General features: G+C 41.5%; 1 protein-coding gene across 1 annotated transcript; it reads right to left on the bottom strand.

Moving 5' to 3' along the window:
• Positions 1–27,223: 27,223 nt before the first annotated feature.
• On the bottom strand, positions 27,224–126,523 carry MINDY4 (MINDY lysine 48 deubiquitinase 4). Its single transcript, XM_074946388.1, has 19 exons — positions 126,229–126,523; positions 121,626–121,903; positions 118,414–118,533; positions 116,581–116,801; positions 107,465–107,723; positions 105,858–106,318; positions 81,951–82,009; positions 81,345–81,454; positions 79,383–79,499; positions 77,606–77,694; positions 69,153–69,254; positions 68,436–68,499; positions 66,690–66,755; positions 66,348–66,415; positions 55,507–55,570; positions 52,647–52,808; positions 40,684–40,864; positions 37,579–37,651; positions 27,224–31,154 (listed from the first exon to the last, which is right to left on the bottom strand). The coding sequence occupies exons 2-19, from the start codon at positions 121,701–121,703 to the stop codon at positions 31,106–31,108; spliced, it is 2,343 nt and encodes a 780-aa protein (XP_074802489.1). The 5' UTR covers positions 121,704–121,903; positions 126,229–126,523; the 3' UTR covers positions 27,224–31,105.
• Positions 126,524–144,179: the final 17,656 nt, after the last annotated feature.

Raw genomic sequence — 144,179 nt, 5'->3', positions numbered from 1 at the left:
GGCAGGCTGAGAGTCATGTCTAACTGTGGAGCTGGGGTGCAGACTCGCAGTGGGAAGCGCATGGTATGGAAGGGGATGCTGAATGCTCCGAGGTCAGACCCAGGAAGGTCAAAGCTGTGTAAGCTTCTTGCCCTGGAGACAGTATGCTCAGAGAGAGGAGGCATGCTCCCCCAGAATCCTGACTGACTTCGTATGGAGCAGTTTCAGAGCATTGACCTGGTGACTCTGTAACAGTAGCAAGTCACCAGGACCAGATGGCATTCATCCAAGAGTTCTGAAAGAACTCAAATGTGAAATTACAGAACTATTAACTAGGGTTTGTAACCTGTCCTTTAAATCAGCTACTGTACCCAATGACTGGAAGATAGCTAATGTAACACCAATATTTAAGAAGGACTCTAAAGGTGATCCTGGCAATTACGGGCTAACGTCAGTACTGGGCAAATTAGCTGAAACAATAGTAAAGAATAAAATTGTGAGACACATAGAAGAACATAAATTGTTGCACAAAACATGGTTTCTGTAAAGGGAGATCATGTCTAACTAATCTGTTAGAGTTCTTTGAGGGGGTCAACAAACATGTGGACAAGGGGGATCCAGTGGACATAGTGTACTTAGATTTCCAGAAAGCCTTTGACAAGGTCCCTCACCAAAGGCTCTTATGTAAATTAAGTTGCCATGGGATAAGAGGGAAGATCCTTTCATGGATTGAGAACTGGTTAAAAGACAGGGAACAAAGGGTAGGAATAAATGGAGAGGGGTAACTAGTGGTGTTCCCCAAGGGTCAGTCCTAGGATCAATACTATTCAACTTATTCATAAATGATCTGGAGAAAGGGGTAAACAGTGAGGTGGCAAAGTTTGCAGATGATACTAAACTGCTCAAGATAGTTAAGACCAAAGCAGACTGTGAAGAACTTCAAAAAGATCTCACAAAACTAAGTGATTGGGCAACAAAATGGCAAATGAAATTTAATGTGGATAAATGTACAGTAATGCACATTGGAAAAAATAACCCCAACTATACATACAATATGATGGGGGCTAATTTAGCTACAACTAATCAGGAGAAAGATATTGGAGCCATCATGGATAGTTCTCTGAAGACGTCCACGCAGTGTGCAGCAGCAGTCAAAAAAGCAAACGGGATGTTAGGAATCATTAAAAAAGAGATAGAGAATAACATGGAGAATATCTTATTGCCCTTATATAAATCCATGGTACGCCCACATCCTGAATACTGCATACAGATGTGGTCCCCTCATCTCAAAAAAGATATACTGGCATTAGAAAAGGTTCAGAAAAGGGCAACTAAAATGATTAGGCATGTGGAACGGGTCCCATATGAGGAGAGATTAAAGAGGCTAGGACTTTTCAGTTTGGAAAAGAAGAGACTAAGGGGGGATATGATCGAGGTATATAAAATCATGGTGTGGAGAAAGTGAATAAGGAAAAGTTATTTACTTGTTCCCACAATATAAGAACTAGGGGCCACCATATGAAATTAATTGGTAGCAGGTTTAAAACAAAAGGAAGTTCTTCTTCACTCAGCACACAGTCAACCTGTGGAACTCCTTGCCTGAGGAGGTTGTGAAGGCTAGGGACTATAACAGGGTTTAAAAGAGAACTGGATAAATTCATGGAGGTTAAGTCCATTAATGGCTATTAGCCAGGATGGGTAAGGAATGGTGTCCCTAGCCTCTGTTTGTCAGAGGGTGGAGATGGATGGCAGGAGAGAGATCACTTGATCATTACCTGTTAGGCTCACTCCCTCTGGGGCACCTGGCATTGGCCACTGTTGACAGACAGGTTACTGGGCTGGATGGACCTTTGGTCTGACCCAGTATGGACGTTCTTCTGTTCTTACGTTCATGCTTCATCTTCCCTGCGCAACAGGGAAAATACTACTTAAAGGAATGTAGCAAAGATCCATTCATGCATGTCTGTAAAATGCTTGGAGAATCTTGGATGGATTGAAATAAGAACGTGCAAAATATTATTATTTTTAATAGTGCTCAGTATTTCCATCTGTGGATGAAAGGTGACTTTATCAACATCAAATGCCTTATTAAAGGCTGCATATATTCTAGCCACCCTGATTCTCTTGTTCACCAATTTTGGTAATTCCGCCAACAAAACTGTGTGGTCCAGGAAAGGATTGTGCTGGAAAACTGATGTGTGGTAGAGAATGTTTGCACTGCCATTGCCCAGACTGAGGGTGGAGCGAAGACTTACATTCACACCTGTGCTCTCAGTTTGGCCCTGCATTGCATTCACTTTGACAAAGAAGAGAATCCTGACCCTAAACCTCACATATGAAGGGCTCTAAACTTTGTGATTCCAGCTCATCTCTCTGTATGGTGGAGGGGAGCAGCAAACTGTACCTCTCCCCCCAGTATGGTCCTGACATCAGAGCACAAGTAACTTTGGAGCCTTCTGACTGTCCTTGACTACAATGACTACTCTAAGTCAAAGATACCTGTTCAACCTGGCTTTTTTGACAAATAAGTAAGATGTTTCTAAATGGCAAGATATAAGCAATTATACACTGCTTTTCAATTTGTTTGCTCTAAACGTTTTATGGTTAGCATGTTAATACTGTAGCAAGGATTGTGGTTAAAGCATTTTTTACTTACGTAGATCAACATGTTGATGCAGACTTCTTTTTACTAACATGTGTTAACATAATCACAACTGAATGCATGGCTTCCATCATACAGGGTTTACAGTTTTGTTCAATAGCTTTCAGCACTCCAATAATAAAAAGTTTCCCAGTGCCCCAACCATGCTCAGTGCAAGCAGGAGTTCATCCTGTATCCGTGTGTTTAACCAATGAGGGACATTCCTGAGATATCTCGCTATCCATGAGTCTTCCCAGCTGCTTGGAAACTCTTTGTGACATAATGTATACCTGTTGTATATGCCTTTCATATCCCCCCCTTGAAGGCTTGCATAAGAATGATAAGTTCCAAGCTAGCTGAAATCAAAGCCACTGTGCTGGTGACACAAAGCAAAGATACAGAATATTATTGTACGGCATGCTGGCTGGGAACAAAGTGTTCCCCTTTCTCAAGCCAGGTTGACATTTTTACTGTGATTTAGGATCTCGGGGTGTAATTAGGATGGGAGATGAGTGTCCAGGACAGGGTCAAACAGCTGAAGGGGAGATGTCTTGGCCAGGGATCCCTCAGCCTGGATGCTCACTGCAAACAACTCTCATGCACATCCCAATAAGGTCAACACCCAGCACTTGATTTACAATGTGCTGTATCAGTGTTGTTGTTTTTTAATCTGCTGTCGTTGAAAGAGGAATTATTTTGGGGACTTTCCATGGCCTGTGTTGTACAGGAGATCAGACTTGATGAACAGAAGGGTCACTTCTGACCTTGGAATCTATGAATTTGTGTGGGAGAGCAGCAACAAAGGCAGGATTTGTTAAGTCTGTATACTTACTGTTCTGTGCCACCCTCATAGTTTATATTCTTTGTGTTTTCCCTGCCACAGGTCTCAGAGGCTAGGGAGATTGAAGAATCACAACACACCGCTTTGGATCGCCTTAACAATGTTGTGAAATTTTATTCAGCAAAATATTTTCCCAGGGAGCGCTAGAAATCAAAAGAGAAATCTAACTAGCTTTCAAAAACCATCAGACTTTTCCAGCAGCTTCCAGTATGGACTTTGTTTCCAGGCTAATTACATGAATGCTAGTGCAGAGTAGAACATTAATTGTAACAATGTATCCTCGTGTTCTCTCAGATACTTTTAGTCAATAAAAATACAGCAATTTACATGGATTGCCATTTATAGCATGTGCATTCAGCCCCATATTTTCCATGCACAATACCCAATGCACATGGTCAAGCTGAGTTTGCACCCTACTGCCCATTTTACATACTTGCCTTGGACATTTTGCCGGCAAAGAACAAAAAGTGCGTGAGCATATTAGAAAAGTCAGCTCACATGGTTAAATGTTTAACTCTTTAGTTACTTGGACCACACTGTGCAAAACAAATATCTAACTGATAAGGAGGGGGATCATGGGCAATGCTTTTAGAGTAAGCCAATTTCTTCTTCCTTTAAGAGAGCTGCACAAACCAACTCTGAAATTATTTGAATGTAGGCCCAGATGGGATGGGAAACAATTCTATCTGAAACGTCCAGCACAGAGTCCCTGGTGGTGGTGGCATGTTTCTTTAGAGGCTTCCTACGCCATTCGCCCTCACGCAGTAGGAGAACACCAGCCAGAAGACTCACTCAACTCAGCCTTGTGTTTATAGAAACAACCCGCTCCCTTGTGACTGTTTCATCGTATGGAGCACAACTTTCCCAAGAACACCTCACAGGGCTAATTTTAAAAACACAAAAGCTTTTTAGAAAGCTTGGGTAGGAGAAATTTGTTGCAGAAGGAAAGAGATGGCAGAAATAGACTCCTTCCTTTTTCCTTTCTCTTGTTTGAGATAAGGAAACATCACACGCTAAAAGCAATTTAAAAACAACATGAAAGGTGGATAAATATAGTCATGAGCATTCCATTGGGTGCAGAGTGCTTCAGCGATAGAGAGTGAGGGTGACTCTTTGGCCATGGCAGTTTTTAAGAAAAGCCACAAAGTGGTCATGGTGGAAAAAGTAAAAGCTTATATAGGACCAGGTTGTGAAGCCCCTACTCAGTGGAGGAAGGATGGCCCAATGGTTAGGGAATGTGGTCTGTAGTCTCTTTTAGTTTCAAAACAGTTGATAGTCATTGGCTGTCTTATCCTCACAGCACCCCTAGGAAATCAGTCAGTGGGATAAGAGGGAAGGTTCTCTCATGGATCAGTAACTGGTTAAAAGATAAAAAGAAAAAAGAAAAGGAGTACTTGTGGCACCTTAGAGACTAACCAGTTTATTTGAGCATGAGCTTTCGTGAGCTACAGCTCACTTCATCGGATGCGCTATGCATCCGATGAAGTGAGCTGTAGCTCACGAAAGCTCATGCTCAAATAAACTGGTTAGTCTCTAAGGTGCCACAAGTACTCCTTTTCTTTTTTCTTTTTACGAATACAGACTAACACGGCTGTTACTCTGAAACCGGTTAAAAGATAGGAAACAAGGGATAGGAATAAATGGTCAGTTCTCAGAATGGAGAGCGGTAAATAGTGGTGTCCCTAAGGGTCTACTGGGAACAACATATTCATATTCTGTACTGTTCAACATATTCATAAATGATCTGGGAAAAGGGGTAAACAGTGAGGTGGCAAAATTTGCAGCTGATACAAAACTACTCAAGATAGTTAAATCCAAAGCAGACTGTGAAGAATTACAAAGAAATCTTATAAAACTGGGAGACTGGGAAACAAAATGGCAGAGTAAATTCTCTATTGATAAATGCGAAGTAATGAACATTGGAAAACATAATCCCAACTATACATATAAAATGATAAGTACTTATCTGACCTCCATTATTACCTAAGCACCTCAGATAAAATTAGCTGTTACCACTCAAGAAAAAGGTCTTGGAGTCATTGTGGATAGTTCTCTGAAAACATCCACTCAATGTTCAGTGGCAGTCGAAAAGCTAACAAAATGTTGGGAATCACGAAGAAAAGGATAAATAATAAGATAGAAAATATCATATTGTCTTTGTATAAGTCCATGGTACACCCATATCTTGAATACTGCATGCAGATTTGGTCGCCCCATCTCAAAAAAGATATATTTCAGTTGGAAAAGGTACAGAAAAGGGCAACAAAAATTGTTAGGGATATGGAGAGATTAATAAGACTGGGACTTTTCACCTTGGAAAAGAGACAACTAAGGGGGGATATGATGGAGGGCTATAAAATCATGACTGGTGCGGAGAAACTAAATAAGGAAGTGTTATTTACTCTTTCTCATAACACAAGAGCCAAGGGTCACCAAATGAAATCAATAGGCAGCAGGTTTAAAACCAACAAAAAGGAGTATTTCTTCACACAATACACAGTCAACCTGTGGAACTCTTTGCCAGAGGATGTTGTGAAGGCCAAGACTATAACAGGCTTCAAAAAAGAACTAGATATATTCATGGAGGATAGGTCCATCAATGGCTATTAGGCAGGATGGGTAGGGATGGTGTCCCTAGCCTCTCTTTGTCAGAAGCTGGGAATGAGCGACAGGGCATGGATCACTTGATGATTACTTGTTCTGTCCATTCCCTCTGAAGTACCTGGCATTGACCACTGTCAGAAGGCAGGATACTGGGCTAGATGGACCTTTGGTCTGACCCAGTATGCCCGTTCTTATGTTCATGTTATTATCCCCTTTTTATAGAGGGAGAAACTGTGACACAGAAAGGTTAAAGTGTGGGGTTCTGTTATGAAGAGCTAACGCATATAAATGGCATTGGAGGGTCCCTCATTGTTTCTCTCTCAATGACTCCCAGGTCAAACGGGCTCTGTTTTCATCTCACTGCCAGCCCTTTAAATGTGATGGCCACCCTCTTGGCCAACATACTGAGGATTCAACCAGGGACCTCCTGAGCTATGAGCATGAGCTGCTCCAGCTTGAGCAAAAGAACCAAGTGTCCTTAGCTGGGACTCTAATAGACATATACTATCAATAAACTGGGCACATCAGGAGACCTGTAACACACACTGTCCAGTGGGTTACCCAAATCAGCCTGGACCTGGACAGCAAAGTTGAGGTCTTCCCATCCATCCTGAGCATCATCACTAGTATTACAGGTTACACAAGCCAAGTTAGACCATCACTACCTCTGTGCAACACCACTGTTTTCCAGTTATGTCCTCTCCGCAATCCTGTAATAGTCAGTGGATTTGCACGGGTGACATTAATTGCAACTTAGTAAATAGTTGTGTTGATGGTGCACCGGAAGGAATAGAATCCAGTTCACCATTCCATAGCAGTTTTGGCTCCTGCAGAGCTAAGAGCAGTGCAAAGCCGCACACACACATTTTACCACTAAAGTCAGTAGATACAACTTTGAAAGAACAAAAATAACAATTCTGTTGAATAAAAAAATCTCATTTTTTTACATTCTTCTTCATCTTTCATCTTGGAGCATCTTTGCAGACATGGGCAACAGTATAGTATTGCCATTTATTCCTGTCCAGGCCTTGTTCCTCCATTAAGCCGAGCCTAGTCATGTCCCTACGTACAATGTCCTGCCATCCAGTCAGTGGTTGGTCTCTAGGTTGGACTGACCTTGGTTGTGTTTGCATTATTTTCTTTGGCATTCTATCATCCATTTGTCTTCTGCAGTGTCCCCACCATTGCAATCTCTTCAACTGTAGCCAATCCCACACCTTGATTTCACATCCTGCTCCTTCTACCCTCTTTATTTGTCTTAACAATCATTCCACTTTGCACCTGCTGTCCTTCAAAGAACTTTCACCTCTGCTGCCTCCAACCTTCTGATTAGTTTGGAAAAGAGGAGATTAAGGGGGAGACATGATAACAGTCTTCAAATATTTTAAAGGTTGTCGTTAAAAAGGATGGAGAAAAATTGTCCTCTCTTGCCACAGAGGGCAAGACAGGAGGCAATGGGTTCAAACTACATCATAGCTGATTTAGATTAAATTTCAGTAAAAAAAATTCCTAACTTAAGAACAGTAGGACAATGGAACAGACTGCCTAGGAAAATCATGGAATCTTCTTCACTGGAGGTTTCCAAAAAGAGGCTGGATAGCCCTCTGTCTTGGATGGTGTAGACACAACAAATGCTTCTTCTTGGCGAGGGTACACTAGATGACCCTTTGTGCCCCTTCTCACCCTATGATCCTATGTCTGTTTTGTTCAGTGCAGCTGCTTCCAGACCACAGAGTAATACTGTTAGTGCATTGGTTTTAAAATTTTTAACTTTGGTACCAAACATAATGTTTTTATCGGTTCATAATTTCAACAACTTCAGTGCAGCTCTTGAGGCTAAGGCATTTTAACATCATCACTACTCAAAGATGAACCCTGAGGCCAAAATTCTCACACATGGTTGAATAAATGTAGGTATCTATGTGCTTTGACACCTACTTAAATGGCCTGATTGTCAGTGAGCAAGATGGGGGTGGTCATGCCCAATGGTTAGAGCAGGAGTCAGCACCCAAGGTCAGAGCTGGTGCCAGAAGCCGGACGCCAAAGCCAGAAATCAGAGCTGAGGGTCACAGACAATTTACCTGGAGTGAGGCAAGGCAGCCATGAAGGACTGTTTTGAGCAGCTGCTGCACTGTTGCTGCCTCTGGGTTTAAGAGCCAGTCTGCTGTCTCTGATGACCAATCAGAGGTTGTAGCCAATCAGGCAGCCTACTACAGGTGCTCATTAGGTTGCCTGGAGACTGGCTCTGCTGCCGGCCCTGCTTCCTGACATTGATCTTCCTAGGTGCTGAGCACCTACATCTCCCGCTGAGAGAACGCTTATGGGGGAAGAGCTCCACACCCAAAGACACAGGACTGGGATGAACCCCAGGATGAAGGAAGGTTGTCCTTGGCTTTAGGCTCAGACTCCGGTGATCTGGATTCAGTCCTTGTCTCTGCCACAGACTCCTTGTGTGACCTTGGTTAATCACTTAATCGCTCTGTACCCTCTGTAAAGTCAAGTTCCCTTTCTCCCCCCTTTCGTCCATCTTTTCTATTTAGATTTTACGTTCTTCAAGGCAGGGACTATCCATTGTAATATGATTGTGCAGCACCTACCACAATGAAGCCCTGATTTTGGCTGGTGCCAGGAATTACCATAATGATAAGCTTGGGGAACTTTTCTGATGCTCTTTTTTGGCTTTGTTTCATTTTCTAGGTATGAACAGTATCCACTGAGGAAAAACCCTTGCTTACCGCCTCTGTGTTTTGTCCCTACTGAATCATTTCAGCTGCATACATTCCCCCAGTGGTTAGGTGAATAGCCCGGTTATTTTCCTCCAGCAGAGAAAATGAATACGATACGTTAGCCCAATGCTTGAAAAGGAAAATGTCGTTAGTGGCCCTGACTCTCCTGGCACAATATTGGAAGTGAAATTATATGCAGTGGCTTGATTGGCTGCAGTGCATTGCAGGAGCACGTGTGAAACATACAATTGTGACAGCAGCATCAGTCAAACTCTGCTGCCTCATAGCTCAGGGAAAGAAATATTGGTACCCCAGGCACAAAGGAGAGATTTGAATTCCTATTTGCTGATTATTTTTTTAAAATGTAAACCACTCATCAGAGTTAACCATGTTCGCGCCGCACACAGTCTCCAGGAATAATAATTGTGCAGGTATTCTGAATGGGACGAGATGCGTCTTCAAGGATCAAGAAGGGCAAACAGGTGATGACAGAAAGTTATTTTGTTTGATATGAGTGCACGAGGTCTTGGTATACACTTTACTGAGAAGAACCTAAAAAGCCTCGATCCTGCTGCCAATGAAGTTAAAGGGATTTTTGCTCCCAACATAATTGGAAACAGGATGCAGCCCAGAATATATTAATTAAAATACACTTTTATTCAAAAAGGGGTCATTAACAACCCTTTCACATTTGTAGTATGGTGAGTGGAACTGGAGAAAGAGGTTCAAGTTTCAGGAGGGACCTAGTTGGGTATGACAAAAGGGGGCTCAGGGATGCAAGCAGAGGCCAATGTGGTTTTCCTCAAACTGTAGAGCTCAGCATGTACCAACGACCACTCAGCATTCTTAATAAAGATCTCTTTCCTACACCTCTGCAAGGCCGCCTGCCACATCAATGATTACTAATGAAACAACTTGAATGCCTTTAACTTAAAGTGCCTTTTAGAGACAAACCCACTTATCTGCAGGACAAACCCAGATACCTGAGTCCCCAGATGTGGTCTGGTTTTGACGGACACCTGAGTCAGCTGGCTAAGAGTTGTGATCTTAAGGGACGGACTCGGGCATTTGTTCATAACAAAGTATTGAATGTGCCTTGGCAGCAGTTACAACACACTTAGTTACAGAGCACTTGGGAGAGTCTTTGGTCATAGAAACGGTCTGTCTGAATGCTTGAATACAGAACTGTGCACAAGAGTTCTGTTGGGTTACATCTATATCTGAGTCTTTTAAACTGCCTTTTACTTTAGCCACCTATTCCCCCCCTCCCCCCCACATTGTTTACTATACTACATAAAGGCATGGCCATCATAAACTCCTAGCATTTTGAAAACCTCTTAATAATACATTTATACATAAACAGATTCTAGCAATTATCCACAGATCATACCAACATGAATATAGTGAAAACATAATAAACCCCACTGACAAAACCATCACTGGAGTCCCTCCCCAACCCATTCAAGAGTCTATATAAATAATATATTTATAAGCAGTATCATAAATTATACTGTTTGTGTGTTAACTGATTTTTCTCGAAAGAAGGAACATAACCTAGTTCTGGAGTCCAGACATTCCTGGTCTCTATTAGACTGGGACACAACATTTGATTCACTTTTAAATCAGATATGAAACGACAGGGAACTTCATATTCCCAAGACATGCATTCAGACTGGGAGTTGTGGGGGGAGTGTATCTGCAAATATAGCAAGTAGAGGTGAATAAGCTACTTTTGATAAAACGTAAACATCACCTTTAACTTTTCTGAGGGTCAGAAAAAAATGGTTAACTTTTTTGATGTGTGGTTTTTTTCATATTTACTGCCTTGCTACATCCTAGATTTGGCTAGGAGTGGAAGTGAATCTGCCAGAATTTAGTCAAAGGTGTTTTCCTTATGATAGTTCCGATTCAGCCAGCACCATGAATACAGCCCTTTTCTCTTTTGGTTTCATATAATATGCCAATCTCTCCAGTGAATGCGGACCAGAAAGCTCAAGCTAGAATTTCTTCTCATGAGTGTTCCAGCCTGGCTTCCAGATGAAGGAGTTCAGATAAGTACACATGGATTTTTGCATAATTATCTGGATTGAACCTCTGAGAACGTGAGACTCGCCTATCAGGAATAGTCAGACATTTCTTCCAGAAGAGATTAGTTACCAGAAGTTACCAGAGACTTTACAAGCCAGCAGTCTGCTACATCACTGCTACAAACCTGATCCACGAACTTTGCAATGATTGTATGAATATGACTTCCTTACCCATTTTAATTCACTCCTCTTCTTTTCTCTTATAAATAAACCTTTAGATATTAGACACTAAAGGATTGGCAACAGCGTGATTATTTGGTAAGATCTGAATTATAGACCTGGCTATGTGGCTGATCTCTAGGGATTAGAAGGAACCTTTGTTTGATTAAATTGGTTTTAAATAACCACTCATCATAAAGTCCAATGTCTGGATGGTGAAATGAGTGCTGGAATGTCTAAGGAGACTGCAGTTTGGACTTCTTGTTAACCAGTGTGGTGAGACAGAAGTTTACTTTTGTTTCTGACTTGGTATATCTGATGATAGAATAACCACCAGTTCTGGGGTGATTCTGCCTTATTTCTCAGCAGTTTGTCCTGAATCTGGTATTCTCAGCTGTGACCCACTGAGGCATGGTGACACAGGGTCAGGATACCAAGGGGTCAGGGTCCAAAACAGGCCAAAGTGCAAACTAGGAGTGAGATTATCAGGAGATCAGGAACAATGGAAGCAATAGGAATCTAGTTGCATGGATAACTTCCTGTTCCTGTGCTTGGTTTAAATAAGAGCTGGGAATCAGTCAGGACCCCCACTGTTCCACCAGTTGGATCCCAGGATTTGAGTCCTCCGTCAGAGGTCAGCTTCTATGCTGGCAGCTGTTAGTAGGTTAATGGGTGGCAGCTCAGACATGCCTAGCCCCTAAATGTTTTCTAGATAAGGGGTTCTCAACCTTTTTCTGCATATAAGAGCCAGGGCCATCGTTAGGGGGCAGCAAGCAGGGCAATTGTCCAGGCCCCAGGCCACTGGGGGCCCTGTGAAGCTAAGTTGCTCAGGCTTTGGCTTCAGTCCCGGGTGGCAGGGCTTGGAGTTCTGGGTTTCAGCCCCAGGCGGTGGGGCTTCGGCTTTCTGCCCTGGGACCCAGCAAGTCTAATGCCGGCCCTGCTTGGTGGACCCACTGAAACCAGCTCATGGCTCACGAGGGGCCCCCGGATAACTGGTTGAGAACTACTGCTGTGGATCAGGTTTCAAGACAGGATGCCAACATACGTCCTCGGTTTGCTGTTTTATAGACTCTCACAGGGTTCTCTTTAGCCACAACTTCATGATTTGACCTACTTTTTACATTTAAAAACGTTAAGGAAATTTAAGTCAACATTTTCATACATGTGTATTTAATATGAGGTGCTGAAATCCATATTCAGGAAACTCATTATAGTCACTCAACACCTCTTAAAACCAAGTCATCAGTGTCCTACCCAGTGGGCTCTGGCATATTCTGATGTGGGTCTCCCTCAATCGCTCCTACTGCAGTTGTTCCACTTTAATTCAATAATTGAATAGTTAAATAATTACTGGGCCAGGGAGAAAGTGAGAATGACTCCACAGTCCAGTGGTTATAGCACATACCTGAGGAGGTGGCCATCCCTGCTTTCCTCATGAGGTAGAGGGGGACTCAAACCTGTGGTTTCCTACAGTATGGGTGAGTGCTCTAACCACTGGGGTAAAGGTTATAAAGCAGGTCTGCTGCTACACACATCCCCAGCTGTTTTGAGTGAACTGCCTTCCCCAGTTAGCAAATCACTCAGGGCTTAGGCAGGAAATGGGCATCCAGACACCCAGAGTGAGGCAGCCAGGCACGTGCACAGAGGTAGAAGCATAGGCATTTAGGGAAACTTTCCTGAAGAAATGTAGGCACCAAGGGAATGCAGGCACCAATAGGGTTAGGCAATAGCCAAACGGGGGTTTTGTCAATCGCAGTTGTTCCTAAAAAAGGGACTTAGATGCCTAAATACCTTTGTGAATCCCACCCTAATTCCATTAATTGCTAGCAGTAGCAGGCTGTTATCCTCTGTGTGGCCCAGGCTGGAGAGCAAGAGAACCCACTTTACTAGTGTATTAAAAATAAGGATTTCAGAGTAAATGAACATAGGCAAAATTCATCACTGATGGGTGAATGGGTGTAACCCATGTTGATGTCAATGGATTTGCACCCATTTTGCTGAGTGCTAAATTTTACCCTTCATGTCTTTTGCAAACATTAACGTTTCTAGCAATGAAGGCAACATATACAGAGGGGGAGTTGTATCATTATGAAACCAGATCCAATCTCTCTAATTACCTTGATAGCTGTAAAATGCTGAACAGCCTTCAGAGTTGTTATTAATTTTCCTGGAAAACTGTCAGGTTGTAATGTGTTTTCTTCTGCCTCCAAAGCTCTCAGGCAAAAATGAATATGACCAGGAATTCTTTGTGCCTGGTTTATATTCTGTGCTTCTCACAGATCATCCTAACACAGTACTATTACAGAATAGGCTGCGAGAAGCAGGTCATTCAAATAAAGCAGATGCAAAATTATGACTCTTGTTCCTTGGCTTCAAAATGCCAGAGAATTATCCAGTCCACCTGGATAAAAGGAACCAGGGTAGTCTATGAATTGCTCCCCTGGGAACTCTAACAGTGAGCAGCTATCTAATAATGACTCTCTCAGGTTTTGTTGTGTAGGAAAAGGTCCCACTTGTTCTGCCCTGTTCTAATTTTTCAACTGCTCAGCTTTGGTAATGGCCTTTATGTCACTCCCCTATTTTCTTTTCAAACAGTGGGTTGATTGTTTTGGTTCCAGATTTCTCCATTTCTTCTCTTCTTTTGACTATGACCATTTGGTAAATAATTCTGTTGTTTCGTACTCTGTAGTTAGGACATGACTAATCACTTTCACAAAAGTAACCAGACTTCTTCTTGACAATCGCTTGCATCTGCCCAGGATTTCCCCGTCTCCAATAAAAACAGCAGGGACTCAATTACCAGTTTATTCACAAATCCAACAGTTTAAAAATCTATCCATCAAATGAACTTCAACTATTGTTCAATAAACAGGACTGATTATGGAAGAAATTAACTGAACAGAATCAATTTTCTTATATTTTGGCTAAGAACCTCTACGCTCGTGGCAATATATCATACAGTGTGGTCTTAAAATATATATCTAAGGATCCAGATGTGATAGCTGTGATGATAGATACCAACTCCACTCCTATGGGTTTGATACAATAAGAATCCACTCCATAGGTCTGATTGTGAGGTTGGGGCCTCAGAGCGTAAGCTCTTTGGAGCAGAGAACATGGGACAAATTTGGAGGTAAACTTAAAGGGGTCTAAGGTGTTGTAATGTACACCTTCTTACAATCCTATCAGCATTAGACTCCCTTGGATTCACTTTGACCTGCTTAAGCGGAGTTATACTCACTTGGATTCATACATCTCAAAATGTAGCTTGCACCCCTCTATCCCTCTGTATTTGGCTCTGATTGTCCATCCTTACTGATCTCTAAATGCTCATTCTGTGTGGTGCCTAAATGCCATATAATGGGGGAAGTTCTTAAATGCAGAGTTTTATCAGTGATTCTAAATATCCAACAGTAAATTCTCCAGGTGAAATTCTGGCCCTATTGAAGTCGATGATAAAACTCTCATTTTATTAGGATTTCACTCAAGCCATATCATTAATAGTCTTTTGAACATATTTAAGGTGCTAGTTTCCTTCATTCCATGGTGCAATACAATTTCATCTGGAAGCATATGGGAGATAACACAATCAGCAAGAATGGAAACTTACTGTATCTGAGCTGATATAAGTCTATAGTGCAAATACCAGTACTAGCTTAGATAATTTTTACAAGGCATGTTATTTACAGTAGGGACACATGGAATTCAAGTATGGTGCGCTGATCACAAAAATGCATATATTTCCCAATCTTGCAAAATCTACACAAACTCTCAGAAGTCTGGTTTTCCTGAACTTTTTGTGGTTGTAGATTAAACAGAAAAAAATGTATAACTTCTTTGATTTTGATGAGTCTGAGTCTTTTTAAAACTATTTTATGGCACAAAAGAAGAAATGAAATAATTCAATGGTGATAATGTGATTTGTGTTCACATTCTATTCTCCCTGAGTTTCATTTTGCTTCCCAGCTGTCATCTGTACTGCTGTCCTTACTTTAAAAATTGTCTCTTTTTCACACTAAATGAAGACTGAGCAGATGGTTTTGGTTGTTTGACTTTCTAATTTTAAAAAACAAACACACTGTGAGTCGGATTCTCAAAAGTGCTCAGTGTTGGGAAGGGAAGTCAAGGGAAATGTTACCCTTGGTTTCAGTGTGAACAGAATTAGGCCACTACTGGGTGTGTTTGAAAATCACACCCTTTTCCAAAATGTTGAGGACATTTGGTACATTACTGTGAAACTGTTTCTTTCTCTTTGTGCACTAGCTCTGCAGTTGAGATCAGCACAGGCACCCAAACTAGAGCCTCCTTAATATAAATGAGTTGAGGCTGCTGGGAGACCATTCTCCGGGCTGGAACGTTGGAACTTGCTACCTCCTTTGATGCACCAGACCCTCAGATTTGTTACAGTGGGGACACAGGCCATAGGACTGGAAAGGACCTCATGAATCAAATCCAGATCCCTGTTTGCTAATGCAGCCAACCCATTATATAATCCCATTCATGAATTTATTAAGCTCCATCTCAAAACTAGTTAACCTTCCAGACATCTTAAAAAAGATCACCATCTCTCCAGGGCTTTTAGGGAGGGGATGGGTTAAAATTTAAAGGGATTTATTATGTGTGTTTATTGTATTATTGTAACTGCTGATGGGTAATTATTTATGGCACTCAGGTGGGATGTTTTAATTTCAGATTCCCTAGCATGTTTCCTTTCAAAGTGGGTTCAAAAGCAGCAGAACCTATTCAGTGTATATCAGGAATGTGTTAATAACACATCATGATGGAGTTTACCCTTTAGAGGGACACACTCCTAACACAGGGCCAGCACACACAGTCCCTGCTGGATAAAGAAGTGATTTAATAATTTGGGGGGTGGGAAATTTTAGGAGCATTCAAATTCCACATGCCTTGTTCACAAAGAGGGGAACTGGAATGAGGCTTAGTTTTATTTATTATGGTAGTAGTTCTCTTGGCACATTCCAGCGCTGCCACTGAAAGCAGAATAATGTCACCAGAGGCCGTTTCCTACACACTGCACTGGAAGTGCTCAAAAATCTCAGCTGGAAGGCAACTTATTGAGGCCTGAGATCATAATGTGTTTCTCCTGCCTAATTGACACTTGTCCCAATGCTGGAACAAGCAGTTACCAATGCTTTGCGGACACAGAACAGAAACCAGAAAAAGTCTGCAAAGCAAGATTTGAATGTTGCCATTATTTTCCTGGGTAGGTTTATTATCTGTACACAGGTATCATTGGCTGACCCTACATCAAAACTTCAGAGCTGTCACAGCGGCTGCACGCAGGGCTTCCTCTTGAGAAGCCTTTGTGTTTCCAGCTATTTGTCCAATGCCGAGGAAAACATTAGCCAACAGCTAAGGACCTCGGGATGTCTGAGTAAGAAAAGAATATAGTCAGAACTATTCACATGCGGAAGGGTTGGCAAGAGACATCCTTTGGATAAGAGACACAAGAAGAAAATTGTGTAGGGCCAAAGGGTGCCAGCTTGGGCTAGCTTGCATTTGGGACAGTGTGGAGCCAGTCCACCCAGAGCATGATCCGTCCCCATGCTGTGTACAGGGGCTACAAAAGCAGCACTGTACTTCAAGTACTCTACAGGCTGGTGTGGAGGAAAGGGTGAGGCCATGGTTTGCTCTCCTCCCTATAGTATATTGTGGTACCGTCTTTGTAAAATTAGTCAGAGGGCTTCCCCTTGTGAGGGGTTGCTCACAGGATGCAGGCAGAGTCAGGATCTGCTTGCTTGGAGTTTGTAGGAGCCATCTCAGCATGTATCCAACAAAGAGAATTGGGGTTTAAACTGTGTATTCCTGGTCTCACTGTGGGTTCCTGAAATGCAGAGACTGCAGCATAATCACAAGCAAGATATTCCCAGATGCCTGACTGTGGTAAAAAGCAAGACACTTCCTGCCCCCTTAGGGCATTGTGCATCCCAGGATGGGGAGAGGTAGAGACAAGGAGAGACAGTCCAAGTGAGGACCAAGGGATGGTCCAGTGACTTAGCAGTAGGAATGGACAAGATGCTCGTCTTATATAAGTAGCTGAGCACGCCCAGCATAAGGCTTTATTCCGACAAATGATCTAAGCTAATCAGCTGTGTAGTAAGGCATGACTCACCGGTACGGTGCCTCCTGCTGGTCATCCTGGGAATTAGCTCTCCAGCCTCCAGAGCGCCCTGTGCAGGCCGGTGTACCGCTTGCCTCAGGCCCCCGGGTCCCTCCCGGACTCCATGCCCCTTCCCTCGGGGTTCTGCCCTCTGCAGTCCCCTGCAGTCTCTGGGTCTCCCCACCCCACGGAACCGCCAACCCTCTATCCCCACCTCGCCTCAGTGGCTATTGCCAGTCATCATCTAGCCCCCGCTCCCTGGGGCAGACTGCAGTGTAATGGCCACTCATCATCAGCAAGGGGGTTTGGACCTGCTGCCTTTGTCTACCCCTGGGCTGCCCCTCTGCAAGCCCAGTACTTTTCCCAGCCTTTAGTAAGGCCTGCAGCCTGGGGGTTTTCCAGCCTGGAGCTCCCCAGCTCCTCTGGCCTTTCCCCAGCCCTGCTCCACTCTAGGTACCCTGCTCAGCTCCCAGACAGCCAGGCCTGTCTCTCTCCACAGCTAGAGAGAGAGTGCCTGAGCTCCTGGCTCATAGCCTTTTATATGGCCAGCTTCCTCATCAGCCGAGCCTTTGACTCCCCCAGGGCAGCCCTTTCCCTGGGCTGTTTTAACCCCGTCAGGGCCGGAGCGGGTGACCACCCCACTACAAGCTGCATAACGTGTGAAATGCAGAACGTGTCTCTTCCCCCGAATTTCACTCCCCATTCATGAATTTGCCCTGAGATGTTATCACTGGGAAGGCATGCTCCTTTGAAAGCGGGCCCAATCAGAGGATGAGTAGATGCTGCGATAAATACAATATGCTTCTGCAGCTACCCAAAGAGAGATTCGTTGAAAAATATAGCATTAGTCGCTTCATTCCTTGGACCGCATAAGAGTGTCTTCGATGCTGTTTACTCTGGCGCTTAGAGATAAATTAAGGCACAGAGAGGTGAAGCGATTTGCTGTGGGTCACAGATGGCATTAGTGTCAGAGCCACAATTAGAACTCAGGAGAGCCTGGTCCCGTCTCCTGTACTCAGAGCACTAAACAGTTGGGGTATGGGTACACTGTAATCAGAGCTGTGATTGCAGCCCATGTAGACGTACTTCAGCTAGGCTTTACTCTAGCTCATTCAGTTACCGATAGTAGTGAAGCCGTGGCAGCCCTGGTTAGCACATGGGCTAGCTATCTGAGTAATTACCCAGGCTCCCTGACAGGCTTGTACTCAAGTGGCGAGCCTGAGCTAGCTAAATTAAAACTAGCTGGAGTACGTCTACACAAGCTGCAACGACCCCTTTGACTGCAGTGTTGTCATACCCTTCATTTCTCTAGAAAGCAGGTAACAGGACATGTTCATATGTGACAGACACAAAATTAAAAGAGAGAAAATACAAGCAAGATGTATATAGTTTAGGCCCAGCACCTTCCCCTGATGCATTAACACCCATGACTAGCATCAGGGCCGGCTCCAGGCACCAGCGAACCAAGCTGGTGCCTGGGGCGGCAAATGTAAAGGGGCGGCAGGACGTCGGGCTCTGGGGCGGCAATCCGCCCTCGGCGGGGGCAGGAATTCAGCAACCGCTCCGTCACAGTGTGTTTCGTGGTCGGCGGCAATTCGGCGACAGGGACGCGACTCTTGTTTGGTCGCCGGCAGCAATTCGGTGGCCACACCATCACTCCGCCTCCGTGTTCAGCCACAAGGTTTTGTTTTTTGGGTTTTTTTTTCCACTGGGGGGGGCGGCAAAAACGCTGGAGCCGGCCCTGACTAGCATCAAACAATATGACCAAGAATTTCAAAAATTGGGGAATTGTAATGATTTTGCATGCCTCAGTGTTTGGCCACAGGTTTCAGAGGGGTAGCCATGTTAGTCTGTATCAGAAAATACAACAAGGAGTTCTTGTGGCACCTTGGAGACTAACAAAAAATGTGTTAGTCTCTAAGGTGCCACAAGGACTCCTCATCATTTTTAGTGTTCGGTCAATTTATTTCTTAAGCTGGGCACCCAAAATCACTCAGCATTTGTTAAAATCTTGGTTGCTTTCTCCATCCTGGTTTTGTCTATCCACCTCTATTCTGGGTGCAAAATGTTACATTCAGCATACATACAGCCTTTGCTTTCAGATCCTTCCTTGGAAATCATGGATAGTAGCTTTTTGCTCCACAACATCAACACCCTTTAATTTTAAAATCCTTAGCAACAAAATGCAAAGCCCAAACCTGAGTGAGTGAGGAATAAAGGTGATAAACAGCAGGAGGAAACATCGAAGCAGAAACCATGAAAAATACAAGACTAAAGGAGCTGTATAATTACAATAAGGTAACGGACAATTGTTTTGCTTAGGTGTTTGATCACAGGGCTCTATTCAGCCATGGCATAATGTCTATTGTCTTCAGTATCTATCTAGTTTGTAAGCTCTTAAGGGCAGGAACAATTTTTTTTTTAACTACATGTGTGTAGCTCACTAAAACCCTGATCTGTGATAGGGCTTTTACCTGCTGAAATACAAACACTGATAATAATCAGTAATAAAGGCCTAATGTGGACCCTTTAATTTTACCTTCATTTTGGACTAGATGTTTAAAACTAGAGATGAACACAAAAACATATGAGAAATGTGGTGCCACATTGATGACCTTATTGAAGAAAAATGTTCTAGCAATTTTAGAAGGTACATGGCAGAAAGTGACAGCTCTGATCCAGGGAATTTGTCTGTACAGAGAGGATGGGAAGAGAAATTGATCATTATTCTTTAGGAAGCAGGAATTTAAGGGGTGACCTCATGAAGGTGCTGCATATCCAATTCCAGTGGGATTAGAGACTGCATATCCCCATTTGAGCTTTTGGCACATGTAAGAATCTGGGATCCGGGCTGAAGGGTAAGAGGAATGAAATCCTGAATCCAAGAGTATTCACATGAATTCCATATGGGCCAGTAGCCTTCAACAACAGCTGTGTGTTCATAGATTCCAAGGCCAGGAGGAACCATTGTGATCATCTAGTCCAGTCTCTATGATATAGGCCAGAAGTTCTCCAAAATAATTCCTTTTGAACTAGAGCAGATCTTTTAGAAAAAACCCAATCTTCTTTTAAAAATTGCCAGTGTTGGAGAATCAACCCACAGCCCTAGGTAAGTTGTTCCAGTGGCTAATTACACTCACTGTTAAAAATTCACACCTTATTTCCAGGCTAAATTTGTCTAGCTTCAACTTCCAGCCATTGCATCGTGTTATATCTTTGTCCACTAGTTTGAAGAGATTATTATCAACTATTTGTTCCCCATGTAGGAATTTATACACTGTGATCAAGTGATCCCTTAGCCTTCTCTTTGTTAAGCTAAATAGACTGAGTGCCTCTAGTCTATCATTATAAGGCATGTTTCCTAATATTTTAATCATTCTCATGACTCTTCGCTGAACCTTCTCCAGTTTTTCAACATCCTTCTTGAATACTGGGCACCAGAACTTCACACAGTATTCCAGCAGTGGTCACGCCAGTGCCAAATACAGAGGTAAAAATACAGAGGCATTGGGTTTTACCTCTATACTCCTACTCCAGATTCCCGTTTATGCATTCCAGGATCACTTAAGCCCTTTTGGCCACCGTGTTGTACTGGGAGCTCATGTTTAGCTGATTTTCCATCATGATCCCTATGCAGGAGCAAGTCCCAGTTCTAGATACTGAGAGCACAGACAGGTTAGAGCCAACAGCAAATGTTGGGTATAGCAGCTAACAAAGTCCCTCCCTGGCAAAAACCCAGCTCTTTCTTTCTGTTTCAACAGCTAAAAAGTTTGTCCAAGCCCTGTTGATCTCCTCCTTCTTTCTGGCCTCCCCTTCTGTCCATCTAAAAGGCAACAGCTAACATGATTCTACTCCCCTGTCAGTCTGAGCACATCACTTCCCCTCCGAAAATTGTTTCACTGGGTTCCCCTCACTCAATTTATGTCAAGTATAAACATCCAGGCACTGCAGATTTCTGCCCAACTTATGTGTCAGATCTAATTTCTTATTGTGTTCTCCTCCCCATAGCCTCTTCCCTCCACTGGTGAAGCCAACTTCACTGCCCAATTACCTTCTCGCTCACTCCTGTCTCTAAGTCTTCTTGTGTGCTGCACCAATGCCCTCTCTTTACTCAGATCCCTCCTAAAGACTCTCTTTGGTTGCAAGGCTCATTAGCCCCATCAATGAAATGTCTTCTCTACCCCATTGTTTGATAAGAGGGGAAGATCAAATTGGTGGGGGAATTAACAATTATTAATAAATAATAATGCCCCTCCGCTGAGTTCAGGGCCTTGTAGGTTAGTTTCCCAGTGGAAGAGAAATCAGTGATGCAGAACCTGGGTATATTCTAAGTGTAACCTACTTGAGTTACACATATACACCTGTCCTGGAACAGAGGTGTTCACAAACAACATACAGGGCAATCCCATCTCTCAGGAATCTCAGCTAGCACCAATGCACAAGTATCAGGGAACAATTCTATCTATCAAGGACTGAGCCCAATCAGAAACCAAGACAAAGCACAAATTCTCCTGCAGCTCACACAACTCCCTCTATGCAATGCCTTGCTGTGGAGAATGTTAGGATATGTGTTACGTACCTATTATTCTAGGTATAAAGAATGTGGGAGGTGAAATATGTGGGTGGAAGTGAAATAATGGTTTGAAACCTACAGATTCCATGAGGACGCATTGGGTTTCTAGGAGCCTCCCAGAATGTCTGATTGAAAATCATCAGTGGGAAGAGGACTGTTGGAGGAGGGGGTGTGGACACTTGTCAGCTCGAGGCAATTGGGTTCAGACTGGATGAAATTGCCAATAAAGGTTTCTTCAGACTCCAGGGACTGGTCCATTAGGGTCCAGGTTGCTGAGTAGGTGGTGGTAAGACATGATAGGAGAGCATTGGACCCTGTGGCTTGTGAAAAGAAAACCTGAACTGGGCATGAAATAAGACTTTTTGAGGCTTGAAAAAGGAAGTGGCCAGGATCAGTACCAGAATTCATTCATAGGTTTTAATTGTAAATAACAAATTACAAGTTCATTAATTCCATTTGGAGTAGAGCTGTGGTGACTGGGGATTTCTGCGGTGGCTTTTGAAGAATGCTTACCATACCTATCAGGGACCCCCACTGCTGGGAACAGGCTCCTCATAACATGGGATCAGAGGACGGGTGACCTGAGATAAGATTTCCAAATGAGAAGCTGAATGGTGATAGCCAGTAACTGAGACCGGGTAATAGAAAACCTGGGGTCGTGACACTTGCATAATGAAGGTTAAAAAAAACCCAAAAAACATAGCATGTCTTTCCAAGACTGAACATTTGCTTGCAAAATCAGACCCTAAAGAGAATGGCTTCCTGCATGTATCTGTTATTTTTACTTGCTTTTACAAAATAAATACACTTTTATTCCCATGAATTTCTAGGCTCAAAGCAGTGGAGAATAATAACTTAGATAATCCAAACCCTATGGGGATTGTTAAGGATGTGTGCCATATCCTCAGTTGGTGTAAGTCAGTAAGTGGAGCCACGCTGATTTACACCAGCTGAGGATCTGCCCTCATGTTTTACCTTGGCCTTTCTTGCAGGCTCATTTAATGCAATCCAAGGCCACAAATTAAAATAAATAATAAAAAAAAAGAACAATTCACAGCTGGTTACATTTGTGCTCACAACCTACGCCTGTCCGAACAGGAGTTAGGCAGGACAAAGCACAATGGACTTCCTTGCCTTTATTGCTTTCATTCACTTCATGTCATGCCAAGGAAGGTTGATTATAGGAAATTCTAATAATTAACTGTTGATGTTTTTAACTGCCGTTCCCATGAGATTTAAAATAACCTGTAATGGTTGTTCTGTATGATTGTCTTTCTGGAACAGTTGTAGATAATATATACCCTCCTCATGACTGGTTTTGGATGGACTGGACTTGATTTTGGTTTTGTTTGAAAGCAAAGAATGGTATTCCTTTAAACAACAGTCATCTGTTTCCTCCCTTCCCTTGTAAAACTTTCTTCTTGTATTAGGCATCTGCAGCAAATTTGCTTCTCAGAGTCCATGGAAGAAATACACTCGCTAAGTCACTGTAACCCTGAAGATATATGCTTTGCACAACATAATAAACCAGCAACTAATGGGTTAAAATTAGTCTTGACATTTAGAACACAAGCGATTTAGAACACAGTGATTTCTTGTGTTCCTATTAATTTTATAGATCAAATGCACATAATATCAATTTTTTAAAAAACAACCACAAACAAATATAGCCAATTAATAGAATGTACGAATAGAGACATCTAGGATAAAAATGACAGACAGAGAGACAAAGAGACAGATAATCCTTTTATTAGCCAGGAAAAACAAAATTGTGTAAGGTCTTAATCTTCTAAGTGAGCTATATATTTCCACACAGTGGAAACAGGCAGGCCTCAGTGGAATTATAGTGGGAACGAATTTGGCTTTAACTGTAGTAACCTCCTCATTTAACTTAGTTAATAGAACAAAGAGAGAAGCAAATGCAGGTGAAACGCCGTTTGTCATGGACTCAAAAAAAGAGAGTGTTTATCATCGAGTCCATGTTTCACAATGTGCTGCATCTCTGGGATGAAACAACTTGTTCTAGTTTCACTGCCTGGTATGTAAGGTGGATTTTTTTGTTTTTAACCCAGGATTCTTAAAAATCCTTTGCCATTGCATCTTTTTGCTCTCACCTATGGTGATACATTTTTTATGGTCTAGCATTTGAACACCCTTCCCCCTGTCAAAACCCAGATGAATCATGTCAATAACAGTTCAATCCACGGCTCGGTTACTCCAATTTCCTCATTTGGGTTTACAACTTCTCTTTGAAAGTAACCTTGTGAAAAACCTAGCCACTCTCGGACAGATCATGCCCTGTACATCTGCACACGTGGACAGCTGGGACCACACTCCTCCCTACCAATAACCTAAAATGTTCCCTGTTCACTGCAGTATGTCATATCGATGGGACAAAATCCAGCGTCTGAAGAGCTTGGCTGTTAGCCACAACACTTACTAAACCAAATACATCTTAGTGGAAAATCTGTTTGTCGAATATAGCTTTTTAACCTCGCACTCTTGGTGTACTGCACAAAGGAAAGACTGGAGTGGAATATGTTCTGCTGCAGATTCTTTGCTAGTATTTCATTAACTAATAAATATTTGCTAAATACCAATGTGCTGAATTCCTGGCATATTTTTGCTGATGATTTGGATTTCCATGAAAAATGGATTCAAGATAATGATTAGGAAATAAACAGAACACACACATAAAACTGCATCTTTGCTATATTAGTGGCCTTTGGGATTTTTACGCAGTCTTAGGGCGGTTAAACTCCCTCTGTGTCATCCTCCCTAGGACATGCCCCAAGACTCCCTCCACATCCCAACCTTGATAAACCTCCAGTTTCCTGATCTGAGCTATCTACCCTCACCACCAACCCAGTCCCACCACATTGGCAAATCTCCGAGCTGTCAAAAGCCTCCTGACTTCTTTTCATAAACCCCCTTGACTAGCTCCTGAACTGACTGGGAGGTTTCTCAGGCTCATATATGGAAGGTGAATAAGGATATGGAAGACAGAGGTGGGAATGGCATACATACAAGGAGGATTCTACCACCCACCAAGATCCCTATTGATTTCACCAGTTATATGTATCTATCAACAACTGTACCATTCACAGAGTTTCCACAAGCAAGAGCAAAGCTACTGCAGCAGGAAGCCACTTGAGCAGGTTGCTATATATAATATCCATTGCAGATGAGGTTTTCAGAAACAACTAATGATCATGGGTGCCCCAATTTTTGGATGCTCAACTTGAGACACCTTAAAGGCCCTTGATTTTCATAGGCGGGTGTTCAGCACTTTCTGAAATTCAAATCCCTTTGAGGTGTCTCAAGTGGGCACCAAAAGCACTGAAAATCATTGGTTGCTCTTGAAAATGTTGGCCTACACATAACTACGTTCTGCTACATCATTGAACCGGATAACAATGTGGTGTGTTCATGGGCTACTTTGAGAGCTTAGGTGGTGTAAGGACGTTCTGCAGGTCTTCTGCATAGTGCTGAATTCAACCTTTAATAACCAATACATTGCATACTCTTCATACCCAACTTTCATGAAGCATTACATATGAGTTATAATGTAGTGTTAGAATTAAAGATCATTGTGTCAAGTAAAATGAGGTTGGCAAATGTATCTTGGAATCTTGGAATAGGTATCACTAAAGAACGACACATGCCATCTCTTACAGTTCTCTTTTTAATACAGCACTTGTTTCCGTGTTGATATAATTCATTTGGCAGCTCTTTGTTAACTTAGAACATCGTTAAAATAAGTTGTTTTCTACAATAGCTCCAATCCCATTCCATGCTGGTTAAAGTGACCAAAGAAATATCTGAAGAGAAACCTTTTCACACCTCCCAGTTATAAATAAGGTTGCTAGAGAGAAAACAACTTCCTCAATTCAGAGCTCACAGTGGGGTTTATTATCTTCCAGCCAAAGAAAACAAATAAATAAAGAGTACTAATATATAGGAAGTCACTTTAATGGGAGCCTGCTGTGACTAGCTTCCACAGTTTACATAGCAAAGTGAACCAGACAGTGTGGCTAATTATTCTCTTGCTGTGGATTAACCTCTTTAGTTCTCAGACCTTACTAACATCAAACAAAAATAATAGCCACCAGTCATAACGGGGACTGGGATGCCTGCATCCCACCGAAAGTCAAGTGAGATTTAAGCACCTTAATTGCTTAGGCTTTTTTGAAAAGTATACATTTTGTTAGTTCAGAAATTAAGGCCAAAATTTGCTAAAGGGACTAGGGATTTTGGATGCCCAATTTGGGGGTTCCCAACCTGAGATATTTTATAGGGTCACCCTTAATGGCTGCGTACCTGCCTCCTGAAAATCAGGCCTCCTTAAAGTGTCTCAGTTTGGTCAATCAAAACCTGAAGCACACTAGCTGCTTTTGAAAATGTTGGCCTAAGGCTGTATGATTTTACCAAGTCATATAGCTTCCCACTGCTTTCTACAGCGACCACCTCATGTCAGCTCAATTCCATCGAGCCCAGTATGTCATTTTAAAAAATAATTAATTTGAATGTCATGTTCATGGCAGATGCTGGTTTGACAACAAGTTGCCATTTTTGCACAGGACGGGGACAGCACAAATAACGTTAGGACAAGCTTCTCCATAGGTCCTGCTAGTGTACCTCAACCTATTCCTAGATACGCCTGTCACCTTAGGGGTGGATCTACACTGGAAAAATTAAGGCTCACATCACAGCAATAGAAAACAATGTTGTAACTCCGCTTGTACTAAACCACTAGCATAGACAGGACTCAAGCAATTTTACCAGGTTTTCAAGACATGAATGTAACACAAAGCAAGAGTCCTAGCAACACTAGCATTGACATCGCTACTAGCTCTAACGCAATAGCTGCACCATTCATGGAAGTTGCAGTCATTTTTCTGGTGTAGAAAGGCCTGCCTAGCGGTGAGAAAAAAATTTAGTATCCAGGCTGAAACTGTTAACAAGTGGCATCTTTTGTATTGTGGACACCTTTCTACTGAGAACAAGATAAAGGCCATCAAACTAATTTCACAGAGGACTCCAAATCGCTCTGAGATGATAACAACTTTCATGGGTTGGCTAGTCCCATGAAATGTTCATTTTCAAATCTCTCGGTTTAATTTCCACTAACAAATTCATTATTCAAAAAGGGTGAGGGATCAAAGATGCTAATATTATGATTGGTTTGAAAGGTATATTTCCCACAAAGGTGGCAAATTATATACAACAATTTACTCAATTTCTGATCAAATCCTCATCTGAGTATACAATATGTCACTTCTGTTGTCTACTAAGAGGTCTGTTTTCAGAAGAGGGTACATTTATTACACTATAGAAGGAATGAGCATGAAATTAAGATATACTGCAATTTATGAATATTACAGGTTTTAAATATTACAGGGGTTGCTGCTTTGTTAGTTTCAGGAAGTCACATTTGCAGGACAATGAAAACCAAAAGGGGAAACAATCAAAAGGAAAATGTAGTTTAAAAAACAGGCAATTTGCTGGAACAAGATTGATTCTGCAGAGAATTGTGTTTCTATATTGCCACTGAACCCCTAGAGAAAACAAAGTCTGGGGGCGCTTTATGGTTGTCTGATCCAAAAAGAGATCTATACATTTGCAACCGTCAGTGTTCACTTGTATTTTAAATGAAATAGAATCACTCAAGCGGGTTGATCATCAGGCCTGTGGATAGCATGAACAGTGATAGTGTTGATGCTCTGTAATGTCAGGCAGAAGAATTAGATCTGAGTAAGGGTCCCAATACCTTGGTCTCAGGACCAAGATAAGCCCTCATCACCTTTGAGAGAAGGATTACCGAACATCTTTCATCAGTGATTCCTCTCACCTGGAGAGCTATCTCTGAGCTCTGAAGATCAAACCCTTCAGTGCCCTTTAGCTAGGATGGTGGCTGTATTGTGAGCCCTGAAGGGGATGCAAGTATCTTAGCAATGTGCTGATTCTCAGGGCCCCAGCCAGGTCATGGAGAACTATGCTGTAGGAGTGGAAGTTAATCAATATATACATACAGTGCTTTTGTGGAATTGTACTGAGCACATTTATTTCTGGCTTTCTGATATACAGGATTTGACTGTATCTTCTGTCTGGATGAAATGGAACTTGGATTTTATTCAGATAAAGAGATTTCAGATACACAAGGGACTTTTCAAAGCAAATGGTATGTGTGAGAGGGCATAACAATTACAGGTAACAGGTCTTCTTGGATCAGAGGGAGTTGGATCCATAGGATTCTGCGGTGATGAAAAACAACTTTCAGTGAAATACTTGCCAGTCACAGAAGAGACTCAAAAGTCTTTACAGTCTGGTTTGGAGAAAGACTCAGACGTTCACATGCTTACCTAAACTCCCATTTCCTTACTCCACTCCTCTACCGTCCTAGGCGTAAACAAAACATTCCCTCTTTCCCTGGTCCTATATTTCCTTTGTCTTAAGTCCCAACTTCCTGTCTTTTACACCCAGACACTATCTTTCTGACACTAAAAAGCTCCCTAAACTCCAACAGACCCTCTACCTGTGTTGATATTCCATATGGAAGATGTTCTTGGGATTGGCACTCTTTCTACAAGGGTCCAGCTAGGTGTTCTATTGACATCTTGCATGCACCTGGGTTTTTCCAGGCTAGAGGGCACACAAAGATATTTTCTCTCATTATATCTGACTCCAGGAATTCAACTTCCTTTGCTCTCCTATAGTACCCTCCAATCAGAATTCAAAAAATACCTTACAAACAGTAATTAATCAAGCCTCACAACACACCTATGAGGTAGATATTATTATCCCCATTTTGTAGATGAGGAAACCTAAGCACAGAGAGGTTAAGGGACTTGGCAAAGGTCATATATCTGTAGAAGAGCCAGGAATAGAAATCAGATCTGCCAGCTCCTGTTGATCTTTACTTTAATGGAAGGTTTTGATCTCACAAGGTTTAAGTACAGTATCTGGCCTAGCTGACCTTACCAGACTAGCAGAGACCCTGATGTGTGAAGGTAGAAGGCTTGCTGGGAACTGGAAGCAACAGAGGAGGAGGGTACATATCCAAAGACTTTTTAGGCTAAAAAAAGTTTTTGTTCAAGTTTGGTGTCCTGGCTGACATTCAGACAGGCTCATCAATCTATCCCTAGTGATAATTTCCCTCCGTGTATATATGTTTCTGTGTAGTTGGATGCTCTGCTATAACTTGTCTGAATACGTGCAGATGTAAAATTAAGTTTTAATCTGAAAATTCTGTCTGAAAAATTCTACTATTATTGATAGAAAAGTAGAAACTAAATATTAAATGATGACAAAATGGACAACTGAAAAAAATGGATATTCCTAGGGTACCATTTTGAACATAAAAAACAGACATGAAAAATCCCTCATTAAAACATATTTTATGATAGTTGCTCCCAAAGGCATAGGAATAAATTACAGATACACCACTTCTCTGTTGCCTTTCCATTAGTAAATAATATTGTTGGTTTGTTTCAAAGTTTTTGTTCCATTGTTCCTTTGATTGATCTGGCCCAGTTCTACACATTTCATTTGCAACATAACCCTCACACAGTTCATTCATGAACCCCTAGCTCTGGGTTTGGTAGCCTCTGGATTAATTACAAGAATATGTTTTCACACATGCCTTTTATTTAACTGTCAGGCACATTACCTGTCACAGATATGTGCATCTTAAATGTAGAACATTATGGCTCCTCTGTTTTTTTACATTGCAAAGAGGCAAAGCATCTTAGACCTTGTCTACACACAAACATGATATGGCTTTAATTATGTCAGAATAGTTCACGTGGTACAACGCCCCTAGTGTGGATGCAGTTATACCAGTATAACAGTGCTTATAGTGACATAGCTTATTCCAGCTACGTCTACACTAGAACCGTTTACCTGTACAGGAATGCCAGTATACTGTACAAGCAAAGTGCTCTGAGGCCTGGGCTACATTGAAAAGTTATATCTACATCGGTCTGTCAGGGGGTTGAAAAACCACACCCCTGATGGACCTAGCTATGCCGACATAATCCCCAGTGTAGACACAGTTATGTTGATGAAAGAGGGCTTCCACCAACATAGCTAACTGCTCAGGGAGGTGGTGTTCCTACACCAACAGAAAAACGTCTTCTGTCAGCATAGGCTGTATCTGCACTGTGTCTGGCGATGGTGGCATAGGTACGTTAGTAGCATAACTCAAGTCGACATAGCTTAGATCTACTTACCGCGGGGTCCACGCTACGCTATGTCAATGGGAGACGCTCTCCCGCTGACATTACTTCCGCCGCTCGTTGAGGTGGAGTACGGCAATCGATGGGAGAGCGCTCTCCCATCGATTGAGCATGTCTTCACTAGACCCTCTAAATCAATGTTGCTGCATCAATTGCAGCAGCACCGATTTACCTCCAAAGTGAAGACAAGCCCATAGTCTCTGTATTGTAGTGATATCCCTAGTGTGGATGCAGCTGTGCTAGCATAGCTGCACTCTGTCTTGATATAGTAAAACCACCCCCATGCGTGAAACAAGCTATATGAGTAAAAGCAAAGTTTTGCCAGGATTGCTGTATTTACTCTAGGGGCTTCTCCTGGCACAGCTATGTTGGTCAGGGATTCCACCTCTTCATACCTCAGACTGACATAGCTATGGCTGCAGATGTTCATAATATAGACATAGCCTCCTGTATAGGAAGAGGAATAAATTCTACTGGTATAAAGATCCTTATATTGGTATAACTGGCTTCCACACTAGGGCTTGTACCAATATAATGAGATCAGTAAATATTATATCCCCACCTAGTTACACTAGTACAAAACCTGTGTGTAGACCAGGCTATACTGCAAGTGCCTACAGTGTTAATAACCAGTTCATTGGGAAGTGTGAAGTACAAAAACTAGTGAAAGAAGATAATTCTTTCTCTAGCAGTGCTTCACGTTTGTACCTTGGTTTCCTTGGGGGTGAGGGAGGCTGTGAGGGGGAGGAAGGAAAAGCCAGTATCAAAGAAATCTGGGTGCGGCCTGTTTAGTCTGATCTTTGGAGAAACTTTGCAAGATGCAGAATGAATCCATCAATGGAACTCAAGTAGAAGTTGACAGCTTTACTGCTTTGTCCGAAAACTTATTTTGGCAGTGGAGGCTCTGTCTCCTTTCACACATTGTGCATAAAAGGAAGTGACACAGTATTTACGTAAGTGATGTTTACGTTATGGATGAAATATCTGAAGCGCAAGGTGAAATTCTTCCCGCCTGCATGCAGCATGTCACTCAGCTTCACCACAATTTGCAAGGGCAGCCAGGAGTTTCGCCCTGCTTCTGTACTGGTGAGAATAAGAACGTGCTGTTCTAGAAGGTTTCCTTCTATTTCAGTTCAGTCACAAGATGGGTTCTGTGCCATTCCAGTCAATAACTGCTCCTTGCCACCTAAGGACAAGAGAGATTGTTTTATTCTAATGGGTTAAGGTGCCAGTTGGGGTGGTGCCCCTCCCTCCTAAAAAAATAGTGTAGGGTGTGTTTAATTGGGATGGACCCATTAATGTCAACCACACCCATTGTGAATTCAACAGGAATCCACCTCTCTGGAACCACTGCTTCAACTGGAACCCATTCGCACTCTGGATGGTACTCTCTGCAGAGGGGACCCCAAAACTGAATTGGCCTGGAGACTGAGAGGTCTCTTATTAGGTTTCTGCCTTAATATTCAAGGGTGAGACTTTCCAAGGCACTTAAGGAAGCTAGATGTCCAACTCCCATTAGATTTCAATGGGATTTGGAGCTGCTCCCCGCTTAGACTCCTTTTCAAATCCCAGTTTAGAGCCTAAGTTCCAGGCTTCCTAATGTGTTTTCTGAGGATAATATTACTGATCTTATTTAAACTTTGTTAAGGTCAAGCATCAGATGAGAAATAAAGGGGGGACACACTTGAAAACTCCTTATCTTCCCCTTCCACTATAATCAGAGGCACACACTTAAAATCAAATAGTTGTTCCTATTATATACTGTCTTCTGCCTTAACGTCTCTCCCCACAAAAGATTTGACACATATTTCTTGTGGTCTCTTAGTGATCTCTATAAGGGTTAACCCTAAGCACCTACTACTGCTCTAAACTCTCAAATGCCACTAGGTAATTTGCACATTCCTAAATAGACGGGCCTCTGAATAGGCAATTTGTATTTGTGACCCTAAGCCTAGGAAAGTACATTTTGCTGTTGCTGCTAGTGTTTATTTCTTTCAAATGCTCAATAGACAAACGTCTACAGGAAAATTCTATATTTTCTCTTCTCTTCTCTGCCACTGCCCTGCCCTGGAAATAATGCTAAGATACATATTTAGGAGAACATTTTCAAATGGGCCTCTACATCTGTATTCATCAACATATTTATTCAGTAACTTGCAGTAGAAGCCAAAGTGTGGTAGGCATTGTCAAACACAGAGAAAGAGACCGGGCTTGATCCAAAGCCCATTGAAGTTGAAGTTGACCTCATTGCGTTGAAGATCAGGCGCATGGAGAGTACAGCTGGGTATTTAGATGAAGCATTACTTGAGCTACACATACAAAGAGCTACTTGTACATGTAATATTTGCAAGCGCCTGTTTAGAAGCCTCTGAAAATGAGACACCTCTAGGCTAATACATTCCAACCACCAGTTACTCTGATCTGGCTTGAAGGTCTTGTGGACTTTCGAATTGGAATCACATTGGAATCATTGCAAAAAGTTCAGACGGTGATTCATAGATTCCAAGGTCAGAAGGGACCATTGTGATCATCTAGTCTGAACCGTATAACAGAGGCCATAGAACTTCCCCAAAATAACTCCTAGAGCAGAGCTTTTAGAAAAAGATCCCATCTTTACTTAAAAATTGTCGGTGATGAAGAATCTACTATGACCCTTGGTAAATTGAAAAGGAGTACTTGTGGCACCTTAGCACCTGATAATGCTTGATTATCACTACAAAAGGTCCCCCCCCCCCCCCCGCTCTCCTGCTGGTAATAGCTCACCTTAAGTGATCACTCTCCTTACAGTGTGTCTGGTAACACCCATTGTTTCACGTTCTCTGTGTATGTAAATCTCCGCACTGTATTTTCCACTGAATGCATCCGATGAAGTGAGCTGTAGCTCACGAAAGCTTATGCTCAAATAAATTTGTTAGTCTCTAAGTCTCTAATTTATTCTCAAGTACTCTTTTTCTTTTTGCGAATATAGACTAACACGGCTGCTACTCTGAAACTTGGTAAATTGTTACTAGTTGTTAATAGTTAATTACCCTCACTGTTAAAAATTTACATCTTATTTCCAGTCTGAATTTGTCTAGCTAGAGCATCCAGCCACTGGATAGTGTTATACCTCTCTCTGCTAGATGGAAGAGGCCATTATTAAATATTTCTTCTCCGTGTAGATACTTCTAGACTATAATCACATCACCCTTTAACTTTCTCTTTATTATGCTAAATAGATTGAACTCTTTGAGTCTGTCACTATAAGACAGGTTTTCTAATTCTTTAATTATTCTTGTGGCTCTTCTCTGAACCCTCTCCAATGTATCAACATCGTTCCTGATGTGACCAAAATAGCAATAAAATGTGGCTAAGAAATATAACCCCCATCCTCTCCTGGCCTCTTTGGGAATGCTACAGAGCTCAGACACATCACCATTCATGCACACTCTGCCCACCACATCATCTTCCATCATCAGGAGCTGGTGGAATGATATGATACAACTGTCTGGATTGGCAAATGCAAAACCACATGGTAGAGAAAACACGCTAGTGAATGTGCTGTTATCAACTAAAGTATTGAGATACCATAGTTATAGCAGGCGCCACTCTTCCTGTACACTTTGAGACACATGTTAGTCATGTTACACTGATGATTTTTTTTTTGTCATTAAGTCTTTTGCAAAAACAAAAATAGAAAAAATATTCTGTGGCAAAAACCAGGACGACTCCCATAACAACACTGATTTTCCTTACTGATTTACAAACCACTTCCCTTGAGCTATTTGTAGGCTGAAAAAAAATCCCTTTGTTGTTCACCTCCCATAAAAGCTTGAGTTGAAGATGCTGCAATGTCAGTGTTTTTCTTTTCATGAACTCACACGAAGTGCTGAACTGTCAGGTGCTGGGCAAGTTCTTTCCTTATTGGCAGAATAGGTAGGGCATAGAGAGTGGCAGTTCGAGCTTTCCCCCCATGCTACCCTGCTGAAATATACCTCAACTCTACCCTGGCATTTTTGCTTCTGATTCAATTCTACTTTATCAGAGCAACAATAAAAAGAAAATCTAACTCATGCCATTCACTTGAGGCCTCATCCAAAGCCCATTGAGGTTCATGGGAGTATTGCCATTGACTCCAAAGGAAGCTGCATTAAGCCCTTGCAGAGCATTCAGTCTAGAATAAAGTTCATAAAGCTGCTGCTCTGCTGATTATGTGGCTGTTGCATAATGTGTGAGTAATTTGGGGTGAAATGTACGTGCAGTGCTGCCCTGCATATGGTACTTGGTACATCCCTGTTGTCCCAGTGGAGTGTGTCACTTCAAAGGACAACAGCAGTATTCTGCTACTGTATAGCCCGGAAACTGCAGAGGAAGGTAGAGGACGGGTTACTAAAATATATTGCTGAATTTAGATGATAAAGTAAGATCAAAGTTTTGCCTCCTCAGGCAGAGATGACAGACGTTATTTCCACCACTGAAGACAGAAAACAACTGAGGACGGGGACTATGATACAAGCGTGTTCTTCTGAAGTCTGCACGGCATCGCCGAGACAAACCAAGGACGCACATTCCAGGCATCTTTTGGTCAGAACCGAACTGTCTCCCCAGATGTCTGGAACTGGGAGGCACAATGGAAGGGCATGTGGTTGCTCTGACTCATTGGTTGGGAGTCTGCAGTTGGAAGCGACATCAGGAGGCCATGTTTGGACTGTGTTGCCTCCTGCTGCAAATGCAAAGTGCACTTCTCCAACCTTGTCTTCTCAGAGCAACATGGACATTAAAACCTTCCCCCTCAAAAGAACAAACAAAAACCCTGCACTGCACACCCATTTCTCCCCCTAGAGAGAGGACGAGAGAAGAAACCAAAGTGACAGATGTTAGTCGAAACTGCTTTCTGTACTACTGGAAGGAGCTCAGTTACTGTGGTGACGGGCACGATGTAAGAACCTGTATAGAACAGAATAGCGGGAAAGAAAGGGGAAAAATGAGTTCTCTTGAAAATCCCAATCTAGGATTGGAGTCCTCAGCAAAACTTCTTGGTTCTGAGAATCTAGAGGGGCAAATAACAAACTTGCCCCAAATCTTGCAGCTATTCTTGCCTCCATAGTGAGAGTCTTATGGCAACAGGTATCAAGTAGGGACTAGGGATTGTTTTTGTTTAATACAAGGGGTTTTTTGAAGTATTTCCTCTGCTCTGCCTGTACCATATAAAGTATTTTTCCTTTTCTCTCTCTCTGCACGTATACTTCAGTGCCTGCTTTATAATAACCTTTGTTTCCGGAACATACTTAGCATATGGATTTTCGGTTACACATAAGAACACACAATATTTGTTTTTCATTTTCCCTCTGTGCCTTCTGGTGATTCTAAGGAACACAGTAATCAGATGGGGACTGGGGGAAGGAGTGTAACATGACCACCCTCTAGACTTGCTACTTTTTGATTGGCTGCCTGCTGATAGTTCTCCAGTACAATGATTAGCAACTTATCAATAAGAGCACTAGACAGACAGACAGATCAATGAGACAACCTTTAGTCCTTAGAACTGATACATATAGATACACTGAGAGTGGAATTCATTTTTAATTCCACCCTGTAAAAATTAATGCAGGGAAAAGTTAAAAGAAACGTTGTGTAGAATTGTGTTGCAATATGGCAATCCCCAAAAGTCAGGAAACAAAGTGATTATAACAACAAATTTAACTTTGTCTGCATTGCCCATCCGGTGTATTCTTTGGGCATAGGTTTCACATCCTAAACTGTCATCTGTTAGGCTGTGTGTTTAGCCAGATCATGAGAATAGATGCATCCCATACATGCAATATAGCTGTGCTAATGTATCTGTTGTAATGTTATGTTGTGCCTTTTCTAACTTGTTGTGATGCTGACTGTGTAATATCAGCTTTGCATTGCAATGATGTTAGACAGTTAATGTCCCAGCTTGTTTTTTTAAAAGAAAACTGGGGGTGGGGGTGGAAGATGACAATAGGAAATTAAAAAATGTGGAGCTGTTTGTGTTGCTGATTTAACAAGTGCTACAGTCTTCACCTATGATGCACATACGTTTCTTGCTTCAGAGATACCCAGTTAAGGGATTTTCCAAGCTCTGCCAGTGGAGAGGATACATTTCTTTGTTTCGCTAGTTGCGCACATAATCCCCATCCCCCTCCATTGACACAATTGGGAATCTTCCCATCCACTTTAATGTATTAACTGGATTAAGCCCTTAAATAGCTGCACAACCATGACCACCACTCTTATTTTTAAATACCAAAATCTGTCCTCTGATATGTGCATGAAATTTCCATTGCAGTGGGAGTGGTGTCCATATTTGAGGGCAGAATTTGCCCTAAGAGCTTACCTAACAAAACAAAACCAATTTCTATTGTGCATGCTCAGTCCCATTTCTTCAAACAATCAGAACATTGTGTAAAAACATGGTCTTTTGCAATCTCGAGAAATCACATACTCCTCATAGACGCCTGTTAAAAAGCCAGGACTGCAGTTTCAAATAGCAGTGGGGTTTTTTGTAGTATCACAATAAAAGAAAGGGTGATCACAATTTTTTTTACTATGGAAATATTTGAGATTTTTTTTTACCACCACCAGAGATAAAAAGGATTTTACTCAAAGCTTCAATAAAAAAAAATCAATCGATCAATAAAACACCGTCAGGCTGACCCCAAGCATGGAATATTTTGGTTAAAAGGGTTGAATGTTTCAGAGAGTTGTGAGCATGTGAAAAGAGAAAATTATAATAGAAACTGTTCTGTAGCCTTACCTATAATGGCCATCACCAGGATGACTTCTATACCATGAGTTGTTTGAGTTAATGCTATTATAACAGCATACCCACTATATTTATGAGTATCCGTACAAATACCTTATTCTGCCCCAGTGCTCATGTTTTATTTAAAACATGCATGTTTATCTTACAAGTAGTGTTTGCTCTGTTAAGCTCACAGCATTGTCTGCCCTGTTACTGTTTTTTTTTCCCCATTCATGTCTAAATCCCATTCATATTACAGTTCCTTGTGCTTCCCTGTGCTTTGAATTTGGACATTTAAGAGGACAGAAAAAAAGGGCTTTTCTTCTCCTTTTCACTCCTTTTGGCAGAAGCTGTGAATGGGCGCCAGGAGTTGGATCACTTGATGATCACCTGTTCTGTTCATTCCCTCTGGGGCACCTGGCATTGGCCACTGTCGGAAGACAGGATGCTGAGCTAGATGGAACTTTGATCGGACCTAATATGGCCGTTCTTATGTTCATGCATTTTGTGCTCTTGTAACAAATTGCTTTCGGGGGCCCAATTTTGGTCCTATGGAAGTCAAGGAGAATTACTGTGACACGGTCAGCTCTTAGTGATTTACTGAAGGTTTCTTTAAGCACTAAATTGAACATCCCAGCCCGTTAATGTGGTCATCATAACATCATACAGGAACAGAACCCTATTTCTGATATGCTCTGTTACCAACTCTGGCTCATTGAGGTCCTTTCTTTTTGTTAACCAACAACTCTTTACGACTAAGCTGAACATATTTATTTTATGGCAAGTCAAAACCTCATTTTGAGAAAAAAGTTAGGGAACTGAAACTATCTGTGTTACAAAATTTTAGATGAGGGTTACTTACTTTGTCCTAATACAGTGCTCAAGTGGAGGAATAAGGTCATTTTCTTTATCTTCAGTGTAAGGCTGAACTGTATCTGCAGAGACATTTCAGATATTTATCATGACCATCATCATGCCTGGAAGTCAACATCATGGATCAGAGCCCCACTGTGTTAGGCACTGTACAAACACAGAACAAGAACATAGTCCCTGCCCCAAAGTGGTGACAATCTACATGCTAAATCCTCTTTCCAAATCCTGCAAACAATATTGGCATGGAATGGCAGATCAAATATTATCACATAGAGCCGATTCCATTCAGGAGGAGTCTGTTAATGTAATATGAGCAAAGGTGTAGTTTAAAGAAAAGTATGATAGTCTGAAAACCTCGTAAGTGGTACTTCTATTATTTAAAAATGGTACCCTGCCATTCAGAACCACTTATGTTTTACCAATCATTTTCCCACAAAGCCTACAGTGGCACACACAAGACCTCTCTTCTTAAATATGGGACAAAACTCTTTTTAACGGGAAGTACAATACCTAATAGCCTCAATCAATTCCATTTCAATTAAGTCAATCAAACTATTTATTGTAACTTATGGCAGCTGCCTTGAAGTTGGGGGTGGTAAATGTGCCTCTGGAGAAAATGCCACCTTCTAATAACTTCAACGACAGTTATATTTACCCCAGCAATTTAGTAAATGACTATGCTCTTGAGAACCCCATTTTAAAGAGTACTGAGTTCAAAGGATGTTTGAATGGGGTAAGATACACAGATGGTCGTCATCTGTAATCATTATAAAGATCAGCGACATTTCTCCAGAAGTCCAAAAAACCTTTATTCTTTTCTGAAAGTTCTGTGTAAAATATATAATAAATATCCCCAAACCCATGGAGATTCTCTGAATGACTGGCAAAGGCACATGGGTAAAACATGAGAGACATTTAAAGTTCTCATGGAGTGCATCGTTTCCTCCAGATAAATTAGCCTGTTTGCCTCCTATATTTGAGTAGGACTTTCTGTGTGGAAGAAGGCCCTTTTTGCCCTGTAAAGGCAGAGTGAAGTTCTGCCACCCTGGATTTGCTCTATTTTTTGGAAAGAGATAACAGGTATGCTCTCTATCTTGCGGCAAATGGGTCCATATGAGTGAGCACCATAGATAAAATCTGCCCTTATGCAAAGGGCTAGCATGAGACTGTATATCAGTTAAGTCCTACATAGATTGTGTTCTGGTCCCCTACACAAGGGAAAATTTCACTCCGAATGAAGTTAATTCTGCTATCCACTTCTTGACTCTTTCTCTATTTTTGCAAAAGGCTTTACCAGGCTTTGATCCTGCCTTCTTGGTTACAAAGTACAGCCCTGGGTGAAGGTCATCATTTCAAGGAACACTACTTTTGCACATCTGGTCAAAGAAAGCACAGCACCTAAGGACTCAGAAGACTCAGTTACACTTTTTAGGAGATGTTAAAGAACCCCAACTTTTCTCTAGATCAAACAAAGTTTGTACTGAGCAGGATGGCTATCTCCAAAGACACACAACAAGCTCAGAGGAGTCTTGGAGAGATTTTCTAGCCAGAATGGTGAAACTATTTGGCGTTAATGCAGTACTGCAAAATTCCAAAGATAAGAAAAGATTTAGTAGTACAAACTATTTGTGGGTGTGATGCCTTAAACTTAAAACATACTTCTGAATCCAAGCCTAATTCCAGAGGAGAAATAAACTGGAGTGATAAGAGTTGGTTGAATGGTACAAAGAAACAATACACAAAATAATAATTAGCAATTTCTCATCCACAGATCTCAACGTGTGAGCAAGTATTATTATTCCTGTTCTACTGATGGATAAACTCAGACCAACAGAGGTGAAGTGACTTGCCCAAGTTGACACAGATGTTAGTAGCAGAGGTGTAAATAGAACCTAGGTCTCTACTGCTATGCTGACAAAGGACGTCCTTGCCACAAACTGAAACTCACCGCCGTTAGAAATAATTAATAAGTAAGGATTCTCCTTGACCACAGACAACTAATAAGACTGGCTTAAACCAAAAGGTATGTTGTTGCTCTTTAACAACGCAAAACTGAAATGTTTTTTCTCAAACTTACAAAAACATTGGAAAAAATCACAGAAAAGGTCAGCCCAAGAGGCATATGTTTCAAAAAAAATTGGGGCATATGAAAAAAAAAATCAGTAGCTGTATGTAAGGATAGCAGGAGCTAGTTATAATAAATGTCCTCTCCTAGTGGCCCTTTGTACGATATATGTTAGTAAGTCTTCTCACTTCTGAAATAGACCACATATGGGTACCTGTTTATTTATGGAGATAACATACAACCATCATAATCATCCCAGTAGGGTGGGCTCTCGGTGAATTTGAGTAAGATGATACAAACTATGGTGCTGCTACAATTTCACTTACCAAAGACCAAATCTTGAAAGATTCTCCTGAGCACCCACAACTCCTCACTGCAACTCTCAAGGGTTGGGCACATCAGCTCTGTTTAATGAGTGGCCAGATTGTCCATTTTACAACTAGCCATGACTAAAGGGCAGTGTGCAGATGTGCTGCCTCACGAGCAGTCCAAGGAAGGAATTGGACCGTATTAGCAGCAGCTTACTATATATTCTCTGCACCAACTCAGCTGTCCTCGAAGGAGCATTAAGATTCAAGCTAAGGCTATAACTGTTCCCCACCCTCTCTGTCATTTCCAACCCATCCTGCAAGGGGAGGGGGAAATACTGAGACTGCGGGATCTACTCTGTCCCCTGCGCCTGCAGAGATGTGGAGCCTATCCAAAGTCACAACTGGTTTATGGCCCTGTGAGTCTGGACAGACCAGACCACAATCTAGCCCTTAGAAATCAGCTTTCTTTAAGGGTGTAGCAGCTTCTGGGAAACAGGGCGCATTTTAAACTTTTAAACATTTAAGGACCCTTATCTTAACCTCAAAATTATCCTGCTGCGAACCACTATTTATTGTAACTAATAATGGAAGCCTAGGCAGTGGGCACCAAACCTCTAATAGTCCGGCTAGATTTGGGTTATATTATCAGGACTCTTCTTTCAGGTGTGATGCTGTTACTGTCTCTGTGGAGGAAATGAAAAGGTTCTCCTATACATACCAACTGTTAACCGTATTTCCTCTTCCTGGTTGGCCAGGCCATCATAGTAATAGAGATCAAATCTCCGTTCCATTTTCCAGTCACCTAGTAAGTCCTTTCTCAAGCAAAAAAGCACACTGAAATGGCTTTCACTGCATATGACCCAAATGGGATACCTAGGGGTCTTCAAATAGCAGCCAACCTGGAAGAAACAGAGAGATAGCATGAAAAACAAAACAGTTGATGGTGTACAATAATAAAAACAACAATAATTTTCACTTATGTATCACCTTCAACAAACATTAATTAATTAAGGCTCATAGTACACCTCTAAAGCCGGTACAGGTTATTTCCCCTGTTTTTGCAATTAGGTAATCTAAGGCACAATTAGGCTCAGTAACTTGCCCAAGGTTACACACAGATATGTTTTTCACTGCAACAAAGGTGTGTTCTTATCTTGGGTTAATTAACAGGGGTTAAATTAGCAGTGAAGACACTGCAACTTGGCCTTTAACTCAGGTTAGCAGTTTGAGTTAAAGCCTACAGGGGAGCCTGGGGTTAAACTCAAGTTACTAACCTAAGTTAAAAGCCAATTTACTGTATCTTCACTGCTATTTCAACCTGAGTTAGCTAACCACAATTCAGAACACCTCTTTTTCACAGAGGGTGAAATCCTGGCCTGACTGAAGTCAGTGGCAGAGCTCCCATTGGCGTCAATGGGCCCAGGATTCCATCCCTGGAATTCAGAAGCAAGGAGAATCCAGTTAGCTGCCGTAGCTACTAAACCACACTGAAAAGAGCAGAGTAATATGATGATCATGATTTAGTTATTCTGAGGTGCTGTACAGACATATTGGAAGACTAAATCCCCGTTCTGAAGAGTTTACAATCTAATATAATCCCTGCATTTCAACACATTTTTCATTGGCATTTCAAATTCAGGGGTTTGGGTTTTATTTTGTTTTGAACGAGTAGAATAAAACAATAAAATCTTTTTACGTTGAACAACCTTTTCCATTGTTACTAAAACGGAAAGATTCTCAGAATCTCAGATGGAGTAAAATCAACACATTATTATTGGGCCGCCTTTGATGAACCTCAGTCCTTTCTTTTTAACCTTCAATTGTAAAGGCCTTATCATGCGCTTAAGTCACATGTGCAACTCCTGCTGACCTCATATGGAAGTTCTACCCTCAGACTAAAGGCACAACATAAGCATTCTTCATGGGGGGAAAAAAGTGTACTTTACTTGAATAGACATTATTTTTAAATCTCCCAACAGTTTGAAATATAAGTAAATACAGTATTATTGATGTTTTTTGAATAATCACCTAACTTATCATCTAATCTAATCTATCTATCTATCGTAGGGTTTTATCCTGCTGCCCACCACTGTAGAATCTGACCACCTTCCACGTAAAATCAATAGCAAAGTCCCTACTGGACTTCATAGAGTCTCTGACACGTCTTCCTTTTTGGGATAAAAACTCTTCTTGGGGTGCATGTTATATATATATATGTATATTCTGGTGTTTACAACATACTGATAGGTAAATTATTTAGGCCATGCTCCTATATCCACTGAAGTCAATAAGAGATTTATTTGAGATTTTCTTTTCCTGCCTTAATCTGTTCCATGATGAACACCATCCCCTTCCCTCCCCAAGTCCTGGATTGCCCTTTTACGATGACACCCTCCTGAAATCAATGCAATGTCCAGAGGTATTGGTTCACAGTGAGCAACAGCAGATGTGTTCACTTACTGGGACCTGACTATCATGCAGTACATTTTACAGCAGGGAGCAAGTTCAGGATTTCAGCCCCTCTACTAACATGTAAATGGGTAAATATAGTAGCTAGATTGTTTAATGCATCAGGAACACCTTTCTTTTTTCTTCCTGTTGGGATTTTAGTTTTCAGCTATAAAGGATATTTAGTTATTTGCTATATTCCTGTAATTGAAATATGGCATCTTATCACAAAGCAGCTTTGTTTTTCCCATAGAACTGCTGACAGTTTTATCTTCCAGAAATTATTTAGGGAAACTAAAGACAAAAATAAAGCTTCTATTTTAACAGAATACCTTTTATTATGACTATAATTATTTCTATTGAGGTAGTGCCTAGAGACCCCAACCCTATTGTGCTAGGTGCTGTACAAATGTTAACTTTAGAACTGCTTAACATTAGAATAAACGAGGAATATCTGTGGCACCTTCGAGACTAACACATTTATTTGGGCATAAGCTTTCGTGGGCTAAAACCCACTTCATCAGGTGCATGCACTGGAAAATACAGTAGGAAGATATATATACACAGAGAACATGAAAAAATGGGTGTTGCCATACCAACTGTAACGAGACTAATCAATTAAGGTGGGCTATTATCATCAGGAGAAAAAAAACTTTTGTAGTGATAATCAGGATGGTTCATTTCAAACAGCTGACACGAAGGTGTGAGTAACAGCAGGGGAAAAATTAGCATGGGGAAATAGTTTTTAATTTGTGTAATGACCCATCCACTCCCAGTCTTTATTCAAGCCTAATTTAATGGTGTCCAGTTTGCAAATTAATTCCAATTCTGCAGTTTCTCGTTGGAGTCTGTTTTTGACGTTTTTTTGTTGCAGAATTGTGACTTTTAGGCCTGAAATTGAGTGACCAGGGAGGTTGAAGTGTTCTCCGACTGGTTTTTGAATGTTATAATTCTTGATGTTTGATTTGTGTCCATTTATTAGGTCCTATGATGGTGTCCCTTGAATAGATATGTGGACAGAGTTGGCAATGGGCTTTGTTGCAAGGATAAGTTCCTGGGTTAGTGTTTTTGTTGTGTGGTGTGTGGTTGCTGGTATTTGCCTCAGGTTGGCGTGTCTGTAAGCAAGGACTGGCTTGTCTCCCAAGGTCTGTGAGAGTGAGGGATTGTCCTTCAGGATAGGTTGTAGATCCTTGATGATGCGTTGGAGAGGTTTTAATTGGGGGCTGAAGGTGACAGCTAGTGGCGTTCTGTTATTTTCTTTGTTGGGCCTGCCCTAGAGTAGGTGACTTCCGGGTATTCTTCTGGCTCTGTCAATCTGTTTCTTCACTTCAGCAGGTGGGTATTGTAGTGAATAAACAGTGAAGAAAACAGTGAAGTGAAGAAACAGATTGACAGAGCCAGAAGAATAGTCAAAAGAAGTTTGGATATTTATATGGATAATGAGAATATCCACAGTTACATTAGGGTGAATAAAAATATATGAAAAGGCTCTAAATCCTCATCCACTGACTAAAACAAAACCTTCCCTTTGGGCTGGTTTTCCATAATAATTGTCCATTACGTGGCTTCTTGCAACATTCCCTAAAGCTTCTGGTGTTGGCCACTGTCAGAGAAAGGATTTTGGACTACGCGGACTGCTGCTCTGGATCTGATCTGATCATTCCTTTGTTCCTGAGTTCCTGGGACTGAATAAAGAGGTCAGGAGAGGGTTCTAGCAGGTATATTTGCTACTGTGGACATTATGGTATATATTGTATATATAATGCTGCTTCCAATTCTCAGGCACATTGCCTATAGCCACCAATGTGAGCTAATCAGCAGAAAAAATACAGCATATGGTATATAGCCCATTCTATTATAAAAATCTCAACGAAATTCTCAGCATTGTGAATTATGCACTTTTGTTAATAAGAAATGTATTTTGCATCTGAAATGTTATATAAATACAAAATCAAGCATCTTCCTGAAGCAGAGTTCCTTGTGATGTTAGGAAACAATTCTCTAGATCAATAAGTAACTGACTCATTACTTTGTTAATGTCTATATAACACATCCTTTTATTCAATAGTTTGGAGAGGGAGTGTTTGTAAATTCTTGGCTCAAAAGTACAAAAGAAATTTTGCACAGTTAAAAGCTAAAAAAATAGAACATAAAAGGAATAACAATAAGAGAAGTACATAGATCCAAGATTTCAAAAGATTTCAAATGAGAGGGAAATTGATGAAAATATTTCACTTTACAAAGACGCTTATATTAGTATTCTTGTAAATCAAAGACAAATGTGAACAGTGACTTCCTTGTAATGCTGTCATCCCATAAATGGCTGCTAAAATAATGCCCAAAAGGCTTCAAACAATATGTGCTGATGTGAGATTAAGGAAATAGAAAAAGGTTTCCAACCAAAGTTCCACTCTAGCTCTTATTCACTCGAACAGTCCCACTGATGTCAATAGGGCTGCTCATGTGAGTAAGGCTTGCAGGACTGAGCCTCAGATATGCATATTGCACAAAGAACTAAAAGCACATATTGCATTAACATAATAAGTGTTCCACTAGTGTTTAAAATAGTGCATGCCAAATCCTCAGCTATTGTAAACAACAGAGCTACACCAATTACACTAGAGGAAGAGTTGGTCTTAACTATATCATAAAGTAGTGTTATTCGTAGGACTGATAATCAAGGGCTTCAATGAAACAAATACTATCAGCTTTCCCCAAGATTTGAGACCAGAGACCAATAACACAGTGAGAAGGGGAATATGCTACACTAAAGGTGGAATTTTCACAAGTGCTCATTTGCTGGCCTAACTTGCTTCCATTGAAGTCAATGGTCAAACTTCAAATTTAGGCCAACATTGAGGGCTTTTAAAAATCCCACCCTGGGGTTTCTGATGTAGTCACCTTCAAGAAGATAATGGCAGTCAAATACCCAACGTTTTCTGCAAGAGGAAATGAATGCTGTACCCATGCCTCTTGCTGGCCAAAGAAGCCAGTTGTTTGCCCAGCCTCACCCACTAGTAAGAAGAGCTTGCATATTTTCCTGATGTCTCACACTCAGGAGACTCATTCATCTTTGTCTGCTGAAATCACACTGATGCACATGCAGCATTCAGAGTATGTAAATAAAAACCCAAAGATTCCCTTCTCTCCTCTTGGTCTGCTGAAATCCTTTAGGCAAGGCCTATTTACTTAGGCCATGTCTACATTTACCGGTAGATCGGCAGTGCTGTGATTGATGCAGCAGTGTCGATTTAGCGGGTCTGGTGAAGACCCGCTAAGTCAATGGCAGAGCACTCTCCCGTCGACTCCGGTAATCCAGCTCCCTGCAAAGAGTAAGGTAAGTCGGTGGGAGAGCATCTCCCATGACACAGTGCGGTGTAGACAGCGCAGTAAGTTGACTTAAGCTGCGTCCACTTCAGTTACATTACTCATGTAACTGAAGTAGCAAAACTTAGGTCGACTTACCACGGTAGTGTAAACCAACCCTAAGAGCTTGCAGAGAGATCTGGCTCTTGGACCTATTAATATTTAACAATTGTCATTTTTGTTATGGGCCAGCCATATGCTTTGTACTTTACAGGAGACAAGTATAAAGAGAGTCCCCTCTTAAGGAGCCTATATTTGTATCACAAATTAATTAAATACTATAATGCATCAGTTTTAAAATATTTCATCATTTTTGACAGATGCTTATTAATCTATTGCAGGCAGAAAGGTGGGGGGAATATAGGGAGTTAGGTATCTTCTTATGCTGCATGTTTACAATCCTACAGAAACTTCCCTACCACGGTGCCCCTCCCTTACAAATCCCTTAAGTACCCTCATAAATTTCACTGAGGCAATTTTCATCTTTGGAAAATGTCAACCTTTCAGAAGAGAGCACCTGCAAAGAAAGACTCATTTCCAACTCTGTGGGTGGTCTTTTTAACCATCTGACTTAATTTCATACTTGCACAATGGCAAATTTAACTCTCCTCACCAACACTTACTGTGGCAGAATCATTTCCAATGTATCTGCCCTTGTGAAAGTTCCTGAATCTGCACATATTTCACTGTTCATATCTTATCTTCTTATAGCACAGGACAACTGCGTTCTTGCTAAGTTTTCTTCAGACACAATACATATGAGGCAGACGTTTTTTTTCCTGGTTTTGGTGCTTTAGTAAGGCACACAGCTTGAGCAGATACAAATTAGTGTTCTCATCATTCCTTGTAACGTTTATAATTCAGATGGGAAGAGGATGCAACATCAGAAAAAACAAGGTGACTGAACGGCCATGGCTGATGTGGTTGTTTTTTTAGTTCCATCTTATCTAGCACAGTTTTTAATTTTTCTGCTTGCTGTGTTTTACATTATTTAAATTTGAATTGTATTTATTTATAATATCAACCCTGCCATTTCCTGCCTTATTTTTGTTTGCTTGGGTACTGCAACACTTGTTACAGTGTTACACTTACAAGCTCCCCTCCTGCAAAATCCCATCTTGCAAAGTTGAGTAGAGCTCGGGGGGAAAAATATGGGTTTACTGGCAATTCTGAAAAAAAAAATGTTTTAATTCTTTTGGGCAAACCAAAACATTTTTTTCAAAATTTCCAGTGAATTGAAAAGTAAAAAAACCCCTCTGTGTAGGAAAAAAAAAAGTTTTATTTTGACATTTCCAAAATATTTTGATTTTTTTCAGTTCAATTGAATCTATTCAGTGGACTCAATATGAATTTGCAAATAATTTTGGGTCAACAAAACTGCATTTTTCAGCAAATATTAAAATTTCACCCAGCACCACTGCTGAAGTCAATAGGATTCTATGTGGGTACAAAGGCCCGGCCATACAGATCACTGTCTGGGATCAAGGCAATAGTTTGCTAACTCATTAATGCCCCTTTTAAAAACTCCCCAATCCTACTGAATTCAGTGGGATTCACTTGCATAGAATCATAGACAAGTAGGGCTGGAAAGAACCTCAAGAGGTCATGAAGTCCAGTCCCCTGTGCTAAGGCAGGACCAGTAAACCTAGACCATCCCTGACAGGTGGTTGTCCAACCTGTTCTTAAAAACCTCCCATGACGGGTATTCCACAACCTTCCTTGGAAGTCTATTGTAGAGTTTAGCTGCTCTTGTAGTTAGAAACTTTTCTAATATCCAACCTAAATCTCTCTTGCTGAAGATTAAGCCCATTACTTTTTGTCCTGCCTGGATAAAATGGATGTAACGGTGTGATAGGCTCAACCCCCATCACCTGCAAGGCAAGGGGAAGAATTCCTATTAGTCATGCTCTGCTCCTAGGGGGTGATTGACTAATTGCCTCCTGGCCAGAGGAGGCAGAGCTAGGCCTTATAAGTAGACTGAGGGAGCTCAGATGGGGACAGACTGCGGAAGAGACAGGTCTCTGGCAAACAGAAGTCCTGGGATAGGGTTTAGTAGACAGGAAGCAATGGAGAAAGAACGTTACAGGAGCAGGTCAGGCTCCTACAGGGGAAGACCTGAGGTAGGGCCAACAAGGAAACTATCATGAAACCTGAGAGGGGCAGAAGGGCTTATCCCAGAAGGAGTTTTTGTGAGTTGCCTGGAGTGCCAAGACAGAGAACATCTAGGTGGGAGATGGGAGAAGAGGCAGGCTGAGAAAGGCTATTTTAGGTGCAAGGGAGAGCCTGATATGGGGACACCAGAGACACAGACCCTGTGCAATGCTGCGACCAGAGACAAGGAAGCATCCATGAGGGGTGGGCGTGCTACTACAAATGGATATAATTAGTCGGTGCTTAAGTGTTTACAGGAAACTGCACATTGTCTGTTCTATCAACAACTTTTTGATTACAATGACCTTTGCTGTCAGGAATTAATACTAAATGATGTTCCCACAACGTTAGTCTGAGGAGTCGATACTGTAAAAGAAGATTCCCTTTTTACATTCCTTGGGACATCTAGAGTATCACAGCCCCAGCACACCTGTTCCACCTGCAATAAAACATTCGCTCACTCCCCCTGGGTAATACACTATTTAGTATACTTGCAATTATATGTTTTCCAGTTCCAGGTGGCATGAGGGGCAGAGCAGTTGTGGCCATTAAAATGTAGCAGGTTTCAAGTGATTAAAGAAAACAAAATTCAATTACAAATGTTTGGGAATATTGATAAATAGAAGAATATGCCAGCCCTGCCAGAAACAAAAAAGTTTTAAACAGAGATCTTTGAGTTCAACTAGAAATAGACATTAGTATAACAGAAGCAGTATGTAATTTATTAATATTATTATTTGTATTGTGGTAGCACCTAAGAGCTCTAGTCATGGACCAAGACCCCACTGTGCTAAGCGCTGGACAAACACAGAACAATAGGGCACTGGATAGTTTTGATATAGAAGAAGAACTGTCTCATATGATGAAATAGGAAACAGATGAAAAGGTGAAAAATAATGGAGAGGAATGGAAAAAGATTTGGGTCCAATCCAAACCTCACTGAAATAAGTGACCAAACTCCCTTTGACTGCAATGGGCTTTGAACAAGACCCTATATGCAGCCACATCATACAATTATTACCAATTATTATATCACTGGTGCCTTACACAGGTCAGATTAAAGAGATCTATAGCAAATGAAGTGATGGCTGTGGGTCAAAGGCCATATGCAACTTGAGCTCAAAAAGGCATGCAGACATCGTGGTGCTGAGTGAAGCCTGTCATCCAAGACAGACAGGTAATAATAATGAATTTCCACACCAGTTACAGGCTTCACCAATCATAATTTGCAAGTGGTAGGTCCAAAGGCTGGTGATTGTAAGCTCTTTGGTTCTTCTCATCATGTGGATGCAGTGTTTAATTCAATGGGACCCCACCCTGACTGGGGCCTTTAGGTGCCACTGCAACGTAAATAATACATGTAAAAATAACAGTGGTGGTTTTGAGAACAGAGGTTGGTAGTGCAAAAGTTTAACATTTCATTTTCAAGAAGTCAAGATTTACTCGCAGTGGTATCAGAGACAGTCCAATGCTACAGAAATTTGGGCTATATTTGACCAATCTCTTTCTGCTATGGATGCTTGCAAAATCTGTGAAAATCTCTAAAATCTAAGGTTTAAATAAAGAAATGCTGCAATCTTGTTCTTTTGTCTTTTCTTAAACAAGTCAATGCTAATATGCCAACAGTAATGACCAACCCTATGAAAACAAATCCACGGATGAGATAGAAGACAAAAAGTTTTCTGTAAGGAAACACATTTCATTTCCAAGCTAGAAAGGGATTTGAATAAACAAGGAGTCAAGAACAAATTTTTTTAAATGATGGATACCTTAAGATGGAACACACATTTTTCTCCATAATGGAGCTCATCAGTAATTTATAGAGATATTACAGTGCCTTTGCAGAATCCATACATGAAGCAGAATCTCTACTGCGTGCTCATTACCGAACAATAAAAAGCCAAACTGATGGATAATAAAGCTTGCCCACCAGTTCCCATTTTGCATGTACATATTTTCATGACCTGTTTCTTAGCTAAGATGGTTGGATATCTTTTTCCCCGAGATGAGTTGCTTCTAATACATTTAAGTGCAAGAGGCACCTGCAAAGCAGACAAAAGGTTATGGGAAGAGTGTTGCACAGGGCAGATAAAAAGATGAAGTACCAGAAGACAGAGAATATGCAGTGAATTTGTGAGTTAATGTACAGCAGATCTTGTTAGTGCACGCAGTGTGCTGGTTGCGTCAAAGGGGTTGAAGCTAATATTTCCCATCAGTGGCATTTTAATGAATAAGTTGAGTTAACAGATAACTGTCATTGTCCCAGTTTTCTAAATCAAGAAATGAAGGTAGAAAAGTTTGCTAACATGCTCATTGCCACCACAGTGGGAACCACTGGCAGAACCAAGATTAGTTCTTGATTCCGAGTCCTCCTATCAGATCACATGGCACTTAACATGTTAGGAAAAAGTGGGAAAATGAGGAGCTAAGATGACCAAGTAGCTATGGGAAAAGGCAGTGAGAGTTAAAGACATGATAGTGTCTGGATCATGGCAGCGAGGCTAACATTGAGTTTTTATGGTGTGCGCTGTATTCAACTATAGAGTAGCTCTGTTGCTTTAGACTTTTCAAGATAGACTTGACAATGGGCACAATCCTACACTTGGGAGGTTGACTGGATACGACCTCAAAGTACTTTTCCATCCCTACGTTCTGATTCTGTGATTCACTATAAGTCTCATACATGAGCCTCTAACTGTTGAAAAAATTACTGTTCTTATCCATTTCTAGTTCCAGTTACCATCCTCATTGCCACACTGTAATTTCATGCAGAACCTATTTACTGAAATGCTGCTAAGAAGGAAACAGTCAATTCTAAAGACTTAGAGCCCAATTCTGCTCTCAGTTACACCAAAGTAAATACAGTGTAACCTCACCCACTTTCCTGGTGCTACTCTAGATTCACATCTGTGTAACTGAGAGTAGAACTTGGCCCTTAATTCTGAAACCATGACAATGAGTTCCAGGCCTGGTGACATGAGTCCACTGGAATCCAATTTTTGTTACATTCCCTCCAGCGTGTATTGTGGTGTACTCGAAAAACTCAAATGTACAGCAGTGACAGATGTTCCAAATAAAATGTAAGAAAGTTTGCATCAGATGCTTGAATTAGTGTAGACCAAAAAAAAAATGAAATTATGTCTACTGGGGTTTCTGCAACTGAGTAAGAATAATTGACTTGGAAAATATATCGCTGATCATGATTCTAATTCTCAAGCAGCTGCATATTCATAGAAGGCGCCACATCCCTTAAGTGTAGTATCTGAAGAATAAGTTGAAGGGGTTAGGTTTTCAGATGTTTTGGGATTTGGTAATGTAGAATTTTTTGGGGAGAGTGGACGAGTAGATGAGTTATCATCTATAATAACCTCACTTAATGTTGTGCTACATACAACACATCTTCCACTCTGGAGCATGGAAAACATCTGTAAGAGGTGCTAATCTTTTTGAGGTTCAAGCCAAGGAAGTGATACATTCTTTATAATAATACTAAGGAAGGACTAGAAGCATGAACCAGATGAAGCAAATGTTTTCCTTGCTTTGTTTTGATCAGTATTCATCAAATTTGGACATTAATATCATATTGGGATATTTTCTTGACTTTATTGTTTTAGTCCTGAATACTGTAGTACTCTTTTTCCATTATAAAAACGAAACACTAGAATTTATCAGTGTTAAGAAAATCCCACTAACTTCAGCCATATGGGAAACATTTAAAGTCAGGATTTGTTTTCAGATACATTTATTTGCATTTGATCAGTTAAAACAAATTATTAGCTAATTACTTGATGGGTGTCTTTTCATAGATTCCTAAATTGAAAAGGCCAGAGGGAACATTGTGATCATCGAGTCTCATCCCCTGTATAACACAGGCCATAGAATTTCCAACACTATTCCAGAGTCAAGCCCAATAACTTCTGGTTGTGAGAGAACATACCTTTTAGAAAGACACCCAGTCATGATTTAATGACTTCAAGTGATGGATAATCCACTACAGCTGTACATAAATTGTTCCAGCAGTTAATTACTCTCACTGGGTTATTTTGGAAATTTCAATCTAATTTTACATTTTCTTTCTAAATGAAACTAAAATATTATTTTCAAAATTAAATGTTGAAAAGAAACATGTCCCTTTATGTTGCCAGATATTATCATTGTCTTTTACTAGTCTAGCAAAATGAAGACTAAGAAGGGATTTGATTCCTCTCTACAAATACATTAGGGAGGTAAACACAAAGGAGGGAAAGAGCTATTTAAGATCAACAACAATGTTGGCACAAGAACAAATGAGCATAGACTGGTCATGAATATTATTGGGCTCAAGGTTAGTGGTAGGTTTCTAACCATTAGTGGAGTGGGGTTCTCAAACAGCCTCCCAACAGGAGAAGTGGAGACAAATAACCTAAGTTCAAAATGGCGCTTGATAAGTTTAGATCTGTGATTATATGATGGTGCTGCTTGTAATAGCGGGCAACTGGACGCAGTGAACCAGGAGGTCCCTTCCAGTCCTATGTCCTATGTTCCTGTTATTATTAGTGGTAGTAGCAAAATTATATGGTGGCATCACCTAGAAGATTCATCCAGGCCAGCTCCCCAATGTGCAATCACACAGTAAGTGAAATATAATGTCTTACTGCAAGCATTCAGTCCATGTCAAGTTTCAGATTTGTAAATTGCTTCCTTTTTAAACTAAACTCAAAAGCAAATGGTACATACCTGGCAAACATCATAGTGCTCAAAGAGAGACAGCAAGCCGATATCACTGCGGTTAGTGATTCCTTTCAAAACTGTGATATTTCCATTTCCAGAGTCCAGCTCTATTATATCATTGAACACGTTGGACACAGCTTTACCAGTCAGCAGCAAGTTCACAAGTTCCTGTTTATAGTATAAAAAAAAGTCATCAACTATACATCTCGCCAGCTCACTAAGAATCAACACAACACATTGTGGTAACCACAGCTTTTACTGAAGTGGGGAGTTACCCTTATCTGGAATAAAGGCATTAGCTAAGCAGTGGGCTTTTCAAAGGATGTGCTTCAGGATTCCTACCCCAAAGTGCAATGAATAAACATCAACTGGATTTAAAAGGCCAGCCAGATTAGGGCAGGAAAGCCAGTTTACATCCCATACAACCTTACATCCAACACTATTCTCAACCTTTCTAGGTTGGCACCCCTTATTCTAAGTCAATCATTTTCACTAGCCCTGACATGTTCTGTAACAGTAAGAGTAAAAAATGTATCAGCATAAATGCTAAGCCTATGTAATCGATGTGCGCGTGTTTTTCGAGAGGCTGACATACTTGAGCTTGAAGGATGAGCAGATGTAGGGAGTGGGGGAGCGTGATTTTCTTTGCTTTACATTGTAATAAAATTTTCACTGGCTAAGGATACCCCCTCCCCCAATTGACTTACTTTACCCGTCACCTTGAGGGGCTGCTACCCACTGGTTGAGAAACATTGCAATACCAGAAGACGTTATCAAGATATGGTTAACTAGGAGTTGAGTAAACAAGTATTTTATAATATTTTCCTGACATTTCTGCATGTGTGTGGGCATACTTTTTCTATCAGATTAGATTTGCCAAAAGGTTTACTAACTTTTGTGAACCTGGACACACTCAGAGATGGATTTACCTTCGTGGAGGTAGGGAGATGCAGTATCTATCTATATGGCCCGTATCACTGCTGCCTTTGAAAGCCAGTGTGAACCCCAGGCCTCTCATTGCAATGGTATTACCATTGAAGATCATGTTGGAGAACACTGCAAGGAGGTGGATCCACTGTGGAAGGACAGCTTTAAAATACAATAAGGGCCTCAGAAAATTGTGACTGTGGCAGGTGCTTGAGCCATTAGGGGTTTGACCTGAGCTGTGCTTTGATGGTTTGGGCTTCTTGGAACCTGAATCCCAAAGCACATCTCAAAGGGCGAAATGCCATGTGTATCTAAGCCAAAGAACATGTTCCTCCCATGCCCTGTGAACTGAAACAGCCAAAACTCATAAAGCCATTGGGTGGCTTTCCATGGAGAGCATTTAATCCATTCACATTGAAATTCAAAATCAGGCAGGGTAGATTCCTAACATTGTTTCATAAAGAAAGGCCAAGAAATGAGTGTTATATGGATGTGTTCATTTTCTAGGGACAGAGAAGAGAACAAATCTTGCCTGTACAAAACAGCCTTCCATGTTGTAACAATGTATTAAATTCACCCAGTACAACTCCGAAACACCCTCCTCTGCCACTTACGTACAATAATCAGTGGTGGGCTTAGTCATGGCCTGTACCACCCCTTACAGCCTACACACTACATCTGCCAGAGTCTGCTCATTCTGTTCCTTCTAATATTACTGTTGGCCAGTCCATGGAGTCAGAGTGGTGTGTGAGTATAAAGCCGATGGAACTGAATGGGACACCACGCACCTCTCACTTTGGATAAGGTCTCCACAAAACATGCTGACACTAATGGCACATGGCAATACACAGAAGCAGATTATGCCACACAAAGGAACTGGCTGAGCATTAATACACAACATTGTGAGGGTCCACAGAGAAAAAACAAAATATGAAGATAATTTTGAGGAAAAAAGTTTCAAGTTGCCATAGCTCGAAGGCAGAAAGAATTAAGCTCTTGCCAGTTTAGACTTGATTTATGATAGCAATAACAAATTTACATATTTATAGCCAGTTTTTATTCCAAAGGAGCCCAGGAGCTTTATAGACTTGCACTGATGTACAAACTACAGCAAGGGAGCTCCTAGTCCACCAGGGAAGTACAGCCCCCTCTTACAAGAAGCAGCAAAGATGTTTAACACACACAGCAACACCGCACAACAGATTTGGGAAAGGAAGTGAATGGTGCCTTTTTCCTGCAGCAATAATTTAGGTACTGTAGACAGAATGTCTTGAGTTTAAGTTTCACCAGGGCAATAAGATTACAACTACTTCTTTATGAGGACATGCCAATTTAATGATTACAGATTTTCAGGACCTCAATTTTATTTCTCATTGGAAGACAGGAACTCCACCAGCCCTGCAGCCTTAGTTCAATACTAACTCGGAAGGAAGAACAGTAATTTCTGAACAACAAACACTGCTTCCTGCATCATTGATGCTTACATGGTGGCTCAGTGGTATTTGTTAGGTCCCCCTGACCCAAGAACCCAGCAACTGAGCATCCAGTTCATTAAATGGGGATGGGAGAAAGATGCACCAGAAACCCAACTCAGGTATCGATCAAAAGTCCACTGACTACAGCAAGCTTTGGATTAGGTCCCAACTGAGCTTGCAAAAATAAAAAATTAGAAAAACAAAGCAAAATTAGAAAAATGGCAAATAATAAAAATTTTTGTTTCAGGCAGGTAAGGAGAAGATTCACAAAGCGAGAGGCTCTCAGAACAAAGAAGAGAAAACAAAAGTCTTATAAAAGAAAAAAGGAGGAAGACACTTAAAAAAAGGGAAAAACACATGAGGAACCTGAAGTCAAGAGTGTTGTTTCTTCATGGAGTATAGTTCATATCATGTTGGCTTTTTGCACATGCTGTCTTTAACACTCACCCACCTCCGTTACTTACTTGTGTACAGTATCCGTGGGTGCCAATCAGTTGGTTAGTGAGCACATCAAAATCATTGCGCACCCTGAAAAAGGTTTGGGAAAGTTTAATTATAATTTCACAGGATTTAACATTTCTAAGGCTTGGAAAGTTGCTAACATGGCTCAGTTTTTGGATTTGTTTTGGGTACATTTCTCTAAGAAAAAAATACGCTTGTTTATGTAGTTACCTAAAACCTGCTGAAGACATAGCAGACATAGCAAGTTGTTTTAAAAGAAATTAGCAATTAAGTGGTAAACTGTAGCAGTAAAGAGAAAGGGAAGCTGTTTTCAACAAAAGTTAAAGCTACAAAACTCACAGCTACTAGAGTGTTTTGCTTAAATAACTATTGAGCAAAAAAAGACTGTTAGAAGAAGATATGCAAGTATTCTTCATATATATGCATTACTTCCAAGGATGATTGTTTTAGGAACATACTTGATTTTGTATTTTATGTAATGTTTCAGATATGAAATATAGATATTACTAACAAAGGTGCCTCCACCAGGTTAGTCTGTCTTTGATCTCTAGGGAAATTCTCATTGCTATCAATGGGATGTGTCCATTAACTGCAGACAATTCTGTATATGTACTATACATAGTAGAATCTACCATACACAACATGGAAGAACAATATGCAAAGTAAAAACCCTATTCTGAGGTCCTTTATTCTTAGAAACATCAGAATCATCATAGTGCTTCGTGCCACTGGTCCAGCTACTCCAGTACTCTGTCTCAGATAGTGGCCAGCATCAGATGATTCAGAAGAAGATTCAAGAAACATCCTAGTAGACAATTATGGAATACTCTCCCCAAAGAGGAAGGTTTTTTTCCTAAATCCCATCAGTTAGTGGTTGGATTATGCCCTGAGACATGAGGGTTTATATCCATTATAATTCTAATGTAATTGTGAATATTCTTATACCTATAAATGTCTGATCCTTTTCTGAATGCAATCAATCAACTGGACCCTATGATAATTTTATGGCAATAAATTCCATGTGCTGGCCTAAAAAGTATTTCTTCTTTCAGTTTTAAATGTGCCAATTCCAGTTACATTGGTTCCCCTTATTCTCGTATTAGTAAAAAGATAAAGGGCTTCTCTGACTGACTTTCTCTATATATTTCATTGTTTTATATACCTGTTGCATGTTCCCTCTTATTTGTCTCCTCTCTAAGCTGAACAATTCTAATCTTTTCACTCTCTCCTGATCTGTAAGCCTTTCCATACATCTAACAATTTTTGTCGCTTGTCTTTGGACCCCTTAAATTTCAGCTTTAAAAAATACATATAGCGGTATAATATGTCTGTGATAATGGAACAGGTATTATGGTGGACTTGGTGTGGTTAAAATAGGATTTAACTTGACATTTCATCCAAAACACGAACTTAACACTTATTTTCAGTTCAAAAATTTGGTTCCAAGAATAAAAAAGTTGGGGCAACTCTGCAGTTCCTGGTTACGTCCCAAATATTGTAGAGAGATGTTTCTTGTGGTATTACTTGTAGTGCCAAAAGCAGGATGTATTGTAAATCTTTTAAGATTTCCAGCCTGCTTTCAGGACTGAAGAGGTCCTTAGAATCACTATATCTGAACTGAACCTGTTGCGGTTCACATGTGCACTACTTCATGTGTATAAATGAGAAGGGCAATCCAAGAGCCAGTTCCAGTGATGTCTAAGTGCCTTACTAGCTAATATTACTTGTGCTGAATCAAAAGGGCTAAAAAGAATCCATGAACACTGTGTATGTGGTGTGGAAAAGTCTTGTATAAAGAGATCACAACCTTTCAAGGCATGGATGGAACGATAATAATCTTTGGAATTTGGCCACTTATTAGTTTTAGAAACAGTTGCATCTTGAAAATGCCACAGCCTTGTCCGAAATGAGCGGACGATACAATATACGTCAGCTATTGTGGGGCATACAAGCAGGACAATGGAAGGAAGTTCTAATTGCCTCGTTAGGTGCAAACAATATGGGACTTTGGAGGTGTATCTCAGATTTTCAAGAAGAAACACATCTGCGTTTCAAATCATTTCTGCTAGGGAGGAAACAACCACCAAACATATAGCTATAAGATTTACAATGATTATAAATCATACTGTCACTACAGTTCCCCATTCCCAAGAAGTTAGCATGCAATCCAGAGTGTTTATTTACAGTACAATAAGAGGTGTGGTATTTGACAGGCCTAGCACACTTTAGGCACTGTATAGACAGAAAATAAATACAGGTAACGACATTGCATTGTATATTTTTGTCAGCTTGCAATGCAGTACGTTGAAGACATGCAGCTTGTGAAAGGGTCATTGATTTTGATGTCTTGGTAATAAATTGTCTAAAGAACCTTAATAAATAAATTATTGTTATTAATAATACCACTTCAATAGCATTTTCCATCTGTCAGTCCTGGTTTATGCTGCCGCCTAAATCGATGTAAGTTACGTCGCTCAGGGGTGTGAAAAAATCACCCCCGTGAGCGAGTTAGCTTATCTCAACCTAACACAGTGTCTACACCATGCTTTGTCGATGGAAGATACTCTCCCGCCAATTTAGCTTCAACCTCTCGGGGAGGTGGAGTACTGAAGTCAACGGGAGAGGGCTCTCCTATCGACTTATTGCATCTTCACCAGACCCGCTAAATCAATGCCACTGAATCAATCACAGCAGCACCAATTTACCAGGCCAGTGTAGACAAGCCCTAAGTCTTCAAGCACTCTACAGTGGTGAGTATCATTATCCTTAAGTTAAAGATGGGGAAGCTGAGGGACTAAGAATTTTGTCCAATGGTATACAGTGAGTCAGTGGTTCAGCTGGGTATAAAATCCCAGTCTCCTGGCTCTATTCCCTAGGTCAGGAGGGTCTCAAGTCAATGAAAAGATGCTGCTCAAGTACAAGGCCATTAAAAAGGGGGATTGCCTTCTTTCATTACCCTATAGGGCTCTTGTGCATCTTCATGGTGTGACATTATCAATATTTTCCTCTGTTACGATAGCATGGAAGTATTTCTGTGGAGTGGGAGAAAATATTTTGATTGGAGGCTGAAAACACGGAATCAAGTTAGTTATGGGATTTGGGTCATAAGCAATGGTCTGTAAAGAAAATGATCCAGTTAGATACCAAGGATCTGATTTAGGAAAGCGCTTAAGTTTAAGCGTCCTTAAAGTTAAGTTCATTCTTAAGTGCTGCCCTGAATGGGTACCTATTTGCATAAAGCCATAATGATAGCTTTGGACTTCCAGATTGTTCTCAAAGGTCTTACAGATGAACTATTATTACTAGATGTATTTTCTATTTTCAGCTTGCACTGTATTTACGGGAAACACATTTGCTCCATTTGGAACCCAAATGCTGATGTTAAAACTCCTTTCCCTATGCCCAATTATTTGTAGCCATCTCTATCATCACATATTATTCTTTTAAAATATTTTTTTGGTGATGGTAGGTTCCCAGTGTAATTCTTTTGCTTTGTATCAGTTCGGGAAATCCCTTCATGACAAAAATACCACAGTGGAGCCCTTCTATAGTTATAAAACAATCCAGTGGCCCGCATGCACTTTTCTGATACTTTCCAACACTGTCTCAGAAGGCTGCTGTTAGAGGCAGGACTGGTTCAAATACACATTACAGAATATCATCCTGACATATAATTAATCTCATTTTGCCTGGGCTCAACCGTATTATTATATATTAACCTTGAGTCCTATTGGAATTATAAACACTACAGTGCCATTAATCTCAAAGAGCTATACAAACTGTATGGGTAAGAGCCTCCGCTGATATAAATTCTCATTGCTCCATTGACAATGCTCCTTTGAAATCAATGGAGCGAATACAATTTACATCAGCTTACTATCAGCCCCAAAACTTTGTATCCATTCACTTACTTCGACCTGTCCCTCTTATTAAACCTATCAGTACATTGCAGCCACTCCTGATTTAGAAATTACAAACAAATTACACAAGAGTTTAGGAAAAGTAAAGAAAAAAACCCCATATTTAACTGAAACTGTAGTGGGAATGGGGATTTCTAGTGAGCGGTATCCAGGTTCTATCCAACTTTTAAGAATGCACACATATGAGTTCAAAAAATGTAAAGAAACAAAAATACTTGAATACTGAACACGACGGTTTGAAATACTTAATCAGATGGACATCAGATGCGTGACACTCATGTTAAAAAAACAATGCTCTATAATGGTTTATGTTCTCAACCTGTTGATTCAAAAACCTGCAAGCTCCAAGGAAAATCCATGCCCTGTCTTTAATGGAAAACAGCTGAGAATTGCACATTAAATCCAAAAACCAGGCATACATTTAATACTGGGGGAAACGCTGACATAGCAAAACAAGCATAAAACTGGTTACTGTTCATTATTTATCTTAGATTTTCCTTCAGTTTGCTAGCTATAAAAAAAAAGTGTGTGTTTAAGTTAATGTCAGTTCCTTAATCCTGAGGTGAAGCTGTAATAGTAAATTGATGACATCACACCCATTTTCATGGCAACACTGTTACATTAACAAACACACAATTAGGAGTCCACTACAGAAACAGAATTGGTACTAAGAAGGAGAAAAACTCCTCTTTGAATGTAAAGATCTCAAATAAGTATAAAGGAGATATGAGGAATGACAGGGCAGATTAATGGCTTTTTGTATTAATGGTCTAATTTTTTCCACATTTGCACAGTATGAAAGTCCTTTTACAAAGGTAACAGACGTTTAAAAAAGGGCAGAAAAAACCCGATGTTTAAAAACTGTGAAGGTTGTGATGTGACTCAATAAAAGCAAGGACACGGTGTTGTTCTTAACTCACTGTTTTTTCTTGTTTGGGTCCCAGCTCAGCAAATACATGTTTAACTTTAAGCATGTGAGTAGTTCCATTAACAAGACAGTCAGTTTTAATACATTCTGTATTCTGATTTAATACAACTTACTCCATGTAGGTACTTCAAATCCAGGCAGCTTCAACTCAGCCCTTCATTTTTCCAAAGTATGTTGATTGTTTTCTGTATTTACCATGTCAAGCTCTTTTGTATCAAAGCCTGCCACAGTAAACAAAGATACTAAACCAAGACCGACCTATTTGTCCACATTGATGTTGATACTTAAGCTTAGCAAATATAACTGATCAAAGCTTGAGGGGAGGGAAAATCAGCTGAAACTTTGGTAAATTTGAGAGCGTTTTCCACTCTGTTCTGTTTCATAAAAGCCCAAGGTTTCATTTTCCACATATTCTGAGTTAGTTGTTGTTGCTTTGTTCTTTTTTTTTTTTAATGGAACTTTTTGCCACCAGAACGAGAAGCACAAGCGGAGTCGATGAGAGAGCATCAGCTGTCGACTTACCACAGTGAAAACTCCGCGGTAAGTAGATCTAAGTACGTCGACTTCAGCTATGCTATTCACGTAGCTGAAGTTGCATACCTTGGATCGACCCCATGTGGTAGTGTAGGCAAGCCCTGAATTGAGAGAGTTAACAAGTGGAGTAGCATGAATGTCATTTTTGTGGTTATTTTATATTTAATAATTTATCACACATATCAGTGAATATATTGCTCCAGAGCCAGCGATCTCTTCGTTTTAGCTGCAGATTGCTCAAGCAAAAGGCTTTTCCCACCGTGTTTCCTAGGCTAGAGTCTCTGCCTTTGCTAGGCTTAGGCACTGACACAATCAAATGTGGTACCACGCCTGAGGAAGGTCTAAGCCTTTCCTTTGGTACCAACAAGAGGGACCAAGGAACCACAGACATCTCTGGCATGCTCCACACCGAGGCTGATGTACTCGGCGCTCTCTCTGTGTGAAATGAGTCCAGTGGTGCCTGAAGTGCTGCCTCTCAGAGTAGACCCTTGAGCCTGACCACTCTGTCCTTTGAGTGAGGTTCAAACCATTTGTAGATGTGACATCTGTCGCTGGTGTGGGATTTTCCCAAACACCAGGCATGGGTCACTGCCTGGCACGGATTTAGCACAAGTGTGGCAGGACGTATACCCTGGTGCACATGGCATCGTTTTGGCACCCAGCCCTGTACTAAAGAATGAAAAATGTAATCCAAAAGACCTAAGACTAAATCTATCAGTAAAAAAACTAGCTAAAACTAACTTATCTTAACTAACTAATTCCTAACACAAAGGAGTGAGGGAAACACTTGTGATAAGTAGTCTAAGATCACTCCAACAACCATCGCTGGCAGTAAGAAGGAACTGAAGGAATCAGTGGGCAGCTCCATCCTCTTATACCAGTGCACAGCTGCGTAAGGCAATAGAGGGAGCTTGAGCTGACCTGATGGGTACCACTGAGGGAAAAAGTTCTCAGACAACTGTGCACGAGGCTAACACACACATACAGCAGAATGGACATGTGTGAGCACTTGAAGAAGAACTGCGTAAGTCAATTCAAGAAGGAGCTGGACACATTTGTGGAAGAGAAAAGACTACAAAGATGCAATTACTAGAGATTGGGGATCGCAATAAGGAGATACAGGTTGACTCACATTTTGCTGGGTTTATAATAAGTCACCTTAAATGACCTACACAGCCTCCTCTTGACCCCTAACTTTTTGGTGGTTTTTCAGAGATCAAATGACTATTTTCTTCATTCACAAGAAGCACTTTTTAAAAAGTTAAAAGGTTCAAATAAGCACTGCTGTGTGCACAAATCTAGTTGCAATGAGCTACTATTAAGCAGTGAAATGCCCATGGTCCACACTGGCCAAATAAGTTCCTGAAGTTTGTGAGTAATACACTGACGGTGTGTGTGATGTAGCCAATATTATATTTAGTCTTGAGGGGATGACAAGCTAGCTTCAAAGTGGTAATGCACTGTGCTTGCATACAGGGATCTGAGATAACATATTCAATTGGTCAATTGGGGCTCGGTTTGGCAATAGGTTATAGAACTGATGGTCTCATGTATAACAGAGGAGGGAGAGAGGCCAAGAAGATTTTATGTTGCTACAATGGGGGCTCACCGCAGGACCATTCTGGTGGGATGCAGGACTTTAAAGTAGGCTTCTGAATGGATGGATCAGTGCCAGAAAGGTCCTAATAGAGCAACAGAGTGTGCCTAACATTGCCTGGATGAGTAAGATGTTTGAGGAGGAAGTCTGAAGAGATGTGACAGCGTCTAATGTAAGACTGCAATTATTTCTGATTTTTTCACCACTAGCAGTAAAAATGCAGTTACAATCGTTAGCAACTAGCATTGCTTCCCAAACCAGAGGCAACAACAAATCATGAGGAACTCACTTAGGAATTCTCTCTTGCCTCTTTCCATTTGTTATCAGTTCTGCAGCTGAGGGTTATGTGAGCATGCTGTATGAAGAAATCATAAGCAAAATACAGAGAGCAGCATGAAAGCGCAACCCTTCACCTTTGTGACTTGTGTAGATCTATTTAAAAAATGCCCATGATCTTACTGATTTACAATGACTGCTGGATAGAGCTGGTCAAAAATTGGAATTTCTGTCCTGCAGGAAATTCCGTAATTTGTTTTCATCCTGAATTGTGGTGAAAAGTCAAAACTTTGAAATTTTTGGTGGAACAGAAAGTTCCAAAATTTTTTATTTCTGAGTGATTTTATGAACCGAATTCAAACATTTTATTTAATTTGGTTTGACACTCACCTATGTGTCTCTGAGCTGAGCAGAGCCTCATGAGAGTTGTAGTTCGAATGCCCTGTGCCCCCATTCTCTACCATGGGCTGGGCTCTTGCATCGGTTCAACCAGAGGAGAGACTGTAGTGCAGTCTCGGAGATCAGTAGTCCAGCCAAGGACTGTAGCCTATAGAGAAGTGTGGAATGAGGCACCCAAACTACACCTTCCATGAGGCATTGTGACCACTCAGACACAGTTTAATAGCAAACTGACCTGAAATGAAATATTTGAATTCAGTTAGAGGAACCAAAATATTTTGATTTGGGCTGACATGAGCTGAAACAAAATATTTTGTTTTGATTTTCTCAATGCACAATTGAAAAATGTTGGCAAAACTGAAATTTTTGCATGGAAAGTTTTGATTTTGTGGAAATTCATTTTCTGTGGAAAAAAATATTGTAACAGAAAATTCCCGATCAGCTCTACTGCTGCATTTGATCCCTTTAAGTATAACCAGAGCTGTCCCCAGGGCAACCGCTCTGGGCCCCGCTCTTTGGGGGGCCCCGCACTTCGACATCACGGTGTCAGACGGGGTGAAGACAATAGCTGTCTGCCTTGAGCAGTGAGAAGATCAGGCAGAGGCAGCCAGTGAGCAGGAGACAGCGTGGTGTGTCTGGCCCTACCTCCCTCCAGACAGCTGGGCTCCCCCATGGCACCAGCGCACAGATCACATGGCCCCTGCCTGCTCTCTGGACTCTTGGGCCCCTGCCGGGACCGGGGTAGCTCTGGCAGATGGGTGCTGCGCACGCAGCTCCCCTGCCCCGCATGCCCACCCTGGTCCCGCCATTATTCGAATGCGGAGGCCAGAGAGTGTGGGGATCCCAGCCCAGGCTGGGCAGGAGGCAGCACTGTCATCCAGCGGACAGGCACACCCGACCACTTTGCGCCAGATAAGCCTCCGTGGCCCACGCCCCATGGAGCAGCTGCAGCCCCATTGCCCCCACCAGCGTGCCCCTTGCCCCATCTAGCGCCCCCGGGGGAGAGCCAGTGCATCCCCTGCCCCAAGGGGTCCCATACAGGCTGATTTGTCCCAGGCCCCACACCCCCCTAGGGATGGCCCTGAATATAACAGTTCTCCCTGGCCTTTGAATTCTCACCCAAAACTATGTCAGTTGTGTAAATAACAACCACTCACTACATCTGTGTACGGGCCACGAAATGGCACATATTTCTGAATGATATGAGTAGTAAGGTCATATCTCCTGTTATTTTTCAAATCCTAACTGATGATTATGACATCTCCACTCATCTGTCATTGAAATATACATAAGAAGGTTTAGTTTTCTATTTAAAGGCTGTGCAGAGGTTTGAGTACACATTTCACTGTCTTTAGTGATAAATTCCTGTTTCTTGTAAACAAAGGATCGGTTTGGGTCCTATTTACCTCACTCAGGGCCAGGAAAGCAGCACAGTTTCTGACAATCATCCAGTGGCATGGTGCTAGATCTGGCTTTTAAGAGAGCTGGGTTTTGTACCAGCACTGCAACTGTGGATCAGATTTATAAAGATATTTAGACACCTGAAAATGCAGATCAGTGCCAAGTGGGATTTTTCAAAAGTGTCTAGGCACCTAACTCCAACTGAAATCAATTACAGATAAGTAGACACGGCATAATCCTTCTGTTAGGATTTCAAAAATAACAGGAGCTATAACCTCACTGCTTGTATCTTTAAGAAATAGGTACTAGTTAATGGCTGATTCATGGACTGAAATCAATGGGAGTTAGGCATTTACATGCCTATGAAAAACCCACTTGGCACCTAAATATCTTTTAAAATCTCATTCCTGTGTGGCCTAAAAAAAGCCACCACATCTCTTTGGGCCTGAGTCCCCCAGCCAATAAGATGAAGATAATGCTACTTATATTATAAAATACAGATACTGTATTGCTATTATTAAACCAACCGCTTGGGTGTCAGCTCTGCATAAGGGCAAAGGAAATGTAGTGCAATGTTAATGTTAAGTCAACTAAAAAAACCTGTGAACCCTGGAACAAAACTCAGTGGATTAGCAATTGAATATATATATATTATATATATAACTCAGTTCCAAATTGTGATTTGTTTTCAACACAATATAGGGGTGAGAGGAAGAAAATCCTAACTGCAGCAAAGCACTTTGATAACCCTAATGCATAATCTTATGTAAACACAAATGGTTTCTTCATGAGAGTTATTGTTGAGAGATGGTATACAATGGATGATGGAAAAGGAGTACTTGTGGCACCTTAGAGATTAACCAATTTATTTGAGCATAAGCTTTCGTGAGCTACAGCTCACTTCATGTATTGACACTTCTCTTTCACTTGGGTATGAATCTTAAAGGCTTTTGCAGGGTGTGCTTTGACATTGTGATATAGAGTTTACTGATTAGTCATGAGACAGATGGCAGTGAACTCTATTAAGTGCAAATAAACATCTCACCCATTGTCCCACATGCTGGTGACCCTCAATTTAAAACAGGCTATCTTAAAGAATGCTTCTAAATTAGAGCCAGCATGTCTATTACACTAACCAACTGACTCACTTAGTGATCACTGCTTCCTGAGTGACATCTGACCATATAAAACGGAATCACCATCCAAAACTGAAATGAAGTAAAACTGCTCAGGCTATCAGAAATTCTGCCAGAATTGGAGAGCCCGGAATAAAAAAGGTCTGTTATTTTGTTTGTATTTGTTATGTGGCAGAGACACATTGGAGTAGACTAACCCAATTAGCACAGTACGTGTCACCTGCTGGCTGGATTTCTTGTGTGGACATTCTGTACCTCACTGCAGATCTCACACAAACCAGGCTCCATGTGGTCCAAAGGACTGGGCTCAGCATCTTTCTACTAGAACACTTTCCACAGTGGACACCCATAAAAACTCACCAGCTATAGATTAGGAGCCTGATCTAAAACTAACAGAAAGCCTCTTACTGATTTATTGAGCTTTTGATAAGCCAAACATAGGAATCAATCAATATCAGCAGTATTCCCTGTATTTGTAAGAAACAACACCTAGAATGCTGAAAATGCTGAACTAATATTATTTAGTGGGCCAAGGGACTGTCTGTGGAAACTAGAAAGGTTTAGAAGAGTGACCACTCCCTGCCTGTGTTACACCTTTCACATGGCTAAGGCAACTCTGAAGTTTAGGAAACAGGAATATAAAAATACTCACAGGTCGATAGATCTTGTAAAGATAACCGACAGGGTAAGAAGAATGCACCCAAACGGACCAGTTTCAAACTGGAAAAAAAAAAAGTTCCACTGTGTTTACATTTGTTTGTTCATTGAACATGCTTCTCAGCCCTAGCATAAGGAGATGCACCTCCAATTGAGGTCAGTAAGACTCACTCCCATTTACATTATGGTCTGAATTTGGTCCTTCATCTTTTTCAAACATGGGACGCATCAGTGTCATACCCCAAATGTTGTTTATACAGTTTTCTACAAAACGTTAAATACTGAAAAAATAAAAGCTGAACAATGACAAGTTTAATTTCCTCTCCATGCATCATACCTGATGAATATTCTGCTGAAGAAAAATGGTCAGATCTTCATATTTTGTGATGCTATGTAGTATCAGCTGTAACAAAATGTAAAATAATGCAATTAAAATAGATAACAATAAGCTGGTATAAATCAAGCCTGAATTATTTAATCAAGATTTAACCAAGATTTAACCAAATTATTTAATCAAGATTTAACCAAAATCTGTATGTTTGGCCAGATCCTCAGCTGGTGTAAATTGGATCACATCCATTTTGAAGCCCATGATGTTCACAACTCTCACTTTTTTCAGCAATGTTACTAAAATGAGAGAGACAACACTGGTGAGGTAGTATCTGGTCAAGTATTATCTTACGTACTTTGCCTTGCTCATGTCCTGGGACCAAGATGGCTACAACAACACTTCCCAAAATAACATACTTTAAATCCTATTTTAGCTATAAAATTCATATATTCTGAGAGCTCTTTTAAAATGTTAGTTCCTGATATGTGAAATTTATTGCATGGAAGTTCATTATTAATTTAAGAATGATCTGTGGGTGGAAGGGCGATTCCTGGAGCCAGCTCCTGAATACCAAATCACTGGTGATTTTTAAGAGCAGGTTAGACAAACACCTGTCAGGGATGGTCTAGATCAGCGGTTCCAAACTTGTTCCACCGCTTGTGCAGGGCTGGGCCGGTTTGTTTACCTGCCGCGTCCGCAGGTTTGGCGGATCGCGGCTCCCAGTGGCCACGGTTCACTGCTCCAGGCCAATGGGAGTTGCTGGAAGCAGCAGCCAGTATGTCCCTCAGCCCGCACCACTTCCAGCAGCTCCCATTGGCCTGGAGCAGCGAACCGCGGCCACTGGGAGCCGCGATAGGCCAAATCTGCGGACGCGGCAGGTAAACAAACCAGCCCGGCCCGCCAGGGGCTCTCCCTGTACAAGCAGAGAACAAGTTTGGGAACCACTGGTCTAGATAATACTTAGTCCTGTCATGAATGCAGGGGACTAGGCTAGATGACCTCTCAAGGTCCCTTCCAGTCCTACAGTGTCCATTATTTAAACAGTGTCTGTTCTTTATCACTGATTTACACCCCTTGATTTTGAGGGGAGTAATAGTCTTGAGGCCAAATCATGGGACTCAGGGTCAGGAGAGATGGTTATATTTCTGGCTTTGTCATGGGCTTCGTGTGTGATTGTGGGAAAGCTCTTCTTCCCATTCTGTCTCAGTTTTTGGGGATAAAAATATTTCCCTAATTCACGGAGGTATAATTTGGAAGGCTTAATGCATTATTGCTTTATTAAAACAATTCCATCTTCAGATGGAAAAAAATGCGTAAGTGAAAAGAATTTAGTTTACAATTAATTATTTATTAATCAGAAAAACAAAGGGCAAGGAATATTGTAGGAAGGACAAGAAGGGAAAATCAGGGTTTCTTTCTCTGGCAGTGTTGTGAAGAGCTATGGAAGGATCCATTTCCAGATCTCTTCTACAAGAGGGGAAACTGCTATTACTTGGGGCCTGGGAGAGGAGAGGGAATGAAAGGAAAGGAAAAAGGAGGATGTTGGAAAGCCCAATTCCCATTGAAGGGTGAGGTAGTTTGGGAGCCAATTATGTCACTTCCTCTTTGATTCTCCTCTGACAAGTAAATTAGAGTAATTACAGTGGTGTCAGTAGAGTTAAACCTTGGTGAGCCAGGGGAGAATCAGGCCCACTGCACTATATAAGTGAAGTTACAAAATATATTACAGGAAGATTACATATAAAACCTTACTGTTTCAAAGATTCCATCTGCTTTGTATTTTCCTGCTGGAGTGAACTGCTGCCTTCCTGAAGACCTAAAGAGGAGAATTAAATGAAACAGCAGTTCATTTTAGAAGCACCAACAACACAACAAAGAGAAATCCATGGGCTGTAATGAATTGGAAGACTAAACAAAAAAAAAGTGACGCTAAATAAAAGACCTTTAGCTTTTAATATTACTCTATCTGAGCTCTGATTGCCTTTAGATTTGTTTGCAACTGATCAGTTCATGTTTCTGTATCTAGAAAGAAAAAAGGTATAGATGAAAGAACTTACTGAATTTTTTCATTGCAACAAAATATAAGAACAATAATATCATAACAAAAGTAGAACAGACATTCAAAGTCTCTTCTGAGTTACCCACTGTAGTTCGAAAACATTTAAAAATATAATTACAATAGTCAGTGAGCTGCTTTGGGAAAGTTCTACTTCCAGATTAATAGGAAGGAATTCTCATCAAAAACTGTCCCATTGAATGGGGCCAGGAATTCACCCTGAGATTTCTCTGACTATTAGGACAGGTAACTCCAGCCAGCATGTGCCCATTAGCAATAAACCCTTTCAGACTAAACGGATACATACTGACCTTCAAACATAGTGATAGCTACTTAGGAGTATAAACAGAAACAATCATTTTAGACACACACGAGAGTCTTACATGATAATTAAAAATGCTCCTCCCACTTACAGTGCAACCACAGCTTTTTCATTGCCCCCCGCACGCCATAAAATATCTGCAATAGCCAGGGTGAGGCATTTGGTCCTATGAGCATCTGAAGGCTGCAGACACCTGTTGTTTTTGGATATATGAGAAACAAGCAAAAATTCACACTGTTAGTGAGGCAGCCCTGTAAAGGTGAACATCTCCTCTTTCAGTGTGCACAGGTTCACAGCAGGTGTGGTATGTACAAAGGCCCAGATCCTCAAATGTATTTAGGCACCTAAATCCCATTGAAGTCAATGGGAGTTATGCACTTAAATACCTTTGAGAATCTGAGACTAAATGACTAAAATCAATGAGTAAAGTTGCCTCCCACAGGACATTCTCTTTGCACTGTTAGAACATGCCTAGTACACTATGCATGATACACACTAGCTTCTTTAATTCTGGGGGTTTAACTTTAAAGGGCAGTCTCTGTTTTTTTACGATTCACTTACGAGGAAAGATTCACATACATTAGCATGTGGAGCCTGGTGAAGCAATGACTGGGTGGAGGGATCATGATAAAGGGTGTCAAGTAATGAGGCAGAGAATTATTTAGCATAATATAAAAGCTTATAACTAGGAATAAAGCGGCAAAAATCAAGACAGCCAATTTAGGCTGGACAGTGGGAAATACTTTTAGACAGTGAGATCTACAGTAATAGGCTATGGATTAAACTTCTAGGGGGAGCAGTACAAACTCCATCAGTAGGCACATTTAAAATTATCTCAAAATACAAGTAACTGTCCCTTGGGGACTAATCTTGCACTGGCAGGAAGTTTGACCAGGTGTCTTTATATATCTTTTCCATCTCTACATTCTATGATATGATTGTTTTATATGCTGAATATGCTTTATAGTCAAAAAAGGCCTTCAAATTTCATTTCAGTCCTAACTCTGAATTATTTAGCTTTTGTTGGCTTGAAGCCTAAGCCTGAAAACCCTTATCTACTAATTGACTTTATTTACAATGTCATGTGCTGTAAATAAAATACATTGCCCTTGTGCAGCACCTTTCACCAAAGGATCTCTAAGCTCTTTATAAAAATTATTTGCTAAGTCTCACAATACCCCTTGAGATAGGTAAGCAATATTATTCCAGTTTTACAGATGAATTGGACCACTGGAAAAAGGTGAATATAATGCCCAACTTTAAGAAAGGGAAGACGGAGAATCCAGGGAACTACAGACCGGTCAGCCTCACCTCAGTTCCTTGAAAAATCATGGAGCACGTCCTCAAGGAATCCATTTTGAAGCACTTGGAGGAGAGGAAGGTGATCAGGAACAGTCAACATGGATTCACCAAGGGCAATTCATGCCTGACCAACCTGATTGCCTTCTATGATGAGATAACTGGCTCTGTGGATATGGGGAAAGCGGTGAAAGATATGCCTTGACTTTAGCAAAGGTTTTGATATGGTCTCCCACAGTATTCTTGCCAGCAAGTTAAAAAAGTATGGACTGGATGAATGCACTATAAGGGGACTAGAAAGTTGGCTAGATCATTGGGCTCAACGGGTAGTGATCAATGGCTCCATGTCTAGTTGGCAGCCGGTATCAGTGGAGTGCCCCAGGGGTCGGTCTTGGGGCTGGATTTGTTCATCATCTTCATTAATGATCTGGATGATGGGAAGGATTGCACCCTCAGCAAGTTTGCAGATGACACTAAGCTGGGGGGAGAGGTAGATATGCTGGAGGGTAGGGATAGGGTCCAGAGTGACCTAGACAAATTGGAGGATTGGGCTAAAAGAAATCTGATGAGGTTCAACAAGGACAAGTGCAGTGTCCTGCACGTAGGGCGGAAGAATCTCATGCACTGCTACAAGCTGGGGACCGACTGGCTAAGCAGCAGTTCTGCAGAAAAGGACCTGGGGATTACAGTGGATGAGAAGATGGATATGAGTCAACATGTGCCCTTATTGCCAAGAAGGCTAATGGCATATTGGGTTGCATTAGTAGGAGCACTGCCAGGAGATCGAGGGAAGTGATTATTCCCCTCTATTCGGCACTGGTGAGGCCAAATCTGGAGTATTGCATCCAGTTTTGGGCCCCCCACTACAGAAAGGATGTGGACAAATTGGAGAGAGTCCAGCAGAGGGCAACCAAATGATTAGGGGGCTGGGGCACATGAGTTATAGGAACTGGTCCTATTTAGTCTGCAGAAAAGAAGAGTGAGGGAGGATTTGACAGCAGCCTTCAACTACCTGAAGGGGGGTTCCAAAGAGGATGGAGCTCAGCTGTTCTCAGTAGTGGCAGATGACAGAACAAGGAGCAATGGTCTCAAGTTGCAGTGTGGGAGGTCTAGGTTGGATATTAGACAAAACTATTTCACTAGGAGGGAGGTGAAGCACTGGAATGGGTTACCTAGGGAGGTGGTGGAATCTACATCCTTAGAAGTTTTTAAGGCCCTGCTTGACAAAACTCTGGTTGGGATGATTTAGCTGGGGTTGGTCCTGCTTTGATCAGGGGGTTAGACTAGATGACCTCCCGAGGTCTCTTCCAACCCTGATATTCTATGATTCTAATTAAACTGAGGCACAGAGAGGTTAACTGATTATAGGACCAAAAGTTGTAAATTGAGAAACTGGCAGACCTCTGAATAGAACCTAGGGGTCCTGACTCCTAGCCCCTTGCTCTAACTACTAGATAATACACCCTCCCAAATGGGAAGCTTGGAGTCTTTCTCCATTGGTTTTAAGGGTGCCCTCTTTGAGCTTTAGACAATATCAGTCTTAGAGCACTGCCAGCCTGAGAAATGAGGTTAAAAAAACATTTGCAGCACTTGAATAAAAAGATCTAATAATTCAAAACACTAAACATCAACCAATAGAAATTAAAAAACAGATTTTTAAGTTCTATGTCTGCCTGGAATATGTTTAGTGAGAAAACTCTTCCCTCTCTGAGGACATGGGGCATTTGAACTAACAGATGAGAGAACTCAGGTTAAAAAAAAAATGTGCCCATAGCCTTTTCACATGTTCTTGTAGCCTAGCTGAGTTGTTCAGGTATTTGTGGGCAGTGCCAAAATTATATTCTGTGGATGGAGGAGGTAAAGGAACAATAAGAAAATACATTATTTTATTCATGTAGCTAGAAGAAATCTGAAGCCTAGTGCTTGATATGAAGCAGTCAACACCTTGAAAAGGCAGGTACGGTAGAAAAAGATGTTTATTTACACAGTTCAACCATGGAGACTCCTGTCCTTTTCTGGTCAAGAATCAGCTTCCACTCTATGCAGACACATCTGAAGAAAAATATGCCTCTCTCATGAATAAAACAACCCATCTCGCTATTCAAGTTTTACATGCCTGAAGGCCTTTTTTGTTTCTGCCCATAAAGATAAAGCATTTGCCTGTTAACCAGAATTCTTTTGGGAATTTCTGCATACTTCGTCAGTCCTTCTCATACACAAAATAGGGGAAAATAAAATCTTTTAGAATGACGAGGATGAGAAAAACGAGGAGAGGAGAACAATTTCCAGATAAACAGGGCTGGGAGAAGCCACTTTAAAGCAAAAAATCTATCTTAGGTACTTATATGGCTGCCATCACCCTAATATCTGAGCCCCTCACAACCATCCTGTAAGTTAGGGAAGTGCTATTATTCCCATTTTACAAATGGGGAATTGAGAGACAGTGAAACGAAAGACCAGATATTCAAAGGTATGTAGGTGCCCAAAGATGCAGTAGATGCCTAGGAGGATTTTCAAAAGTGCCTAAGGAGGTTTGGCACCTAATTCCCATTGATTTAATTGATGGACTTAGGTATCTAATCTGCTTAGGCACTTTTGAAAATCCCACTAGGCACCGAAAAACTATTAAAAATCTGGCTGTGACTTCCCTAAAGAAGTCTGAAGAGCTGGGAATTCAACCCTCATCTCCTAAGAACAAGGACAGCATCCTAACCACTGAATCTTTCTTGCTCTCCTTTTTGTAAACTACCAAATATCAGACTCCATTTTTCCATTAAACATGGAATCCCAAGCCTCTTAAATGTTCTGGGCCACATTTAGCCCCAGAAAAAGAAGGAAGATTTCCCATTGACCTCCAAGATGAAATTAGGTTCCTGGTCCTCATGGTCAGAAAATGATCCTTTACTGACTCCAAAGGAGATGCCTACGCAATAAACTCTAAAACTGAATTTAAGCCTCATGGTGGTGTCAGACACCTACAATATGGACAAAGGTTAGAAACTGTCTTCAAAAATATACCGTCGTATCTGAAAGACAATAGACTGTTACATATTTCTTAATGCTCCTTTAGCCAGTGCTTGAGCCACCCCTGAGTTGATTTCTTAGTTGACCTATATGTCAGATGTCATCAATTTGCAATGTGTTAATAATTTCCCCCTCCATTGAAGCTAATTTTTGTTCTCACTGCATTGAGAAAGAAATGATTTCTGTTATATTTCCCTCATATTCTCTAATATGATGAACCAGAGATAGTCCCTTCTAAAATTCAGGAAATTTCCTGTCTCCTTGTCCAAACTGGAGCATGGTACCACAATGTAAAACATGGTCGGTCGATCACTGTGTATTTTAATAAGTCTGTTCTGAACGAGAGGCTAGCTGGTGGAGCTACGGACAGATATGCTCTTCTGGAAGAATTGAGAAAAAATGAACAAACAAAATAACAAAAATTGTGGAACTAACATGATTTCACACCCTGTTTGTTTGGAACTCTCTCCCAGAAGTGGTCTGCCAGAATCATTCACTGGCTGCCTTGGATGATTCAAATCACATGCCCTGCAAGAGACTCATCCCTGAGGGTTTTAGGGGCCTCTCCCCGGTTCTCTTGGTTTACTGTGTCTCATGTCTTTCCATCCCCATTCTTTCTGTCAATGAGGAATCAGTCCTTTTCACCTGGTAAGGTGGCTTCCTCATGATTATGGGGTTGATTCTTGTGCCAGGGATCCCTACCTTTGAAAGCAGGGTTACTTTAGTTTGGATAGGTTGGGAAAGTTGGTTCTTTATTTGTTTTTAATGTTTTACATTCTTTTTTCTATGACACTGACTGTCTCTAACTGTAATCAGAGGTGTGAATGCAGTTCGTGCAGGCATACGCACGCTAACTTTAATCTAGGTTGCATGGCTAAAAAAAAGCAGTGAAGATGCAGTGACATGAGACTCAGCACAGGCCTACCTGGTACCCTGGGTATTTGTATTCCTAGTCTGTACTGGGGTCCATGGTGCCTCATCACCCACTGCTATTTTTAGCTGCACTAGATAAATCAAAGTGAGATTGGGTATAGCTAGATGTGCTGTAATCACGCTGCCAACTCCAGCATACACATATCCTTAAAGACATATTAATCGGTACCTCATAAATATTAGAACCAAAGGCCACCTCTGACAATACATGTATACATACAAGAATTTGCTACCCCAGCAATAGCTGTCTCTGCCTTATCATCTCCAGTTAGAATTCCCTTTTTCCTAGTAAAGCTACCAGACAGCCTATTTCGAAACCCACATTTGCACGGTGCACTCTCCGTTATGAAATCATTTAATGAAAGGATGAACCAGGGAAGCTGTGCCCAAGAGCTTGACAATATCCCTCAATAAAATGAGGCTTACATTTAAAAATCTATTCAACTGAGTTTAAAATAGGCTACCGTGTATACTGCGTGTGTGTGTGTGTGTGTGTGTGTATTCACAGTATATGTTTGCCTAAGTAACCTAGATTAGGGATTTGAGATAGCTGTCAGATAGTGAAGTTGTTTTTATCAGAAAAAGACAAATTGAAATATATATATATATATATATATATATATATATATATATATATATATATATATATATATATATATATTCAAACAGAATATCCTCTATCTAAAGACAAATCAAAATAATATTTTCCATTAAAGTGTAATATTTTCAAATGACAAAACAATTAAAATGCCTTAACTGATATCATATCATTAGAGCACTAATTTCGCACTAGTGTCACAAAGAGATTACTGAGAAAAGTGAAGTTAAACAAACAAAGATTGTGGTTAAAAAGAATGTTTTAAAAGGTCAGCACCAGGCTCATCTCTGATTCTTCCCTCTGATGGACATTTCTTTCAAGCACTCCACCAGCTTTGAATCTGATGCCTAAATATTATACATAAGAACATAAGAATGGCCATACGGGGTCAGACCAAAGATCCATCCAGCCCAGTATCCTGTGTACCAACAGTGGCCAATGCCAGGTGCCCCAGAGGCAGTGAACCTAACAGGTAATGATCAAGTGATCTCTCTCCTGCCATCCATCTCCACCCTCTGACAAACAGAGGCTAGGGACACCATTCCTTACCCATCCTGGCTAATAGCCAGTAATGGACTTAACCTCCATGAATTTATCCAGTTCTCTTTTAAACCCTTTTACAGTCCTAGCCTTCACAACCTCCTCAGGCAAGGAGTTCCACAGGTTGACTGTGCGCTGTGTGAAGAAGAACTTCCTTTTATTTGTTTTAAACCTGCTGCCCATTAATTTCATATGGTGGCCCCTAGTTCTTATACTGTGGGAACAAGTAAATAACTTTTCCTTATTCACTTTCTCCGCACCACTCATGATTTTATATACCTCGATCATATCCAAGTACAATGCCAGGTATAGTACAACAGACAGATTAGCAAGTGTGGGGCTTCTCGTGCTGGCAATATTCTAAAGGGCGATGACCTCTAAAGTTCTAGATATTACTGTTATGTTACTATCTACTCAAGAATGATGGGTCTGAACCATTATCTGCTAAATGCTGATTCCTGTGGAGCTCTTTTTGAGCTGATGCTGTGGAGGAGAGTGCAGAATAAGAATCTAAATATAATAGGATAGGGATCACAAACGTCATTTGACATTTGGGGATGTATCAATGTAATTTTTGCATGTTCAACATTTTTTTGTTTAGTTGAGAAAAAGAGAGAGAGAGAGAGAGAGAGAGAGAGAATTTTAGTCCCATCCAACGTATAAGGCTCAGCCTGTTTTCGAGAGCATATAAAATACAATGAGGTAGCTCCCAAACCTCAACTTTTTTTTCCTTCACAGCTGTGGGAGTGAAGGTGAGGAACTAATAATTGATTTGCAGATTTACACCAGTGTGACAATGGGCAGAATTTGGCCTCTGGTATTTTCATTTTGGGCCTATGTTGAGATTAGTTGGCTAGCAGTGCTGACTTATACCCATCTATGCACTAATGGTGTCTTTAGGACAGATGAGGAATAAAATAAGATCCAAAAATAGATTTTTAATTTTAGACTAACATATAATTTGAACCCAGGTCTCCAGCAATTAGAGACATGTGCAATCACTGTTTCACTTTGAGGACATACCCCCTGAGACTTAGGAGTGGACATCCAGAATTGTTCACAGAACAATTTAACTGCTAATTCTCTCCCATTTTATGTCAGATCATAATTTTGGCCTTTGAAACACTCAAAATTGTATATTAGCTCATCAAGAATCACTGCAGAAAATCTTAACAGATATCACATAGTTTCCACAAGAATCTGCATATATTGGTGCAGATTCTCTTTCTCATGTAAAAAGTCCTTCATCCCTTTACACAATTCCGGCAAGGAAAGGGAATTTTAAAGTGGAAATAAATTACACTTACACTCACTTTAAGACCCATTTACGTGGCCAGAGTGAAGTCCTAATAGGGCCAGAATTTCTGTCCAAGTAGAGAAAGGGGCTAAGAGACTATTTTTAACGGTGTTTAGGCACCTAAAGATGCAGACAGGCACTAAAGCCTTTTCAAAAGTGTCTAGGTGCAGAAATCCCATCGAAATTAATGGGAATTAGGTGTCCATGTGCTTATGAAAATCCCACTAGGATAAAATCCCACAGTGAATAAGATTTGTCTCTTTAGCACAGACAGAAATGCTGTGTTCACTGAGTTTTTTAGAACGTAGCAAGTAATTTTCCCTTGATGCTATGAATATCCTGTAACTTTTCTGTAAAGTAATTAAAAGACATACACAGTTTTTAAACCCCATTAGGGACTTTAGCTGTGTAAAATTAGCAAGGAAAAGAGCTGGTATGACTAACTTTTTGCAAGTTCATTGGGATTTTATATTGCCATGAAAGACTCCATGCATAGCATGGTCTTACAATACATGATTGCATTCTCTTTGAAATCATTGCTTCACCATGGGACTCCGCAGGTTCAGTAACTGATGCTGGCCATAATTCAGGGTTTCTTTTTTTAGAATGGTTCTTGGTTAATCACAAAAAACTAGTATGTTAATGAAAAGCTAGCCTTTAAAATCCACTGTTTAAAGGCAACTTCTATTAGCCTCAAGAAGAACAAGTAAAGCAGTTGGCACTTTCTCTCTTCTGGATACAAATGCAAGGGCAAGAGGGCCAAGCTCAGAAAAGCTTTTTTCTGGCCACACTAAGATAAAGTTTTAGTTTAATTTAGAATGGAAAATATTTCTGGTGTCAGCTGTTGACTCACCGCACATCGCTATTTCTGTTACTGTCTCCAAAGAGAAGTTGTTGCAGGACACAGGCTTGAACTGCGGCCAATACTCCACATGGGCCTCCCTAAAGCGAATAATACACTGGATGAACAAAACAACTAGCACTGTTTGATGCTGGTGAGAACTTTTCACAACCCCTGTGTTTTCATTCAAGTTTAAAGCCATCCTTTGATCTATCTGTTTTGCTTATTGAATTTGCAGCATTTTGCTGCTTTTTGAAGCCACTGACAAGTCAGCATTACTAATTGAGGTTCTGTTTCCTCTGTGTTTTGTCTGAAAGTCCCTAGAACATACCGTACAGACATCTATGAAGCCAAGGACAGGAGTTTTATCTACTCCACCATCAGGCAAAAATATTCCTCCTAATGCCCCTTGAACATGCACCTTGTCTGAAGATGAAAAAAAACCCGAAGGTCTATATTCCTACTGGGTGAAATTAACCCTTAGGCAGAGCCCCCGCCCTCCCCCCCCCCACCATCAATTCATGAATTAAATCCCATACAAACTCTCAAAATAGGGTTTCAGTGGTGCATATGTCTGGTGTGGGCCCTCTACACAGGGAAGAATTTCACCCACAGAGAGTAACAGGGAGAGAGAGAAGTTGTGTGCTAAATGGGCTTGATTCAGACACTGTCATGGGAAGATGAAAAGCCCCTCTCTCTGCATATGTTACTGTTCTCAAGTCCAGGTTCATACTTAAATATATGAGCCAACCCTTTATAACCTTGTGCATTAATGTGATCTGCCATATTAGACCATTATCAAAAACAGGTCAGCCACAACACTGTTTAAAGAATATAAAAGGCTTCTATCTACTCTTCTGCCAAAGTCCTAGAGAGGCATGGCCCATCACAAGCTCACATTTTAAACTGTATCCAGTTATGCAATTTTTATCTAGTTAGCAACTTCATTTTGTTGCTTATTATTGGTATGTGCAACGCCATGCACAATGGGGCCTCATGCCCCAAATGAGGCCCCTAGGTGCTACCACAATATAAATAATAGATAATAAATGCATTTAATCCAGAACAAATATCCAGCAGAGAAACTTAACTTTTTCTTCACTCTCTCAATAAATCATTTAAATAACTAATGAGTGAATCTTTGGAAAACTGACTTGCGGAAAACAGCAGGGTTTATTTCAGTCTGTCAAGGAAAGCTCCCAATATTAAAAGTTTACATGAAACACAGCAATTGTTTAATATCACTCAGAACTACTATGGTTTAACAACTAAAGTGAAACAGAGAAACTAACACTGTAAAGCATCACTATACAACCAGTTAAGTGAAGTCAAGTTAGAAAGTGAAGAGAAAAATACAGTATCCATTTGAAATTTACAAATGTAACAAGAATTCCAGGGCTTACTCTCCTTCTCTTGGTCTCCATAGGAACTTTAACAGCCAAAGATGTTCTAGACCTCAAGGTGATGGCACCTCTTGTAGCAGAGTATTTCCTAAAGCAATGGTTCAGGATTGACTTAAAGGAATAAATGTCACCTACTGATTCCCCATACTTCCTGGAGCACCCTGAGTTTTCTTCTGAAGTTTTCCATCTAGCCCAACTTTCCTTACAAGATTTAGCTATTTTGAAGATTTCTGAAGTAAAATTCCATTCATTAACCAGTGATGAAAAAGAAAAAGGAATACCTTTTAATGAAGGATGGCTTCTTTTATTAAGGTAACACACAACTTCTGGAAACTTTAGGTTAAAGGTAAAGATCATTGAGCTTTTAAGGAAGTCATTTACTGTACCTTTTTTTGCACGATGCCGTATTTTAGCTGTGGTATACTATTAAATGTAAAGTTCTGTATTTTCCATTCTTCACTGAAGCAACAAAGGCTTGAGCCAAACAAAAGATTTTTTATTTCCTACAAAAAAAAGAAAAAGGGAAAAAAGCTCTCATTTTAAAAACAAATCCAATAGGTATATTTTCTTTCCATAATTTATAAGAACAGAGGCATGTGGCAGGATAATTACTAACTCTATATAACCACCCTTTTAATTTTTGTTTTATAAATACTGTAAATAGCAGGGCAATTCCACTGAAAAGGAGTCATTTTTTCCTTTTCCTGCAATGTTCCTTCAACACATAATGCTATGTGTTGCTCAGCATTATGAGCTTTTTTCTGTAGATCATTGGATAAACGGTGCTTCTTGAAAAGTTCACAGAAGACAGCCTCAAACTTAACTACGAGAGGAATAATATGTACTACTGGTTAAAAAAAAAGATTATCGCTATGGTCTTCTATTGAAGAGTTTTCAATTTCCCACACCCCAATAAAGGATATCATCCAATGGGATAAAATATAAGCTGTGAAAGAAGTACCTTAGCTGGCACATTATGTAGAATAGACAATCTGTTTCACCTACCAAAGGTGGTGGTCTGAGACCGATGTTGTTCAAAGTTTTGAATAACACTTGTCTTGGGACATGTAACAAACTGTCAAATTCAGATACTAGCCCCAACCAAATTTGGACTGTTGACCCCAATCTGGAGCAGCTTCACTGAAGTCAATGAATGAATGCATCCGATGAAGTGAGCTGTAGCTCACGAAAGCTTATGCTCAAATAAATTGGCTAGTCTCTAAGGTGCCACAAGTACTCCTTTTCTTTATGCTAGTATAAATGGATGTAAGTAAGAATCAGACTCCTTCAGTGTTTGGATACTTATTCAGACTGCTTTGGTCTAGAAATCAGGTTGGGAATCGTTCTCATGAGATTTGTAGTGCTTTTTAGCTCTGGCTGAGTGGGAAGTACAGTACTATAAGAATAGCCCTTCACATGGTTTTTAGATACTTCTGCTTCTGCCCAAAATAAAAGAGATAAAGATGCATGAGAAAATGGAGGGAGCACTAGGGAATAAAATTAATCAAATTACTCTAAACCTCATGAAAGGTTTGGTTTGGAGGATAGGTAAACACGTAAATTTGTTTCTGCTAGAAAGAGAGAGGAAGGTACAGAATAACTCTTATTTTATTCAAACCAGTTTGTCTGCAACTAGTGATAACCCAGGTGTGCTAATGAGCAAGTCTACATTTTTCCACTCATAAACATACAATACCAACACACCAAGGGCCTGATTTATCTTGAACTGAAGTCAATCAATTGGGAGTCTTTCCACTGACTTCAGTGACATTGGATTAGGCCCCAAGTGAAATGGGGAAAAAAAATTCTTATTTTGTACTTGTTTGTGAGGTTTCTCAGCTGCAAACATATTCTATGAAATAATAACAATACATTGCACCTGTATAGTGCACTTCATCCAAGGATCTTGAAGCACTCTACAAAAAATAACTGATGGATGAAGCCTTACAATATAACTGTGAGGAAGGAAAATACAATTATTACCATTTTACAAATACATAAAATGAAGGATGGAGGAGTGTGAGTTGCCCAAGGTCACATAGAAGTCAGTGGAATATCAATAAGAGACCCCAGTAGTCCTCCTTCCTCATTCTAACCCCCCGCCCCTTAAAATACCACTTTTGAAATAACTGATTAAAAATTAGAACACGTCAAAGAAGCACAATTGACTGGAACCATTAACAAAGGAATGTAAAAATACAATTTTAATGATTATTAGGATTTATTGGATTATGAATCTCAGATGCTTTAAATGTAAAAAACAAAACCTATTGCAGCTTTGGCTTACTCAATAAAAATAACAGGTTTTAATGCATCATTTTGTGTTTATCATCATACATGTGTCTTACTTTTGCTAGGGAAATATCAATTGCCTTTGATACTATTTCAAGTGTATACAGCGTTGAAAGTTCTGGGATCCTACTAACTTCCCCAATGGTTGCTTCATCATCGAAATCAACTGAAAGAGAAGAAACCTTGTAATATGCAGAATGTTGTCTGGTAAACCAAATTCTGCCCTCCAATACCGCCAGGTAACCCACTGCTAGTGGTTGATCATAATGACAGATGCAACTTTAATACCTCTGATCTTTAAAAAGTTACAAGTACGGTTCCACGCTGAAAAGTGATGATACAAATTAGATCATGAGAGCCACTGTTTCTTATGCCCCAATAATTTAGTATTAAATTTGTTCAAAGGACAATTAAATGAAAGCGGTTTATTTGTTTGTTTAAATTTCCTAAGTGCTAGTTGCACTTTTTTGGCCTGGCATCTAAAAGTTAAACTGGGATTGAAGCGAGCACACAATCTTATCTAGGAAATTAAAACACAACTGTCTGTACCCTGAATCAACTAAGACTTGATCAAAAACAGACCATTATGCACATTGCTGTTAAGTTTTATTTGCTGTGAAAAATATGAGAAATAGACTAAAGCGAAGCATGACATGACATACCTAGTTCTAGGACATCTTTCATCTGGTCACTTTTATTGGATATGGATGATGGAGTCTTTCTAAATTAAAATGAATTAAAGAACAAATTACCAAAGGTTCACATTTAATGAAATAGCAATACAGAAGATTAAGTTAAACAATGTATAAACCACCAAACCTTATTAGGGCAGAATCAAATTTTTCACAGAAGTATATGGCATTCTATATAGTATATAGACAATCACTAAAGCCAGAATAGCAGTCTGCACATTGCAACATAATGCAATCAATTTGTATCACTAAATGTAACTCCACTGTGGATCAGATCCTGCAAGTTCATATGCATGGGCAGGACTCTACAACCTCATGGAGTCTCAACTGACGTCTGTGGTGCTCTGCATGAGTACAATGTTTGGGTGCCCACAACTCAGCTTGCAGGATTGGGACCCATGGAGTGAAATTCACTCCTGCATGAGGCCTATGGACCACTTAAATCCAACTTAAATCCTTAAAATAAAATTTCAGTGGGATATAAATTGTGCTGGCTCACATACTGGCCTTATTTGTGTCATCAACAAGTTAAACGTTTATAGAAATAAGTAAATGATGATCAAAGCTAATTTTTTCAAACTTGGCTATGAAGTTAGACTCCTAAATATCAGTCGGATTTTCAGAGGTAGCACAGGCTTGTTGCTCCCACTGAATTCACACCAAAGGGAATACAGTCCGAGGAAAAGTTTCCTACCTTCGTTGTTAAAGAGGATTTTTTTTTTCAAAATAATAACACTGAATCATTTTTTATCCATCTTTTGTTTGGAAAACTGTGTTGCAAATGACAGTCCTTTCAAAAACTCTATGGAATCATTTCCTCAGAAACACTCTTTCTATGCACACTATTATTATGGCAACAGTTGCAGCCATATCACATATTTTCCATTAACTTAATTTCCTTTTTTCACTGTGTGAAAGAAGATGAATGAAAGCAGAACACACATACACACCACACTCAGGACTTTTCCAGTCTGATAACTTTCTGGCACCTTTTTCCTTTACAAGCCTTTCTAGAACTTAAAAGTAGGAACTACCATGCTGTTTTTCTTCATAGAAGCATTAAGGAATTGATTCAACTAAATCTGGCAGCACGCACAGAGTCACAACAAACAGACACTCTACAGCAGGAAATGAATCACCCATATTACTAGTAAGTCAAAGTAAAATAATTAATGTTCATGAGATCAGTCCTGAGATCTAAGTATGTGGGTTGAGAGCAAATATGCATAGCAACATACTAAAAGATTCTGAGCTACAGTGGAAAATAGCAGTACTTTTTACTACAGTGTATTTTAAAATACAGTTAGTAGTAGTGGTGGTATTTATTATGCATTAGAAGTGATAATCATGGACCAGAACCCCACTGTGCTGGGTGCTCTATAGAAACAGAACAAAAGCACAGACCCTGTCCCAGTGAGATTACAATCAAAGGATAAGATGAGAGACCTCAGATGGATGCAGAAGGACAGGGGAGCACAAGGAAACAATGAAACAGTATTGGTCAGCATGATGGACAACGGTCTCAGCACACCAGCGGACTAACCATTGCAAGTAAATTACAGTACATTCTAACAGATCTTACTAATATTGGTTTCCATCATTCTTTTCAGTTTATTTTTTTCTGCGTTACTTGCTAATATTTTCATACTTACTGATCAGATGGAGGGTCCCAATAAAATCAATGTTTACGCACAGAATGTGTTTCAACGGAATACTGAAGTCACTGAACCACGCTTACAGCAATAACATGCTTTTTTATTTTTATTTCTGAGATTGCAACTATTCCACCTGGCTTCTTAGCAAGAATGTTTTTCCTTCCAAGGTCAACCCCTTTGGGTCCAGTCTTACACATACAGTAACTCTGAAAGCTGAGATCACAATACAGATAGGGTTTGGATATAAAGGAAAGTTACAAAAAGTGTCATTTGGTGTACTTTTTGGTGAGCAAGTCATTGTTCCTATCTACCTCAGCATTGTTTACACTTAAAAGAGTGTGTGTGTGTGTCACCAAAATAAGCCACTCAACCCCGTTTACATTACATTGCACTTCACCATGTCCCAGGTCGAAGATTTGATCATGAATTGAGCCACAAAGGTGACAGGATATATTACAGAGATTACAGACTAGGATTGTTGGAGATGATGACTGCCAAATGCTGCCAATGGCAGTCTGAAATGGAAGGATAGGGTTTACTGGTCATGTTCTATCCCCCTTTAGAAGGAGCCTATCATGCATTCTTGCATCAGCATTTACATCTCTGTCTCTCTCTATATATAGTTTTTATGGGCTCTACAACCATAGTATCTGTGCTCCACACAAACATTAATAAATTTATCCTCTTTAAAATACTCTAAAGGTATGGAAGTATTATTATCCCTATTTTTATAGATGGGAAACTAAAACACAGAAGAGTTAAGTGACTTGCCCAAGGCCACACAAGGTGTGTGTGGCAGAACTAGAAATTGAACCCAGATCTCCATCCATGGTCTTAACTACAAGACCATCCTTCCATCTGGGCTCTTATAACGTGCCCAATCACCTTAGTATCTGACTGCCTTTTGAAATAGAAAGGACTGGAAACAGGTTAAATTAATATTCTGACTCTTTCCTCTCCCAAACTCCTCTTCTCCCAAAAAATCCCCAACCTGAAAGCAATTGCAAATGAAAAAATACATAGACCCACCACTGAAAGAACTGAAAGAAAGTCTAAATGGATGATCTCAGAGAACTTCCAAGGCGTATATCACTGGGGAAAGCACCAAAAGCACAGATCCACGTAGGATGTTTTCCTGCACAGAAGGGTATTTTTGCAGGTGGAGATTATTTGTGAGCTCCCTTCTTAAGTTACTTGAAACTTCATCAGAACTTTTATTGTTATTTCCACTTCAACAGATGGCCACTATTCCAGGAACATTTATTGTGCATGTAAAATCATACAATTAAAGCGCTTTGCAAGGAGGAAGTCATCCATCATGTCAGAAAAATGAGGCAGGAAGAAAATATGTATTATAAATATACCATACTGTACTTTCTCCAAATATTTGAACATTCCTATCTCATCTCCATGCATAGAAAACGTTGTTTACATAGGATAACCAAACTCAGAGAAAGTTCTTCCCTCTGCACAATAAGGCATGTGTCCTCTATGGTTTCCTATTTATATTAACCTATGCTGGAGGTCAAAGAAACAAACGTGCTTATAAAATAAGCAATGGTCACCAGCTAGTTCAGAATAACTAACTGTGTTGGAAAACCATAGTTTCCTTGCCAATGTAATGCATTCTGCAGCTCTTGCACGGTACTTACATCTTGCCTCTGAAATAACGTAGAGATTCAGAAGAATTCCTACAGGCTCTGAAACAGTCCTAGGGTTGTATACTGTTCTGTTGCTGTACACACAGTACAATAGAAGTATACAGCCCTTATTCCATTCTTGAGATACTGGAGACTGGAGCCCATAGAGCTAGCTTGCCTTTATTATATTCACTGCCTTGCCGTCATTATATTTAGCTGTTTTCGTTATATTCAGCTATAACACAAGAAACCTAAAAAGAACAAGAGGACTTGTGGCACCTTAGAGACTAACAAATTTATTTGAGCATAAGCTTTCATGGGCTAAAGCCCACTTCATCGGATGCACAGAATGGAACATATAGTGAGAAGATAGCTATATACATACATACGATAGATACCCTGTAAGACATTAGATGAAATGTAAGTTAGCATAAGTGTTGTTAAATAGGCCATAAACCATGGCATAGATCAACTGTTACCTTTAGATTTTAGGAACTAGGGACACCTTGCTCAATAGTAGGAAGTAGAATGTTCCAGTAAGTGCGACCACAAGGAACATAGAAGTAATAACCCAACGTCTGCTTAAGCAAGGGGTGATGGGTATGATCATGAGTTGACATGGTAGTGCATGTAGCAATATACTAACCTATAGAAGAAGGACACCTCAGCATTAGTAGGATGAGAAAATACAAATAAGGAAAAGGGGAGAACCTCTTACTGAGTATGCATTAGATATAGTGGTGTCCGTGCAACATATCATAAAAGTCGCATCCCAGCCTGATGGGGTAGAAGAGAGAGAGAAATGTGGCCCTTGGAAGGAACCAGAATGATGGCCACTCGTGATGAGGAGGAAGGTGACGATGATGAGGAAGATAATGGCTAACATTTCAGGTCATCCTGCAAGGCATGGTGTGAGTATATGGATGTGTAGAGGTACATTCTATAGTCTCTCTATCTACCTTATTGAGTTAGAGTGCTTGTGACCTTGCTAAAAGTATTAATAAAATATTTGGAAATATAGAAGAGTTCCTATAGTGTGAGTGTTGCAACTGTGCACATTGGGGTTCCCAACTATCTAGTAAATTTATAAAACTGGGTCTGATCTTGGGACAAGAACCTGTCACCCCTCAAAGGGATAACTGGAAATTCTTAAGTAATCAATACAATTATATATTCAATATTATATTATTACATTGGGCTAGAAGATGTTCCAGAGGACTGGGAAAAAACTAATGTATTTTGTGCCAATATTTTTAAAAGGTAAATGGGATGACCCATGTATATATAGGCTGGTGAGAGTGACACTGATTCTGGGAAAAATCATGGAAAGACTTATACAGGATGCAATCAGTAAAGAGCTAAAGGGTGGCAGCGTAATTAATGCCAGTCAATATGGTTTTATGGAAAACAAGTCTGGTCAGATAAACTCAATATAGTTTTTTTATGAAATTGCAAGTTTTGGTGACAATGATAACTCTGTTAACATAATATACTTCTGAAAGTCATCGGATTGAGTATAGCATGAAATTCTGATTCAAAATTAGCACCATACAAAATCGACATAGCACATGTTAAATTGATTAAAACAGGCTAACTGATAGATCTCAAAAGTAATTGTAAATGGGGAATCATCATCTAACGGGGCATTTCTAGTGGTATACCACAGGGATCTGTTCTTGATCCAATGTAAAGCAATATCGTTATCAATGATTTAGAAGAAAACTAAATAACTGTTGGCAAAGTTTTCAGATGACACAAAAATTGGAGAAGTGGTAAATAATGATGACAGGTCAGTTCTATTGAGCAATATGGATTGCACTGTATGCCAGGCTTTCTGGAATAACGTGTTTTAATGCAGATAACTAATTACAATTTGTAACAATAGTGTTGTATCAACCAGGCAAGGTACTAACAAGCTTCAACAGGACTTTATTTTCAAAGTGGAAACCTCTTTACCAAGCCGCTGCTGCACCCTCTGTTCTCTCTCCCAGCCTCTCAACTCCTCCCCCCTCCTTCCTGTTTCCTGTCCTTTCAGACTCCCAACAGCCAGTGCTCCCAATTCTAATAATTACAAGCAGCATCTAAACAGCACATTCCCTCCTCTCTTAAGAAACTCTCCCAATTAAAATAAACATTATTGTTCTAACCACAAGAACAAATTTGAAACTATACTGTTGGCAGAAATATTACACTGAAAACACTGTAGATACTACATAACATAGTCTCTAGTCCAGACAGGTGGTCGCCTGGGTCTGACAGGCCGTCTCTCAAGCCCCGGTTCCAGTGCAATGTCTTGTTGTGTTGGTACTACGGTGAAATCATCCAATGCAGACTGGGTGTTGGCATAATCTCCTCTTGGTGCACAGGCAGGTGCAAGATAAGAAGCATTCAATACCCGCCCAACAGAAAGTCGATAGGTGTAAGGTCCCTTCTTCTCTATGATTTTAAGAGGAGCTGTGAATTTATGGTCCCCTTTGTGTAAAATTCCAGGTTTTCATATTCTAACGAAGGAACCACACTCAAACTTTGGTTCCTTAGCACGCCGCCGCTTGTCTGTGAAAGCTTTAGATTTTGCTTGGTTCTGTTCAACTGTTTTTCTCACATCATCCTCGTTTAGGGCATTAGGTCGTGCCTTTAACAATCCAGCAATATTCAGTTTAGTATTCATCTGTTTCCCATGCAGTAACTCTGTGGGTGATCTTTGCATTGTGGCATGTCGTGTAGCCCAGTATGCTTGCAACAACTCATTAGTGAAGGGTATCCACAATTGCCCTTCCAGTTTAGCCGTTTGCAAACTCTCTTTCAAACTTCTGTTAAACTGTTCGATTTCCCCATTGGCTTGAGGGTAATATAGGGATGACCTTCTGTGTAAAATGTTCCTGTCTGCTAGAAAAGTTTCAAACTCCAGGGAAGTAAATTGACTACCATTATCTGAAACCAGTTCTTTGGGGTTACCTTCCCTGCTAAAAACTTAAGAGAGGAACTTAATTACTGTAGCAGAAGAGATTTGCGATGTAAACGCTACCTCAGGCCATTTACTGAAATAGTCTATTAAAGTGATGGCATAATGGCAGTCAATTGGAGCAGTGTCAAAGGGTCCTACAATGTCAATCACCACTTTTTCCCATGCAGATTCAGGAAGAGGAACAGGCTGTAATGGAGGGGTACATGTCACTGCTTTCTTATCATGCATTTGGCAAGTGACACCGGATTTTATGAGTGCTTCAGTTTGAGAGTCCATCCCTGGCCACCAATACAGATCCCGTAGTCTTTGTTTGGTTCGGACAATTCCTTGATGAGTATTGTGTGCCAGGTGTATGAGTTTTGACTGTAATTCTTCTGGCACAAGGAGCCGGTGTGTACCTCGTAGCACACAGCCATCAAACAAAGAAAGTTCATCCCAAACTCTAAAATAAGGCAGCAAAACTGGGTCAAGGTTTTTAGGGTGACTGGGCCATCTCTTTGTCAGAAATTTCCATAGTTTTTGTTGAATTGGACACGCTGAACAAGCAGCTTGAAATTGTTCTCTTGTAACTGCAGTAAGAGTGCTTGTAATAAGCTCAACCACTACATCCTCATCCTCCGATGGACCATCTGGTGAAGGCAAAGGCAGGCGAGAAAGGCAATCAGTGACCACATTTTGGTTTTCAGGCTTATATTCCGGTTCATAATTGAAAGAGAGCAGTCTTGCAGACCATCGAGCAATACGGTATCCTGCTCTTCCCAGTCCTTTCGTGATGAGCAACGTCGTCAAAGGGCTGTGGTCTGTGCGCAACTTGAACTTGCAGCCCCCCAGGTAAGTTTGTCATTTTTTCAGTAGCCCAGATACAAGCAAGTGTTTCTTTTTCGACTGTAGAATATCTTCTCTTAGCATTACTTAGTATCCTTGAAGTCCTCTCTGTGTTGTCCTCATGCAGTTGTGTGAGAACAACCCCAAGTCCATAATCAGAAGCATCAGTAGTTACAATTGTGGACAATGCAGGACTGAATAGTGCAAGTACTGGACTATGTACAATCAAGTCTTTCACCGTTTCGAAACTAGTTTGTGCATCCGTTGTCCACACTAAGGTTGAACTTCTCCATAGTAATTCCCATAACGGTTCAATGACAGAAACATAATTGGGAATGAATTTTGCATACCAGGAGGTAAGACCCAAGAAGGAACGTAAGGTTTGCAAATCTGGAGGAGGAGCATTTGAAATTGCCAGGATATGATCTGGATCAGGTTTTAGTCCAACCTGTGAAATTGTATGCCCCAGAAAGGAGAGTTCCATTTGTCTACATTTGCATTTGGACCTACTGAGCTGGAGGCTTGCTGTGCTGATGCAGTTTAGTGCAGACTGCAGGTTATTGTCATGCTCCTCAGAAGTATTTCCAAACACAATAATATCATCCAGATAGCACTGAACTCCCTGTTGATTCTTCAGAATCAGTGACATCATTTTTTGAAAGGCACTTGGGGCAGATGCGAGACTGTATGGAACACGTTTAAAACGAAATAGTCCCTCGTGTAATAAATGCTGTGAGGTCTCTGCTATCTTCATGCAACATAACCTGGTGGTATGCGCTCTGCAAATCAAGAGTAAAAGACATCTTTGCTCCACGGAGTTCTGCAAATACTTCTTCTATGTGAGGAAGAGGATGGCTGTCAATCACAATAGCTTTATTTGGCTACCTTAAGTCCACACAAAGGTGAATGCCTCCACCCTTCTTCTGCATCACTACTATAGGTGAAACCCATTCCGAGGAGTTGATCTCTTCAATAATGTCCGTTTGAACAAGTTTTCTGAGTTCCTCTGAAACAGCTTCCCTGACTGAAAATGGTAAGTGCCGTAACTTCTGTCGTACAGGCATCACATTATTCCGCATTTTAACTTTATGCAGAAACCCATAAGCACAGTCGAGTTTCTCCTCAACCTGGTGTTGGGTCCCAGCTGAAACTGGTGTGTGTACCGCAAGAGTGCTTTGCTGAGGAAGATCAATTTGTCCATTAACTACCCTGAGATTTAAATCTCTGCCAAGGATAGGAGTGCCTTTGTGGACAATGTAGAACTCTGCAGTTACACAGCAATCACCAAAAGTAACTATTACTGGCAGGCAACCATGTACTGGAATATGGTTTTTCAAATAGCACACCAAGTGAAGTTTGGGTTCAGTAAGAGGTACATCTTTAAAGTAACGCAGATAGATGGAATCAGGTAGTACAGATACTGCTGAGCCAGTGTCCAGCATTAGCTGAATAGAGTGTGGTTTGCCTGAGGGTATGGCAGAAACGTTTACAGTGCACTTTACCTGTTCTGGAATATGTGCAGTAGTGATTTTGTCCACGCTCAGCACAGTAACATCTGGTATTGTAACTGCATGGACCTGTTGATTGAACTGGCCTCTGTGACATACTTTGGCAAAATGTCCAATCTTTTTGCAATGATTGCACTGAGCTACTTTTGCCGGACATCCTGTGTAGCTTGCAAGGTGTTGTGGGGATCCACAGCAAAAGCATGCTTTTACCGTATTTTGAATTTGCTGATTCAGTAGTTTTTCATTAGTTTTCCTCTTGCAATTGTGTGTCTGCAGTGGTAGTGAACTTTTCTGCAAAGGAGTCACAGCCTGGACTGTGCCTCTTGTAACCATGCTCATTATTTTGGCTTCAGCTGTAGCTGACTCAATCTGAGAAGCAATGGTTATTGCTTTTTCTAGTGTAAGTTGTGGTTCTAGAAGTAAGCGTTCTCTTCCATGAAGCATGGTTGTTTTCTCAATGAGCTGGTCTCTAATCATCTCATCTGCCAGATTCCCGAAATCACAAATTACAATCAGACTCCTCAGGGAAGCAATATACTGCATTATAGTTTCCCCTGGTTTCTGCTCACGCTGGCGTAATCTGTAGCAATTAGCTACTCCATTCACTTTTGGCACAAAAAAATTCTTTAATGCAGTGAGTGCAGTCTCATATTTATCATCTGCAAGGGGGAAAGTGTGAAATATAAGCTGCCCTTCTGCTCCAAGGCAGTGGATTAGCAGAGCACACTTTCTTACTTCAGAAATCTCTGTAGCACTGATTGCAAGCAGATAAGTCTCAAACATATGGATCCAGGTAGTAAAAGCAATTGGAGGCTCACCTGGGCTTTGCAGAAAGGGTGCAGGTGGGTTCAGAGGCAGAAGATTCATCCTCGTCGCCAAAATGTTGTATCAACCACGCAAGGTACTAACAAGCTTCAACAGGACTTTATTTTCAAAGTGGAAACCTCTTTACCAAGCTGCTGCTGCACCCTCTGTTCTCTCTCCCAGCCTCTCAACTACTCCCCCTCCTTCCTGTTTCCTGTCCTTTCAGACTCCCAACAGCCAGTGCTCCCAATTCTAATAATTACAAGCAACATCTAAACACCACAAATAGTACAATAAATAACTACAGTTATCACTGGATATGGACAAGGAGCTAACATGCTGAAGGTGCAGTTCAGTTATAGATTCTACTCCTAATGAAGAATTCCAAATTAAAACTTCCACACTGGAACTCCCTCGCATCCCAACACCCCATATAGTAGCCTGAGCTGCAATGCTCACACTGCTGCTTTTGGCAAGCTGATTGAGCCCTGCTAGCACAAGCCTGTCTACCTAGGCTGGGAAGCTTGCTTCCAGTTGCCGTGCAGACATACCCTAAGACACTCAAACAATGGCAGTAGCGACCAACAGAAGAGCTAAGGGAGGTAAATTGATTTATATTAAATAAAGGCACATTCAAGACACTGTCCATTGTACATGTGGCAATGACAACCCTAAATAATGCAGGACCCACATAAAAATTGGGTTCCCAGCATTTAACAGTCACATGAGTCTTCTCAGTGTGGGTGGTAACTCTCTCCTTTGCTTGTCTAGCAGAAAGTAGCCACTCCTTCAGTTTTTGACCTTCATTTGTTTTTAAGGATGTGGAAAGTGTCTGGCCTGACATTTCCTGTGAGAAACCTTAGGACTTTCAATAGTCCCAGACAATCTAACCTAACAGTTTCTAGCCAAATGAAGTCTCTTCCTGAAAAGTAATGTCCAACCTGAAATAGGAACATGAAGAGAGCTTACACTGAATACCGGATTCAGAGTAGCAGCAGTGTTAGTCCGTATTCGCAAAAAGAAAAGGAGTACTTGTGGCACCTTAGAGACTAACCAATTTATTTGAGCATAAGCTTTCGTGAGCTACAGCTCACTTCATCAGATGCATTCAGTGGAAAATACAATGGGGAGATTTATATACACACAGAACATGAAAAAATGGTTGTTATCATACACACTGTAAGGAGAGATCACTTAAGATGAGCTATTACCAGCAGGAAAGCAGGGGGGGCACGGGGGGAGAAAACCTTTTGTAGTGATAATCAAGGTGCGCCATTTCCAGCAGTTGACAAGAACGTCTGAGGAACAGTGGCGGGGGGGGGGGATAAACAAACATGGGGAAATAGTTTTACTTTGTGTAATGACCCATCCACTCCCAGTCTCTATTCAAGCCTAAAATAATTGTATCCAGTTTGCAAACTAATTCCAATTCAGCAGTCTCTCATTGGAGTCTGTTTTTGAAGTCTTTTTGTTGAAGAATTGTCACTTTTAGGTCTCTAATCAAGTGACCAGAGAGATTGAAGTGTTCTCCGACTGGTTTTTGAATGTTATAATTCTTGACATCTGATTTGTGTCCATTTATTCTTTTACGTAGAGACTGTCCAGTTTGACCAATGTACATGGCAGAGGGGCATTGCTGGCACATGATGGCATATATCACATTGGTAGATGTGCAGGTGAACGAGCCTCTGATAGTGTGGCTGATTTGATTAGGCCCGATGATGGTGTCCCCTGAATAGATATGTGGACACAGTTGGCAATGGGCTTTGTTGCAAGGATAGGTTCCTGGGTTAGTGGTTCTGTTGTGTGGTTGCTGGTGAGTATTTGCTTCAGGTTGGGGGGCTGTCTGTAGGCAAGGACTGGCCTGTCTCCCAAGGTCTGTGAGAGTGATGGGTCGACCTTCAGGATAGGTTGTAGATCCTGGATGATGCGTTGGAGAGGTTTTAGTTGGGGCTGAAGGTGATGGCTAGAGGCATTCTGTTATTTTCTTTGTTGGGCCTGTCCTGTAGTAGGTGACTTCTGGGTACTCTTCTGGCTCTGTCAATCTGTTTCTTCACTTCAGCAGGTGGGTATTGTAGTTGTAAGAATGCTTGATAGAGATCTTGTAGGTGTCTGTCTCTGTCTGAGGGGTTGGAGCAAATGCGGTTGTATCGCAGAGCTTGGCTGTAGATGATGGATCGTGTGGTGTGGTCAGGGTGAAAGCTGGAGGCATGTAGGTACGAATAGCGGTCAGTAGGTTTCCGGTATAGGCTGGTGTTTATGTGACCATCGTTTATCAGCACTGTAGTGTCCAGGAAGTGGATCTCTTGTGTGGACTGGACCAGGCTGAGGTTGATGTTGGGATGGAAATTGTTGAAATCATGGTGGAATTCCTCAAGGGCTTCTTTTCCATGGGTCCAGATGATGAAGATGTCATCAATGTAGCGCAAGTAGAGTAGGGGCATTAGGGGATGAGAGCTGAGGAAGCATTGCTCTAAGTCAGCCATAAAAATGTTGGCATACTGTGGGGCCATGCGGATACGCTCTCTTATCTCCATTTGTTATGATCAAAACCAAACAAAGATGATAGCTGATTGGTGAGAACAGGTACTGTAGAGATAGCCTTTACCTCCTGTTAAAGTAATCAAAAGGGGTGTAAGGCTTTGGGAGAACACACTCTTTGAGCTACTGCCATACATAGAATTGTTCTTGTGGGACAGTGATTTCTTGCACTAATTCTCCTTCCTAATGTGTTACACCTGATGTTCCCAAGCAGACATACTGAAAAGGAAACGTGTAAAGCCCTAAGTGCATAAATTAATGTGTACCGCCTTTCTGCTTTACATACAGTATGCTCTAGAGATACCATGTTTCCAGTGCTCTGATTAAGAAAGTTGTCTTGTTCACTGACTGCATTTTAGGCCATGTGATTGTCCTCTTCCAGTCTGATATGCTTTCCAAAAATAAAATATAATGAAGAAGCAATTAATCATTTCCAATAATTGCACACAGCCTCTTCCTATGAAGTTTTGGGGAAATATTGAAAGGGCAGATGGCAACATGCACAAATGTTGTGTTGACATATCTGGTGCCATGAATCCACTGGCACCAAAAGGCCACAATAGATTACTAATCTTTCTTTGAGCTTTTCTTACCTGTCCAGACTTTCCATTATGAAAGGTGCAATGCAATTTGAGATAGCTGAAGGTTTTCTCCCGTCATTTATTTCCCATTTTAATTTGAAAAAAATCAAGTGCAATATTAATATGGACTATTTAAATCCATAACTCCTAAATTGACCTGATCTTGTTTGACAGCAGTTCACTTCGCTGCCAGTTAAGAGAGTCAAGTGCAGACTTATTCCCAGGCTCAAGGCTGAGTGTACTGTAGAGGTGATATGTTTAGTCTCTGTGGAGAGGTGCTGACTGTCCTATTCTTACAGTGCTTCCTGTCTGTGGAGTCACACAGCAGCATTGACGTCAGCTGCGGATCAAGCCACATGCCTACTCTCATGGCAAAGGGTACAGCATGGGGCCACACAGACGAGCTGGGTTGGGAATTCAGAGAGGATGGAAAGGAAGCATGTGCAAGTAATTACGTTAATTGCAATGCTTTAATGTTGAACGCCGAACCCAGACTAAACTGACCTTTTCTATAAATGCTACCATTGTAAAGCTCATCCTCTCCTGCCTATTATGAGAACAATTAAACACATTTTTGAAACATCAAACAAACCTATCATACGTTGGTGTGGCCCTACGGCCTGATCCAATGCTCAGTGAAGCCAATTGGATTTCTGTGGGATCTGGATTAGACCCCACTACACAGTCATCCAAATCAGGCCACACCCTCTCAGAGCATAGTTTGAGACCCATCCGTCATTGCTCAGCAGCTTGTAGGATAATGGCATTAATGCTTGCTAATTAGCAGGTTTAGTTATTTTAGATAAAACAGTCCGAGCTGATAAATTAAGTTACATATTTAACAAGAGAGCATTACAGCCCACTGGGTAAACAACACATTTAAAAATATTTATTATGCTTAGAAAAACTACTTATCCACAGGGTTGCCTGACAGAAAGGATTGGAGTCATTCATAACTCTTGGGTAAACGATATGCATTATATAACCTTCCTGGAAAGACGTTTATTGTTTTTAACAAGGAAATTAAATTAAATTTTAAAAATGTACCATTAAATCTGGAACATTGATCAATGAAATCTAGGAAATCAAAAGTTAAAGATGAAACCTTATCCTTTACTGAAGCCAGTATGATTCCCCTGTCTTCCTTAAAGACAATATATGTTAAAGGAGCAGCCATTTTAACTCTGAGGGCCTGATTCACCCGGCTTTTATACCAGTTGTACTCTGATGCATCTCTGCTGATTTCCATGGAGCTACCAGCATTAAATGGAGTTAACAGAGTGATGAATCAAGCTCTGAATATACTAGAATTTGTCAATATCACAAATCTTTGTAAAATCATGACTTTCTCCATCCCGGAATATTTTTTGTCTCTTCCTTGCTGTTAACTAATTACGTATAATTTCAAGAAACATCCTCATGCGGCAACCCAAGTTCTAATGCCCCCCTTCACAAAAGACTCCTCTTGAAGCACAAATTGGAAAACAGATGGGCAGAAAAGTTGGGTGGAAAAGTTATTTTAAATAGATAATAAATAGTTGAATCCAGCTGCAGGTCTTTGTGACATTTAACTTGTTTTATAAATATTGTTACTAGATGTTAGCATAACAATAATCTCATGGATGCAAAACTAAAATGAGAGAGCTCCACAAGAGTTCAGTAATGTTAGGAGTCCAACACCTTCCTCCTTGACCTGCTCACCCATACCCTGCCTCACAAGTAATTAATGATGTCTTAATAACATCACATCAGCACTGATTTTCTTCCATCCCATGGGCCAAATCCTGTAGTCCACCACCAGACAAAATTCTCATGGAATTCAATGGGAGTTTTGCCTGGTGAAGGATGACAGGGTTTGGCTCTACGCTGAAAGTGGATGTCTGCAGATGTTTATTTTATTCTATCTGGAGGAACTTCTTTGGCTCAGATGCTCCACTTTACTATTCTGATAAAAGTTTATGAACACTAAAAACCAAGTTACGATGCTGATAAGCACTTTTCCTTTGCAGTCAGCTATTACATTTTTCCCAGGCTGCTGAAAAGTCATTTCAGTGTGATATGCTGAGTACTGTCTGAAAGCCATCCACATCTGTTACTCCAAGTGGAATAGCTCTGTTCTGGATTTGACAATTCTCTCTCCTACTTAACAAAAATGAGCTGTGAAAAATAAGAAGACATTTATCTGAAAAACCGAGAAGTATTTTCTTTTTGATACTACTGTCACTCAGATTAGGGAGAGTATTAGGAAGACTTTGGGTAAATGGCTTGATTCTGATTTCACCTACACCAGTATAAATTAGGAGTAACCTTCCTGAAGATAATGGAGTTACACCATTGTAAACCTGGGAGAAGAGAAGATCTGGCCCAGAGTATACCATATGAACACATTTTAGAACAAGAATTTCTTATTTCACTGAAGTTCTGAAATAAAGTGCTTTGTGTATTAGCTATTATTTTCCTTTAAGACAAGGAGAGAATGCAGATAAAATTCAAGTGCAATATTGACTGTATCCAGATGTACACTTCCATTGAAACCAATATTTATTATGTTAGATCAACACAATTATTTTGACGCCAGCTTTAAACTGGGAGGAATCCCCAGAAATGGAAGGATTCCTTCTTTCCCCAAGAACATAAAGGCTTGGCCATTTCCAGCAAAGCTGAAAATAAATGGAAGGAAGTTAGCACCGTCAAGATTCATAACGAGTTAGTCTAGCGGAATGTACAGTACACCTTCACTAGAATGCTTTCCATAGCCCCATAGCCCTTAATTGCCCACTCGAACCAAGGATACAACTGTTCCAGCTCCAACATAACAGACTTCCTCCAGGTTATTTCTCATTTAGCACAAGGGACAAACTGTGTGTGTGTGTGCGTGTGTGCGCACGGTCCGTCAGTCCTTCAGAAATGAATATCCATCTTCTGTGCTTATATTTTAATGTATGCCAGCACAGACGGCTTGTGGGTGGGAAGCATGCAACAGTTTACCAGGAGAAAAAAAAAACCTGAGATCTAAGGCAGTTCTAAACTAATTAAGCATAGAGAATTGACAAGCATAGGCTTGAGTCTTCCTGTAGGCAATTAAGCTGTTTTACTCCAGTTTTAAAACTCATTTAAAGCAAGAATGCTGATTATTTAAAGGGCCAAGTCACTGTTTTTGTTGATCATTTTTATTTTTGCTTGTCAGATAACTGGAGAAATACTAAGAAATAACATTTGTATTTTAAAACTGGTCACCTTGATTTTTCTACTGAGTTTCTTAGAGGGCAAGAGGTATATTTGTTTGCTTCCAGTGGTCTTCTATCTAGAGCTGGTCAACAACTTTTGGTCAATTTTTTTTAAAGCTGATTTGTTGCTATTGAAAATGTTAGTGAAACAGGGTCAGAGTCAACAAATCTCCCAACTCAAAAAAATATTGAGAAAAAATGTTTCAAATTTGTCAAGATATTTAATTGCAACATTTTCAAAATGAAAAATTCCAGTTTTCCAATCCACATAGTTTCAAAATGTAAGCTAATTTGACTAAAAAAGGGTAAAAAACCCCATCAAAATTGAAACAAAATATTTCAGAATTATAGAAATGAAATGTTTTGATTGACCTGAAATGAAAAAAAAAAAAGTTTTTCCAGTTCATGAATAGTTTAGAGATATTGACAATTTGTCTAGATTAAAGATGGGAAAATATTTCAAACTCTTGAATATATTTGTGGGACAGCAAAGCCCTTTCCTACCCAGCTTTACTCCTATTCCAAAAAAAGTGTCTTCAGGTTGTTGGGTTTTTTTCTATTCTTTTTACTGAAATGTATACATAGGGAAAATCCTCTCTTAGCCAAGAATTTTTCATCATCTCTAAGAAAGAACTGTCAGTAGCATAATACAAACGTCCACCTTCATTAATCTCAGTTAAGGTGAGAGTGAGAAAGCGAGCGATGACTCAGAAGACAAAACAAAGTGATTCAGACTCACAGCCGACAGTCACATGTAGAAATGCCGTATTGCAAAGCATAGAGAAAGTGCCTGTATTCACCAAGGCATAGGAATGCAGAACTATTGTACCACAACAGATTCATCTAACCCCGTATCCTACATCTAGCACTGGCTCATAACGAATGGTTCAGAGGAAGACACTCAGGAAAGGTTATGTTTGCATCACTGTCCAAAACTGAAATTAATAATACACGAGCTTGCAATGCAATATAGTGGCAAGAGACACCAATGTGATTTTTCACCACATACTAAGAAGTATAACATCAACAGAAAGATTTTTAATCTCCATATGGCACTGGTGAGTCATGCCTAGAATACTGTACCGTTATGGGAGCCCCGAGTACTAGAAAGAAATAGGAAGGAAATCAAAGAAGAGCAGTAACAGACAAAAATTCAGGGGTTGGAGGGTTAGAATTATGAGCAAATATTAAAATCATTATATATAAACTTTAGTCAAATGATGACTAATGGAATAAGATAACTCTCTACAGGTACTTAAAAGGGGTAAACAAAAAGCAGGGATAGGAATGACCAGGACGGTAAAAGCAACTATAACTACAAATAATGGGACAGAATTAAGCAAAAGAAAATTTAGGCTGAATATAAGGATGAAAATCCTAAAACTAAGATCTATTAGACTTTGGAATAGATTCCCAAGGGAAGTGGTGGGAGTTCTGCCACTTGAGCCATTTAAAGACTGAACTGGACAAAACCCTGGAAAATGTGCTGTAGCAAATATATATATATAGCACTGAATAATATACTGTAGAACAAAGTGACCTAAAAAGGTCTTTTCCATCTCTAATTTCAATGACTCTACGAAATATGACTAATGTTCCAATGAAGGCATTAGTATCTATGGCAATTCACTACACTTGGCCTGTTTGTGTTTGGATGCGTAGCACAGCTTGGAAAGAATTCATGACTGAATAATGAGTCTTTGCCGTGATATTTTTGGAACAATTAAAACGTTCCCATCTGGGGAATTTTGGTTGAAAGGCTATGCATCGCCATGTAGGAAAAGAAATTCTGGCAGTGGACTCATTTGGCACTTACTCCACAGCTAGTGGAGATGGAGCACATCACGGAGCTGCTAAGGTTTTGGTTGGAAGAAGAAGGCTGACGCCAAGCCACATGCTCATAAAACAGTCCCTACTCTTCAAATTACCCAGCTACCTTGGCAGAGTCTTGAAAGGAAATCCCTAGCTCACATTCCATTCCTAGCCAAGACTGCAGGCAGTAAAGAGGACAGTATAGACGGAGTAATTAGAGATACAGAAGAGGTAGGGATGACTAGTGTTCACAATGAAAGAATGAGTAAAAACTCAATTAAGTGCCTCATTCCTGATCCTGTATTATAAATCCCTTCCTTTGGACAATGGGATCTTCTGAGATATTATAGCCTGATCTCATAGATTCATAGATACTAAGGTCAGAAGGGACCATTATGATCATCTCTTTGTTTGGTCTCCTGGTTCTCCATGTAATTCCAGTCTTAAGTTTTGTCATGCTTCCTATGCTGTTGAGATTTTAGCCTCTACTCTGTTTTCCTGGGGAATTGATTTTTTTCAGCTCCATATGTCATGGCAGGCAGAACACAGATGTCAAAACTGCCAGAATATGATACCGTTTGATGGGCCAGATCTTCTTACCCAGCTATGGGTAGACAGAGGTCCTGAAAACATCAGAACTGTTGCAGTTACACAGAGAGTCTACCCTCAGAGATGCCATGAAGCTGCATGGACTCCATTTGCATTAATATAGAAAGAAATTTAGGGGTGGGTGCAAGGATGCTGGATCAGCAAATACAAGGATCCATCTGCCAACTCATATCCCTCATCCTTTCAATGAGGAGATTGGGGACATATCAGACTAGAAGTCTACTACCATCCAAAAGCTGCACTGACAGAAGTAGGATGACTCTGTAGGTGGGCAAAAGGTGCCATGGAATGCCCTCAATTCTATATGAGGTATAGACAAGCAATAGAATTAATTTGATCCATGTTAGACATTCCTCTTACCTATTTAATTTTTCCCATCCACAGTGATCATATATTCTGTTCCATGATTGATCCTCATTCCTTATTCTGCATGCTCAGTTCACTGATAATAGAATTCTTACCCTTAGGGGTTCAGCATCAATGACAATACATCAGAGGTGCAGGACATTTTTTTGTTATCTTTTTGCACTGCATTCCCATTCAAGACTCTGCTCAGGTAGGAGCTTAGAAGGTTTGGTGAGGTCTTTGTTAGCTTATAGCCTGATATCTGAATATGCTCTTTCAGACTTGAACTTGTTGAACTTATAGTGTGATTATGGTCTGAAAAGTCACTGTCACACTTAACATATTTGATCCTTGTGCCTCTCTTTGTGCTGTACACTTATTTTTAAAAAAATATTTTTATTCCTGCTAGAGCCAAAACAGCTAAAGAAGACTGAACTGCATTGCACATCACTAACATTATTTTCAAGTACCATAAATTCAAATGAAAAGATAATGAGGATAGAAAGGGATAGTTGAAGACTGATGTGCATTACTGGTGATGAACATAGAAAGGGTAAGGAAAAACAGCTTGATTTTGAGATTTTATATTGACTGGTATTGGAAGTTTGAAAAATCATTTTTGACTTGTTAAATTGAGCAATGTTGATATGAAGTCATGTCAAGGTGTCATATTTACAGCCCGTTCCCAAGTTCTAACTCTTGAGGAACACAGAGAAAACAACACCTTTGTTCCTCTCATTTGCACTCTTTAGTTTTGTATAGAAACATTAAGACACCACAGTGATAGGCACTATGTAAGATAGATATTTTTTCCATCTCTAACTTCTGTGACTAAAGGGATGTTTTAAAAGTTATTACATGGCAGTAGACACAGTATATCTACAAGGGGATGCCTGGTAAGTCAGAAGTGTATTGAAAAATAGAGAGGTCTCCATTAAGAAGTCAACATTTTACCACAATTACCAGTGGTAGTGTAGTAAATGTAGTTAAATGTTGACTTTTTAATGGTGGATGTTTGGAATCTTTGTCAGACCTATAAAATGGAGAATATCTGTTAAGGTAAATAAATCAGATATTAATCCAGAGATCCCTAATGGTGTCCTTTAAAAAAACTGATAAATGCCACAAGCTACATCCATACTCTTTGTTTCTAATTGATTTTCCTAAATGCAGTCAGCTATTTTATGAAAAACTACTTAATAAGAAACAATAGCAACTAAGTTTGCTTTTCTAAGAATATTTGGAGAATATTTTTATTACTACAGCTGATCATTTTTGGAAGGATTCCATTCATAGTCAGTTCATCATTCCTCTTATATGTAAATCTAAAATGGCGGGGCATTTAATTTTGGTTGTAAGAGAAATCCAAATGTCTTCTCAGTTTGTCTACCTGGCTAAAATGTGCCTATAAAAATAAGATTCTAATCCTGCAGTTCTTATTCAGAACAAACTCCCAACAAAGCTAATGCAATGTTGGCCTCAGTACTTACTGTTGAATGTAAAGGACTAGTTTTGCATTTATATTTTTAATACTGTACTATATATATATTTTTTTTATTAGTCTAAACTAGTCAATAGAGCACTAGACTAGGATTTAAGATACCTGGGTTCTATTCCCAGCAGTGGCAGATTTAGCCTCTAGGCCAATTAGTCATGTGCTCAGGGGCCCCGGCCAATTGGGCGCCCCCGAGCCCCAACCCACTCTGCCCACTTGGCACTCCTACCAGGGAGCAGGGGAAGCCCCCACGCCCTGACCAGCAGGAGTGATGGGCAGGCGGGGTAGGGCAAGCCCCCGCACCCCGACCTTGCTCCCCATCAGGAGCACCGGGCGGGAGAAGCCCCTGAGCCCTGACCAAGCTCCCCAGCAGGAGCGCCAGGAGAGGAGGCGGGGTGGGGCAGACTCTCCTGCCCTGACCTCATTTCCCCAGAAGCGCCGGGGGGGGGGACTGCAGGTGAAAGGGGTGGGGAGGGGCCCCCATTTGCTCTGGGGCCCCACAAACCCCTAATCCGCCTCTGATTCCCAGCTCTACCATGGGCCTGCTGGGTGACCTTGGGAAAGTCACATCACCTCTTTGTGCTCAGTTTCTCCAACTCAAAAGGGAAAATGATATTGATCTCCTTTGTCATTGCTTTGAAATCTCCTGATGAAAAGCATAAGAGATCAGTATTATTATCATTATTAAACTGAAGTTAGTTAACAGATAGCCTCCTGTGCCCCCCAATTCTTGCCTTGTCTAAGACTAATTAATGACATAATGACTCACAAAACAGCAAACACAGCATGGTGTTCATCTTTCTCTTTTACTTAAGTGTGGGAGCCCAAATATTGAGGAATCCATATTTCTCCAGTAGATTTTTATAAACAGTTATTCTTGTCTGCTCTGTCAGCAGCCATTATTCATTGATATTCAGATAGTCCTTTGATGTCGCACTGCGGTTTTGCCTTCTTTCTTTGCCAAGTGCATATATAGACAAAAGGTGCCTGGGGTGGTGAATAACAATAGGAACCTTTGAAAATGGCTAGCCAAAAAAAGGAAAAGAAAACAGGAATGAAAAATAAGACTGGAATGTCTTTACTTTGCTAAGGGAAAAAAAGAAAAAGGTTACAAAACCCTGCGGGTGAACCAGCTGCAATCAGTCCTAAACTAAATCTCAAATATTAATCGAGAAGGGTCAAATTCTGTCCTTGTTAACACTGAAGTCAATGGAACTACATGGGAGTTACAGAGAGTGAACTTTGGCTCCCAATAAATAGTGACTGTTATACTTTCTGAGACAGATCCTACAAAGTTATTATTATTTATTATTTGTACTATTCCAGCACCTACGAGCCATACTTATGGACCAGGACCCAGTCATGCTAGGCACTGTACAAACAGGGAACAAAAAAGACAATCCCTACCTAAAAAAGTTTACAACAGAAGTGCTAAACTCTCTGCCCAAATCTGGCAAAGCACTTAAGCATATGATTAACTTCAAGCACAGGAGCAGACCCCTGACTTCAAAGAGAATACTCATGTGCTCACAGTACTTCCACACTTTGCTGGGTTTGGCCAGAGTTCTCAGCACCGGGCAGGAGCCTGAGAGCCCTATGTCAGCAAGGTCTTAGGATACTAATACCAATGAAATGATTAGACAGACTGTTTATGAAACAGCTCCCTCCACTGTTCTTTCTGAAATCTGCTCATTCCATCAGAGGAATCAAAGCTGTTTTAGCTCAGTGACATACATTGAGCAGGATTGTGCATGGGGTGTCAATTCCTTTCAGCACAGCTACTGCTTTTTGTCTCTGTCCCACAGGTGCTGATTTAGCATGGTAGGTGCTGCGAGGCCCAGCAGCAGCTGCATGGAGGTATTACAAGCGATTTGTTTGAACAAAACCTCCTGCTCGGTTTGAGCCAGCCCTGTGCTACAATGCAAAGCGGTGATAAATAATCTGCTATACTCCTATTATTTCATCAGTATTGGGAACATACTCACTCTTTTCACCCTGTATTCCCTAAAACAATTCTTTCTGGTAGTGCAGAATACTTATTTTTTCTTACTCGTGACATAACGGCTTTTTTGGCCATCTACTGTAAACCTCTTGGAATGCTGGGACCTTGAAGACAGTGTTCTGACAGGTTGTTCAGCAATCCGTATCACTCAGATGAAGCCTGCTAACATGAACAAATAACGGTGTCATGCAGGTGAAGGAAGAGGAAAGGGGAGGAAATCCAACAGCCTCTGCAAATGTGTTTTGGCTCCCAGGAAGAGAAAAGTGCCACGCTGGTCTCCAGGCAGCTTAAGTGAGTCCCTTGCTCGCTGCTTCCTCCAGTCCACTGAAAAGAAAGGTGGAGGGACCTAACATACTATCATGGATGTCAACAGTGCCCCATACTCATTAGGTTGCAGAATTTAAATACAGAAACCAAATAAACCAAAAGAGAGAATTTAAGTTTGCAGTTTGGAATAGTGATCAGGTCATCCTCAGTGTTTTGGTTTTAAACCTACTCTTTTAATAACCAGTATTACATTCAGTCTAAGATTTTCAAACCAGGTGCCTAATGCTACTCTTCTATACCCACAATAAGGCACCTACCCAAGTCTCCTCATTTTAAGAGATGCTGACCACCCTCAATTTCTATTGACTGAAATACCTTTGCAGTTCAGGCCACTTATTTATGCACCTAATTATAGACTGCTATAAGCAACAGGCCAATGAAGATGGAGACAAAAATTAGAAACTTTTAGCCAAGTTCATTCTAACTTCAGGCAAGATAACTCTTAAAGACAACCTGTCCTAGCATCACTTGAAAGGGGAAAAACAACACTATCTCCAGCCTTTTCCTCTTCTGCTGCTCAGATATAAAGCATCCTAATATGTTCAGAAATCAGCCTGCTTAAACCTGATACACTATAGCCCTGCATTATTCCAAGGCCTAATCAAGATCACAGCCCCATTCAGACAATGTGTATTTACTTCATATTAGCACCCTGAAGCATGGATCAGCATCAAGGCCCCAATGTGCTAGGAGCTGTACAAAGCTCCTATGTATAAAACACCTCAGATTCTGCACTGAAGAGTTTATAATCCATATGAAGATAGTGACATATAAGGGTGGAAGGAGAGGGAAAGCCATCAATATGTTTTGGGGGTTAAGGAAGCTCTCTCTCTCCCTCTTAGAGACTTGAAGATCACCTTCTATATTCCCTCATTTTACATGAGGACACGGAGACTATATTCTCATACTTCTCAGATGCAACAGGACTCAGTTCATAAAAACACAAGAGCAGCCATACTGAGTCAGACCAATTGTCCATCTAGCCCAGTATCCTGTCTTCCAATGGCGGCCAGTGCCAGATGTTTCAAAGGGAATGAACAGAACAGGCCAATTATTAAGTGACCCGTCCCCTGTTGTCCAGTCCAGCATCTGGCAAACAGAGGCTAACAGCCATTGATGGACCTGTCCTCCATGAACTTATCTAATTCTTTTTTGAACCCAGCTATACTTTTGGTCTTCACAACATCCCATGGCAACGAGTTCCACAGGTTGACTGTGCGTCGTGTGAAGAAATACTTCCTTTTGTTTGTTTTAAATCTGCTGCCTATTAATTTCATTGGGTGAGCCCTGGTTCTTAGGTTATGTGAAGAGATATATCATACTTCCTTATTCACCATCTTAACACAGTCCAAAGCTCATCAGTGCTAGTTCTTAATGCATAAGAGGTGTCTTTCTTGAGCACCTCCTTTTGTGCCTCTGAGCTAAATGAAAATCATATCTAGGCTTCCTGCACAAATCAATATTAGTTAACTACAACACTTCCTGAACTCTTCAGTGCAGTAGTTTTACAGATATTCTTCAAAGATACCCAACAGTCTTACCTGCGGCCTGATAACCGATTCTCATTGTTTTTGGGAGATCTTTCTCTCTTTTCTCTTCCAGTTTCTGAATGTCTGTGAAGAACATTTAATTTGCTGGTTTTTTCACTGGTGTCTATATCAAAGCTTGCCATTGGTTTCCTTTCTTCAACCTTGGTTCTTTCTCTTTCTGATAAGAGTTTGGCAAGTGGATCAGCTGTGTCTTTGGGCATATGTCTTAGCTTCTCACTGACTGAACTTGTGTATGAGTTTGATGAAATCTTTGATGAAAATTCCATATCTACTTTCAGAGCACTGGCATTATGTGATGAAAGGTAACTCATGGACTCTGTGGAAGTTCCTTTAATCTCTTGAAAATCACTAGTTGGCATCTCTGAAGATTTTTTCTGATGATCTTCCCCTTTGAATTGCATTGTGCTATTTATGCCAGAGGATCGTTTCAGAAGCCTCCTTTTTACTAAATCCTAGAATAAGTTGCAAATAAAGAAAATATCAGATTCAATGTTCAGCCTTTTTAAACAAACACACAAGAAAGCAGAAGCCCCTATTAGTCTAACTACTGGGATATGCAGTTTATTCTGTTATTAGGGATGGGGGAGAGCCTGTTTGGATAATAACCGTAAGAACTGACTTGCATCTTCAACCAAAATTTGGCCAGTATCAAGCCAGAACTATATGGTAAGTCACTTGGGGTGGGGTCCACCTGGCCCATGATTAGTGCTACTTGGTGCTACAACATAATAAATAAATAAATAAATAAATAATGAGGATCAACTTTTTTGGTGTCTTAATTGTTGTGCATTTTCAGGCACTCCTTCTTGTCATCCAGGATCAGAAATGAAATAGCTCACAAAAGCTTGTTGTTGAGGTTTTACCCAGCTCAGATGAAACCAGGAAGTACAGGAAAGTATCCAGTCCTATTTCCAGACCAAAGCGGTTTAGACAAGTTCAGATACACACACAAACTTTTACGTGCATCTCAGAAATTACTCAAACTGATCGTGTGAGTTTTTCCATTGCTAATGATCATAGGTCCAACTTTACACTCTTTACTCAGGCAAAACTCCCACTGACATAAAAAAAGAGAATAGGGAGAAAAACCAAAAACATGAATCTTGGTGCTGGTTTTCAAGAATACTCACTCAAAAAGTACAGTACAAAACACATGAGAATGTTAGTTGAAGTTTAATTGCTGGAACCAAGAACTGTTGTTGATTTAGGCTGGGGTTTCCAAAGAAATTCATTGGGATTTGAGTGCCTAACTCCCTTAGGTACCCTTGAAAATTCCAGTCTTAAAGAAATAAAAGGTAATGAGAATGGAAAATAAACAATAACTATACATGGTGTAATCAAAGATCAGAGAGTTGCATAGGTTAGTTATTACACAATGTGATGATTGCTGATGGTTCTAAATCATCTAAAAGATTTTCTTAAATTATTAACTACAGCTGCTTCCTTAAATTACTGCTCTACTACAAACTCTAAATATAGTAATTTAATATACAAAAACAATCTGCATGTTATATTCAAATGTCTTTACTAGCAAATATAATGTAGAAATCTATAACTCTAACCCTCTATTTAATCTCTCTAGAAGTACAGGAAAGCACCTCTTGTGAACTTGCAGTGGGTCCAGCCATCATTCCTCTGACAATGAGACTAGACCTGGACTTTTGCTTCTCTCTCATTGTGGTCTTCATCTCCTCAGAAGTTTCTGTTATTTTCAAATCATCTCTGCTATTTTTTAACTTTTTATCTCCTTCAGAGGATGAGCCACTATTGGGTTCTACCACAGTCTTGGATTTCTCTCTTTTATGTTGATGTCTCTTCGATGGAATGACTTTATCTCGTGGAACATCAATGTCATATCTACAAGGGAAGAAACGTATTTAAAATGAAATTATACACAAATACTATCAACAAAGAATTACAATAATAACGTGGTTGAGTTACTTGTGAATTATCTAGCAATTATATATGACTATGATAGCTCATCACTTAAAATGTCTACATACAGCTCTTCAGTTTTTAATCCTGCACTTTTTCTGGAATGAATTATAAATTAAATAAATCATTATTTTAATCTTATGATATCTTAATGTGCTACATACCATATCCTAATGGAGAAAGTATGTATAAAATCCTAAATAGCTTTTAAACCATTAGCTGTCTTCAGTGAGAATTAATTTATTATTATTTCTTATTTGTAATTAGGGTTGTTGATTAATTGCAGTTAACTCATGCAATTAACTCAAAAAAATTAATGGTGATTAAAAAAATTAATCATGATTAATCAGTTTTAATCGCACTGTTAAACAGTAGAATTCAAATTGAAATGTATTAAATATTTGGATGTTTTTCTACATTTTAAAATATATTGATTTCAATTACAACACAGAATACAAAGTGTACAGTGCTCACTTTATATTATTATTTTTATTACAGATATTTGTACTTTAAAAATGATAAACAAAAGAAACAGTATTTTTCAATTCACCTCATACAAGTACTGAAGTGCGATTTCTTTATCGTGAAAGTGCAACTTACAAATGTAGATTCTTTTTGTTATATAACTGCAACTCAAAAATAAAACAGTGTAAAACTTTAGAGCCTACAAATCCACTCAGTCCTACTTCTTGTTCAGACAATTGCTGAGACAAACTAGTTTATTTACATTTGCAGGAGATAGTGCTGCCCGCTTCTTATTTACAATGTCACCTGAAAGTGAGAACAGGCATTTGCATGGCACTTTAGTAGCCAGCATTGCAAGGTATTTACGTGCCAGATATGCTAAATATTCATATGCCCCTTCTTGCTTCAGCCACCATTCCAGAGGACATGCTTCCATGCTGATGATGCTTGTTAAAAAAATTATGCATTAATTACTTAATGACTGAACACCTTGAGGGAGAATTGTGTATCTGCTGCTGTTTACCCACATTCTGCCATATATTTCAAGTTATAGCAGTCTTGGATGATGACCCAGCACATGTTGTTTGTTAAAGAACACTTTCACTGCAAATTTGACAAAACGCAAAGAAGGTACCAATGTGAGATTTCTAAAGATAGCTACAGCACTCAAACCAAGGTTTACGAATCTGAAGTGCCTTCCAAAATCTGAGCGGGACAAGGTGTGGAGCATGCTTTCAAGAGTCTTAGAAGAGCAACACTCTGATGTGGAAACTACAGAACCGAACCACCAAAAAAGAAAATCAACCTTCTGGAGCTGGTATCTAACTCAGATGATGAAAATGAGCATGCGTCGGTCTGCACTGCTTTGGATCGTTACCAAGCAGAACCCATCATCAGCATGGATGCATGTCCTCTGGAATGGTGGTTGAAGCATGAAGAGATATATGAATCTTTAGTGCCGAATACAACAGTGCCATGTGAATGCCTGTTCTCACTTTCAGGTGACATTGTAAACAAGAAGAGGGCAGCATTATCTCCTGCAAATGTAAACAAACTTGTTTGAGTGATTGGCTGAACAAGAAGTAGGACTAAGTGGACTTGTAGGCTCTAAAGTTTTACATTGATTGCTTTTGAATGCAGGTTTTTTAGTACATAATTCTACATTCGTAAGTTCAACTTTCATGATAAAGAGATGGCTCTACAGTGCAATGGAAAAATACTATTTCTTTTGTTTTTTACAGTGCAAATATTTGGAATAAAAATAAATATAAAGTGAGCACTGTACACTTTGTATTCTGTGTTGAGTAACTGAAATCAATGTATTTGAAAATGTAGGAGAACATCCACAAATATTTAAATAGATGGTATTCTATTATTGTTTAACAGTGTGATTAATCGTCCCTGCCCCAAAGAGCTTGCAATCTAAGTATAAAATAAGACAGATACAGCCAGAGGGGGGAATACCAGGAAACAATGAGGCAAAATTGGTCAGCATGATGGACAGGGGTCGCAGCAAACCAGCAGCCTAACCATTGCCATTCCTTCAAAGCTTGCCAAGAGTCTCTCATTTGGAATGAGACTCACTGATTTTGGATTAAAGTTAAGGATGTTTTTAAAGTATTTCATTCCTATGATTTACATTTTGTAATGTGTTTCTGTAAGGCTTAGATTTTTGTGTCTTGCTAATATTACATTGCCAAAAGTTCTGACTCCTTATTTAAACATAGGATGTGCAAGAATACTATATGGCTCCCATCCTGCAATGACTTATGCAGGTGCTTATCTTTATGTATGAGTAGCCACATTGAATTCAATGGGGATTGCACTCAAATTGTAAAGTCACCCATGTACATAAGTCTTTGCAGGATTAGGCCTTAGTCTAGTATCTGGTTGATAGGTGAAATTCTGGCAAAACTCCTATTGACTTCAGTGGGGCCAGAATTTCACCCTCTGACTTTAGCTAGTTCCAGATGATTCACAGGAAGGTATAAAACCCCATAAAGCATCTATAGTAGGGGCTCTCAAACTTCATTGCACTGTGTGTGACCCCCTTCTGATAAAAAAAATTATTACATGATCCCAGGAGTGGGGACCGAAGCCTGAGCCTACCTGAGCCCCGCTGCCCCAGGTGGAGGTGGCCAAAGCTTTGGGCTTCAGCTTTAGCCCCAGACCCCAGCAAGTCTAATGGCAGCCCTGGCGACCCCATGAAAACAGGGTCACGATGCACTTTGGGGTCCCGACCCACAGTTTGAGAACCTCTGATCTACAGTATTGTGCAACCCAACTGGTATATCATGGGGGGATTGTACTTCCTGACTATAGTTGGTGAGCAATTTATGCCCTGATGCATGAGTATTAGTACCAATATAATTTGTATCCCAGCTAATAGAAAAGGAGTACTTGTGGCACCTTAGAGACTAACCAATTTATTTGAGCATGAGCTTTCGTGAGCTACAGCTCACTTCATCTGATGCATACTGTGTGCATACTTTCCACAGTAGGCATCCGATGAAGTGAGCTGTAGCTCACGAAAGCTCATGCTCAAATAAATTGGTTAGTCTCTAAGGTGCCACAAGTACTCCTTTTCTTTTTGCGAATACAGACTAACACGGCTGTTACTCTGATCCCAGCTAATGTAACTGCAGAGACTAAAACATTAAGTGGTTAACATGTTCATATAAATATCTAACCTTTTTTTCTAATTAACTATTTTCATCATTAGGATCCTTCAGCAGCAAGTTCCATGAAGTTAAAAAATATGTTGTGTTACAAAATATTCCTTTTAATTAAATAGTTAAACAGTTGCTATTTAAAAGCAACCAAAATATTGCACAATAGGGAAGGGCACAGTATACAGAAAGGATAAATGGAAGTTCTAGAGGTGCTAGGGACCATGACTTGTGAATCAGGGCCATGCAACTCTTGGCTGGCAAAGGGCACAGTGGGCCTGATTTAAAAGATATTTACGCACCTAATAATGCAGATAAGTGCTTAGTGGGATTTTCAAAAGTGCCAAGGCACTGAAGCTCCATGGGTGCCTACGTGCTTTTGAAAATCCCATTAGGCATCTATCTGCAACTTTAGGTACCTAACTACCTCTAAAAATCTGGCCCATGTGGAAATGCTGGGGCTGTTTTTAAGAGTTTGTCAAAGCCTCTCTAAAGGCTGTGAAGAGGTAAACGTATCTGTAACAGACGGTTATGAGATCATCACTCAAGGAACCAGCGCTTAGCACAGAAAATCTAATTCTCATTCTGTGCCGTCTCACCTTTTTTTTTTTAATTATCAGGAAGGCTGAAATGAGGACTCATCTCAGGCACTGGTGTTTTACACTGTAATTGCCCCATTTTTCCTCTGGCTGCTGCGGGCTGACTTGGTTACGGGGGTCACTGGAGGTAGCATACTCCAGCCACACTCCTTCATGCCTGGACATTCTGTGGGGAGTGGAGTGGCTTAGCATAGCCAGGTGGGCAGTCCCGCATGCCATTTCTCGTTACGGCAGCTTTGCAGCCCCTCTTTGTTGCCAGAGCATGGGCCAATATGCGTCCCACTGTCCCCGCTGACAGAGATCTGCAGCCTCATGGGTATTAAAGATGGGACAGAGAAATCCCCACCTTTACTCACATCCTGTCCAAGGCCACTCAAAGGTAGGAATGAGATCAACATACATATGGGCTGAATCTCAGCTGGTGTAAATCAGCACTGCTCCATTGCAGTCAATAGAGCTACACTGATTTATACCACCTGAGCACAAACCCACAACGTATGCCTCTATGGCACACCCACTCAATTTACTTTCTTCCATCCCCACATGCATCCACGCTCAGCATCGCCAACCCCAAGCATGCAAGAATCATGAGTCAGGCAATCAAAAAAAAAAAAACCCACAAGCCTGGCAAAACAAAAAACAAAAACAAACCATCATTATTTTTTAAGTGAATACATTGTGTTATTTTATCTTTGCCTTCTGGTTTCTGAGCTTTCAGAGTACACTGGGGTCATGTCATCAAGCTTATCTCTGCACCCAAAGTGGCTAGAAGTGTAATCTTTCTGTAAAGAAAGCTAAGTGTCTCAGGTAATCACTTGACTCCTGGAGCTGGGGCTTTTTTTAAAAAAAGCACCACCTCCTGTGAGAGTTGGCAACTCACCTTTCTCAAGCTATCTTTGGAGCAACAAAGGGGGGGGGGTGAGACCAGGCAGGTCAGTGGGGTCACCCCTCCCCTGGCTGCACCCTGAAACCCCACCATATGGTACTGGGGAGGGGAGAGACGAACGTGGGTGTGTCTCTTTAAAAACAGCTGGGCACTCCTCCCTGCCCTCCCCCGCCGGCCTCCGCCAGGGAAACACTGCGCAAGCCCAGAGACTAGGGCTGTCCGGCTTTGGAGGGTGAGGGTCATAGAGTCCCACCGAGGCACAGAAAGAGAGTAAACCTGCGCCATCACACTTCCTGCCAGTCGGGGCCGCCCTGCGTCCGGAGCGGAGAGCTCGCTGGTCAATCATTCCTGCCTCCTTGCGCGCGCGCGGCGGGGGGTGAGAGAGAACGGTCGCCTGCTTCATTGCGCCTGCGCGACGGAGGCGTTGAACGAGAGCGGAGCGCGCAGCTTGCAAACGCGCCCTCAGGGCTCGAGTTCCCTGGCTGCCCCAGCCGACGGGCAGCCTGCCTATGGGGGAGGGGGAGAGGAGCTCGCGCCGCCTTGTTTCAAACTGTCTCACTGGGGGGGAGAGGGGGAGGTGCGGCGGACGCGTTTGCTTTCAGCATCTCTCTCCCTCACACTGCCGCAGACCTGCCATGTCTTGTAGGGCTCTTCCCTCATTTGGGTTGAGGCTTTATCGCTGGCTGAGAGGCAGCTGGGCAACACGCTTAAAAATCCAGTTTGTTCAGCCTGTCCCGCATTGACCCTGATAAAGGAACCAAGAGTAAAGCAGGGGCAGCCACAGAGGAATTGAAAGCCATGGGAGCGAGGGTCCAAGCATGTTTCAAATCGCCAGAGGCTCTGGGACTTCAATTGATCTAGCCCAGGGGTTCTCAAAGTGGGGGTTGGGGACCCCTCAGGGGGTTGCGAGGTTCATAGAATCATAGAATATCAGGGTTGGAAGGGACCCCAGAAGGTCATCTAGTCCAACCCCCTGCTCAAAGCAGGACCAATTCCCAGTTAAATCATCCCAGCCAGGGCTTTGTCAAGCCTGACCTTAAAAACCTCTAAGGAAGGAGATTCTACCACCTCCCTAGGTAACGCATTCCAGTGTTTCACCACCCTCTTAGTGAAAAAGTTTTTCCTAATATCCAACCTAAACCTCCCCCACTGCAACTTGAGACCATTACTCCTCGTTCTGTCATCTGCTACCATTGAGAATAGTCTAGAGCCATCCTCTTTGGAACCCCCTTTCAGGTAGTTGAAAGCAGCTATCAAATCCCCCCTCCTTCTTTTCTGCAGACTAAACAATCCCAGCTCCCTCAGCCTCTCCTCATAAGTCATGTGCTCTAGACCCCTAATCATTTTTGTTGCCCTTCGCTGGACTCTCTCCAATTTATCCACATCCTTCTTGTAATGTGGGGCCCAAAACTGGACACAGTACTCCAGATGAGGCCTCACCAGTGTCGAATAGAGGGGAACGATCACATCCCTCGATCTGCTCGCTATGCCCCTACTTATACATCCCAAAATGCCATTGGCCTTCTTGGCAACAAGGGCACATGCTGACTCATATCCAGCTTCTCGTCCACTGTCACCCCTAGGTCCTTTTCCGCAGAACTGCTGCCTAGCCATTCAGTCCCTAGTCTGTAGCGGTGCATTGGATTCTTCCATCCTAAGTGTAGGACCCTGCACTTATCCTTATTGAACCTCATCAGATTTCTTTTGGCCCAATCCTCCAATTTGTCTAGGTCCTTCTGTATCCTATCCCTCCCCTCCAGCGTATCTACCACTCCTCCCAGTTTAGTATCATCCGCAAATTTGCTGAGAGTGCAATCCACACCATCCTCCAGATCATTTATGAAGATATTGAACAAAACCGGCCCCAGGACTGACACCTGGGGCACTCTACTTGACACCGGCTGCCAACTAGACATGGAGCCATTGATCACTACCCGTTGAGCCCGACAATCTAGCCAGCTTTCTACCCACCTTATAGTGCATTCATCCAGCCCATACTTCCTTAACTTGCTAACAAGAATACTGTGGGAGACCGTGTCAAAAGCTTTGCTAAAGTCAAGAAACAATACATCCACTGCTTTCCCTTCATCCACAGAACCAGTAATCTCATCATAAAAGGCGATTAGATTAGTCAGGCATGACCTTCCCTTGGTGAATCCATGCTGACTGTTCCTGATCACTTTCCTCTCATGTAAGTGCTTCAGGATTGATTCTTTGAGGACCTGCTCCATGATTTTTCCAGGGACTGAGGTGAGGCTGACTGGCCTGTAGTTCCCAGGATCCTCCTTCTTCCCTTTTTTAAAGATTGGCACTACATTAGCCTTTTTCCAGTCATCCGGGACTTCCCCCGTTCGCCACGAGTTTTCAAAGATAATGGCCAAGGGCTCTGCAATCACAGCCGCCAATTCCTTCAGCACTCTCGGATGCAACTCGTCCGGCCCCATGGACTTGTGCACGTCCAGCTTTTCTAAATAGTCCCTAACCACCTCTATCTCCACAGAGGGCTGGCCATCTCTTCCCCATTTTGTGATGCCCAGCGCAGCAGTCTGGGAGCTGACCTTGTTAGTGAAAACAGAGGCAAAAAAAGCATTGAGTACATTAGCTTTTTCCACATCCTCTGTCACTAGGTTGCCTCCCTCATTCAGTAAGGGGCCCACACTTTCCTTGGCTTTCTTCTTGTTGCCAACATACCTGAAGAAACCCTTCTTGTTACTCTTGACATCTCTTGCTAGCTGCAGCTCCAGGTGCAATTTGGCCCTCCTGATATCTTTCCTACATGCCCGAGCAATATTTTTATACTCTTCCCTGGTCATATGTCCAACCTTCCACTTCTTGTAAGCTGCTTTTTTATGTTTAAGATCTGCTAGGATTTCACCATTAAGCCAAGCTGGTCGCCTGCCATGTTTACTATTCTTACGACTCATCGGGATGGTTTGTCCCTGTAACCTCAACAGGGATTCCTTGAAATACAGCCAGCTCTCCTGGACTCCCTTCCCCTTCATGTTAGTCCCCCAGGGACTATGTGGGAGGTCACAAGCTGTCAGCCTCCACCCCAAACCCTGCTTTGCCTCCAGCATTTATAATGGTGTTAAATATATAAAAAAGTGTTTTTACTATATAAGGGGGGTCCACACTCAGAGGCTTGTTAACGTGAAAGGGGTCACCAGTACAAAAGTTTCAGAACCACTGATCTAGCAAATAGAAGAACCTGCTTCTAAAAGTGTTCAGTTGAAGCATGGTATCTAGCATAAACTAAACATAAACATCTGAACAACAAAGGGACATTAATATTGAAAAGTAAGTCATAGAAAGGATTTATACAAGCTCCACACTGCAGGATATACAGTTGGGTAGAAATGGGCTTAAAATACTTGAGGTTGTTAAGTTAGTGGGGATGAAACAAATACTATCATGCCTTTTTTTATGGTTCTGATCCTATGTACTCTATTTCTAGTTACAGAAAAGAGAATTTATTACCTAGAGATTTATCACTACTTAAAGCAGTGGTGGGCAACCTGTGGCCCATCGGGGTAATCTAATTGCGGGCCATGAGACATTTTGCTGACTCTGACTGTCCGCAGGCACGGCCCCCCGTAGCTCCCAGTGGCCAGGAACTGCAAACCGCAGCTACTGGGAGCTGCAGGCACAGCCCCCCCCCCGCAGCTCCCAGTGGCTCGGAACGGCGAACCGTGGTCACTAGGAGTGGGGGGGGGGGGGCGTACCTGCGGACAGTCAACGTCAGCAAAATGTCTCACGGCGTGCTATCAGATTACCTTGATGGACTGGCTGCAGGTTGCCCACCACTCATTTAAAGGCATGCATTCATACCTGAACTTTCTCAAACATCTGCTATAATAGCTCAGAACCCCTTGTACAGCAGAATGAAGATGTAGGCTAGAGAGATTGTCAAACACCAAGTATGATAGCAGAGGGCACCCTAAGACAAATCTCAAGGAGCACATAATTAAGAGGATGGTCTCAATTTAGAATATATTCACCTATATTGATCATAGTACCCCTTTTAATAGTGTGGCAAGTTAAAGGCACCTAGGAAAATGTGACAAAACTGAATGTAAAAACTGAAACCTCTTTATATTTGTAATTTTGAATGTAGGAATTAGACTGCATACATACTTACATAAAGTAAAATGGAACTATACCTGTAAACTTCAGTTTTACTTGCATCAGACACAGTTGTTCTGCCACGCATGTCTTCATCTGAGTAGTCATTAACTAGTGATGTTTCTATACACCTAGACTGTGAGCTCTTAGCTTGTGGAACTGAAGCTACAGGACTTGTGATGCATCTGGTGGTCCCAAAATGTTCAAGAAAATAATTGGTGATAACTTCAAGAATTGTTTTCAGTGGATTCTCCTTTGCCTGGAGAGGGGGAGGAGGGAATACGTTGCTTTACAACTATTGAAAGTCTCCAGTAAACTTTAGTTAAAACAGAAGATTGAGAAACATTTTAGTTTTACAGTGCAGCAATTTAAACCGGCTCATGGTCTTTTAGGATGCACTGAGGGGTTTTGCAGATATAAAGTCATGTTAGTTCATAAATGGTATGATTCAGGAAAATATTAAGGAATGTTGAGTAGTCAGAGATCCAGTTTATTTTACACCTTAAAGATTCTTAAAGAGTCAGAAGATTAAAACAGAATAGGTAGACAGTGAAACAAAACATTCTTTCTCCAGTCCTTTTTTCTTGGCTTCATATTTAAAAATATTTCTTAATACAATATCCAAAGAAATTACTAAAGTGATATGTTTATTCCAGTAAGAAACTACTCGTTGGGAAACTGACCGTAATGGATTGAACTAACTAGAATATTATACATGCAATAATAACTCAAACTTCTGATTTCTGTTCTGTTTTTCTTGCAAAAAAAATCTTTAGTTCTGCAGCTAGTATTAGCTATCCAATTAGATATAAGTAAATGCAAGCATGCATGTTGAACTACATTTCTCAAATGTTGGTTTTAAAAGAAAGTCAGAAATATTGGGTATCAACCACTTCTGTGTAAACGTAACAAGGAAAAGGTACTGAACAAAACATATGTCTTTCGAAACCAGTAAAAAACTACACTGTGTAACCGTACAAAGCTGAGCATTAAAAGCAAAACCAAACCTAACATAACTATGGTTATACCAGGATAATTGCCACTCATTTTACATAGTATATATTGTTCGAAAGTATCTTAAACAAATTTACATGTGTACCATTTAATGTTTCCAGCAACATCTGTAGTTGAACAAGGCTACCACATACAGAAGCACAATACAGTATTTTGGGACAAGTGAAGTAGCTGAACATGATATACCCATAAAAATGCAGGAGAAACTTGGGTAGGTAAAATTACCTGAACTGAAATATAGTTAGGACAGCAGTGCTAACACACCTACTCTTACCAAAAAATAAATAAAAATGTATCGTCTACAATGCCCATAAGTGGTAAAGGCTTAGTTTTACAAAATGTTTTGAAAGCATGATCTGATAACAGTGCCTGTAAAACCAGGCAATGTTGCATTCTTGTTCAATTCTCACTCAAGATGATGCTTACTATCCATTCTGTCTGGGTTAGATTCTGGTGTACAAAAAACTTCATTTGGAAAATGGGTACACTAAAAGTGAATAATCTCTGATGGAAAATTAACTGCTCCCTACTCTAAATAACGTTTATGTAGACTGAAGTTGTAATAAGAGTTAGTGTTCCATCTCCAGCCCTTAACCTTGTGCTATGCAACTTACACAACCTCATTACCTCAGCCCCTCCTTAAAGTCAAAATGTAGATCAGGTCTATTCTTTACAACCAGTAATGGGAAATGACACGTAGTAAGTCCAGCTAACAGCTCTTTGCACTTTAAAGTAACCCCATAATGATGATTCTTGTCTGACCAATTTTTTTAAGATTGCTTTTAACATGTAATAACATATAACTGTTGGTGATGCTGACTTCTGGCACTTAAGTACAAAAGTGAAAATTCCCTTACCTTGTTTTGTTTGTACAAAGATTGTAGATGCAAAACATTTCGCAGTTCATTTCTATTGTTGATGCTAAGTGCAGTACGTGGAAATTCTCTGTCCATAATGGCACTTGTCTTTTTTAAACCCTCAAGGGAAGAAATGTCAATTTTAGACATACCGCAGGAAACTGTACAACTTTAAAGTTTACAACATCTTTATTCAATAGGTCATACCTAATTTGAAGCTTGCTATAATTGCTACAGCACATACAGTAGTAGTGCTTAAGCTTCCTATTATTGTTTTAGATAATTTAACTATTGCTATATTATCTAAACTTCTTTTATAATTAATCAAGGGAAGACTGCAAACACAATGGTTACATTATCCAAGGTGATGCTTAAAACATGGCTACAGTACTTGTACGTCAGGAATAAAATCTATATGCTCACAATATATAAAAAATCAATAAAGCTTGGTTATGAAATATGTACACCAGTGGCTTGACTTTTTCATAGGTGCTGAACTTCAGAATCTCATTAATATCTGATGGGGCGGCCAATATTACCAGTGAAAACTGGGCCTGTTGTGAATACAAATTCCCAGAATAATTAGGCAGCAGTTGAAAATCTTTAAGAGGATGCTGTGAGTTTATAACATGTATCTGAAACAGTAGCTTATGTTTTTATAGTCTAAACACTTCCACTGATCAGGTCTCGTTATATTTGTAGAAAACAGAGCTGTATTGTATGTTCAAAGGTCAATCAGGCATGCATGACATCTGATAATGGCTGTCTGGAAGGCCTCGTATTCCTCCTGTGTTGCACAAGCTGTTGGGTATTTTCAGAAAGTATTTGACCATTAATAAATAATAACTTGAATCTGCTTTGTAATGTATTATCTTTTGTCGAACATAAAATGTTGGGCTTGATCTGAAGAGACCTTAAAGCAGGCTAAAAACCAATCCAAAATTTCAAAATGTATACTTCTACAGTACTCTTTTGGTTTTCTCCAGTTAAGAGAACCAAAGCACCACTTTTAGTTATATGAAGTCTCTTTCTAAACTACTTAGTGAACTTATGAATCAAGTTGAGCTGAAAGATTACACAAAAATGATTAAGAGCAGTCCCAGGACAAGATTCAAATATTAGATCTACACCTGAATATCTTATAAAATCTCTACTTTAGAAAGACTCCATACAAAGTTGCCCTGAAATGTTAGGTTTGGAGAAGAATCCCAATTTTAGTGTAAACAATGGGAAGGCTTCAGAGTGGTAGCCATGGTAATCTGTATTAGCAAAAACAACCAGGAGTCCTTGTGGCACCTTAGAGACTAACACATTTATTTGGGCATAAGCTTTCGTGGGCTAGAACCCACGAATGGGAAGGTTGAAGCTAAAATCCAGCAAAACAAATTACTTTGCTCTCATGAGACATGAGATTCCTACTTGATAGTTACGCTGAGAGACTGCTTTAAGGAGTTAAGGTGGCTGGCTTCAGTCACAAAGATGTGTGGCAAAACTGCCAGTGAATGATTCTCTGCTGCAGACACCATGCTTCTGAGCTATGAAATAGCTCCATAGAAAGTCACATGAACACACAAAAAGCACTATGGCAGAAATGAAATAAAAGCAGCCTCTTTTCAATTGTAGTGTGTCCCTTGCTTAATGGCAGAATAAATTCCAGGAGCTGAATCTGGCACAAGTGCTAGGTTTTGGATATGAAGGACCTTGAAGCAAGTCTTGTATTTGCCCATTCTGCCATCATCCCGCTGCTCAGTTTAAACTGATAATTTTGATAGTGGTTCGCTATGTGTTCTATGTACATGTCTAATCTAAAAAGCAATGCAATATTTTTACTGGAACATCTTGGTACAATGTCATCCTGGCAGATAACTTCTGCTGTACTTTGAAACAAAGAGTTGGTAGCATAAGACAAATAGAGAATTAAAACTTGTTTTAAACTAATTCCCATGGATGGGAACAGCATCTGGATCCTGGAATCCTAACTATCTCAACCCATATACTAAAATTATAGCTCTAATAGGCTGGGGTGCAGATGGAGAATATTATGAGGTGAAGAGTGGATAGTACAGAGATGTATGAATGTGGGGCTTTCTATAATCCCTACCAACTAGGGCCTTAACTCTGAGAAGGCTGAGAGGAGACATGATAACAGTTGTCAAGTACATAAAAGGTTGTTACAAGGAGGAGGAAAAAAAATGTTCTTCTTAACCACTGAGGATAAGACGAGAAGCAACGGGCTTAAATTGCAGCAAGGGAGGTTTAGGTTGGACATTAGGAAAAACTTCCTAACTGATAGGGTGGTTAAGCACTAGAATAAATTGCCTAGGGAGGTTGTGGAATCTCCATCATTGGAGATTTTTAAGAGCAGGTTAGACAAACACCTGTCAGGGATGGATAATAGTCCTGCCACGAGTGCTGGAGACTGGAGTAGATGACCTCTCGAGGTCCCCTCCAGTCCTATCACTCTATGATTCTGAAAATGGATTTTTTTTATTTCTGATCCTAAGTTTGGTATGAGCAGCAAGAACATTATTTAGAGTGGACGATAATGCCTTACATGGAGTAGCTTTTTTAAATGGGGCTTCCAGAAAAACTAGTTTTTCAATTAACCCTTATCAGGATTTCAGTTTTCCCTTTAATATCTGAAACTTTCCAGAGGGAGCTGCATGAATGTTTGAAAATTAAATAAATTTAGAATGGGATTTTTTTACAACCATGAAATCAGTCCCCTATGAGTAATTCATGATTGTACTGTTTCTCTGTATTCCCCTGCTCCCCACATCCATTCTGACTGCTTGATCTCTATTAGGTTTGGAACACCTAATATTTAGACAGTATCAGAATGGACACTTCCCAGTAGCCCCTAGAAATATTCCATAACCTTTTTAAAGTGTCGATGGGGGCATTTTCAACAAAACAGATTTTTATTTCCAAAGTCATGTTTCTTAAGCTAGATAAAACCCAACTTCCGTATTCAGAAGTGTTACTGTTAAAGAAATGCCTTATGGGAAATGTAGTCTACTGTTTTTATTCTAATAGCTTGTTACAATGTAAATACAACCACCCAAAAACTGGAAAAAGTCTTTCCTCTCCCCTTCCCTCCCCTCTCCAAGCATCCTTTAATCTCCTTCATTGGCGGGGTGTGTGTGTGTTTATGTGTTGTTTTGCTAGGGTCTCTCACATGCATTGACTGAAGCAAAATGAGACAAAATTACCTTTCTGCTGAGAAATTCTCTAACCAAAGATGCAGCCACTTCTTCCACAAAAGAGTTATCCATTTTATTCCAAAACATACAGGGGTGTTCTTTACTTGATCAAAATTGGTCATTAAAATTTGCTGACTTCCTAGCTCTTCCGTACAGCCATTAACCACTGCATTCCTGAAGCAGACAGCTCAAATTGCAGCCTGCAGTACCCTCCTCTGTTGCGTTGTCATGGATTTGTTGCCATGGAGACTGTGTGTCATCAGAGATGGCCGGAGAACTCCTCCCCTCTGTGAGAAAGTAGATTTTTCATGCAGCTGAAAAGAGCTCTTGTGTTAACACTCAGCATGCAACTAGTGTGCATACTATTTCTGTTAAAGTTCAATATATTGTAAACATCAGATTCCAAGAAAACCGTTCTCAACTTGGGATCATAATACTCAAATCTCAGTTTACCCATGATTTTCTAAATTATTTACTAACATATTTAATGAAAATTTGCCTGTTCATTTTAGTGAGCACTTTTCTAGATCCACATTTAAATGTCAACATTGGCATTAGAGTTTAGAGGTAAGCTTACTATGTATGACAATATGAAGCTATTAAAGTTCTTGGAGGCATCCTAAAGGAACAATATCAGATACCAAGGCCAGAAGGCATGACTGTGTTCATGTAGTCTGATCTTTTGTATAAAATAGGCCATAAGTCTTCCCCAAAATAATTCTTAGAGTCTATATTTTAGAAAAAAACATTCAATCTTGATTTAATAATTGTCAGTGATGGGTAATCCCCCATGGTTCTTGGTAAATTGTTCCAGTGGTTAATTACCATTATTGGCAAAAATCTATGGCTTACTTGCAGGCTGAATGTATCTAGCTTCATTTCCAGCCATTGGAATAACTGTGCTTGACTGAAGGGCCCAGTATCAAATATTTGTTCCCCATGTAGATACTTAGACTGTAATCAAATTACCTTCTTAGCGTCTCTTTTTAAACTAAATAGATTGATATCTGAGTCTCTTATGTGGCATATTTTCTAATCCTTTGATCATTCTCACGCTTCTTCTCTGAACCCTCTCCAATTTCTCAACATCCTTCTCGAATTGTGGGCACCAGAACTACTCATAGTAGTGTGGCAGCTGTCCCACCAGTGCCAAATACAGAGTAGAGAGATTGTTTGCAATCATATTGTAGCAGCAAATGATTCACTTTTCAAACACCAGCAACTAGTAAGATAATATGAAAGCTGAATTTTTCTACCTTGGCAGCTTCTGTTGAGGTGGGAGCATTCAGCAGTGGAAATACCCTTGTAAGATCTTAGTAAAACATGAACACTATATTTAGGCTGTTATACATTTTCTATTACAAATTCTGAGATGAGTTTAAGGGAGTCAAATACAACATTTTTTCATAGTTCATTATAGAAAAAATGCATAATAAAACATGCATTAAGATGAATTTCAGAGTATCACAATGAAATCAAATTTGGCATGCCACATTTTGCTCTCTCATGCAAGCCAAAAAATAACTTCCATTTCACTTTTCTGTTAAGGTATCTTTACTTGATGTGCTGCACATTATAATTGACTATGTACAGAGGGCCCCTTCCCTAAACAGATGGATACTCTAGATCAGTGGTTCTCAACTAGAGATACGTGTACCTCTGGGGGTACGCAGAGGTCTTCCAAGGGGTTCATCAACTCATCTAGATATTTGCCTAGTTTTACAAAAGGCTACATAAAAAAGCACTAGCGAAGTTGGTACAAACTAAAATTTCATACAGACAATGACTTTATACTGCTCTAAATACGATATCTATATACACTAAAAACTATGTTTAAAACAACAACAAAGAATTAGAGTCCAAAAACCACGGGGAAGACTTGCTGAAGCAAGAGGGGTCATGAGAACAGCCATACTGTGTCAGACCAAAGATCCATCTAGCCCAGTATCCTGTCTTCTGACACTTGGCCAACACCAGGTGCCCCAGTGGGAATGAACAGAACAGGTAATCATCAAGTGATCCATCCTCTGTCGCCCATTCCCAGCTTCTGGCAAACAGGCTAGGGACACCATCCCTGCCCATCCTGGCTAATAGCCATTGATGGACCTGCCCTCCATGAACTTATCTAGTTCTGTTTTGAACCCCGTTATAATCTTGGCCTTCACATCCTCCTCCAGCAAGGAGTTCCACAGGTTGACTCTGCATTGTGTGAAAAGAATACTGTACTTCCTTTTGTTTGTTTTGAACTTGCTGTCTATTAATTTCATTTGGTGACCTCTAGATTTTGTTATGAGAAGGAGTAAATAACACTTCCTTATTTACTTTCTTCATACCAGTCATGATTTTATAGACCTCTATCATATCCCCCCTCTTAGTCGTCTCTTTTCCAAGCTGAAAAGTCCCACTTTTATTAATCGCTCCTCAAATGGAAGCCGTTCCATACCCCTAATCATTTTTGTAGCCCTTTTCTGGACCTTTTCCAATTCCAACCTTTTCCAGCATCCATCACGGGCAGTAAGAAGAAACTGAGAGGGTACATGGCCATTGGTGTCCCTTATACTGGTGCATGAGTGGGCGGCTCCGGAGGGCACTATTGCCATCCCAGCAGATACCACTGAGGGAAAAATCTCCAGTAATGGTGCATGTGGCATGCACACACCTAATGTGGAATGGATGAGTAAGCACTCAAAGAAGAATCATCCTTACCCTGTCCTGTTGTATCTTTCTTACTACCTTGTGGATCAATGGAAAAGCATGTATCAAAACTCTTCCGAAGTGCAGAAAGAAAGGAAGGGTCTGATAGGGATACTAACACCGCCCACTCTGGAACAGAAGAGGCAACGCTTCTTGTTGGACCTCATTGTGAACGGGTCCACAACTGGTTGACCCCAGGTGCAGGAGTTGGTCTGAACCAGCTTGTCCTTTAAGGACCATGTATGCATCTGAGTGCTGTTTCTCCTGAAATGATCTGCAAGTACATTGTTTTCCCCTGCCAAATCAAATATAGGGCCACAGGCTAACCATTGTGACAAATACAGCAGTCCCAGATACTTAGTGCCTCTGCATACAGGAGAGCATAGTGAGCCACCCGCCTGCTTGCTGATGTAATTGTCTAACACTATCTGACTCCATACTGCTTTTGAAGTAGGTCCTATAATCCTGAACATGGGCATTTGCAAAGCTGATATGTTGGGGAGGAGCCTGCAGAAACCAGAGCAGAAGATGGGAGTAGACCTTGTCCTCCAGGAGTCTGTCTAGTAGCCATTTCCTTCTCCCTTGGCCCCTGCCTTCCCCATCTCCTGATTGAGAGAGTAGTAGACTTCTCCTTTGTTAGCTTTATTGATGTTTCTTTCCTGGAGCTCAGTGGAAGAAAACGCTCTATTTCTATGATCATAATCAGGAGGTTGCAGCTCTTTGTGCGTCTCTAAGTGGACCTGATGCAGAGCTGCAACACTAATAGCTTGGGGCTGTTTAAAAGAGTGGGTCCATCGGGCATGGTGTCTTGTTACGATTTTTAGCTGCCAACTTCTCAGAGACAGAACATCATTATCTCCAGCTTCTCTACCACCTTCTGGAAAAGCTCCCAAACTGGATCAGTATTTCTGTGGCTGCCTTCCTCCAGAGAGATGCAATGTGGTGTTGGGGGCTGAGCCGGAGGGGCTGCCACTAGTTGTTATGAGGCAATAGTTCTCAACCTATTTACTATTGTGGGCCACATATGCAGCTTACTGTGTTATGTGGGCCACATCCACACAATATATATACTACCTGTACATCGATTTTAAAAAACGAGGTTTTATTCAAATCAGCACAGTACCTTTCATTTCAACATTGGCAAATGTCTACCACGGTCATTTTAAATTAGCAAAATAAGTCAAAACATTAATTGTTAACGTTAATTAATTTACTGCAAGGGTGGCATATAGCATGGTGTATTGCCACCTTGATTTCTGTGCTGCTACTGGCAGCGTGGCTGGGCTGAGCACCTGGAGAGTGCGGCTGCAAAGATGGGGAGTCCTGCCTGACGTGGGGCACCCTCACATCTGGTGTGAGCACCCAATCCCCCACCCAGGGAATGCTCCCCGTCACCCTTCCCCCCTGGGATTGTCCCCCCCAATGTCCAGAGCCCCCCACAACACCTGTCTGGTTGCTCCCCAGGCAGGGTGGGCAGTACAGCTCAAAGCTGTGTCCCTGATGCACTCTTGCCCCTGCCCAAAGTTGCTCAGTGGACACTTCCTGAAGTCGGACCCCTGCCTGTGGAGCCTGGCTGCCATGAGATGCTCCCCGAGGCACTCCCTGCAATACTCTTTTTATTAATATAACTAACTAATTTCTACTACACTATATATAATCTAAATGTAAATATCAGACATAATTCCTTATTGCAAGTTTGGGCAATCTGAACTCCAATGATGCACAGTTCAAATGATACTACATAGATACAATCCGCTATAGGTGGCCAGTTTGTAACAGCTCTCAGACAGCAGTGCTTACTTTGTACTTTAAGGTTCATATAGGAAAATTGCAATGAATAAACTTTCATTCACACACATACATAATACTGCTACTACACTATGCTACACTATATAGTGTAATTTAATAGCAAGCTTACTTCCTCCGTTCGTTATTTGTCTCGCTGCCGTAGATGTTATGGGTGGAGCTGGTGCTGTTATGGCGCTGTGGCTGCTACAGCTGCTGGTGACGCGGCGGCTGCGGTGGGTGCTCTCTTCAGCAGTGTTCTCCTCAGGGTTCTAAACCGTCACTCTCTCCTCAGAACCCCTGAAGGTCGTCTCTCGCTCTCGATCCTTCCAGCAGCTCTTCTGCCTGCTCAGTCAGCTGTCCGATCTCTCTCTCAACTATCTCATTTGACTGCCTGATACACTGTTCTATCAGCAGCGAGACCTTTACTGAGCATGCTCCAGATCTGACCCTTTAGTCTCACGTTTTATTTTTAGCCTATTTTTGCTCTGTGTGTGCCCAGCAGTTTTAATAATCTCCAGTAACCTTTAGCTTCTACTCTGTAGCCTTTAGTGACCCATATTTTCAGCTATGGGACCTGAAGTAGCCTTTCGGACTACAGCAACCTTTAGTTGTTTACCATTTTAACTTTCAACTGGGTATGCTAAGCCCAGAGATACTTCGTGGCCGTACTTCGTTCTACTTGTAGCAATCATGTGCTCCACAACTTCCAATTAGTATACAGCCTTCAATTTTTCAAATGTGAAATGACACTTACTTATTTTAAAATGGAAGCTAGGGATCTAAGATGGAGTTCATGGAATTTTTCCAGTATTGGGGGGCGGGGGGCACTCTGAACACTCTGGCTGATGCTGCTGGGCCCAATCCTACAGGTGGGCTGAGCACCCTCTGTTCAACTGACGCTGCCCCCAGCTTTGTGCCCTGGGTGCCTGCCCTGCTCGCCCCTCCCTAGTTACAGCCCTGGCAGAGGTCTTGTTTCTGGGGGAGGAGATCATGTGGTTTCATGTGACTTAATTAGGTTCCCGTGGGCCTGGAGGAGATGAAGCATCTGGGGATGACAATATTACCCATGCCACAGTAGATGGCCTAAGCAGGAATTATCAAGATACAGGGTTCACAAAACCTTGTGTGCTATACACATGGTACTGTACATGTGTGTCCAGAATGAGCTGGTCCCTTAGTCACAAATGGTACATTTTGGCAATGTTTATATGTGAATATGTTGATGTCCATGACTTATTTTTATTGTAATTCAGTGGGGGTAGTTGAGAGATTGATTACCTGTTTGGAGAGGAGTATAATTGCCTGTAACTTCAGTTGTTACCCAGATATTTCCACAGATGCTTCATCTCTTAGGACTGGCACTGTATCTTGACAAGGCTGGGAAATACCATGACTCCGGATGGCCATACAGTGATGTGTAACCCTTGTGCCAGATGTCATTAGCAGTAGTAAAGGGGAGGCAGGTTTAGCTGTTCCCTAGAGGTTCCATTAAAAAAAATCTTGAAGTCCCCATCTAGAGCTGCAATCCCATTTCTGGCTCTAAGAAATTAAAACGTTAACCCTTATGGCCACCTTTAATGGCACTTATCTCCCAAATTATATTGGAGGTACACAAAACCCAACTATAAATGGCCAGCTCCCCAAATGTCTGGCTCTCAGCAGAAATCACATCTGTGCTTCACCTGCAAATTCAGTCAACCCTGACCTCATGTGAACACAAGGCCTCTCTGATCTGGGGACTTGATCTGGCCTGCTGCTCAGCTCAGTTCTCAAGTCAGCTCTCATTCTGAGGGCTGCTACTGCTCCCATCTGGTTGGCGTGGGTTCCATGCTGCCTCTTATTAAATGGTGCTTCAAAGGGTATCTCTGTTCACCAAAAATAGTATTTCAAAAGGTATTCAATCCTCTTGACCACCTTGGAGCAGGCTACCCAAACTGGGCCCAATGCCTTTGAGATTAGGGTGGGCCACTGTCCACTGGTTAACCCCCATATGTTCTCATACTTTCTCTTTCTTCCGTATAACTTCAGTCACACAGCAAATGTATCACCATTCATACGTGTGGCACACAGGGTGATTCCAGATTGTACATATGTGACCACTTTATGGGACTGTTGACATAATGTGCTAACGTATAAATGTCATCAGGTTGAAAGTCCATCAGTTTTACCCCATGGGAGAACCAAAGAGCAGCATATGCAAATAACCTTGGCAAGTGGGAACATTCAGATTCTCCCCCTATACCTCTAGTGGAAATCACAGCTTCTGTTCAGTAACTTACTTCCTGTCATTTACAAGTGGGCAGGAGGAATGAACCTGGTCCTTGCAGGCAGCTTCAGGTCCAGTGTGAAAGATCCAGTTCAGAAAAAAGACAGTTGGAACACCACAGTCCCATATTACTCAATGAAGTATCTGATCTACTTGCACCAAGTGAGTAATGTTTCTGATGCTACAGTATTAACATTTTATAAATACGCATAAGCAATACAGACATCCGAATGAATAACAAATGCATGATTATAGCAAACATTTCTGCTTTTTTACCTTTTCAAACAAAGTTTTGCTTGAGGAGTTTCTTGAGGGTTTTTTTATTTGCCTGATCTTGAGGACTGGCTGTCATGCATGCATCTTTCTTCTGTGCCATGTTCTCATTTGGTACACCTGGGCCTGCTCTGGGAAAGCAATTTCAGATGGATGGTATTTTTATAATAACACCCAAGATGTACTAAGTACTTCCCATACATTCAAGGACAGTTCCTGTCCCAAGTAATTCCAACTCTGAGAACAGATAAAACTGGAGAGAAGTTAGGGGAAGTGGGAACAACAACTAAGTCAACTTATTTAAAGGTTGATATGGTGGAGGGTGGAGGTCTAAGTGGGTTTGCTTCACTGGTGTGGGAATACACTATATGACAAGTAATGCACATTAAAGGAACTTTCCTCAGGAAATTAGTAATACCAACTAAGTTACAGCAGAAAGGATCCAAAGAGGGAACCAATAATGAAGCACTCCTGAAACCCTGTTAACAAATCTTCACTGCAAGCTAGTCCTTGGTCTGGAGTGGCACTGCCTTGCAAGCCTCGCGCTCTTGAAAGGCAAAGACCTGCATATTCAAAATCAAACATGGACATGGTAACAATCTCACTCTCAAGGTTTGAAAATTAGTCTAATTAAACACTACTTATGTTTCAAGAATCTATTGATTTGAATTTGTACTACCAAAAAAAGACCTTGAACATTTGTTTAATTGCAATAGTTTATAAAAACAACAGGTGGCAGCATCAGTCTACTGTAAAAGTCTTTTACTTTTAACTTTCTCCTGCCACCTTTCGGATCTTTCACTGTAGGTATCCTAGAGATGAGTTTACAGGATGACACATCCACTCTTTTTTTTACTAAACTTTCTAAACTTACCTCTGCTGCATTATCTGAACAGACTGTAGCAGGGAATAACATATGTTGCCAGACATACTTTCAATTGTGAATGTGACTTGGCCTTTTTGATATTTTATTCTCCAAAAAGTTGGTCGAAACAGCAGACTGGACTTCTACATAGAGTGCTTCCGCCGACGTGCACGGGCTGAAATTGTGGAAAAGCAGCATCACTTGCCCCATAACCTCAGCCATGCAGAACACAATGCCATCCACAGCCTCAGAAACAACTCTGACACCATAATCAAAAAGGCTGACAAAGGAGGTGCTGTTGTCATCATGAATAGGTCGGAATATGAACAAGAGGCTGCTCGGCAGCTCTCCAACACCACTTTCTACAAGCCATTACCCTCTGATCCCACTGAGAGTTACCAAAAGCAACTACAGCATTTGCTCAAGAAACTTCCTGAAAAAGCACAAGATCAAATCCGCACAGACACACCCCTGGAACCCCGACCTGGGATATTCTATCTACTACCCAAGATCCATAAACCTGGAAATCCTGGGCGCCCCATCATCTCAGGCATTGACACCCTGACAGCAGGATTGTCTGGCTATGTAGACTCCCTCCTCAGGCCCTATGCTACCAGCACTCCCAGCTACCTTCGAGATACCACTGACTTCCTGAGGAAACTACAATCCATCGGTGATCTTCCTGATAACACCATCCTGGCCACTATGGATGTAGAAGCCCTCTACACCAACATTCCACACAAAGATGGACTACAAGCTGTCAAGAACACTATCCCCGATAATGTCACGGCTAACCTGGTGGCTGAACTTTGTGACTTTGTCCTTACCCATAACTATTTTACATTTGGGGACAATGTATACCTTCAGATCAGCGGCACTGCTATGGGTACCCGCATGGCTCCACAGTATGCCAACATTTTTATGGCTGATTTAGAACAACGCTTCCTCAGCTCTCGTCCCCTAACGCCCCTACTCTACTTACGCTATATTGATGACATCTTCATCATCTGGACCCATGGAAAAGAAGCCCTTGAGGAATTCCACCATGATTTCAACAATTTCCATCCCAACATCAAACTCAGCCTGGTCCAGTCCACACAAGAGATCCACTTCCTGGACACTACAGTGCTAATAAGCAATGGTCACATAAACACCAGCCTATACCGGAAACCTACGGACCGCTATTCCTACCTACATGCCTCCAGCTTTCACCCTGACCACACCACACGATCCATCGTCTACAGCCAAGCTCTGCAATACAACCGCATTTGCTCCAACCCCTCAGACAGAGACAAACACCTACAAGATCTCTATCAAGCATTCTTACAACTACAATACCCACCTGCGGAAGTGAAGAAACAGATTGATAGAGCCAGAAGAGTTCCCAGAAGTCACCTGCTACAGGACAGGCCTAACAAAGAAAATAACAGAACGCCACTAGCCGTCACCTTCAGCCCCCAACTAAAACCCCTCCAATGCATTATTAAGGATCTACAACCTATCCTGAAGGATGACCCAACACTCTCACAAATCTTGGGAGACAGGCCAGTCCTTGCCTACAGACAGCCCCCCAACCTGAAGCAAATACTCACCAACAACCACATACCACACAACAGAACCACTAACCCAGGAACCTATCCTTGCAACAAAGCCCGTTGCCAACTGTGCCCACATATCTATTCAGGGGACACCATCACAGGGCCTAATCACATCAGCCACACTATCAGAGGCTCGTTCACCTGCACATCCACCAATGTGATATACGCCATCATGTGCCAGCAATGCCCCTCTGCCATGTACATTGGTCAAACTGGACAGTCTCTACGTAAAAGAATAAATGGACACAAATCAGATGTCAAGAATTATAATATTCATAAACCAGTCGGAGAACACTTCAATCTCTCTGGTCACGCAATTACAGATATGAAGGTTGCTATCTTACAACAAAAAAACTTCAAATCCAGAGTCCAGCGAGAAACTGCTGAATTGGAATTCATTTGCAAATTGGATACTATTAATTTAGGCTTAAATAGAGACTGGGAGTGGCTAAGTCATTATGCAAGGTAGCCTATTTCCCCTTGTTTTTTCCTACCCCCCCCCCCCCAGACGTTCTGGTTAAACTTGGATTTATGCTGGAAATGGCCCACCTTGATTATCATACACATTGTAAGGAGAGTGGTCAGTTTGGATGAGCTATTACCAGCAGGAGAGTGAGTTTGTGTGTGTATGGGGGTGGGGGGTGAGAAAACCTGGATTTGTGCTGAAATGGCCCACCTTGATTTTCATACACATTGTAAAGAGAGTGGTCACTTTGGATCGGCTATTACCAGCAGGAGAGTGAGTTTGTGGGGGGGGGGGGCAGAGGGTGAGAAAACCTGGATTTGTGCTGGAAATGGCCCAACTTGATTATCATACACATTGTAAGGAGAGTGATCACTTTAGATAAGCTATTACCAGCAGGAGAGTGGGGTGGGAGGAGGTATTGTTTCATGGTCTCTGTGTATATAATGTCTTCTGCAGTTTCCACAGTATGCATCCGATGAAGTGAGCTGTAGCTCACGAAAGCTTATGCTCAAATAAATTGGTTAGTCTCTAAGGTGCCACAAGTACTCCTTTTCTTTTTGCAAATACAGACTAACACGGCTGTTACTCTGAAAGTAGTAGCCTAGTGATCAGATTATTACTGAAAATCTAAAGATTGGTTCCCACTTCTAATTTGTGATTAGTTTGGTATTACCTCAAAACTCTGCAACAGATAAATAAGACTAAGGTTCGGACCCAGATAAATATCTCTATCACTTTTTAAAACCCACAAGGTAAGTAAAAACAACCCAGTGTAAAGATAGATTTACTAGGATTTATTAAAATTAAACAAATTAACAAAGGCAGTAGAATAATAGCTCAGAGGTTTGACCCAAAAGGGCATAAAGCCCGGCTCCCTTCTGCCCTTAGCAAGCTGTGGGAACTCCTTTACTTGGAGGAGATGACTTTCACTGGCAGCTCGGATGGAAAGGCAGACAGCTGGTCTTGACTGCGGACTACTGCGGCGGTAGCTGGATTCTGGACCTGTAGCTGCCTTAGATAGGATGACAGGAGGGACATGGGCTGAAGCTGGATCAGGATACCACGCAATGGTCTTCAGGTAGGTATCTCATGAAGAATCTTGCCTCTCAACATGCGTGCAGAAGAACTAGGTATGGGCTGCTTCTGTGGTGGACAGCCCCTAGTGCTGAATGCACTGGCTTTTAAATAAACTTGGGCACATGCCTTTTTCCCACACTTTTCTTCCCACCATTAGGAGAAAAGGCGTCAAGCACCCAACCAAAAGGACCCACAAAATGGAGTCCAAACAACAACTTGACCATGACCATTGACAAAACGGTTACTCACCTTTTGTAACTGTTGTTCTTTGAGATGTGTTGCTCATATCTATTCCAATTAGGTGTGTGCGCGCGCTGCATGCACGGCTGTCAGAAACTTTTTCCCTCGCAGCTACACGTTGGGCCTGCTATGGAGCCCCCTAGAGTGGTGCCAATATGGCGCTCTGTATACGACCCTGCCTCCCCAACCCCCCTTCAGTTCCTTCTCGCCAGCTACTCCAACAGAGGGAAAGGTCGGGGGGGAATGGAATAGATATGAGCAATCTCGAAGAATAACAGTTACAAAAGGTGAGTAACCATTTATTCTTCGAGTGCTTGCTCATATCCATTCGAGTTAGGTAACTCCCAAGCCCTATCTAGGAGGTGGGGTCCGAGTCAAGGTATTGCTGACCGAAGTACCGCTCTACTGAAGGCCGCATAGTTCCTAGATTGTGGATGATGGCGTAGTGCAACGTGAAAGTATGCACAGAAGACCAAGTCACAGCCTTGCAGATTTCCTGGAGAGGTACTTGGGCTAGAAAGGCTGCCAACGAGGCCTGTGCCCTTGTGGAATGAGCTGTGATAGTAGGCGGAGGAATCTTTGCCAAGTCATAACAGGTGCAGATACAAGCTGTGACCCAGGAGGAGATCTGCTGGGAAGAGACTGGTAATCCCTTCATCTGCTCTGTTAAAGCAATGAACAACTGGGTTGTCTTTCGGAACGGAAGCTGGATGAGGTCTAAGTTGTACCTTGTCTTTATGAAAAATCATGTAGGGGGGCTCAGAGGTGAGGGCCCGCAGCTCAGACACATGTCATGCTGAGGTGATAGCCACCAGAAAAGCTACTTTCCAAGAGCAGTAAAGGAGTGAACAGGAAGCTATGGGTTCAAAGGGAGTACCCATGAGGCAGGAGAGGACTAGGTTAAGGTCCCAAGCCAGGATGGGGTGCTTTATTGGGGGATGTATCTTCTCCAGGCCTTTCAGGAAATGACCCACAATGGTATTAGTGAACACCGAATGCCCAGAATCGCCTGGGTGAAAAGCCGAGATGGCCATGAGGTGGACCATGAGAAAGCCAAACACCAGACGCTGGTCCCTTAGATACATGAGATAGTCCAGGATACAAGGAATGGGGGCCTGGGATGGGAGCACCTGCCATTGGGTGCACCAGCTGGAGAATCTCTTCCATTTCGCCCTGTATGTGGCCCTAGTAGATGGTTTGCGGCTTTCCAGAAGTATCTGCCTCACCGGATTCGAGCAGGCAAGCTCTTCTGATTCAGCCATGGATTCTTCAGGCTGTGAGGTGGAGAGACTGAAGGTCTGGATGAAAGAGGCGACCATGGTAATGAGGTCGGGAATGAGAGGTAGTCATATCGGTGGCTGGACCAATAAGTCCATGAGGGTGGCGTACCAGTACTGGCAAAGCCAGGCTGGGGCCACCAAAATGATGTCCACCTTGTCCCTGCGGATTTTGAGGAGCAGTTTGTGGACCAGTGGAAATGGCAGGAAGGTGTATAGCAGCTGCCCGGTCCATGGGATCATGAATGCAGCCGCGACCAAGCCTGGACTGTGGCTCCTGAAGGAGCAAAAGGTTGGGCACTTTCTGTTTGCCCGTGTGGTGAACAGGTCAATTTGAGGAAACCCCCAACTGCAGAAGATGGAGTGGATAACGTCCAGGCGAATCGACCACTCGTGTGAAAGAAAATATATGCTCAGTCTGTCCGCCAGCACGTTCTGAACGCTCGGCAGGTATGAAGCTTGGAGGAGTGCGCTAGGCAAAATTCCCACAATAGGAGGGCTTCCTGACAGAGGGGAGATGAGCAGGCTCCGCCTTGTTTGTGTATATAAAACATGGCCGTGGCGTTGTCCATCAACACCGCTACTCAATGGCCCTGCAAGCGAGTCAGGAAAGCTTGGCAGGTGAGGCAGATTGCCCTGAGTTCTTTGATGTTGATATGTAGAGCCAGTTCCTCTACTTGCCATAAGCCCTGAGTTGTTAGACTCCCGAGGTGCGCTCCCCAACCCAATGTGGATGCGCCTGTGACTAAGGTCAGGGTGGGTTGGGGTGGGTGAAAGGGAATTCTGGTGCCTACCGCGTGAAGATCCAGCCTCCACCGTAGTGAATCGAAGGTGTGCTGAGGGATGGTCAGCACTACGTCCAGACTGTTGCGGCCCAGGCGATACATAGACACGAGCCACACTTGCAAGGGTCTGAGTTGCATCCTGGTGTGTTGAACCACATATGTGCAGGTTGCCATATGGCCTAGCAGCCTGAGACACTGCCTTGCTGTGGTGGTAGGGAAGCTGGAAAGGTTGCTGATTATTTGCAAGAGGGCCAGGTGACATGTCTCTGGAAGGAATGCTCTCACTTAAGTCGCGTCCAGAACGACTCCAGTGAACTCTATTCTTTGAGTTGGAGTGAGCACTGATTTGCTGACATTGAGTATGAGACCTAGTTGGTCGACTGTGTCTCTGACTATATTCACCTGCGATTCCACCTGCTGATGGGAGCGGCCCTGGAGGAGCCAGTCGTCTAGGTAGGGGGTAGACATGTTTGTGGCGGTGGTGGAGAAAAGCGCTACAACCGCCATGTACTTGGTGAAGATGCAAGGTGCTGTGCAAAGCCCGAAGGGGAGGGCCGTGAACTGGTAATGCACCTTGTTCACTACGAAGCAGAGGAACAGTCTGTGAGTCGGGGTGATAGATATGTGAAAATAAGCATCCTTCATATCGAGGGCAGCGTACCAGTCTCCAGGGTCGAGGGAAGGGATGATTGTGTTTAGGGAGACCATGCGGAACTTCAAGCTGACTATGAACTTGTTGAGTTCCCGCAGATCCAGAATGGGCCTGAGGCCCGCCTTTGCTTTGGAGACGAGGAAGTATCGGGAGTAGAAACCCTTGCCTTTGAGTTCCTGGGGGACCTTCACCACCGCTCCTAGGGCGAGAAGGGCATGGACCTCCTGGATGAGGAGTTGCTCGTGAGAGGGGTCCCTGAAGAGGGAAGGGCAAGGGGGGTGGGAAGGTGGGGAAGAGCAGAACTGGATAGAATATCCCGCCTCTAACATGCAGCACACCCATCAGTCCGACGTAATAAGGGACCATGCATGGTAGAAGTGGGATAGATGGTTCAGGAAAGAAGGAGAGGCAACCGGGTGGTCGACTGGTATTCCATCCTCTTGCACACCTTCAGAAGGGGTGCTTGGGGCCTGAGGGGGGCTTGGATTGCCCTTGGCCCTGCCCAGATGGAGGACACAATGGCTTGCGTCGATTATATCTGCTTCTCCTACGCAAGAAGTCCCGTCTGGGCCTAGAGGGGAAGGACCGGTGCTGATGGCCTGCGGCTTAAAGGGCTTTCTTTGGGTCGCTGGAGTGTGCATGCCAAGGGACTTATTGTATTTTGGAAGTCCTTTAGGCTATGCAGTCTGGAATGTGTCTGCTTGGCAAACAAACCCTGGCCATCAAAGGGAAGGTCCTGTAGGGTCTGCTGGACCTCCGGGGGAACCCAGAGGACTGGAGCCAAGCATTGCATCTCATTGCAATCCCCGACACCAGAATATGTGCTTCAGGGTCTGTGGCATCAAGGGAGCCTTGGAGGGAAGTTCGGGTGACCACTTTACCCTCTTCTGCAATTGCTCCCAACTCCACTCGTGACTCAGATGGAAAAAGCTTCTTAAATTTGAGAATCGAGGACCAGGAGTTATAATTGTACCTACTCAGAATTGCGAGCTGGTTTGCGATCTTGAGAAAGAGACCCCCTGTGGAATAAATTTTCCTGCCAAACAAATCAAGAGGTTTAGCATCCCTTGATTTGGGTGCGGGAGCCTGCTGACCTTGTCTCTCCTTCTCATTCACCGCCTCTACCACGAGAGAGCATGGGGGAGGATGGGTGAAGAGGTACTCATATCCCTTAGTGGGAACAAAATATTTGCCTTCAGCCCCATTGGCTGTAGAGGGGATGGAGGCAGGCGTTTGCCAAATGGTCTTGGCATTGGACTGGATAGTTTTATGATGGGTAAGGCTACCCTAGAGGGTCCGTCTAGCGCCAAGATGTCCACCATTGGGTCCTCCTATTCGACCACTTCCTCCACCTGAATGTTCATATTCAGGGCTACTCAACGGAGGAGGTCTTGCTGCGCCCTATAATCCATGGGTGACGGCACAGATGTTGAGGTGCCTTCCACCGCCTCATCAGGGGATGTCATAAATATAAAGGGAAGGGTAAACCCCTTTAAAATCCCTCCTGGCCAGGGGAAAGCTCCTCTCACCTGTAAAGGGTTAAGAAGCTAAAGGTAACCTCGCTGGCACCTGACCAAAATGACCAATGAGGAGACAAGATACTTTCAAAAGCTGGGAGGAGGGAGAGAAACAAAGGGTTTGTGTGTCTGTCTATATTCTGTCTTTGCCGGGGATAGACCAGGAATGGAGTCTTAGAACTTTTAGTAAGTAATCTAGCTAGGTACGTGTTAGATTATGATTTCTTTAAATGGCTGAGAAAAGAACTGTGCTGAATAGAATAACTATTTCTGTCTGTGTATCTTTTTTGTAACTTAAGGTTTTGCCTAGAGGGATTCTCTATGTTTTGAATCTAATTACCCTGTAAGGTATCTACCATCCTGATTTTACAGGGGGGATTTCTTTATTGCTATTTACTTCTATTTTTATTAAAAGTCTTCTTGTAAGAAAACTGAATGCTTTTTCATTGTTCTCAGATCCAAGGGTTTGGGTCTGTGGTCACCTATGCAAATTGGTGAGGCTTTTTATCCAACATTTCCCAGGAAAGGGGGGGTGCAAGTGTTGGGAGGATTGTTCATTGTTCTTAAGATCCAAGGGTCTGGGTCTGTAGTCACCTAGGCAAATTGGTGAGGCTTTTTACCAAACCTTGTCCAGGAAGTGGGGTGCAAGGTTTTGGGAAGTATTTTGGGGGGAAAGACGTGTCCAAACAGCTCTTCCCCAGTAACCAGTATTAGTTTGGTGGTGGTAGCGGCCAATCCAAGGACAAAGGGTGGAATAGTTTGTACCTTGGGGAAGTTTTGACCTAAGCTGGTAAAGATAAGCTTAGGAGGTTTTTCATGCAGGTCCCCACATCTGTACCCTAGAGTTCAGACTGGGGGAGGAACCTTGACAGGGGACGATGAGGAGGAAGCCACCAGTAGGGCTGGTTCTGTGGTGACCGCTTGATCCTTAGGGTTTGGGTCCTCATGGGCACTGGGTGTACCCTTGGTAGGTGAATGTGGTGCTCGGTCCGGTTTTTGTGGGAGGTCCTAGGGTGGGCGCTGAGAGCTGCCTCTGGGAGGTGAGACCCCAAACGGGGAGGGGGTGGGGGGATTCCAGGTGGGGCGCCCTGGGACTGATGATATGCCCAAGGGGTCCAAAACTGCTATTGTGGCGGCCATTGGGGTGCTGAAGCATCCTTTCTTAGGCTCCCCGGCCCTGATCTGGGTGCCTCAGATGCCCCCGATGCCCTGCCTGAGCGAAGGGAGGGCGACCTTGAGCGGGACAGCCACGGAGGAGCAGTGCGAGACTGCAGCAGAGATACATCCTCCTCCGATGGACGGGGTGCATGCCGTGAACCATAGCGGTGCCACAATGTAGAGCAGTGCCGCAATGTAGAGCAGTGCCATGGCAGGGAATGATGATGGGGTGTAGAGAGGTGCTGCAATCAAGAACGGTGCCGAGGTGGAGAGCGGTGCTGCAGTGGGGACCAGAGCCTCGATGAGAAACAGTGTTGTGATGTGGGGTGGTGCCACGGTGTAGAGTGGTGCTGATTAGTCGAGCAACACCTAGAAGCTGAGCAGCGTGCGGGCTGCAGCCGGTCCTGGGAACGGTGCCGCAAGGTCACAGAGCGGGACCTGGACCTCGGGCGGGACCACGACTTATCTGCCGACGACCACCTTGAAGGGGAGCAGCTCCAAGGGTCGGGGCTATGGGACCAGCACTGCGAATCGGACTGGTGCCATAAGTCAGACTGGTGCAGGGCATAGTCGCGGTGCCGGGACTCGGAGCAGCGTAGGGACTCAGAACGGTGTTGGGACTCTGAACAGCGCGGAGATCCAGGTCATGGAGCAGACGGACCCAACATGGCAGGCTTGCCTCTGGATGGTGCCATGCTCTGAGGGAGTGGAGGCTTGTCCTTCATAGTGGGAGACTTAGGTGCTGTAATGTTGATGAGGCCCCTAGCGGCTTCAAAGGTGTCTGGGGTGGAAGGCATCATAACTTCCCCCACATGCAGCCGCAGTGAGTCCAGGAGAGTAGGACTCCCTGTTGAGACAGGGGCCTACGTTGGCTGTGCGTGGCCCCAAGGGTCTGCCGTCCATAGGCCCCTCCCCTTCACTGTCCCCTTCTGGGAGTGAAGTAGTTGTAACAACCCGCCGGGGGGGGGCATTTCCCTTTCTCTTGTGGGCAGCCGGGGAATAAAAGTGGTGCCGGGGAGAACGCTTCTGGGACCCAGGTGACCGGCAGCTCCTAGGTTGGCACACCGGGACCTTTCTCCGCACCGCAGAGGGTACTGCAAGAGGAGTGCTCCGCACCAAGGCGCTCAGAGCCGGGTCCTGTTGAGGACGGAGTGCTGACACCATGAGGAGTTGCTTCAGGTGGATGTCACTCTCCTTCCTGGTATGAGGCTTGAAAGCCTTGCAGATCTTACACTTGTCCGATTGAAGCCCATCAATGATGGGCTTCTCCCAGACACCGAAGGCAGGAGTCGTGGGGGTCGCCCGTGAGCATAGGCTTAGCACAGGAACTACAGGGTTTGAAACCTTGAAACGGTATGCCCCGAGTCCCCGGTGGGGTGCTTGTTGGAGGGGGAGCCCCCCCCAACCCTCTAAGTAGTGAGACTAACAACTAACTAAGAACTGTGAACTATTACAGAGAATAACAGATGAGTTAGGGATTAATGGGACACTTAAAAGCAAGAGGCCACTGCTCCAACAACTGTCACTGGCGGTAAGAAGGAACTGAAGGGGGGTCAGGCCGTCAGGGTCATATATAGAGCGCCATATCGGCACCACTTCAGGGGGCTCCACAGCCGGCCCGGCAGGTAGCTGCTAGGGAAAAAGTTTTTGATAGCCATGCACGCAGTGCACGCACACACCTAACTGGAATTGATATGAGCAAGCATTCGAAGAAGAACCATAAGTTTCACAAAACAGTACATCAACAGCACAGTATATAAATCAGAACAATACATAAATTCTAATAAGCTCTACATTTCCCTTCCTTGATGGTAAGAGGAGATACACCCTCTTTGCCATCACAACCCAACCACTCTGATTTCATACATGATGACATTTATACCAACTTAAATGGAACAATGTATTTGTTGGATTTCACTCATTTCTTAATCCAGACAGTTAAACATACCAGATATATAATAATGACCATTTGAACAATGAAAACCACTACAACAGGGTGTAATGACCCTCCAAATAGGTTTTTCCAGCAGTGATTTGTTGCAGTATCACTCTGAATTCTTTTTAAGTTTTGGTCTGAGGCATGATGTACTGTAAGCATCACCTCTTTTCCTTCCCTCTGAATTTGTCTTAAGGGGTATTTCATTTCTGGATGGTGCATAAGATGTTTTAAGGCTGATATAATCGCTCCTAAGTGAATTGGTTCAAGATGTTCATATAGGATGTAATGTGTCTGTATGGTTTACATCATTACTTTGTGTAGCATGAAATTCACATCACATCCCACTATGGAAAATATTGAACATAGACAGATGAATGGTTTGTGGGGAATTTTGTGGTAAACACTATCAACGAACTCATGGCACCGACTGCAAATAGAAATACAATTGTCATCTACTAACACCATAGTGGAATGATTAAAGTCAGACAGATGCATTTTATAATGGCATTTACCCTCCTTCGAATTAAGAGATACATAAGAAAGTTTGATGGCTTCTGAGCTACATGTATATCCCAGGCCCTTTTCCTCAAGGCATGATTGCAGGTTAACAGTGTGATATTCACTGTCCTTCTGATGGACCCATTTGCTGAGTTCCATTGGGAGCAACACAGAGTGATTAACATTTAGACCTAAGGGTACTAATGGGTACACCCATTCCTCCTTTGCTTCCTTCAGAGTCAGTTACCACAGGCAACAATGGTATGGTTACTATGCACATAAGAGAAATTAACAATTCTCCACCAAGCCTGATGTTTCTGCTTGAAGTGGGTGGCATTTTTCCATGTCGTACCTCTACAGGAACTAATCCATTTAGGCCATTTCTAATTATAGCCTTTGCAACATTCAGTACCCATTCTTGAGCTTGCACGCATGCGAGCACCATTGAGAGACTGGACTGCAAGACATGCTCCCACTATGCTGACGTGATCGTTCTCCTGCAATTGCATCCACTCTGGAAGTGCGTTGGCGATGTTAAAATTCCAGCACTCTCATTCAATTTAGAGAGGTAGTAAGGAGATTAGACAAAGATGCAATTTCGTGTCCCAAAGCTCCTATCTTACTTGCCAGGACCTGGTCATCGATGGTGTTAAAGACACCCAGTCCAGTCCTCACCCCTCCTAGAATCTTAGCTAGGGTATCTCTTTTATTCCTTACAGGGGGAGTGTTTCGGGGTATTACTCCATGTATCCATGCATCCCATCCTGGTATCAAGGGTGCAGTATATGAAAAACATTGCCAATTAACTAAAGACATGGAAATTTGGACAGGCATGATTACTTTTTTCAGTGAATACACCGGGTTTATCATCAGCAGCCTTTTTACCTCAGGCTTAACAATCACAGGACCAGTGGGGTTTACATATGGTTTAGGAATCACAAGGACCTCAGCGCTCTTTCTAACGCCAAACAAACTGCATACCAGACACCAGTATCATTCAATTTTACATACACTGTCACATTTCCAACACATTTAACAAGAAAAGTTGTTCTTTTGGTGAGCACAGAACACATTCGTAGCACTGCTATCAAAGGTATAGCATGATTTAGTACGGTTAAAACATTTCATATTTATCTGATAGCGGGATGACAGGATATATAGATGTGCTTTAGCACATCTCTTATCAAGGTGTTGGATTCCCATGGAGAGCTTTACCCTTAGCTTCCCAGGTTTTGTTTGAGAGGGAATATCAGTTTGGATATGAGAACATTTGGAAGCTTCTCATAACTCTGGTGTTTTAGAACATTCTTCCAGAAAGGCGTCACCAAACAACCACAAGCATTTACCAGACATTTTCCTTATGAATGTAATCTGTCCCTGTTCATCAATAATGGGATCATGTGTTTTATTGTTGTTCTCAGTAAATGCTACTAATGTTTTAGTGCTGGTTTCTTTTTTCCTAACCAGACAGCAATAACTCTTTTGCACATATACATACACAGAAATTGAGTTCCTCAACACAGGATTAGGCAACTCAAAATCTATTCCCTGAATTGGTTAATCCTCCCAGGCTGATTCTTGGGTTTTGTTTACCTTGCAATCATAGAATCACAGGGTTGGAAGGGACCTCAGGAGGTCATCTAGTCCAACCCCCTGCTCAAAGCAGGACTAATCCCCAACTAAATACCAGGGCTCGTTTTGATTAACAATTAAAGCAATTACAAATTTTAAAAACATAGAACATGCTATATACAACATTTTTCCTAGCAGATTGGTGGTATCTTGGAACAGAGGAAACAGAAAAACAGGTTAGCATTCACTGATTAGCTTTAACTATGACCTTTCCACTCTTTTAGCAGTGTGGAGTGGAACGACTTAAGAATCCTCTTTTTACCATTCTTAATTTCTACCTGATAGATAGTAGGACTAGCCTTGTTGGTGATTCCAACGGGACCCACCCACCGAGGACTTAGTGAATGGTGCTTTTCTGAAAAGAATCTGTAAAGGACCTTGTCTCCAATCTGCCACTCAATAAATTGCAGGTTTGAATTTAATCTTTTATCCATCTGACAGATGTTGTATTTTAATTGGGCAGCAGCCTCCCTTTGTGCATCACTGGTGGACTGGAGCAATTGGTTGATGTACTGATCCACCTGTATACGGGGTTAGTATTAATCAGGTGGGACCCTCCCAGTCACCAAAACTCCAGGGTTCTCATGGGTCTCCCTGGGGGGTATACCCATGAGATCCAACAGATGATGTAATTGCCATGAGCACGAAAGGCAACCTTCTGTCCCAATTTTTGCCAGAACTCTCAACGATCTTTCTGAGGGCAGTCTTAATAGTCCTGTTCATTCGCTTCACTAGTCCGGAGCTCTGGGGATGGCCCACTATGTGGAACCGCTGCCTAATATTTAGAACCAGAGAAACGTTCTTAATCAGGTCCCCCCACAAAATGAGGCCCCTGATCAGAGTGGATGACCTCTGGGAGGCCGAATCTGGAAAATGTTTGCTCTAATAATATATGTGCGATGGTTACAGCTGCGTTATTCTTAGCTGGATAGGCTTCCACCCACTTAAGAGACTGGATCCACTATGACTAAGCAGTAGCAGTTTCCCTGTCTGGAGCATGGCAAAAGACCAATGTAGTCTATCTGTAGATGGTGCCATGGTCCACCAATAGGCTGGTGTGATAGTGGACCCTTCACAGTTCTAGGATCTGGATTGTTCTCAGCGCAAGTTAGGCAGTTCCAAATGTGCTGTTCTGTATCCTTAGTCACCTCTGGCCATCGTCCGACTGTCAGGATCCTTTTAACTGTCTTCCCAACCCCGAAATGTCCCTGTTGATCGGTAGTACGATCAGTTCCTTTCTGAGGCATTTGGGGATGACTAGAACTGGGATGTCATCCTTAGCATTGTTCTTACTGGCCATGATGAGTTTGCTCTGATGCTTAAAAATTTTGTATCCCCTGTAATTCTGCTTTCCCAGTAGGTTTGTCACTTCCTCGTCCTGTTTCTGTAGCTGTATTATGTCCAGATGGCTCTGTACTTCTGCGGGTTGTAACTTGTACATGATGTCCTTCAATTTCTCCCACAGAGTCTCAGGACCCATAAGGGCAGCTTGTTTTGCTAAGATATCTACTTTGTTATTTAGCATGGAGATTTCAGCCATGCTTTTCCTGTGTGCTCTTATTTTAAATAAAGAGGTCTGTCCTGTCCTGGCTTCAGCCAACCTCCACACATGCACAAGATATTTAGCACGGGCAACCGGCTTGTTATCAGCTGAGGTCATGTCTCTAGGTATCCAGACTGTCCTCCAATCGAGGGCTCTAATGACCCAACCTGAGTCGAAACACATGATGATGTCGGATTTCAAATCTGCTGGATCTATGGCCACTACTACTGCCATGATCTCTGCTGCTTGCGCAGAATGAGGGATGACCGTACCCTGCAGCACTTTTCCAGTTGTT

The sequence above is a fragment of the Natator depressus genome, chromosome 2 (genome assembly GCF_965152275.1).
Source record: "Natator depressus isolate rNatDep1 chromosome 2, rNatDep2.hap1, whole genome shotgun sequence".
Lineage (NCBI taxonomy): Eukaryota > Metazoa > Chordata > Testudines > Cheloniidae > Natator > Natator depressus.
Note: the sequence above shows the minus strand (reverse complement) of the source record. Positions and strands in the feature narration are given on the sequence as shown.

What these genes read in the sequence shown, in the direction of transcription:
- MINDY4 (XM_074946388.1), bottom strand. Translation starts at nt 121,703, where the DNA reads ATGTTTTGGAATAAAATGGATAACTCTTTTGTGGAAGAAGTGGCTGCA. An exon ending in AATCGGTTATCAGGCCGCAG is followed by an intron (nt 82,010 to 105,857) that starts GTAAGACTGTTG and finishes ATTTTAATTTAG; the next exon opens with AAAGACTCCATCATCCATAT. An exon ending in GAAAAAGCTGTGGTTGCACT is followed by an intron (nt 68,500 to 69,152) that starts GTAAGTGGGAGG and finishes TCTCCTCTTTAG; the next exon opens with GTCTTCAGGAAGGCAGCAGT.